The 124,412-nt window shown below is 44.2% G+C and overlaps 4 protein-coding genes, 1 long non-coding RNA gene and 1 pseudogene across 6 annotated transcripts; 2 read left to right on the top strand and 4 right to left on the bottom strand.

Moving 5' to 3' along the window:
• Positions 1-24,781: 24,781 nt before the first annotated feature.
• On the top strand, positions 24,782-26,363 carry LOC146205130 (dynein light chain roadblock-type 2-like). Its single transcript, XM_084589824.1, has 3 exons — positions 24,782-24,917; positions 25,318-25,393; positions 26,002-26,363. Exons 1-3 carry the CDS (start codon positions 24,912-24,914, stop codon positions 26,211-26,213), a joined length of 294 nt encoding a protein of 97 aa, XP_084445950.1. The 5' UTR covers positions 24,782-24,911; the 3' UTR covers positions 26,214-26,363.
• Positions 26,239-38,097, bottom strand: ppl (glycine cleavage system H protein, mitochondrial). 2 transcript variants are annotated; one of them, XM_084589823.1, is made up of 5 exons: positions 37,827-38,097; positions 37,043-37,122; positions 33,551-33,614; positions 27,707-27,778; positions 26,239-26,512 (listed from the first exon to the last, which is right to left on the bottom strand). In XM_084589823.1, exons 1-5 carry the CDS (start codon positions 37,957-37,959, stop codon positions 26,418-26,420), a joined length of 444 nt encoding a protein of 147 aa, XP_084445949.1. In that variant the 5' UTR covers positions 37,960-38,097; the 3' UTR covers positions 26,239-26,417. The 2 variants fall into 2 exon arrangements, with proteins under 2 accessions (XP_084445949.1, XP_084445948.1); XM_084589822.1 differs by having other exon boundaries at positions 27,707-27,838; positions 37,827-38,092.
• A 19,056-nt stretch (positions 38,098-57,153) lies between these two features.
• Positions 57,154-74,173, bottom strand: LOC146205128 (F-box only protein 22-like). Its single transcript, XM_084589820.1, has 4 exons — positions 73,893-74,173; positions 72,692-72,905; positions 71,169-71,391; positions 57,154-58,207 (listed from the first exon to the last, which is right to left on the bottom strand). The coding sequence occupies exons 1-4, from the start codon at positions 74,085-74,087 to the stop codon at positions 57,574-57,576; spliced, it is 1,266 nt and encodes a 421-aa protein (XP_084445946.1). The 5' UTR covers positions 74,088-74,173; the 3' UTR covers positions 57,154-57,573.
• A 387-nt stretch (positions 74,174-74,560) lies between these two features.
• On the top strand, positions 74,561-88,465 carry LOC146205127 (uncharacterized). The gene is made up of 3 exons (XR_014704130.1): positions 74,561-74,620; positions 82,568-82,689; positions 88,342-88,465. It is a non-coding gene; the product is annotated as an uncharacterized LOC146205127 (long non-coding RNA).
• A 4,038-nt stretch (positions 88,466-92,503) lies between these two features.
• Positions 92,504-118,533, bottom strand: VhaAC39-1 (V-type proton ATPase subunit VhaAC39-1). Its single transcript, XM_084589819.1, has 7 exons — positions 118,346-118,533; positions 117,403-117,574; positions 114,752-114,930; positions 105,994-106,151; positions 101,445-101,621; positions 94,802-94,879; positions 92,504-92,923 (listed from the first exon to the last, which is right to left on the bottom strand). The coding sequence occupies exons 1-7, from the start codon at positions 118,464-118,466 to the stop codon at positions 92,762-92,764; spliced, it is 1,047 nt and encodes a 348-aa protein (XP_084445945.1). The 5' UTR covers positions 118,467-118,533; the 3' UTR covers positions 92,504-92,761.
• Positions 114,961-117,287, bottom strand: LOC146205126 (uncharacterized; annotated as a pseudogene).
• Positions 118,534-124,412: the final 5,879 nt, after the last annotated feature.

The raw sequence follows: 124,412 nt of genomic DNA, 5'->3' as shown, positions 1-124,412 counted from the left end.
GAAAAACATTTCGTTTGTCACCTTCACTGAGGCGCTCTAGCAATTTTCTCCGTGAATGCCTTTCACATTTTCTCCGTCTTTTTTTCAGGCAGCGACACCTGAAGGCATCTAAACAAAATTCATAGTTTTTCGATATCAGTATCAAAGAGCTTCTCAAGGTCACATGCAATGGAACTTTTTGTTTTGGCCGATCTTGAATGTGGTGTTCCTAATGTCCTTCTAGCAGTCCATCTGCGTGAAAAATCAGTTTATCTGTGTCGACATTTATAAAGTGTTACAAATAAACATCGAAAAAAAAACATTTGCTTAAAGATAATTAAGCATTTGAGCAACCTAAATTATATTTCAGCAAAAGTTATAGTTCAATTATTTGAATATTGAAGACTGAATAAGAGAGTGCTTTACAAGCGTTTATTTTCCCAGGTAGCAACAAAGCGTTATAACAACGTTATTTTTTGGTTTTTGCTCATTATTAACATATTGTGCTATCTTTCACGTCATGTGTCGTGAGGGACAACAAAACCACGCCAGCAAGTGTAACACAACACAATACATGCAACTCATACACTCATCTTCCATCAGACGCCTAGGTCATGTACCAGATACGTAGACAAGATTTTTCCAGGAGTTGGGCGGACGGCCACACAAATAATGAGTAATCCATGATTTTGACCCTGTTCTTTAAATGATTTTCCGTCCACTCTTTACAGTGCTGTTTGAAACAACGTTACTATTACCAGCTTCAGTTGGAAATCTCTCCGCTTTACATTTTCCGCGGCGCCGAAACTCGTTTCGGTTAGGTGACGCGGCGGCAGCGAAAGCTGACGCGTGATGCAAAGGAAGCATTTCCGAAATATTATTTTGTCTGAAGCAATGCTGCAAGGGTTGAGTATTTTTCTACTAGTTGTGACCTTGTTAGACATGAAACGGTTAGGAATTAATGCAAAACAATACAAGCAACCATTCTGATGATGTAGAGGCAGTGCGCGCGGGATGTTTGATTTGTTTTCGCCAACGGGAAAGATGATATATTTTGCGCGATTTGTGCGAACCATCAAGCGCTAGACGGCTGCTTTTGAGAAACCAGCTTAGTGCATACGTTTTAATTAAAACAAGTTGATATATGTTCAAAAACTTTGAAAGAAAGCTTTGCAATTCAACGGCCTTTGCACTGCCACACTTGGCAATGCATGAATGCAGCGATTAGAATTGTAAAGCATCAAAATAACGGTATGAGGAGCCACCGGTCGTGCAATATGGCAGAACCAATAGGGGCTATTACCAATTGTTGGTTGAGTAATTTGAAATGAAATGAGTGTGCACGCATATTGATCAAAGAACAATTTTAATGAGCAGCATATTACTTGGTCTTACCCGCCACGTGCGTAATGTAGCATGTCAGCTGTGGTTCTTCAGCTTACGTCGAGTATGATTGGACTGGACTAATTCTAGGTCTCCCTTATTGCCCGTTAATTAGTCAGTTGAAGTTATATTGAATTTCATATGCTGCATCATCAGGTTATATATTATTGGATGCCTTATTGCGCTGAAATACTTCTAGTTCTTAATTAATTAATTATTGTTAATCAGTTAACTGTAATCAACAAGTGAATTTTGCGATGCAGTATCAAGTCATATATCAATGGATAGCCTTTGGGAGGTATATTTGCCCTGGACTATATTGCAGGTTTTAATTGTCATTAATCAAGTAATTGTGATTAAATATTGAACTTAGGCTACCACAGCAATTCATATATAATTGTATAGCTTATGACTAGAATAATTTCACTGGACTAATTCCACGACTTTAATAATTACTGCCAATTGATCAATTGCCATTAAATGCGATCTTTATGCTATATCAAGCCATATATCGTTGGATAGCTTGCATTGACTACGATTTCATTTCGGTAATTGCAGGTCTTAGTTATTGAACGTTAATTTGCTAACAGTGATTACCAATTCAAATGTAGGCTGCAACATTTACGTCATATATCACTGCAAAGGTCTCGACAAGTAGAATCCAAAATAAAACGCTATAATATACCCAAAAACGAATGCAAACCCGGGTTTTAACGGAGCTAATGCTCGTCTAACTAGGCTAAAAAACATGCAACAGAAGCATGTCAGTAGCACCAAATGCTTGCATATTCTTTATTTACGTATTCTTTATTTAAGTATTCATGTAAGTTAGGTGTTTATAAGTACGGGACAAACAGACATGTTTCGATATATTTAACACTTCCAGAAATGAATGCAAGGTAAGAGCACTACAGGAGATTACAAAAGCAAATGTTAATGCAATTAACTGATTATACAGTGTGGTGCAAAAACATGCATGAATGTAAACTGGGCAAGTGTGAAGTAGAGTACAGGCCAAGAAGCTTAGTCATGCACAACACGGAAACTTACAATAGCTACACAGCAATTTAATACAGGAGAATAATCGCAATAATCGGCTGATTTTCTTGCATTCTTAAAATCCTCACTTACTGCGACGTAGTATATTTGACAGATAATCTAGTTTAAAAGTGCATGCACATCTCTAAGCAGTATTTTATGATTTGCACGATATATTTCTCATATAGCGCATTTCACATTCTATTCGAACGAGTGACCAGTCTCAGAGTTTGTCTACAGTTAACCAGAAATTTTTTACGAAAACCTTCCGTGATTCAGTTCTTTTCTCCAAGGTGTTCTTCAATTCTAACCAGCAGCTGCGTTAAAGACCTGAAAAGATGCTTCAGGGTATCGCACATTGCCCCGCCGGGGTGGCGCAGTGGTTACGGCGCTCGACTACTGTGCCCAAGGAAGCGGGATCGAATCCCGGCCTCGGCGGCTGCGTTTCGATGGAGGCGAAACGGAGTGGCGTCCGTATGCTGTACGATGTCAGTGCACGTTAAAGAACCCCAGGTGGTCGAAATTTCCGCAGGCCTCCACTACGGCGTCTCTCATAGCCTGAGTCGCTTTGGGACGTTAAACCCCACAAAGCAACCAGGTTATCGCACGTCACCAGGGCACATGAACTGGCCGGTCCCGACAAGACCGGCATGCACGGCATGGCCGCCTCCATCCATGCAGCATGTGGCGCCAACTGGCACCCTCAAAGCGACTGCACTAAACATGAGCCAACGTCAGATCATGAACACTAAGCATGCGCAGTAGCGCCGCGCGCCTCCACATTATGGTAGCGGACAGCGAATTGCGCTACGCTATCTCCCTTTCTCAAAACAGAAGTAGCGGTGCCAAAGAGGGGGAAGAGAGGATGATGATATGGAAATGGACACGCGAGGAGGAATTGTAACTTTAAACTTTACAGTAACCCAGATACAAGGAAGAGATAAGTAAAATGAACCTGGAAACCCAGTATATTGAAAGTATTGCAGGAATCAGATATAATTTGGCATTTATGTCTCACCGCGAATGAACACAGGGGAGTACAAAATGCAGTATTTACAATTTAAACCCACTGGCGCCCTTGTAAATCTCTCCCGTGCATTTGCCCAACTCATGGAACACTGACCTGACAAAGCAAGTCATGTGGAGACAGCTACGACGGGGATAGTTACATATCAAAATTCATAAATAAGGATATGAATCCATTCTGTCGCTTTTATGGCGGGAAAAACAACTTCTATCATACGATTTTGGCGTGCAAAGTCCATAAGAATCGCTCAGAAGCCTTTCCTGATATCTCTAAAAAGCTTGGGATAAGCTAAGGTCCAGTGATGACCCGGACATTCAGTCCAAGGCCATTGAATGGACAGGCGTCGCTAAGGTTTCCGCGGCATGCGGCACGCTAGCTAACTTCCCTCAATCCTCCACCCTTATTCACAATATGAGCCTCAGCACACACAAGCAATACACGCTGTTTCTGTTTGCAGTCTCGGGCCCCCAAGCTTGTTTTTCTAGGGGCCGTTAACAGCCGTACGCTTAGAAATGCCAAAAACATGCATGTACACGTAAGAAACACGCAGACCTGCACATGTGTTCCAGCAGAGTGTATGCTGCCAGGGAATTTGGCGTTGCATTTTGCTGTAAACGTAAAGCGCGACAACTTTAGTATGTAAGCGTGGGCAAGGGACGAGCGCGCTGTGTACGTCTTGTTTTTTTCTTTTCTTTTCAAGTTCTTCAAACCGAGCACTGCCTGGTTTCAGAAATTTCGGAATGTAACGGGCCCACATGCAAAGTATACTTGCACTGGACTAACTGCAAGCCTTCAGTTCAGTTCAGTTCAGTCGTTCAGTCGTGTCCGACTCTTCGTGACCCTATGGACCATATCACGCCACGCTTTTCGGTCTCTCACTATCTTCCTAACATATCATAACTTCATCTGCAGCGCCTCGAGGATGCCATCTAACCATCGCGTTCGCTGCCTACCCCTTCTCCGCAGCGACCCTCAGCCTTTCCCAACATCAAATCTTTCTCCAGCGACTCCTCTCTTCTCATCAGATGACCAAAGTAGCTGAGCTTTAAATTTAGAATTTGACCCTCCAATGAGCAGTCAGGGTTTATGGTCGACAATATCGACTGATTTGATCTTCTGGCCGTCCAAGGAACTCGCGAGAGTCTCCGCCAGCACCACAATTCAAACGCGTCGATTCTTCGGCGGTCAGCCTTCTTCACAGTCCAACTCTCGCATTCATACATCACAACTGGAAGGACCACATCACGAGTTATACGGATCTTGGTTGGCAGACCAATGTCTCTGCTCTTTACTAGGCGGTCAAGGCTAGCCATGGCTCTCTTTCCCAGAAGCAGGCGTCTTCTAATTTCATGGCTACAGTCTCCTTCCGGGGTAATCTTGGAGCCCAAGAATAGAAAATCTGTCACAGCTTCCACTTCTTGTCCCTTGATGCTCCAGAACTTGATATGGCTAGACGCCATGATCTTTGTCTTTTTAATGTACAGTTTAAGCCCAAACTTCTCACTCCCTTCTTGTACGTGCATCAGAAGTGTCTTGAGTTCCACTTCACTTTCTGCCATTAAAGTGGTATCATCCGCATATCTAAAGTTGTTGATACGTTTTCCAGCAATCTTCACTCCAGCTGAAGAACTTCCAGACCGGCCTTCCTCATGATGCACTCAGCATATAGGTTAATTAGGCAGGGCGACAGTATGCAGCCTTGTCTCACTCCTTTCTCAATCAGAAACCAATCAGTAAGACCATGCCCAGTTCTGACTGTGGCCTCTTGCCCTTCATACAGGTTCCTGAGGAGACAGATGAGGTGAATTGGAACTCCCATCTTTTGGAGAGCTTGCCAAAATCTACTGTGATCTACGCAGTCAAACGCTTTCGCATAATCAATAAAGCAGAAGTAGATGGGTTTCTGGAACTCTCTTGCTTTTTCCATGATCCAGCGAAGGTTGGCTATCTGGTCTCTAGTTCCTCTGCCCTTGCGAAACCCAGCTTGCACGTCCGGAAGCTCCCGATCCACATATACTGCTGCAGCCTTCCTTGGAGAATTTTCAACATCACCTTGCTAGCATGCGAAATAAGCGCGATCGTGCGGTAGTTGGAACAATCTTTGGCACTGCCTTTCTTTGGAATGGGGATGTAAACTGACCTCCTCCAATCCTGTGGCCACTGCAGGGTTGTCCAAATCTTCTGACATAATGTATGCAGAATGTTAACAGCGTCATGATTGAGGTTTTGAAGCAACTCAGCTGGAATGCCATCAATTCCGCTAGCTTTGTTCTTAGCAAGGCTTGCTAAGGCCCATTCAACTTCACTCTTCAGGATTCCCGGTTGCAAGCCTTAGTTACCGTTAATTAGTCAATTGCGATTAAGTATTGAATTTAGGCTACAGCAGAAAGTCATATATCATTGGACAGCTTATATCTAGTATAACTACATTGAACTAATCGAATTTCTTTGTTAATTATCGCCAATTAGTTATTTGTCATCAGATGCGAACTTTAAAAGACCCGATCCTCATGGAGCGGGTGTTTCATTTGGCGCTTTACTCGCGCACTGTTCATGCGCAAAGTGGCCACTGCCCCTAATAACGGTAGCGAGAATAGGAATCACTTTGTAAGCTCGTTTTGAAAGCGTGCGTGAGTCCGTGTGTAACAGGAGCGCTTTTCGTGCTTGACGGTCCCCTTCCGCGCTACTATGAACAGTACGTCAGTCAATTAACGACTAAAGCGAGCACTAAAAGACCCGGTTAGCATGGACTTCTCATACTTGACGCCTGGGTGCGATTTGGATGCCCTCGTGACCAGAATTGTAGGGTTCTTCACCGCTGAAGCGAAAGGCCTTAAGTTTACCTGGGAAATCCCACAGGATCAGGAGATTCAGTTCCTCGATTTATTAATCACCTTCAGTAAATCTGGATGAGGTCCTTGCTTCAAATATAATACACGCAGCAATAAAAGTATATTGGCTTATGAGAGCGCCCACTCGAAGCTCATAAAATGTGGAATTATAGCTGGACTTCGTCAAGCCGCACTTATCAGAAGCTGTTCACACAACATGAAAAGCAGCGTCACAAACCAGATTAATCGTCTCGAAAAAGCAGGGTATCTCGCCAATGTAATCAACAGTGTAACAGGAAGTCTACTGTAAAAAGCAAAAAGGAACGGCAGTAAGAAAGCCTCGACTGTGCCTCGTCCAAGACAGCGGGTTTAAGTCGTCCAATATCTGCACAAAATCTCGCATAACCTGAAGAAGATGAGGAATGATGTAACGGTGCTTTTTTCCGCGCCGACTATGCTTTCAAGCGTCTGTACCGTTCTGATCAGGAATGTGAGCACTGTGAAAAGAAGCATGGTACTATAGTTCATCGAATGCTCCTCCAATGTTGTGTACAGCATGTCAGTCTCACTTGTGCGTATACACTTACATTGGACAGACGGGTAGATGCGTCAATGACCGAATCATTGAACGTAAGAGGAGTGTAGAAAGCTACAAAAGTGGCAACCTGTATGATCATATCATGGAGGAAGGAAACAACTTAGGAGAGGCCCTTGCCATTCCCAATGTACTGGAGAAAGTGTGGCGGAAGTGACGTCAAAATTTAGGGTTAGCCAAGTCGGGCCATTAGCAACGGCGACGCTGTTGCTATGAGAACTCGGGCCACTAGCAACAGCGTTGCTAAGGGCCCTAGGTACGTGAGCGTCGCGGAGAAAGAAATTGCGGAGGGTAAAGGAGGAGGAGAGACGTTGCAGCATCCCTCCATGGATCATATTGTCTCTCACGAATGCAAACCTGTATAAGAGGGCACTGCTGTTCTTGCACGTGCCAAAACCAAAATGCAGAGGGAGATTATTGAGGCCTTTTTAATAACAAAAATCGGTGAAATATGTGTTATTGCAACTTCTTTAACACTCCTAACTAAAGAGCTAGGTTGCTGTTACACTGAGGGCAACGCATATTGAAACTAATTGGAAGTCCGTTATTTGTTCGTGTAGCAAGGCTCTTTATTTTCTTGCTGACACATATTTCGAACGCAAAAGGCATTATATACCGAAGACAAAGCACCCTAATCGCGCTGCCCAGTGTGTTTCGACAGCAATGCCAGTAGAGAACACGCAAGATTCCATGAGCCTATCAGTTTATATAGCGCAAATCGGACAGCTGAGCTGCATAAACGGATTTTGATTTGGATCATTTTGAGTTCGTCGCTCTACCAGCAATTCGAAGAAAATTTGAGTATTTTCGCGACGAAGATGATAGACGAGCCATGAGGGCGAGGAATTTTGCTTGTTGAAAATACTTTTGTCATTGATCGGTTAATTGTCACGGCAATGATACGTTGCGCATAAAGTTCTCTTATCATGTGAATTGAGCGTTGATTACAGCTCTTCTGAAGCATGTCAGTGAAGCGAAATTGTGCACGGGGCTTCCAACTCCGAGCTAATGCGAAGAGAGGAGACATCATAAGAAGTGCAGAGAAATTCGACAAGAAAGATGATCACAAAAATGAAAACATCTTCAAAATAGCTGAGCATGCGGCGTAGAAAACGCAGCGAGCTGCGGCAGCTGACAAGAAAAAAGATAATGAATAAATAAACCCTTTATTTGATTGAAGGGATGATTCTCGAACGCTGTTTGGGTAATTAGTGTTGTTGACAATATTGCATTTTTTTCTTATTTTTTCTTTTTGTGCTAATAAATAACTTAGGTTCATGCAATTCACTTGTAATGCCCTTTCCGGCGCCTTAGATATCTTGAATATCGTACGTGCTTTAAAACTGCAGTCCAGTGCTAATTTGAAATTACATTAACTTCCCCTACAAGCAATAAAAATATGTTAATGTTTTTTCTATGTATGTGTGTGTGTAAAGGAGGAGGGGAATCTATCAAGGGTGAGACTTGATTATTCGGAATATAAGTTTTTTTTTAATTCACTCATGCGCTTCTTCAGTCATTTCTTTTCGCAGCGCACGCGCCCATTCTCACTGACTCCAATGCAAACACGGGGGCCAGTTGGTTGATCATTCTGTGGAATACTGCGCTACTTGATAGACAGAGACAGGTGGAAGACGACACACGAATGAAGCGCAAACTTACAACTATTTATTTTTATCGACAAAACACGTACATATATACATATAACATCCTTGTCAAATCACAAACACATCATTCATGCGTGTGATCACGCACGTTATCATTTCGACCACAACTCCGCATCTGCACAGCTATCATATCTAGCTCCTCTTTTGTATTCCACAGAACTCACTGACTCCTCTTTTAAAAAATTAATTGAATAACTCTTCACACATGACGCTATCTTAGACGACAAAGGAATATTTTTTTTTTTTGACATTGCTATATACGGGGGTGTGAGAGTGCCAATATCCGGAGCTATGTTCCACGTCATACCTCGAAAGTGAGACATTAAGAAAAGCGCTTCTAATTAGGCGACGACGGAGGCCGTTTATTCGTAATCTGTATTCACTATATCGTTTGACGCGAGTAGCCAGACTTCATGCACTGCATGAACAGGCTGCCCAGGCTTGCAGATTTCTGCGTTCTGCGCACTGCAGTAGTAAACGTGACACCCATTGCGTTACCTTCTAAAGTTAGAGTGCTCCTATACACTGAAAATTTGACTAATTTGTTTGCATGACAGGCTCTATGCCCTGAAAGAACATACTACAAAACACAGGCCAGGGAGTAACGCAATGATACAGTGTTTGGGAGCAAGCCGACGGCGCTGTCCCACTTGTTTCACAGCATTAATTCAAATGAATTTCGCACAACACAAATCGCTCTCCAAGGTAATGCGTCGCTTCGAAGCCAAAGCTGTCGTAATGTAGTTATAGTTACATTGCAGCCACATACAGTGCAACGGCAGCACGCAAAAGCTACGTGTGTGCTGGTCGCTCCATGCGTTCGCGCCGCGTGTAGCAGACGACGCGCCCGGCAAGGAGCAAGAGTGGACTGCAGCCACGGCCGGTCTCGAGGGAGAGCGCGCGCTCTCCCTCGAGACCGGCCGTGCTGCAGCGCTTCTAGTTCTCGCGACCGCCACTTGGGACATACTCCTCCGCTGAGCTGTGAAACTGATTGATTGATTGATTGATTGATTGATTGATTGATTGATTGATTGATTGATTGATTGATTGATTGATTGACTGATTGATTGATCGATTGATTGATTGATTGATTGGAAGGGAAAAGCGCGGTAACTGTCGCACTTGTTTTCTGTGGACACCTCAACCGCGCCGTAAAGCAAGGGAGGAAGGTGGGAGTGAAACTGAGTTTGTTCTAGTAAAGTTGGCGGAGGCGAAGAGTTTTCAAACTGTAGACGCTGATCCAACTTCCCATAAAAATACAGAATCAATTCCTGAAAACTAATTTCTGCATACTTTTATTGCTTTTTAGTTAACCGACAATCCCAATTCAAGAAAGTAATCTGACGTAATGAATGGAGTCCGTAAATAAGCTAAGCTGGCCCCAATCAACGTTGGCCCTAATCTTTTAGTGGGAGAATCCCAGTCTTTGGGGACAATCTTTTGGCCCCAATCTTTTAGTGGGAGAGTCGGAGTCGATACATTTCACAACATCCTGCCCCGGGGGTGGTTCCTCGTCCTTCCTTCCTCCATGATCGTTATCATGAAGGAAGGAAACAACTTGCGTTATCCTCGTTGCTGGCCTCTACGTTTCTTCCACCGTGCTCTACGTCACCGCTTGTACGAGCGCGCCCCGAGCAGCCGGTCGGCGGCTGAGTGCGAGTGTCGTCTGCTTCTACGCTGCGTGCGGCTGAGCTGTCTTTCTGCTTATTATTAGCTTTTTTTTGCGATAGTTTTGACAGAGTACCAGGGTGAAGAACTTCGTTACATTTAGACTGCATCAAGGCAAATGCAAAAATATTCATACGTAGTTATGGCTCAGGACCAGTTTTGTTTAATTTTAGCAAGCAATTACGTAGAGATACGCGGAGTGCGATTTGTTTATAAAGTACGCATAATAGCCGTTTTACTGACCGGAACATAAGCACAGAATATATCCCAATACAGCGTACTTCACATTTGCAGCGACCAGAGATCTTTCAAAATCTTTAGATCGTCGTAGGTTTTTATGTACCCTCTCCAATAGCCGCTTTCGATATGCGAGTTTTGAAGGTACTTTTGTAAAATTAGTTGCTGTTGATCAGGCGAGTCACTCATCGTTCGATAGGTCGCCGAGGCGACGTGCTCCACCACGAACAAGTGCGACGCGAAAAATTCGAAGAGAGTCCGTGAACGAATGCTTTCAAAAAGAACAGAGAGCACTAGTGCCGACTATCTTCCCAGCTAGGATGTTGGAACCAGGGTTGTCCTCCAACTTCCTCCGCCCCCTTTTTGTTTTTGTTTTTTTTAGGGAGAAAACGGAAGGGTGATGGGGGGACAAAGAGCTTTCTTCCGCACAACATGTTTGAGAACTGTTGAACGGGGTGTCCGCTCTTTCGTGAAATAGCACGGTGCAGCTTGTGGAGCAGTGCGAACATGAGTGTATGCGCTTCCCTTCCTGTCCCGGCGCCTCGAAGAATCTCCACACGCGACCCCCCATAAGCATGGTACCTGCCCGTTTCTGTCTCCGACTTTGTGTGCTGCGCCATACATGTCATGGAACTAAATCTGAGGTCATCGAACCAAACTAAGCGCTTCTCAACCCGCTCTCTTCAACGGTGCAGCAGAGGCGAGCGACTAAATGCCCGCGGCGCCTGCTGCTCAAAAGCTCCAGCGACCACATGAAACACAGGACTGGCGCGTGGTTTTCTTTTATTGTATCTCATTTTATTTAGCAACAAATACTTGTGTAGAATAGGTATGGAATATTTATATTATCCCTTGGCTAGTTTAGGCTCTTAATAAACAAGTATACATATGCATATATATATTGCCACCTGGTGTCCCTGATATTCTTAGGTGGCGCCTGGAAAAAAAGGACACCGAAGTTGGCTCGCGTGTTGTGCGCGGAACTTTGGCTGCTGGTACAGCTTCGTCCCGTCGTTTTAGTCACGTCTAGCCCTGTTGTCCGTGACATATTTTGGTATCGGCGCTAGGTTTCGATCCCAGTACATGTCCCGTACACCACCGCATGCCCAGGACTCAACTCCTGTGCCATTCGACACCCCTGTGCACCGTACTAGCCGGAGGAATCAGGGCTTGCCCCCAGAGCACGGGCCGTTTGAGTTCAACACCGCGGCCGCCCCTCGACCAGCTATATGCAAGCTACAACTTACTACACCCTGCAAAATCCACAACTGCCTCAGCCCTTCCACGGCAGACAGAGCGAAGACGTCGAAGACTGGCTTATCCAATTTGAACGGGTCGCCTCGTTTAATCAGTGGGACGACTCCGCCAAGCTTCGAAACGTCTTCTTCAGCCTGGAATATGGCGCTTGTACTTGGTACGAGAACCGAGAAGACGCCCTAACATCATGAGCATTCGTGAGACCTATACCAGCGCGGATCGGCGCGAACGCGCAGAAAGGGCTCTACAGTCTCGTATGCAGATGCCGAATGAGACTGTGACCATATATGTGGAGGACATGACCCGGCTCTTCCAACGTTTTGGCCCGGCCATCACCGTAGACAACAAGCACGCCACCTTATGCACGGTATTAAAGAGCAACTGTTCGCTGGCCTCGTACGTAATCCACCAAGAACGGTTGCCGAGTTTCTTTCGGAAGCTGTCACAATAGAGAGGATGCTCCGGCAGCGGTCTACCACCTACGACAGGCCGGTGGTCACCGCTTCGGTTGTGGAGCCGTTTTCGGCCTTCGGGGCTACCCCGAACCTATGCGACATCATCCGCTCAGTTGTACGCGAAGAGCTCCAGACGCTTTTCGGTGCTCCACAGCCGATGGTCGGCTCTGTAGCTAGCATTGTCGGCGAAGAGCTTCAAGCGTTGAAGCCTTCGGTAGCGTGCGCTGATCCGCAACCTTTCCCCACGGAGTACTCAAGTCCAACTTATGCAGATATGGCGCGACGCCCTGCGCCTGCTTCGGCGCCATTACCGCCACCCGATCAAGTATCACTGTATTCCGCCCACACTGAGCCGTTCGTCGACAGCCGACGACCACCCCGTGGAAGGTGGACCTTTGGCGCGCCCCAAATCACCAGCGCCTGTGCTTCCATTGCGGGGAACCAGGTCATCTCTATCGCCAGTGCCCCTATCGACACCTTGGACTTCACGGATTTCCCATCGACATACGTCGCCCTCCAATAGGCCAAAGACCCCGTGAGATTGAAGACTACTTAGCTCAGTAGCGCATGGCACCAACTTCCCAGCGGCAGTCACGATCCACGTCCCCACGCCGACCATCGCCGCAGTCCAAGTCATCCTGGATGCCGCAGCGACGGTCGCCAAGTCCCCGCCGGGAGAACTAAAGACAGCGACCTCCGGGGGCAAGGCCGCTTGCAATCGACGTGACGAAGACCCCCTGACAACGAGACCTGTGAGCAATCAGGATTTTACAGCACCGACGACAGTTCCTACGCATGAACAGCGATTCTCGCTGGACATACCCGTAGTTCTCGACGGCCATAAGGTTAGCACATTGGTGGACACTGGCCCTGATTTTTCGATTATAAGCGGGAAGCTAGCAGCGCTTCTTAAGAAAGTAATGACACCATGGTCTGGCACACAGATTCGCACCGCTGGCGGACATGTAACCTAGTGGCCTGTGCACGGCACGAGTTCAAATTCGCAGCTCCGTTCTTTGTAAGCTGCCTCGTTATACCTGACTGCTCCCGTGACTTTATCCTTGGGATTGATTTTCTCCGGGAGTATGGAGCTATTATCGATCTCCAGAAGCGCACAGTGTCATTTTCAACCGAGAAAGCTACTGATACTGACACCAAGAATCGCCACCGCCGCGCCGCCCTTCGAATTTCCACCGAGAGCGTTTCGATTCTGCCACGCGCCAGTGTTTTTGTGACTGTTACTTGCGACCAACTGCGTGACGGGCATGCGGTCGCGGAAGGCAACCAGTCTCTTTGCTCACCCACGGCATCTGTACAGCGCGAAGCCTCATCCACCTCCGCGACGGCCGGTCTGAGCTTGGTGACTAACTTCACCAACGAACCCCGGAATCTTTTTCGTGCTACTGCCATCGCGTTTGCTGACTCCTTAGCGGATGTTTCAGAATGTTTTACGTTTGGGACTGTTAGCACTGTGCAGCCCCCACTTGACCGTCTTTATATTAGTCCTGATCTCTCGGACACACAGAATCGTTAGCTACGTGCCCTTCTACTAGAGTACAGCACTTGTTTTGCGTCCTCATCGAAAGTACGGCAAACGCCTCTCGTGAAGCACCGCATCATTACTCCTGACGACGCCCGCACTATACGCCAGCAGCCGTACCGTATCTCAACGACGGAACGTGAAGCGATTCAGACACAAGTTCAGGAGATGCTTTGTGATGGTGTCATACAAGCATTCAACAGCCCGTGGTCATCCCCAGTCGTAGTGGTAAAGAAAAAGGATGGGACTCTTCGCTTCTGTGTTGATTATCGAAAGTTGAATGCCATCACTAAAAAAGACGTCTACCCACTGCCCCGTATCGACGATTCGCTCGACAAGCTTCGTCGCGCCCAGTACTTCTCCTCCATTGACTTGAAGAGCGGGTACTGGCAGATTGAGGTCGATGAGCGGGACCGCGAAAAAACAGCTTTTGTCACCCCAGGTGGACTGTACGAGTTCAAAGTGCTGCCTTTTGGCCTATGTTCAGCGCCGGTTACTTTTCAGCGCATGATAGACACCGTTCTCGCCGGCCTCAAATGGCAAATCTGCTTAGTCTATCTCGACGACGTTGTCGTGTTCTCTGAAAGCTTTAAAGAGCACCTCGAACGCGGCCTGCGCGCAGTGTTAGATGCCCTACGGTCCGCTGACTTGACGCTCAAGCCCGAGAAGTACCACTTTGGCTACAAAGAGTTGAAGTTTCTTGGTCATCTTATGAGTGCCGCAGGCGTTAGACCACCCCGACAAGACTTCTGCTGTCGCCAAATTTTCCGTTCCTGCAAACAAGAGAAGTCTGAAACGCTTCCTGGGTCTCTGCACGAACTACCGCCGCTTCATCGCCGATTTTTCCAAAGTTGCCGCCCCCCTGACTCGCCTCACGCGCGATGATACACAGTTCGTGTGGGGCGCCGAGCAACAAGAGGCTTTTGCGGAGCTGCGAAGACGACTGCAAACAAGCCCTGTTCTTGCGCACTTTCATGAAGACGCTGACACCGAAGTCCACACCGACGCCAGCAATATCAGCCTCGGCGCTGTACTCGTTCAACACCAAGCTGGCGTCGAAAAGGTAATACCGTATGCCAGCCGCACGCTCTCCCGCGCCGAGACAAACTACTCCACTACGAAAAAGGAATGCCTTGCGGTTGTGTGGGCAACCATGAAACTTAGAGAACAAGATCTTGTTCTGTGCAATTAAGGGACTTTTGGTTACTGGTGCAGGTAACAGTATTAAGCAATTCTCATGAACTTTCGCAATATATAGAAACAATATGAGGCAAAAACATTGAGACACAAAAAAAAAACACCGTAAAATAAGCGAATACATTTTTCATTTTCTGAAATGTTGAGAAAGTGCAGGAAACGAAATTAAAATGGAACGAAACGATCAAGCAAACACTGATAGTTTGTAAACTACTGAACGCCACGGTACCACCAGCCATGATTGAATGTATTGCGCTCACAGTCGCAGTCCACCAATACGGAACGAAAGACGAAAGTGACAAAAACCAACCAAACAAAACAAGCCGTCTTGGTGCACTGTGAGCGAAATGAACACTTAGCACGCCGAAATTTCTGCTTTACTGACTGCTACTTCGTGTAGCCTAAAAACCTATATACGAGTATATTCAATGTCTGTCGTGGTGATTACAGGTTGTGTTCGAGAAACTTAATTTTCTGGCATTGGCTCATTTATTCCATATCGCTCATTTTACGTGGTAAATCTGCTTAAGCAGAGTGGCTTGTTGGGCGATTTGGTTGAACATCATTTTAAAACAGCGCTAGAACAAGAACAGAGTGAAGCAGTTGTGTATAGGATTCCGCTCCCATGCGGAAAGACATACGTTGTTCTAACGGGACGCTGTTTAAATGGTAGGATCCGTGAGCATAAGAAAAATTTTGAGCAGAAAATGGACGGAAATCTCGTCGACCATTGTCAGGACTGCCAATGTGAACCGTGTTTCGAAAGGACGGAAGTAGTAGGCCGAAGCAAGATAAAATATTGAGGCAGTAAGCATAGCAGATTCTAAAGAAACATGCGTAAGTAGCACTTGCCTAACACTTCAAGCGAAGGAAAGGGCTTTTTTGAAAGAGAGATGATGACGTATTAAGACATGTTACGGAACTGTTTGTCGACTTTTTATCTGCCGCTTCCTATGAAGAGAAATGCTTCATGCATAAAACTTCACTTCTCAGTTCAGCGCAGTGTGTGTTTGCCTCTTTATATCTGTCCGTATTCTAGTGCTATTTTAAAATAACTCTGCTTGCCAGAAAACACCACAGCTGAATCGCTGGCATATGCAATGTCACACCGTACAAACATTTATGAGATGATTTACTCAAAAGAAGATAGTAGTGATCTTAGTATACGATGTTGAGGCAATCCGCGTGAACTGTTGAGAAATGTTTGGCACAACATTTAAAAATGCATTACGTGAGCTTTTTTGGAGCAGTCTAATTAAAGACATTTGATGCGGAATTGTTTTGTTTATTGAATTAGCAATGCATTGTTCTGATGTCGTTTTACATAATTTCTGTGACGGCTGGAGTTGACGATTTCTTCAACCTGAAACAATGATGACATATTATTTTAATGTAGGAGCCAGGAATTAACGAAAAAAAAAAAACAACGGGTGCACAACCACGCCGCAATGTACATGCAAGGTCGGCTTCATCTCAGTAGGTTGAACCAGTCGTATCAAATTGGTCGAGACGTCCTTGTGCCCCGTCACAAATGCACGCAAAGAGAAAAGAATAAGGACAAAGGACATTGTAACCGTTAATTGGAGTATCCGGCGGAGAAAGATCCGAGCTTGAGCTTTGCCCTACGATGCGTTGCTGCGCGCAGCGTACAAGCAAACGACACTCGCACTCGGCTGGGGCACGGCCGGTCTCGAGGGAGAGGAGAGCGCGCGCTCTTTCGTGTGTCCCTACGGCCTTCTCAATCGCCGCAGGAACAATGGGAACGTTTCTCCTTGAGTTGCTCTCCGCCGCCGCAAGGAGCGCGACATGCTCACTGTTCACTCCGCGTCTGCGTCAGCGGCGGCGGGTGGCTTTTGCCTGTTTTCGCGCTGTCGCTCGCTGATTCGGTGGTGAGTGCTACCCCGAAATGAAAGAACACAGAAGGTAGATGCTGCAGCGGCATGTCGTCAGCGTACTACACACGTGAACGGAGTCTTTATATAAAAAACACTGCCGTTCAGCAAACGTTCGACAAGCGTGTGACATATATTGCGGAATGGTAGCCGTTTTTGTCCTATTTACTACGAATTTTTAGCAAGCCTGTGCAAGAATAGGAATAAAGAAAAAAACTGAATGAGCAGTGATCACATCGAAGCTTCTTCAAAGCTAACATGATAGCAACTCGTCTGCAACAGTAAAACCGTCTTTAAGCGCTAGATGCGAAACCATCCATGTAGCACCGAAGATGAAAATAATTTCATAAAAATGTAAAGTAAATTGCAAAATGCTTGCATGATATAAAGTATTAGTACAACAGTCAAAGTAAATGTTGTAGGGTTGAGTTATAAATGTTATTAAAATTTATATATTAGCCAATGTGTTGCATTATAAACATTATTTTAATTTTGCAAATAAACGTTGTTTTGCTGAAATTTTTACATGATTTTAAGCTTATTATGAAAACAATAAAAAATGGTTTCATATTCATGACGCCACTTGTGCTGGAAGTGGTAAAAAGAGGCCAATAAATGATAAAGGTGATTGCAGTGACTTACAAATGAGTTCACCTGCTATATCGAAAGTATGCAAGAAACTTCTAAAGCGTAAAAGAAGGACACTCTCACTGAAGACACATTTCAAGCCCTATATAGCGACCCACTGAGGCTCTCTTCGAGAAAGTAAGGCTAATGTGAGGAAGGGACGACATGCTAGATGCGAGGGCCGTAACAGCTAGCGGCACATGACTACATTGTCAAGATGGACGTTTCCTCCCAGTGCAAAATCAAGGCACCTTGCGTCGATGCAAAAAAAAATCATTCCTGCTGTGCCGCAATCAGTAACGGAGGAACTGAAGGAAGTGATGGCATCTCCTGCTTCCCATTTCCCACTGTCACACATTCCGGTTTAGCTTACGTCGATGGATTGTTAAGGTAATAAATTTCTGGTGTGACGCTTGCACTGTTCTTCCTGAAACTAGTGAAAGATGCAGCCCTATGTACGTACACTCTTCTACGAGGACAATATTCTAGTGGACCAGAGGTGGGCAACCTCATGAGGTCAACCTAAACCTCAAACTGACCTCAACCTCACGGAGTGAGGTGAGGTTGAGGTGAGGTCGGCAACACCTGAAATATTTTTGAGTGAGGTCAGCAAATGAGACCTCAACCTCATGCGTGAGTTTGAGGTTGAGTGAGGTCGTAACTTAGTGAGGTCGGCTTGTGAGGTCGAAATTATTGTTTCCCACAGCGATAAAATAGCCGGAAAAACACCTTGCATAAAGCCTGTCGTGTACACTCTTTTGGCTACCAACGCGCACGTAACGAACAGTTTGCGTCTGTGCGTTTTCGTTCGACACGAAAAAAAGGAGGGGGGGGGCGTAAAGCGCAGCGCGGCAAACGAGTGGGGTTGGACGACGGCTGCAGACTCGAAAGAAAATGGAACAAAATCCCGCCACCATTCCGAGCGAGTTTGGGAAGTGAAGAAAGTTTGCGCAAACTCGAAGGATTTCCAGACCTACGTGGGTATGTCGACTTCTCTGGAAAAAAAAGCTAGAATAGTAGAAAAGAGGGAAGCGCAAGATCCAGCAACCAAGGAATTGCTTGGGGAGGATGGCACGAGAGAAGAGGTTTCAGAGAAGCATATGGAAAGAACAAGGATGCAGAAGAGATGAGAGATAAATGGCTTGACAAGAAGTCACCCCACGAAGACTGTATTTTAGTAAATAAAATCTGCTTTTGCTATTGTATATGGTACGAGTTAAAACGAAAGAAAGCAATAGGACGGTAGATTGTAGTTGTATCAATGCAATCCACTCTTTTATTATTATTATTATTATTATTATTATTATTATTATTATTATTATTATTATTATTATTATTATTATTATTATTATTATTATTATTATTATTATTATTATTATTATTATTATTATTAGTGCCTGGACATTAAATTAGCCCTTACATAAAAATATAAATTTAATGTGCCCTTCTCGAAGAATCATTGAAGAACAGACAGGTGACTGACGACTGCTTGCAGTCATTCTCATACCCTACGTGAGCTTTCGCCTTTTTCATTTACATGTTTGTTTATCGAGGGGCTACCCTCCGTTTTACAGCTTGCAGCCACAGTGGCGGGCGCGCCTTTTGTTCGTAAGCTGGCTTCTGCTCTTTCGGCTCCAAAGCCGGTGTCCGATCTCAACTAGCGGACAAAGCGTGGACCCGGGAACCCCTCGGCATTTCTTGGAAAGTAAGCCACCGCACATACGCGCGCCTCTGGGAGTTTGTGAGTTTTAGGTATTTTTATGTGCGTTTCTGTCAACGGGGCCGAGAGTTACAAGGACAGTGGCAGTGTGGGCGAGAGAGCGAGTTGTGTGCGCGGTGCTCGAGCGTGTGAATGCGCGAGTGAAGATCTGCGTCTCCTCTTTAGTTTTTCAGTAGACTTGCACCACCCCTATTTTTCCTCACTTCTTGTTTTCGTTTTGTGTGGTCACTTACCAGTGCCCCCTCTCGCGTTTGTGCACCCGCGTTTACTCACAACCGGCCGCTTTTCTGCGGTACGGCCAGTCGTCACCCTTCCCCCTCCCCCCCGCCACCCTCCTCCTAAGAAAAAAAAACAAAAAATCATAAAAGACAATTCTCAGATTCTTCCTCTCGCAACATTCTTTTCTTTTTCTTTTTTTTTTTTTTCTTTAGCTTTTGGTTGTGCGCTATACCTCCGACTGGCGTATTCCTGTTGGTCTAAAGGAATATAAAGACAGGCCCTTCTCGCTTCTCGGAACGCCGCGGCGGCTGCGCGGACTTCTGTCGCTTGTCGACCATGCAGGCATCTCATCGTTTCGCAGGAGGGAAACGCTAGTCAGTGTTCAAACTCTGCTCTTCCTCCCTGTAGACGCGTTGCCACCCTGCTCACCACCCGCTAGTCTTCCTCTCTTGACGAATATTGTGCAGTCGAAGAAAAACGAAACAACTCCCGTAGCATGGGTTAAGTGTTCGCGCTTCCTTTTCCCAGTGGGCGTGGTTCTCTCGTCGCGACTAGAAGCTGGTGTCTTAGCCCCACGTTCTCATCGACACCAATCGTTCCTGGAACGTCTGCTTGGAAGTCGCCCCCAAACGGCGTCGGTGAGCCGCACGAAATCGAAAAAAAAAGGCAGCATCTAAACGACATGCTGTGTTCTTCGCCATTTACCGTGGCCGTCTTTTTCAAGCGAAGACACGCAGCCATGCCGTGGTCGGCGACTTGCTGTAATTTATGACGGAAGTTTCCGCCCTTTCCAGCTGAGGTCTGCCCTTCTTCGAGGTCTATCGCGTTGTTGCGTTCGGCGTCGAGGGTGCATGACATGGTTGCGGTTATGGCAGGTGTGGTTATGGAAGATATAGCGAAAAAATCTAAATATACCGACGATGATGTGTGCGCGCGCAGTTGTCGAATTGACGAAGACATCGAAGGCCATTTCCGTTACAATAGCCACGCAAAAGAAACGAAAAGCACTGTAAACTTGGAATGCATTCACTGCGACAAGAAACTGTGTGGACAAGGAAACCAGCTTTTGAGCTTCTCTCGGCATCTCAAGGTAATGTGCGAATTATCCCTAATCCAACGTATTATTTCTTTAACTTACATCAATGATAAAAGGAATGTTTTGGGGCTGCAAATTCACCGTTAGTTATTATAAGTAGAAGGGAGGGTAATCTTTCCAATAATTTGTCACGGCGTTTGTTCTATACAGCCCAACCCACTCGTCAGGATTATCGAAAGTAGCGCAACGTCAAAAGTCAAGCACGCTTTACCTTTTCGTAACTAAGCGTCTCTGCATTATGGCAACATTTTGTTCTGCAGCCTCTTGTGATAAGTCCTACGTCAGAAGTCAGTTTGATAAAAGAATTTTATGGTACTACAACTTCCATATATACGCAAGTGGTCGATCTACTTTTTTTTTTTTTTTTGTAACAGAGACGTTACACTGAAGAAACATTAGATTGTTTGTGATTTTGTCATCCGATTCGATTTCAAATCGCAGGAAAATGTCTTCACCAAGAAATTATGACTTGCTTGTCATGAGGAAACACTATTTGACGGTCACAGATATGTGCGACGTTTCACTGCAGACCTTCGGGAGTTCGCATCCAGCAGCACCAAGGACACATAAGCATTACAGCGGGAATTAGGTCAAAAGTCACCATATCAAAACAAATAAAAATAAAATTTGAAGAGTTAAAACTGACCAATTATACTGCCGTTATTAGGTCAGCCTGCTATGAATCAGTAGCCCCGCTGGCAAATGTTCATTTAAATTTTTTTACTTTACAAGTAAGCCTCATCATATTCAATGTTGTTTAAAATTTATGTCGTCATTCTGGCGTGTCTTCGCACAGGACTTGTGCCATGACGTTTTATAGTTAGTGTTCTCAAGTAAAAAAACTTTTATTTTTATTTTTTTTTTTAGGTCGAGCGACCGACCTCAAACTCACAGTTCAGTTTGAGGTGAGGTTGAGTGAGGTCGGTGGTGGCATCAGAAAAATTGAGGTGAGGTCACCTGGTCAAACCTCAACCTCAAAACGTGAGGTTGAGGTTGAGTGAGGTCAGGAAATTTTTATTGGGGTTGAGTTGAGGTTGCACTTTTTGAGGTCAAATGCCCACCTCTGTAGTGGACTGCATTATTTGAAACCAGAGCTTGTTGCCCTATTGGACAAGCTTTTTTTTTTAACAAAAAAGCTGCCGTACACCTACTACACACAAATGTTCTCGAATCTGCTTAACTGTTTATGCCCATTTACTTAATTAAAAGTAGTCGTGAGACTACATATACATCTGTCTTTCAACATTTGTCGAACAAAGCTAGAATAGCCCACTCCACTAGAAAAGTGAAATTTTAACTATATGAGTAAATTTTTGTTCTTTACTCTGAATCTGAGACGCGTCATGAATTTTCGCCGGTGCCTCTTTTGATCTAAACGAAAACGGTAGCGGTTGACAGAATTTCCACCCAACAGTTCACCATGCACTACCGTTAAGTCGCGCTACACCTGCTTACAACATTCATAGGCACATTGCATAGCCTGGTAAATTTATTTTTGTACAAAACTTAGGAGGAAAAATGTTGAAGTGTACCCGAAGCTTCATTCGACCGTGCACGGCCGCACTGACGAAGGCGCGCGCGAGCGCGCGTGAGCGGATTGTTGACTGTATATTATTCCTCGTACGCGATAAATGTTCGATGCTGATTATGGCCTTTGTATAAATCATAAGAGGCGAAATGCCATGAGCTGCCAGTTGCAACTGACGCGGACGGAGCTAAAGCGAGCGCGCGTTTCCCTTGCGCGTGAACGGCTGTAGCGGAGGGGCAGCAGTGGGGCTGGTGGCGACCCCACCGAGGCGCGGCGGGCGGTGGAAACAGACCCCATTGGACACGGCCGGTCTCGAGGGAGAGAGCGCGCGCTCTTTCTTACGGCCTTCTCAATCGCCGTGTGAACAATGGGAATTTTTCTCCTTGAGTCACGCTCTCCGCCGCCGCAAGGGGCGCGACCTGCTCACTGTCCGCTCCGCATCTGCTTCAGTGGCGGCGGGTGGCTTTTGCCTGGTTTCGCGCTGTCGCCCGCGGGTTTCATGCTGAGTGCAGCCCCTAAATGAAAGATTACAGAATGTAGATGCTGCAGCGGCATCCTGTCAGCGTGCTACACACGTGAATGGAGTCTTTATATTAAAAAACACTGTCGCTCAGCAAACCCTCAACAAGCATATGACATGTATTGCGGCATTGTATCTACTTTTGTTCATTTTAATCTGAATTTTTGCCCAAGCCTGTACAAGAAGATGAATAAAAAAGTGAATGATCAGTGATCACATCGAAGCTTCTTCAAGGCAAACATAACAGCAACAATGGCAAAACCGTCTTTCAGCGCTAGATGAGAAACCATCGAGGTAACACCGAAGATGAAAATAATTTTATAAAAATGTAATGTAAGTTGCACAATGCTTACATGACATAAAGTGTTAGTAGTATAACGTCAGAGTAAACGATTATAATTTTTGTTTTCAATTTTGCTATAATTTACAGACCAGCAAATGTTTTATGTTGTATTATAAACATTATTTTAATTTTGCAAATAAACGTTGGTTTAATGAAATGTGTACATAACATCATGATTATTTCATGAAAAAAAAACGGGAAATCGATTTCAAGCACTAATTCCTAGCAATATTTTCTTTCTTTTTCTAGTATGTTTTTGAACTAATAGTTCCTTGTAACTATCTGTGCAGTAATGCCTGCCTTAGAGAGCAATAGCTGCCCCATTATTTTGGTAGAATGCATTGCTTATTACACATTCGCCACTGTTACTCAAGGGACACTCCTCAATAATGGATATAAAAGCTTTTTTCTGTGCTATTTATTCAGAGGTGACTATAGGAGTTGTATGTCGCGCTGTATTGCGCGCCTAGGCACCTAGTGTCGACACCGACGAAATCATTTCAGCTCTACCGCAATCAGTAACCGAGGAACTGAAAGAAGTGATGGTATCTCCTGTCATCCCATTACCCACTGTCACGTATTCTGGTTTAGCTTACGTCGCTGGATACATTGTGAAGTTATTCAGTGACTTCGGGTGTGACGCTTGTGCTATCCTTCTTGAAACCAACGAAAGAAGCAGCCCCATGTACACTATTCTGCGAGGACAAGATTCTAGCGGACTGCATTATCCAAAACCAGAGTTTGTAACCCTCATGGACAAGGTTGTGTCTTTTTTTGAAAAAGCTGTCGTGCACCTACCACACACAAATGTCCTTGAAGTCCTTCAAATCTTAATCCAGCCAGCACTTGAGAACTCACCTTTGCTGCATGAGTTGCCCGGAGGGCATTGACAATAGCCAAAATCCGCTTCTTTAATATGTGAGAAATTTCTCAGACTTCTTGTCAATTATGCTAAGAAGGTGACAGACAGGAATGAAAGGCCAGCTCCTTATGTGCACAAACCGTACAAAAAGATTTTAAGTCTAATTTTCTAGCCGCATGCACCGTTTTGATGAATGAGCTTGCAATGTATTAACTTTGAAGGATATTTTTTATTGCTTGCTGCTCTTTTCAGTTATGCATATCTGTTTATGCCCATATTTCCTTGATTAAATGTTTTTTTTTTATTACTGGTATTAAACTGACTACGACTGTCTACATGTGCGTCAGTCGCGAGACTACGTATACATCTGCTGTCTTTAAACCTACTGATTTATTTTAAGCGAAGCTAGAACAGCTCACTCCACTAGAGAACTGAAATTTTAACTGTATGCGTAATTTTTTGTTCCTTACTCTGAATCTGAGACGTGCTATGAATTTTCGTCAGTGCCTGTTTTGCTCTAAACGAAAACGGCAGCGGTTGACAGAATACTTTGAATATCCACCGAACAGTTTTCCATGCAGACTAGCGACAGGTCGCGCTATACCTGCTTACAGCTTTCAATGGCACACTGCATAAAATGGTACATATAGTTTTGTGAAAAATTTGGGGGCAAAAAGTGTTGATGTAAGTGCACCCGAAACTTCATTCGACCGTGCGCGACAGCACTGACGAAGGCGCGCGCACACGCGCATTATTGACTATTTTATTGCTCATACATGATAAATCAGACGCTGATTACGGCTTCTTCCTTGTAAGCCATAAGGGGTGAAATATCAGAACCTGCCGGTTGCAACCGATGCGGGCGGAGCGAAGAGCGAGCGCGCGTTTCCCTTGCGCGTGAACGGCTGTAGCGGAGGAGCAGCAGTGGGGCGGTGGCGACCCCACCGAGGCGCGGCGGGCGGTGGAAACAGACCCCATTGGAGAGGCCGTAAGAGAAGAGAGAAACGCGCTCTCCCTCGAGACCGGCCGTGCATTGGAGAGGCCGTAAGAGAAGAGAAGCGCGCTCTCCCTCGAGGCGACGACCGACACGCGCAATCTAACGGTGACGTCATGTGACGTAAAGGCACGTGACAGCAGTGAGAGACCGCCCCCGGTGCAGGATGTTGTGAAGTTTGTGTCGCCCGGACGGGGCCCATACGTAGAGTTGAAAACGTTGGATTTGAGAGCGTCATGACGGTTAGTGTTGGTTTGTTTCTCTCTTTTTCCAGTAACTGCATTGTTTTACCCATGTCTATTTTTATTCGATGAACGTCGTCGTGCCAATTACTGCTTAAACGGTTCAAACATTGACATTTCATATACGGCATTTATCGAGGATGGTTGTATGTTAGCAACGTCCCTGTCAGAAAATCTTAATATCGACTGACTCAGCCACTTGTGGGTGCTGTCCCACTTGTGTGAGTATGATATGAAATAGTAGGTATACTCTCAGTATGTATAGTCATGTATGCAATGTGCCCGTGTTTGCTCTACTGATGGGTGAATACTGTGACGTGTTTGGACGGACTGTGATGCGCTGTGCCAGCTTCTGACGCGGAATTAGCCCCACACTTCGCTCTTCTTCGCTTTGCTGCAGTCCGAAGTAGAAGAGATCTTCAAGAAATTGAAGGACCAAGAAGGAGTTGTGGGTGTGGTCGTCACGACGGCTGAAGGTTGGTGCTGCATGGTTGCGTGTGTGTCCCTTTCTACGATCCCTTTCTGCTGCACGAAAAGAGCAGTTTCGGATGCATTCTCGACGTTTTCATAATAAAAATAGCTTACTGAAGCCCCCAGAACAATATACAGGTGTTTAATTTTACGAGCCCTCATGGCGCAAGTTGTATTTAGCAGATTTTCTGGGCGTACTTCGTGAAAACTGATACATTTCTTATGCACATCGTTTATTACCATCGTTCAGAGAACTAGTGTTAAATAAAACCGCCTAGCGTCGTTTTTACCACAGTACATCACCCTTAACGAAAACATGCCACTTTCTGCCAGATGAAAGTGCTCATGTATTTAATGTTAGATCGCGTACTCCTGTGAGGCACCAAGCTGGCGAGCACCTTATTTGCCTAATTATATGTAAAGGAAATTGGCCGCGGTCAGGTTTGTCCAGCTATTTGCTCATTTCTGGAGAAAAAGGGCAGTTCATATGTTTTCTAGCCCACAGTAATAAGTCTAGAAAAAGCGTTCCCTGGCAACTTTTCCACTGAAACACATCATGCTTAACCCTGTTTCACCTGTGAGAAGCATTCATCTCCAAATTCTTTTATTGTAGGAGCACCAATCAAAACATCGTTTGACCACACGACTACTCTGCAATACTCTAGTCTTGTCACAAGACTATGTGAACAAGCACGAAGCACTCTACGAGACCTGGAACCTGGAAATGACTTGACGTTCCTCAGAATGCGTACTAAAAAGCATGAAGTTATGATAGCACCAGATAAGAATTACTGCTTGGTTGTAGTTCAGAATCCATCAGGATGACTAAAGGTGATGGATGGAACACTCATGAGCTGTTCAGCTACATTTTATTTAATATTACAGCCTCTTATACTTTGGGTACATCTTGAATGGCCTTGAGTTATACTAACTTGCAATGCCAATTATGTCCAATAAAAAATATTGAAGTAGTCAGCAGTCTTTCTTTTATATATTCAGTACCAACACTTTACAGAGGTAGTTTGCATCCTATGCACTCGATTTGAGGAATTCTTCATAAGCCTTTTCATCCATGAGAGACTTCAGTTCGTCCAGGTTCTTGACCTTGAGCTTAAATATCCACCCTGTAAAAATTTGAAATAGCTGAATTAGCTGCTTGAGTAAAGGTTATGCCATGCAGAACCACAATACAACAAAATGGCCAATGCCATGTCTGGCAGTGAACGTCTGATACACTCGTAACATAATTTTAGCTGCAATGTTAGATTCGTTGCCATGATAAGGCCTGCTTCTTGCTTTCAAAATAAACCATGGAAGCATTTCGCGCAACACCTTTCTTTGTCTTAAGAGTCCGACAAATCCCATGCTGCTTTGTTAGGCCTAGGATAATTAGAATTGATGTTCGCACATTCTTCCGCAGCCACCAGGATACTACAGATGGCCAAAAGGGGGCTTTCACATTAAACACTTCCGCACAATGTCATTGGCTACATGTGGCTTCCTTTTTGGTGTGTTAGCACTAGGGCTACTACTCCGCTAAAAAGTTGTGTTTTGACCTGCTCATGAGCACGACCCCAGCAGATGGTAGTTGGCAGGCCACTGATTGTACTGTGGGTTGCCACGAGACCATAAGTAGTGGCCAAATTAGCAGGAGCTGCCATTTTTGGCAGCACATTTGAGATGGGAATCAAACCCACTGGAAACCTTCAAATACTGAGTCAAACACCCCAACCCTGGACCATGCAGGAAATTCCATACAGCTTCGTTAAAGCAGAGCTTTCTGTGTCGCTCCTGCCAACTTGGGCAGCATACATTATATATGTCAACCAAGGTAAGCCAGTTCAAATCAAGCAACCATGGGAAGTCAAGATAAACCTGGTAAAATCATGGCCAACCATGCTAGTGCATAGCAGTGATTAGCCCCTAGCTAAACTGCCCACTCATTTTTTTTCTCTAAGCTTACATCCAGGTGGCCCTTATCAGCCTTGCATTTTGCTAGCCTTGACAAGTGCAGGCACAGCTTTAACAAGCAAAGTAGGAATGTGCACTAGCTTTGCATTGCAGAGCAATCCATGCTTTCTAGTCTGACAAAAATTGGACAAGCTTTTCTTTTTCCAGACGAAAGAAGCCAGTGTTCAACAATGGCGCAGGAAAACATGGTCAATTCTCTCTTTGCTTTACACATTTCTCACAGTATGCCCAGTTTCAGACAATATGTTAGATTTTAAAAGCAGTTATCCAGCAGCTTTTCTACAGGCAACACTTCCAAGTCTTGTGCAGTGTAATGAATGTGAATGAATGTGTAGCAGGCTGCCCACCTTCATCATAACAAGAACTGTTTACTAATGACGGTTTGTCTTCAAGTGCTTTGTTGACCTCTGTGATCTTTCCTGAAACAGGAGTATATATCTCACTGGCAGCCTTTACACTCTCAATGGCACCACATTCATCTGTAAAAAATGAGATGGGTACAGTTGGTACACTTTCCACATCAAATGTTGACAAGCATAGCACTAGAACACAAAACACAGTGACTACTAAACAAGCTCAAAGGCTAACTGCAAACCAAAGTACCATGCATTGACACTTCAGTGAAACATGCATTTAAACACTTCAATTATGCTTGAGGGCACTGTGTATAATGTGAAATTTTATATAGACTCTTTTACCATGTAATCTAGCACCAACTCCACAAGCATATTTTTTTTTTTTTCAAGAAATATCCTAATTTTACACTATAAATGGGCCACCAATGTTTTTAAACTTCCACAAAATGCAACATTCAAACATGCCATAACTCAGTAACAAATGGCAACACTGCTCAAATCAGGCAGGGAGCACATAAAAAAAATGTGTAAGAAATGGAATTCAAACAGCTTCACACACAATAGCTATTTATTCAATCTGACAGGGGCATCAGCAGCCTGTTTATGTGCCTTTCACTTAAGGAATAATGGTGAACAGTGCAGTACTGTGTAGGAATACTTTAAGTAAAAATGCAAAATAATCCAAAATACTTCTTGTAATTACTCTACACAGAAAAGGTCTTGTTTATCTCATACACACAAAGTTAGTCCTAATTGTATTGCATTTTTTTTTTCCACAGTTGTAAATGACCTAAAATGGCTACAATCAACCTTCTTGTCCTAGTCATCTAAATGGCCCATAGATGGCTGAATGAAACCATCAACTACTTAAATACTGCTAAAATGGCGAGAATTGGGCCTAGTTGGTTATTCATATTGGTTTCACCGCGCTAACACATTGAACGACAGAAAAGACAAACACCACGGAGCGCGAACTAACAACTGGTTTTAATGGATGAAACGGAAGTCATTCTGTACACAAAACGTGATCGTCATCACGTATGTTTGTTTGATGACGATCACGTTTTGTGTATAAAATGACTTCCGTTTCATCCATTAAAACCAGTTGTTAGTTCGCGCTCCGTGGTGTTTGTCTTTTCTGTCGTTCAATGTGTTAGCGCGGTGAAACCAATACTTAAATACTATTACTTTGTGTCAAATAATATCTTAAGCTAAGAAGGAAACGGAGAAGAGCTGCAAAAATAAATTTTTGAACTTGCTCTTAAATAGCCAGACAGGCAATCTCAATCTGGACTTCACTTTAACAAAAATGCAGTCATGCTGGCACGTGCAATTTTGGACTCTACAGCCAGACACCACAATCGCTGAGTCATCATGGCAGGTGCTTGTTTGGGTTTCATGAGGATGTGGCCCTCACTTGAAGTCCTCATCACATGGCAGCCATATATATTCCTAAATATAGGGAGTTCAAAATAAATATTTCCAGCAACAAATGCTTGGCTGCGGTAGACTTAATTTACTATAAGAGCTATTATATTTAATGGTTAATAACAAGCTTATTGACTGTTTAATTAGCACTGTTGGGCATAGGTCGGCAAAATCACGTGTGCTCACTCAGGTTCACTCAGAGAAATTTGGTCCATCTGCGGGCTCACTCTCACTCGCAAGGCTCGGACTCACTCACACTCATGAACTCAAACAAGCTGGCGACTCACTCGGGCTCACTCAGACTCATGAACTCAAATCACGCATGATGACGACTCACTCAGACTCCTAACTAATCTGGGCTCACTCACTTATTTCAACTCATGACTCATTTGAACTCACTCATCTCGACTCACTCATTTCTGACTCGCGACTCATCTGTGCTCACTCACTTCGACTCACAACTCATCTGAACTCAGACTCATCTGGACTCTCTCATTTCAACTCACGACCCATTTGAGCTCACTCATTTCGACCCATCGGGACTCACAAATCATGGACTCACTCTCCATTTCCATTTCCACTCTCGACAAGCAAAGAGTGACGGTCCTAAAGCTTGTATAGGTAGGCGGAAGGCAGTATAGAGAAAAACGCGAGAAATAAATATAAAAAAGTGTAACATTACATGACTAGTCTCTTTTTTTTCAGTAATGAACGAGTTGAAAGGTTACAGGAAAAGTAAAAATTATGGCAGGGATTATCTCTTTTAAGCTGATTATAGTATGAAAGCAAGGTCTTTTTAGCTGTAGCATGGGCCAAATTTTAGAAATGGCTATGACCGATTTGGTGGTTACCGTTCTGTCGGGCACAGTCAATAACGGTTGTATACCAATTGTAAAGGTGAAACTTCGAAGGTGACCTGGGCCAAATTCTAGAAAAAGTCATGCCCAACTTTATAGGTATCCATATGTCGAGGATTGTCAATGCAATTAGGAACTGATCGCTTTTGATGCAAATTGGCCAAAATCAAATTTCGAGGGTTGGTAAACCGTGTGTGACCCAAACCAAAATTTGGATGTCACAATCCTGTTCGCCGTAATCGAATTATGTTGAACGTTCATTTTCGTCCGAAATCGTCCGCAGTCAATCTACTGGGGTGAGTGGAACAAATTTGAGGGTGGGCACGGTCAAATTTGGAGGTCACCATCTTGTTCGCCATAGTCATATTAAATTGGACAGTTTTTTGTCCAAATAGTCAAGGTCAAATTTCGGTGGTGGGTGGGCAAAATTTAAGGCGGCCCTGGAGGTCATTATCGTAGCCACCGTAGGTGAAATATGTTGGACAGGTTTTGGACCAAATCGACCGAAGCAAAATTTTAGCTATACCGGAATATGTTTAAATTACCCACGTACATAGTCGCATATTTGTGACCTCCTCAAACAGCCTACTCAATTAGAGCAATGGCACACAAAAAGAAATATCGGACAAGATTCTTGGTCTGTGGTGGTGAGCAGATGACTTCTTTCGCAATAATAATGTTAGAAAATGTGGTTACACAATGGTCTCTTCGAACTTCATTAACCCGATATTATTAGCTATGCATGGCTAGCCTGGCTTGTTCGCATCGCTGTGCACCAATGAACAGCTAACCCGTGAAATCATATGCGAGATATTCGGAAATAAATAAACAGCAAAGGAAGAACTATATAGCCACCGCAATACAACACGCCAACGAGAACAAATGTTCGATTAACCTGCATTAATCGACATAGTCAGAATAATTGCGTAACAAAAAACATCAAAATTGCTCTACATGATCAGCTCACCAAGAAGCTTATTCATTATTCGAATTACACAGGCAATTCGAGTCCGCTAGAATCTAATTAGCGACTTGTACCCATTACTCACTTGATCACTTCAGATCATATGATTCTTCAACCTCTGAGCAAGAATTCATTTGATTTCATAAAAACTTCCTAGGTCGGACTCAGCACGACTCAGATCGTTCTGAATGCGAGTACTCACGACTCAGATCATGATCTAAATATGACTGAAGACCTCTGGCGCTGCATAGTTACACACTTCCCGAATGCACATCACATCCCTGGCTTGAGTTCACATTTGAGCTTCCAGATAATGTACAGATTCAGTACTTGGACATCAGACTTGTGCTTCACGAAGACCATGCGTGTTGGTTTTATAGGACACGAGGGGCAAAAGATCTTCTTCCTTAAGACTCCGGTCAAATGAAGTTGATCAAGAGGGGGCTAGCTATCTCGTGTTTATGGCAGGCATTAATCAAATCATGTACGCACTTGATGGGCAAGGGTGTCAACCTACAGACTGAGAGATTGAAAAGTAGATATTCGAGAAGCATGTTAATATCTACGGCTGAAAGCTTTCTGAAGAATATGCAACCTCGAACAAGAGACCGTAAAGAGAGTGAAAAGAGGAGACAGGTTGTTGTCCTGCCCTATGCACATGGCATCTCACATTGTCTTAAGAAGATCGTGAGCCAATTTGAAATTAGGGTCGTGCTGTCTGCACCGAACAAGTTAAAGAGTATGTTCAGAAAGGTGAACGGAACGAGTGAGACCAAGGAAGGATACGGCATGCTGCACAGGGAACGCTTTGTCAACTGCCGCAAAGGTGTTGTGTACAAGATTCCCAGACATGTGAAAGGCCTATGTGAGGCAGACAGGCCGATGCCTCAATGAAAGGCTAAGGGAACACAGAAATTCGTGTGCTGAATTGTCGGCTCCAGGAAACCTGGCGACCCATTGCTCTCGTCGCATGGAAGACGCTCAACAGGACTTGAGGGATAACCATTGTGTAGCAAGGTTCACCGAAACTAAGGTGCTGGCTGGAGCAAAAGACACCTTGAAAAGACAGATCATCAAAGCATTTAAGATGATTTCGGGTGAAGAAGGGGAATGCGTGAGTGTTCCATCTGTGGCGCTCAACAGGAAGGAAGTGATACTGCTTCGTTCGAACAATATAAGCAGATAGACGCAATTTACCATTATTTTCGTTTTATTTTTTCCTTCATAATTATTCCGCATTTTTTCTGAATCTTGTTTTCTTCTTATTGTAACCTTGCGTGTTTTTGTGATGCTTTCTTCTTCTTCGTATCACAAATAACAGCCAATTGGTAGCGAACGCATCATTGGTGTGAACGTCTTGCCTTATTCTCTTGTGTGTGTTTGTGTGTGTGTTTGTGTGTGTGTGTTGTATTTGTGTGTAACTATGCAGCGCCAGAGGCCTTCAAAGTCGTCTAATCAACTAGTCTGCACGCAAGTACTACTGATCTGAATGTGAGTCCGGACTCACTCAAACTCAGACCATAATTTGAGTGTGAGTCCGGATTCACGACTCAAATCATAATCTGAGCGTGAGTCCGAACTCACGGCTCAGATCACAGTCTGAGCGTGAGTCCGGACTCAAATCACGATCTGAGTGTGAGTCCGGACTCACAACTCAGATCATGATCTGACTGTGAGCCTGAGTGAGTCGACTCTTGAGCGAGTCCACCGACCTATGCTGTTGGGTGGCGAGCACCAATAGGGAGTTTGAAGCCATGCATAAGACAAAAACTGATATAATTTTTGAAACAAAGACTTAATTTTCCAAAGCTCTGCAACACAGGGAAGTCTGATGTTTTTTATGAACAAAAGCGAAACTGAATACATTAGACGTGCAAAAAGCTCAGTAGAAACAGCAAGTCCGCTGATGATGTGTAGTGAATATGGTGCCGAATTGAAACTACTTGCTCTACCACGTGATGTCATGCAATATTTCTCCATCAATGTGAAAAGTAATAAAAAAATAACAACCACATGACTACTTTTTCTTGCACCAGTGGCAAGCCTCCTGCACGTCCAATGCACTTAGTTTCACTTTTGTGTGGGCAAAGTGCTGGATTTTCTTGCACTGCAGGGCTTTAGAAAATGGGCATTTCATTATTTCAATATTGAATATGGCACTGTCCTTCCCGCAGTTTTGAACCCTCCACTGACACTAACCACACAGCTCTGTTAATTATAAAGCTGATTAGTGTGATTCGGGTAATTAGCTATGCAATTACACGGGTTTTTAAAGTAAATTACGTCCACCACAGCCAAGAGCTTATCTCTTAAATTTTGTTTACTTCAAACTCCCTATTCTTAGGAATTCTTTTAACTGTTTGCTAAAACACTCTGTATCTGTAAGTAATGGCCCAGCAGCATTCTTTACGAGCTTTCATGGTTCACAAAGCAAGGCCTCCAGGTTACTGAAACAAAAGGTGCTAAAGTAAAAGCATCACAAACTCGCTTCTGCATCACTTTTTAAAAGCGTTTCAAGTAAACACTTTTGTTAACTGCATACAAAACAGGACACAGGATAAATACAGCACATTAAGTGAAACAAACCATGCTGTGCAAGTTCAGTGCCGACATCTGGGGGCTGAACGTAGACAACATCCCTGAGTGCTTCCTGTAAAAGCAAGGACAAATTTGAGTAAAGCAGTTTTTCTTCCTCTCATGTTGTGTAAGGTTAACCAACCATCAGCGCTCATGCAATAATGAGACTGTACATTCAGACCATATCACATGGCCACACAATGATGTCTTATGCCGAAGCTTGCCAATGCATAGCCAGGTACACACAAGCTTCCTGCAACAAAGCAGAAGCAGCATATGGTTCTAATTTGAACCTTGGCAAGGAACTAAGGCAGGCTTCTACAAGTAGCTAGATGCCTTGTAATGAACACCACAGTCACACTTCAAGATGGAGGTAGTAGCACCAGGTAGTACTGCTGCAAGCAGAGTTATAAACCTTTACATTTTGCTTTAATATGCCAGGTGATAAGTTCAAGTTTACCATTATATTCTGACTGCCCTAAAGAGCAGCACTCGAGCAGAACAGAGTCAAGCAGCTGCACAAGTGTAAAGCAGCTGCTTCAGGTAAGCCAGACACCTTGTGCCTACAGCAGCACAGAAATAATTAAAAAGCAACCATATACAAGGACAAAAACCTACAGTGCTTTATATTTTAGAGTAAAACAAGGAGGAAAGAAAACAAAAGAGGAAGAAGTCATGCCACAGATACCCAGCTTATGCCCGGGTACACTTTTTTCAGCTTGTATACTTTTTTTTATGCGAGGTGCAGTAATTTCACTTCCAACGCATTCTTGTACAGATTAGCGATGAAAAGTGTTAAAACATCCTGCAGCATTACAGCCGCAATTCATTTTTTACTGACGGCAGAGGGTTCGTATTCCGAGTTTGCGTCATTATTGAAAGTGTCGCTATCTCCCCAACCTGCTTCATCTAATTGGTGGAAACGCAAAACCAGATTTCACTACCACTTCCGGTTTCGATTTTTTTGCCAATGAGACAACTCGAGGCTGGGGAGATTGCAATACTTTAAATAACAACGCAAACTCAGAATATGGACCCAGGTTGCAACAATTACCCTTGTTGAGAATGCTGAGAGGCACCACGATACCAAGTTTATAACCTTCAAATATATGAAAAAGCACTGAACAAGGGTAGAGTGGGGGGGCTCAGGGGGCTCAGGGGGCTCAGCCTTCAACTTTATGCTCCATAGGTGAGTGCTGGTAAGAAGTGGCACTTATATAGGGGGCACTCACTGACGCGCAGTGCATTATGGGTAATTGTGGCGCAGTCGGACATTTTTGTGTCCACCAAAAGAACAGGGTGAACGTAGTATGTGTCAAGTGCTATCATATGATTCCATAAGTAGTAGCATCCATAGCTAATGGGTTATTACGCTGTCGTAGACTGTAATAGTCGTACACAGAGCAAGCAACAGAAGCTGAAGAGCTGCGCGAAGGACCTCTGCCTTTTTAAGGTTCGAAAAGTGCACACAAACGACTACAGCCGAACAAAACAACTCTCCAACATGCGACATCACGTATAGGTGGTGCAGATCAACCATGCAGATATCATGGAAGATGGGAAATCTATGTAAACAATGGGCTGGGCTGAAACCTTTCGAATGTGCCCTGGCAGTCAGTTGTTGCCGCGATCCGTGCACGACTCTTCTTCACGCACTTGCACGCCGTATTCCAAGTAAAAGATCACCGAGGCAACGTGGCAACATATGCTTGACCGTTTCCAGCCATGCACATGCAGTGGGCCGCCAACACCTTCCCGTCGTGTTTTGCGGCAATTGAAGCGTTGAAGGAAGGGCTTGACAAACACTGAGGGTAATTAACTTGCGTCTACAATATAGTTAATTAGAAGTGGCTTTACCTGATCCATAAATAACGCGTGCTGTGATTCTCTTGGCTAAACCACTGAATCCCTTGCAGCGCGAACTTTGCGCAGAAACAGCATCTGGTGTTAAAACTTTATTATACCAAATATGTTTGGAGTACTTGCCTCATTGGATCAGAAGACGTCGGATGCTCTCATCGTCTGTGTTAGCTGCAAAGCACTATCTCAATGATGGCACCTATGGTGCCATCTCATGCTGTTTACAGGAACAAGAACATACAGATTCGGCGAAGAAACATAGACGGGCAGAGTTGTTTTGCAGAAGGTTTGAAGAGCTTTATAAACTCATTTATCAATAATAAGGAAAATTAGTTTGGCCAAAACTTCACTATATTTGAAGTTTTGTTTATGCATCGCAAAAAATAATTTTGAGTCCGCAACGCAACGAGGTGGTGACACCGATGTCATCGCTGTAACAGTAGCTTCTTTTGCTTCGTTGCCGCCACAGACGATGCAAATATGCGACTTCTTCTGATCAAATCAGGCAAGTACCGCAACAAGCTTGGTATAAAAAATCAAAATGCCATTTCTATGTGAAATTTCAGCTGCAAGGATTCAGCAGTATAGCTGGGTGAAACATTCTACGGCACAACGCACAGGATCGTCTGCTTCAGCCACGAATCTTTAAACCAGCTGCTTGTAATGAGCTATGTCCTTCGAGTAATCTACCAGCTTTAAGTTGTTTCCTTGTGACGAAGCCAGCCTGGATGGAGGAGCTCATGAGTGTCGCACATATTATGTGCGATCGGCCACAAGTCTACCTTACCGTGCAGATGCACGCATAAACTGCAAACGTGGGTCGGTGCCACACGGTTTCATTTTTTGGTGCACCGGTCTTTGTCCACATCGCACAGACTTTCCAGATAGTTTGAACTCTCATTCATGATTCCAATTTAGTTTTTATTACATCAGTGCTCACATAAAGTAGAGTGACAGAGAAAACAGACAGACAAGAGCAGCTGAGCCGCCAACCGCACCAGTCAGAACAGGACGCAAATATGTTGAATCATATTTGCGGCTCATATGGCATCGGCTGAGCACCGACGTCAGCTTTGACGTCATATGAATACCTCCTATACTTCTCTTGAATTGTAAACTGCCATTCACGATCTCAAAGTACCAGACAAATGGACTCCAATCAATCCTTATTATCCTGGATATTTCACTCTCGTGGTTAGACTGGCAGTTACTGCCTCCTCCAGGTAGATGTACTCCCTTACCCCTCACAATGCTTCGCTGTCTACCATAAAGTATTGCTCCTTTCCAGGACTTAATAGCTTTCCTTTAGTTCTTTGCATATTAATGTTTAGACCCATCATTCTGCTTTGCCTATCATGCTTTGCAATTCATCCCCTGTGTTACTTAGCAAGGCACTGTCATCAATGAACTGCAGATAAGGTACTCTCTGTTAAATTCCTGTTCTTTGAACACATCCTGTAAACACATGATGAATAGTACTCGGCAGACTGCGTCTTTTTGCTTGACACCATTTCTGACCAGCATTTTATCGCTCTCTCTCTGCAACCACTATTTATATTTTCTAGTTCATTTGAATCTGTCTTCTACATACAACTCAGAATCTGAATGTGCACAATAAACCATAGATTGAATAGCGAATACCTGTGCATGCTGCGAGATGCCAACCGTGCCAACATCTCCATCCACCATGACCCACTCATGCTTTTCTGAAAATCTTCGCTCTGTAAAGATAGTGGATATGAAAACGTACAATTTTCCTTTTAGCTTTAACAAATACTATAAAAAAAATATCCTCACAAGATACACACTGTCCTAGTTTCTGCAAAATTCACGCTAACTACGTTTTGGCAGCAAATACTCAATGAAACGATTAATTCTGCAGAATATAACTGAGCGCTTACTTCTCAGATTGCAAATAATTTGCACGCAAAATACAAGTTGGTTGGGAAAAAAAGTCTGTTTCGTTCTAAGTTTCTTTCTTTTTTTTTTTTTTTTTCCGAAGGAAAACTTGCAGAGTCATGGTCAAGGCACATGCAGCGTATCTTGACCCGCAAAGATAAACAGTTCCTCTGAGAGGCCCGCGCGCTGATAAAACCCGATTTGTCGTATCACACCACTGCGCCTCCAAGGGCACGTCGTACGATTTACGGAGCACTCGCTTGCATCGTACTAGCTTGTTTACGGCCAAAAGGAGCAGAAACATCTGGTATACGCGCGCGAAACATCCAACAATTAAACACGTTCGTATTTACCGCGGTGCTACCACAGCGTACGATAAACAGACAACCACGGAAAGCACCGCGACTTGCGTCCCAAGAAAACACGTGCGATGATTATTTACAAAAACGCGGCCTTGGAACAGTTTATCAGCAAGAAAGCGTTGGTGCATCAGCGAATAACGTAGGAATATTAGTAAGAAACGTACCGACTCTTGAGGATGCGCTCAAGGTGAAGCACCGCGACGAACCGGCACATCGTTGCAAGGATTTGAAGACATCACGTTTAAAGTAAAAGGAATGCTGAACTGCACGCCTCATGATACACCGAACAGCTGCCATAGCGAAATTCCGAAATGTGTCTTCTGCACTAACAACCGCACAGTCTGCGTGATGAGCAGAAACACGGTTCACTTTTCTTGCAAATGATAAGCGCCGTAGGCAGCGTCTCGCGTATTCTAATATCAGACGACGCTGGGTCGCCGGGTTTTCTGAAAATATCTTAGCCGCGTAGCGACGCTGTCGTCGAACAACTAGTTTCGGTTTCGAATGCACGATCCTACCGCCATTCACAGTGGGTACATTCGATTATCAGCCCCGGACTGTCCGGGACTACTTGCTGGCAGCTGTCCGGCGTTCGATTTTCCTCGGGCAGCCCAGAAGCCCCGCCCAACAGTAAAGCTCCTGGCCCTGCGCCATTTATCTATCTATCTATCTATCTAGCCACCATCTATCTAAACAGCTGTAAGACGTTTGAATGTTGCGTCCTCGCTTTTAGTTTGGAATTTCACTACACACGGAAGTGTCCAGAGCCCCGAACATGGATTGCTTTTTCGTGCTGCTCAGACGTTCTTCACCTGTTTCGCAATCTTGTCAGCGCGCAGTTTCTGAAAGCGTCGCAAGCGAACTATTTTTGTGCTGAAGCAGCTAACGATTGTTGCAAATGCTTTTGCAAACGATTTCTTCTGTTTTCGTGCGCAGTGAGAGGCCCTTGGAAGAACTTTGTGAGCAGCGACGGCAAGAAAACCCTGCCAAACTGTGGTCTGCAAAACGCTTCCATTCAAGCATGTCACACACCGTTCGCGAAAAGCACCGATTGATTCGCGCCTCTTTTACTTATGTTTAGCATTATATGTACGCCAAAAGTTGAACGTGCGCACGGCGTCTCTGCGAAAAAACTGTATATTGGTGAATGATGGTTGGCATCATTCATGAGCGGCAAGAGCAAACGTTGGAGGGAGCTCGCAAGGTGATGTGACTTGTATGCTCTGTGACCACATGGAGGAAGGAACCAACTAAGGAGAGGCTCTTGCCATTCCCAACGTTCCCAATGCATTGGAGATAGTGTGGCGGAAGTGACGTCAAAATTTAGGGTTAGCCAAGTCGGGCCATTAGCAACGGCATCGCTGTTACTATGAAAACTCGGGCCACTAGCAACATCGTTGCTAAGGGCCCGAAGTACGTGAGCGTCGTGGAGAAAGAAAGTGCGGAGGGTAAAGGGGGAGGAGAGACATTGCAGCGTACGGTAGTGGCGCGGTAGTAGTCCGAGGCTGGAAAATCGAATGTACCCAGTGTCCATCATCTACCACCAACGTTCCTTGATAGAGGCGTTGTCTACCAACACTCGCACTTAGCACAAGTTGCAGTTTATTTTCGTTTTCGTTACTGCTCCCAGCAGTACCACACATATACGTGGCGACGCAGTGACCGCCGCCTATCCCGACTTGAACTGCTTTTTCAGTATTTAATTCCTGCACAGAATTTTATTGCCGTTTTCGACATTGCGATAACAAATTAGAACACCCCTCTATACAGTGCTCTGCAACTTTATCGGAACCGTTTTGAAAAATTATTTAGCCTCAACCGGAGGACACACACACACACACACACACACACACACACACACACACACACACACACACACACACACACACACACACACACGTACATACATACACACACACACATATATATATATATATATATATATATATATATATATATATATATATATATATATATATATATATATATATATATATATATATATATATATTGTTACGGGAAATATTCACAGTACGGCAGTTGTCCACACCACTGAGGATGATCACAGCACAGCACTCGCACAGCACAGCACAGCACTCGTCTGCGTCTTCTTCTTCTGGGAGTCTGTCGCATTTCTTTTTCGTCAGCACGACCAGCGAATACCGCTCAGTAACACTACCCCCCCCCCCCCCCCCCCCTCGGGAAAAGCACCGTCCCGGTGCGTTCTACGTTTGTGAAACAGAACGTGCATAATAGGGCTTCAGGCGGATCGACACATGCACTATTTCAGAGGATGGCGCTCTGGACGAGGATTTCGGAGGCACAGATTCAATTTCGTATGTGACGTCGGTCACGGGGCGCAAAACTCGGTAAGGGCCTGTGTAACGGGGCAAAAGTGTTTCACACAAGCGACGGCACAGGAGCCACAGCAAGACGAGTGACCCAGGAGTGTAGTGGACATCATGGTGGAGACTGTCATACCGGAACTTTTGAGAGTCTTGGGATGCAGAGAGCAATTGCATGAGCTATCCGGCGGGCATCATGAGCGCGGGCTACGGCATCACTGGCGTAAGTACTGGTGGCGTCTGCCGCGGGCACGGTGTTATGGCCGCGGGTATACTGAGGTGTCGAATGGCAGTAACGGGTGTCGGCCAAATAACAAATAAAATGGAGAGTATCCAGCGGTAGAATGGACAGATGAATTGTATGCGAATGTCACAAAGGGTAGATGAACGTCCCAATCCCGGTGATCGTCAGACACATACATGGACAGCATATCTGTGAGGGTACAGTTTAGGCGTTCCGTGAGGCCGTTGGTCTGGGGTTGATAGGCTGTGGTGAATTTGCGGCGAACGGAGCACGAACGGAGAATTTCATCAACCACTCGCGACAGAAAGGAGCGGCCACGGTCGGTTAGTAGTTCACGAGGGGCACCATGATGTAGAATCACGTTTTCTATGAGGAAGTCAGCGACGTCTGTGGCGCAGCTGGTCGGATGGCTCTGGTAATAGCATACCGCGTAGCATAATCGGTGGCGACGGCGATCCATTTGTTCCCTGAGGCAGAAACTGGAAAGGGCCCAAGAAGGTCAACACCTACACGGGAAAACGGGTCAGTGGGTATGGGAATCGGCTGCAAATGGCCTGAAGGCAAAATTGTGGTCTTCTTTCGACGCTGACACAATTCACATGCGGCAATGTATTGCTGGACGGAGCGGTAGAGCCCCGGCCATATAGAAACGTCGGCGCAGGCTGTCGTATGTGCGAGAGACACCCAGGTGGCCAGCCGTAGGAGCATCATGGAACTGGTCAAGGATGGTGGAACGCAGATGTTGAGGATCGACGAGCAAAAGTTCTGCGCCGTCTGGTCGCATATTGCGTCGGTATAGGGTGTTCTCTTGAAGTACATATAAGGCAAGAGATGGATCAGGTCGGTCGCAGGTCAGACGGAGGATAATGGAATGGAGCAATTAGGATCTAAGTGTTGTTCGTCGGCATTGTTAGAAAAGGCCGACACAGACAAGACACATGCGTCATCGTCAGAGTCGGTAGGACTAGGGGAGTCGACGGGATGACGGGACAAGCAGTCTGCATCTTGGTGAAGCCGGCCGGACTTGTACACGACGGAAAATGTATACTCTTATAATCGAAGCGCCCAGCGTCCTAAACGGCCTGTAGGATATTTGAGGGAGGAAAGCCAACACAAGGCATGATGGTCTGTTATAACAGTGAAAGGCCGGCCAAACAAATCAGGGCGGCATTTTGTAATAGCCCAAACAAGTGCCAGGCACCCTCGCTCTGTGATAGAGTAATTTTGTTCAGACGTAGATAGGAGGCGGCTGGCATACGCAATCACCCTTGTGCGGCCGTGTTGTCGCTGGGCAAGTATAGCTCCAATGCCATGGCCACTTGCGTCGGTGCGGAGTTCAGTATTGGCAGATGGGTTGAAATGGGCAAAGACTGGTGGAGTTGTGAGAGCAGCGATAAGTTCCGAGAAAGCTGCAACTTGTTCAGGCTCACAGGAGAATGAAACGTCTTTCTTTAGGAGATTAGAGGACGAGCTAGCGCTGCGAAATTCGGGATGAATAGTCGGAAATAAGAACATAGGCCAATAAAGCTTCGAACATCGCTGGATGAACGTGGAGTGGGAAAATCTATGACGGCACGAATCTTGTCGGGTCAGGCTGAACGCCGGCAGCATTATCCAAGTGACCAAGGACTTTGATTTGTCGGTGACCAAAGCTGCACTTTTTGGAGTTTAGTTGCAGTCCGGCGCGGCGAAAAAGCGCTAGGATTGTAGAAAGGCGACGGAGATGGCTTTCAAATGTAGACGAGAAAACTATTACATCGTCAAGATAAAACAAGTGGTCCACTTGAAGCCTCGGGGCAGAGTCCATCATGCGCTCGAAGGTTGCTGGGGCACTGCAAAGGCCAAAAGGCATGACTTTGAATTGATAAAGACCGTCAGGTGTGATGAACGCAGTCTTTTCACGGTCTCTCTCGTCGACAGAAATCTGCCAGTAGCCGGAACGAAGGTCGATGGACGAAAAGTAGCTGGCTCCGTGCAAAGTATCAAGCGCGTTGTCAATACGCGGAAGAGGATACACATCTTTTTTGGTTATCTTATTTAAATGACGATAGTCAACGCAGAATCTCCAACTGTTATCTTTCTTTTTGACCAATACAACAGGGGATGCCCAGGGGCTACTGGAAGGCTCAATTATGTCGTTCGCCAACGTTTTGTCGACCTCTGTTTGGATGAAAACACGATGAGGGCCGCCTGTGAATAGGACTGGCGTCACCGGTGTCAATGCGGTGACTGACCTGTGGTGGGCGGGTACCGAAGTCAAAAAAGTCACTGTAGGTGAGCAGAAGCTGTTTTAACTCTGCGGCGAATTCACGCTGGAGATCAGCTGCAATCATGCTTTTAACAGGATCAGGGCGCGATGTAGAGAACGAGGGAGGGGTGCAGGGATGGCATTTGGATTATCGGTAGTCAGAGCTGAAACGGCACAATCGGCCATCGGCGACAGCTCTGCTAGTGAAATTCCTTCGGGCAGAACGTGAGTTGACAAGCTGAAGTTAAGGACCGGGAGAGTGGTACGGTTCTGGGAGATATGCACAATCAGATGAGGAAGGGTGACGTGCCACTGCAAGATGACATCATTAATGGGACACGCGAGTGAGAATGGAGACATAGGGATGTAGACGGCAGAACTGTGCTGATCGAAGGCGGGGTAAGCAGAAGGGGTCTTCAGAGCAGAGCGGAAGGTCCACGCGAAATAGGCCGGTAGAGCAGTCAATGAGGGCAGAGTGGGCTGTTAAAAAGTCAATGCCAAGGATAACGTCGTGGGGGCATTCTTGGAGGACGGTGAACAACACTGGAGCATGACGACCGCCAATGAATGGTAACTCGCGCTGTGCACATGCCAACCACGGCAGCAGGGCTTCCATTGGCGACGCGAACTGTGGGCGAGACGGCTGGAGTAAGGACGTTTTTGAGGCGACGGCGAAATGAGGAGCTGAGAACGGACAGTTGGGCGCCGGTGTCAATGAGAGCAGAAACGGGAACACCGTCCACAAGGACGTCGATGCGATTATTTTGTAGGGCAGGGGTCAGCAGGTTTTTCAGTCCGGGTCACAAATGCAGCGTCACCTCCGGGAGCTGCATATTGGCTAGTTTTCCGGTATGTGGCTGGAATAGGACGGGGACAAACTGCGGCGAGGAAGAGAACGCGAGCGTCGGGTCTGCGAGGATGGTGAACGGTTGGCAGCACGAACCACGGCCGGTCTCGAGGGAGAGCGCGTTTCTCTCTTCTCGAGGGAGAGCGCGTTTCTCTCTTCTCTTACGGCCTCTCCAATGGGGTCTGTTTCCACCGCCCGCCGCGCCTCGGTGGGGTCGCCACCGCCCCTGCTCCTCCGCTACAGCCGTTCACGCGCAAGGGAAACGCGCGCTCGCTCTTCGCTCCGCCCGCATCGGTTGCAACTGGCAAGTCCTGATATTTCACCCCTTATGGCTTATAGGAAGAAGCCGTAATCAGCGTCTGATTTATCGTGTATGAGCAATAAAATAGTCAATAATGCGCGTGCGCGCGAGAGCACGCGCGCCTTCGTCAGTGCTGTCGCGCGCGGTCGAATGAAGTTTCGGGTGCACTTACATCAACACTTTTTGCCGCTAAATTTTTCACAAAACTGTATGTACCATTTTATGCAGTGTGCCTTTGAAAGCTGTAAGCAGGTATTGTGCGACCTGACGCTAGTGCATGGCAAACTGTTCGGTGGATATTCCAAGTATTCTGTCAACCGCTGCCGTTTTCGTTTAGAGCAAAAGAGGCACTGACGAAAATTCATAGCACGTCTCAGATTCAGAGTAAGGAACAACAAATTTTCGCATACCGTTAAAATTTCAGTTTTAAGGAACAACAAATTTTCGCATACAGTTAAAATTTCAGTTTTCTAGTGAAGTGGGCTGTTCTAGCTTCGTTTAAAACAAATCAGTAGGTTGAAAGACAGCAGATGTATACCTATAGTCTCGCGACTGACGCACACGTAGACAGTCGTAGTCAGTTGAATACCAGTGATAAAAAAAAATTTAATCAAGGAAATGGGCATAAACAGACATGTATAATTGAAAAGAGCAGCAAGCAATAAAAAAAAAATGTCCTTCAAAGTTAACACATTGCACTCATTTATCAAAACGGTACATGCGGCTAGAAAATTAGTCTCAAAATCTTTCTGGACGGTTCGCGCACATAAGGAGCTGGCCTTTCGTTCCTGTCTGTCACCTTCTTAGCATAATTGACAAGAAGGAGTCTGAGAAATTTCTCAATTTCTCAAGCGGACCTTGGCTATTGCCAATGCCTTCCGGGCAACTCAGCAAAGGTGAGTTCTCTGGCTGGATTAAGATTTGAAGGACTTCAAGGACATTTGTGTGTGGTAGGTGCACGACAGCTTTTTCAAAAAAAGTCACAACCTTGTCCAAGAGAGCTTGTCCAAGCGCTCGTGTGTGTTTCCTTCTTTTTTTGTCCCTGTCTTCTTTGCGCTACGTTTTCCTAAAATGCGAATGCACCAACTCGCCCAATTTAGCATTCTTGTGCAGAGCTACAAACTCTGGTTTTGGATAATGCAGTCCGCTAGAATCTTGCCCTCGCAGAATAGTATACATGGGGCTGCTTCTTTCGCTGGTTTCAAGAAGGATAGCATAAGTGTCACACCCGAAATCACTGATTAACTTCACAATGTATCCTGCGACGTAAGCTAAACCAGAATACGTGACAGTAGGTAATGGGATGACAGGAGATACCATCACTTATTTCAGTTCCTCGGTTACTGATTGCGGCAGAGCTGAAATGATTTCGTCGGTGTCGACACTAGGTGCCTAGGCGCGCAATACAGCGCGACATACAACTCCTATAGTCACCTCTGAATAAATAGCACAGAGAAAAGCATTTATATCCATTATTGAGGAGTGTCCCTTGAGTAACAGTAGCGAATGTGTAATAAGCAAAGCATTCTACCAAAATAATGGGGCAGCGATTGCTCTCTAAGGCAGGCATTAATGCACAGATAGTTACAAGGAACTATTAGTTCAAAAACATACTAGAAAAAGAAAGAAAATATTGCTAGGAATCAGTGCTTGAAATAGATTTACTGTTTTTTCATGAAATAATTATATCATGTAAACATTTCATTAAAACAGCGTTTATTTGCAAAATTAAAATAATCTTTATAATACAACATAAAACATTTGCTGGGTTATAAATTATAGCAAAATTGAAAACAAAACTTAAAAGCGTTAACTCTGATGTTATACTACTAATACTTTGTCATGTAAGCATTGTGCAACTTACATTACATTTTTATAAATTATTTTCATCTTCGGTGTTACCTCGATAGTTTCTCATCTAGCGCTGAAAGACAGTTTTGTTATTGTTGCTGTTATGTTTGCCTTGAAGAAGCTTCGATGTGATCACTGCTCATTCACTTTTTTTATTCATCTTCTTGTACAGGCTTGGGCAAAAATTCAGATTAAAATGAACAAATGTAGATACCATGCCGCAATACATGTCATATGCTTGTGGAGCGTTTGCTGAGCGACAGTGTTTTTTAATATAAAGACTCCATTCACGTGTGTAGCACGCTGACAGGATACCGCTGCAGCATCTACCTTCTGTAATCTTTCATTTAGGGGTTGCACTCACCACGAAACCCGCGGGCGACAGCGCGAAACCAAGCAAAAGCCACCCGCTGCCACTGAAGCAGATGAGGAGCGAACAGTGAGCAGGTCGCGCCCCTTGCGGCGGCGGAGAGCGTGACTCAAGGAGAAAAGTTCCCATTGTTCACGCGGCGATTGAGAAGGCCGTGAGGAAGAGCGCGCGCTCTCTCCCTCGAGACCGGCCGTGCACGAACAGGGACACCGGGGTCAACACTGGTCTGGTTGGGGCGAGGTGAGGAATAGCGGCGGTCGACGTAAGTGAATTGACGAGATGGCGTGTACCAACGGCTATGGCAGTGATGGGAAATGTGGCCAACGCGGGAGCAAGTAAAGCAGATAGGGCGATTGTCATGGGTACGCCACTCATTCGGATTGCGGTACCGATATCGGGGCTGTTAGGTTTGGGGTCGCGTGCGCGTGGGTATTACGTGCTGCGCGCGCTTGCGCGCCCCTCGGTAGCGTTGGCCTGGCGGCTCCGTGGACGGCGGACGGCATGAACGGTCCCAGCAAAGACGAGGCGTCTTCTAACGAAACAACCTTTACTAAAACATCATGAAGGAACGGGCAGAGAAGCTGACCCGGAGAGAATACAGACACATTCACACAGCTGGTGTCTAGCGTCGTCTCAACGGCGCGTCAAAGTAGTCTCTGTCGCTGCGGAGTCTGCCGCTGCTTTACATAGGCATGCCAGTTCACAGGGAAAGGGAGAGAGCCCTTCAAGTTCAGACAAGGCGATGACTCAATCGCAGGTGGTCCGACCTCATCTCCTCTACCTCCTGCAGACGGGCGAGGGCGGCGCACTCTCTCATGAGCTCCAGGCTTGGCCGGCGTTTGCACACACACGCACGCACACACATTTGGCGCGTGGCAGGATCACGTTGAGACTTGTCGGCGGGAGGAAACGTTGCGCGGCCGATGAACGGCGCCGAAATGGCCGATCCGCTCGCGGTTCTGCCTGTTGCTATGCGGTGGCAGCGTCAGCTGTCCCACTTCTCGGTGTAGAAACGTAACAGGGCATGAAACCGGCGGTGGGTGAGGCAGCTGCAATCTCTGGAGGGGCAGGTCCTGAATCCACGGTGTCGGTGCGGCAGGTAAGACCCATATTCGCTACCTCTTGGCGAACAACAGCCTGATATTGTATCCAAGGTGTTGTCGGGGGTGTGCGAGAGTGAAGCCGCAGGAGTCATTGCCTCGAGCTCTTGGCGGACGATGCGGGTCAAAGTAATGTCATTAGTTGGCGGTCGAGGAGTCGGAAGATCGACACAGGAGGAGCTGGCAGCCGTGTTCGGTAGCCGGTCGAAACGATAAGATATGCGCCTCTGTTATCGCTTGTTCGAAACGTCGACACACTTGTAGCACAGAGTCCACGGTGGAACAATCCCTGCATAAAAGGGGGCTGAAAGCATCGTCGGCAATGCCTTTTACTATGTGGCCGACTTTATCCTCCTCAGGCATGGCGTGGTCGACTTTGCGGCACAGGGATAGGACGTCCTGTATATAAGTGATGTAAGACTCTGTAGACGTTTGCGCGCGAGAAGCGAGCGCCTTTTTGGCGGCAAGGTGACGGCCAATGGGCTTTCCGAAGAGGTCGTGGAGCTTCTGCTTACAGATATCCCAAGATGTGAGGTTCTCTTCATGGGTCTCAAACCACACCCGCGCTGTCCCAGTCAAGTAAAAGATGATATTAGCGAGCAGAAGTGTGGGATCCCACCTGTTGTGCTTGCTGACTCGTTCGTATAAAGCCAGCCAGTCGTCGACATCAACGTCGTCGGTCCCACAGAAGGTTCCGGGGTCACGGGGATGGGCCATGACGACAGCAGGTGCGGCGGCAGTAGGTGTAGTGGCATCAGTAGTCATAGTGATGGTACCGATGTGTCGGCCGCTGCGGCGATCCAACTTGTGACGGGGATCGAAAGATTCACCTCCACCAAGAGATGTTACGGGAAATATTCACAGTACGGCAGTTGTCCACACCACTGAGGATGATCACAGCACAGCACTCTCACAGCACTCGTCTGCGTCTTCTTCTGGGAGTCTGTCGCACTTCTTTTTCGTCAGCACGACCAGCGAATACCGCTCAGTAACAATATATATATATACATATTAGTATTCGCGATTAATGTAAACACAACTGCATTTAATGCTTTTTGAAATGAGGTATTGACAGAGTAGGCTTGTAATGGCCTACCATCTAAATATTTAAAGCTTTGGACGGTTGTTTCTTCTCGCACATAGCGACTGGGGTGCTAGATTAGCAAAAAGTTCATAAAGCGGTGCACTAGGACCTTAGCGGCAGATCAAAATGAATTATTAATGCATTATCACTAGCAGACGTAGATTGCGTTTAGTCATTCACTAGTGTAACAACACTCGAATTTCTTTATTACTGTCAAACTCATTAACAGAATGACCTGGTTAGAGAAGAAAAAAAGAGTAATGTTCATTGCGTATTTTGTTTTAAGAAATAAAAACTAGCGTATTCGCCCCACGTACATGAACCAAACATCGCAGTACCTTTACCGCGCATGCGTTCCTTGTGCACTGAAAACACAAAGCATATTCAAGTATTTATCGATGGCATGTTTAGCTCGTTCGGTCCGAATGCCGTCAGCATAGTACTGGTAGTCTGCATCGCGTGTCGAAAACAATCAGGGCTGTTTAAAAAATCATGTCCGAGTAATTTGTGGCCCTAGTGATTGATTGGTGTGTGATAGGCAATGTTGAGTTTATGAAATCACTGTGTTAGCTGATGAATTAAAGAAATGAAAAAAAAAAATTGGAGAAGAGAACTTTAAAGGTGCCGAAATGCTCAGAATGAAAAGGTAGTGCCTGACGATGCTAATGAAGTGAATTTTGAGTCGAATTTATCAATTAAATAATTGAAACAAAAAGAAACATAAGCTCAAAGGTGTCAAATTACTCAGAATGGAAAGGCAATTAAATGTTTGCTTATGATGAATGTCAGTATATAAAATATAAAAAAAAGAAAAATAAAGTTAAACAGTATCGTACGTGTGTTTGAAACGCTCTTGCGTCATACCCCCAACAGCGTAGATTATTGTCCCCCTAAACTTTTAATACGTACTTAGTTCGCCAAATCGCACCCAGTGCGACCGCTGAATATTTGTTAAACAAAGAGGAGTGTTAATAGCCGCAGTCAAAATACATCCGTTTATACTCGAAAGGAATCGAAATATTGCCAGAATTGATAGATCAAACTAACGAGATTCGAATAATTCAGCGCACAATGAAGACAGTGTTTCTAAGAGAGAGCAATGACCAACTGCTGCTCTCAGAGGCTAGTTGAAATCAAGTAAGGAGTAATAGTGCTTGTAAGCATGATGCTGCTTATTTCCGATTCAAAAATATTTCAGGGTATTTTGAAGGCATGTTTACAAAGGCCGTTCTTGTCTTCAATATGTGGTGCCAATGCAAAACAACCTATATAGTTTGAGCATGTGCATCACGTCATTATTGGGATAAATTCGGTTGTTACCTTCTGACACATTATCCTTCAGAGCAGTCAGAGAGGCATGTTCATCAGTAGCGCATTCAAGCAGCGTATTCTTTCATTGCTGGCCGCTGATAGACGGTAAACTTCTTTTCAAAATGAAACCTTTTATGTAGTGTAGATGTTGCACTCTGTTGTGGACAGTTCTTCAATTAATAGAATTTCTGAGTAATTTACCTCATCACCTTCTACTTCTGTCCTTTCTTTGCTTGGGAGAGGTCTAAGTATTCGCGGTCGACAAAATCGTAGCTCGTTGTTCGTGAGATAAACAAAAAATTGGCTGACGCCGACAAGCCTCAGATCGCATTTCATGTCATATGCACTGGGCACAGGTTTTCTCAGCCGAACCACTGAGAACAGGCTCTCGTAGCAATCCTGCAAATTTGCGGTGTCGCAGCGGAGTTATATATATAACTCCGCTGCGACATCGCAAAGTCAGCAATGTATACCAATTTATCGTCTTGTTTTGTTACGACCATCTATATACGCAGAAACATATTCGGAGACTCACAAAAATACCGCCGCAGCACCAAATATTGTAGCAGCATTTCACCCTAAGAGTACACTCGTCGGCAAATAGCGCTCTCGAATTTACACATTATAAGGATTGCTTAGTGCCTCATAATATTTTCACTTTTCCTGAATGCCATAATGAAGTGGAATGGTGTCCGCTCTTGTGAAGAGGTTTGATACTCATTGTTTCAAGCTCAAATGCAGTTAGTGAGTTAGAAAAGCAGGCTCGCCAAAAAAGGGCCGAAAAAGGGCACCGAAAATTCTCATACTCGAAAAATCGCTCCACCAACTCCGATTTTTTTTTTTTTTTTGCACTCCAAATTGTGAAGCGAATGCGAACGTTTTTAAGTTTCTTCTGCGAGTCCGGATCATTTCGCTTAGCAATTATAGTTTTGCCAGTATTCTAATTTGTCCACGATTGCTCGCCACACAATTTCCCCGCGCACAAGTTGCTTATTCTCAGCGATCCATAATATTAGTTACAACATGTATACATTTTCCTGTTAAAACATTCCACACGTTCCATTAACACAAATGAATCGCATACATCAACAGCACGCACATGCGAATCCCCCGGCATTAGAAGAACAATGTTTTACTCATGCTGCAAATGCGACGTGTTTGTCGGCTGCCATTTGTCGCGCTTGATCTTTACTGTCAAAAGCAGGTTCTCTTCGGGCCTCTCGGGAACTAGACCATTCTCCATCTACTTATGGAGTGGTTGGTGCACTATGGCACACAGCAACGTCGATGCGCCTCCCGTCAGGACCAAGAGAAAAGGCGACGAAGCGAGCGCACGTGTGACGGCTGCTGCGTCGCCGCGTGAAAGGGCATGAACATGGCCGCCGGCGGAATCCCAACGTCGAAGGCTACTGTGCTCTACCAAGGCCGGCGAGGCGGACGGCACTTGCCCTCCCAAAAGGGTGGTTTCTCTAGTAGAGGGCGCGCGCATCGAGGCATCTTAAGCCGCTTTAGGTCTAGTACACTGCACTTTAGGCACCTTAATATATATATATATATATATATATATATATATATATATATATATATATATATATATATAGAGAGAGAGAGAGAGTTTGCGGTGAAACCTCGCTGAAAGCTTACGCGTTAATTGCTCACCCTTTTGTTATAAAACTTTGGTCATGATTTTCTGCGGAACTGAAGAGCGCCAACAAAAGATCATCCACTGAGAAGAAGAAAACACAAGGACAGGCGCTGTCCTTGTGTTTTCTTCTATGTGGATGTCTGTGTGCGCTCTTCAGTTCCGTAGAACACCCTTTTGTTGCGTAGTAAGTTTTACAGTGGCGCTTACCTGATTTGGTCACGCATGATGTGAAACGCGAACCGTCCGATCGAGGGGTCAACGCAAATTCTCCGATCATAGAGAAAGGAAATGTCTCCGATTAATGCTAGTGGTGGCGCCATCTAACGTCATTATGAAAATATGCCAAGCCAAGCTCGGCTATGCCTCGGCGTATTAGAGGAGCGGCGCTTTCCTCCAACGACGCCAGCTGGCGCTACAGCTGTCGTTTACCGGAAACTCGGTGCTGCAGTTTTTTGCCTTTTCAATCTCGTCGCAGGCGGTTGGTTGGTTGGTTGTAGAACTTTTAATTCCATCGGAAACGGGGAGTCGTACGCCCGCGGATTAGAGGCTGGCAGGTAGCCCTTGGCTTGTTGCGGCCTCTTCCGCCAAATGGACGGTGCGGTGCTGGATCGCAGGATCCGCGCTTCGCAGCAGGGTATCCCAGGCTTCTCTACTTGTAATATTTTGCCCTATCCCTGGAGATTGTGGGCACTCCCAAATTATGTGGTCGAGGGTCCCTCTCGCCCCACAGTGTTTGCAGAGATCATTGTCCAGCGCGTGAAACGTACGCCCAGACCAGGTTCATGAACGTATTAGTTTGTAGCCGCCTCCGTACGCGACAGCTTCTCTGTTATTTAGTCTAACATCTGACGGGGGTACCAGTCTACGTCCCAATTTATAATGGTCGATGATTTATTACGCAACAAGGGGGTTAACAACGCACAAGCTATGTGCCCAGTTTCACTGCAAACGAGCTTTCGAGAACTTTTCAAAACGGTTCCGACATGCACGATAAGATATATATCTTGCCGCGATCGGACAGGCCGACGATCGGTTCTCCACGACTCCAAAAATACGCCTGCACGAGTGCGAGAATGCAATTAAAACTAGCGTCGCCGACGCGAATAACACGCACGGGCCAACAGACACGAGATCGACGCCAATCCGGGCAAGTTGCAAACTAGTCGCCATGCTAGAAATTATGAACGTCAGCGATGTCGACGGGCGGCCACCTTGAACAGGTCCACGCCGCACAGCTGCTTTGAATTTTTTTTCATAGCGCGCCCAACCTTCGAGCACCTGTCGCATACGTTCAAGAATCTCGACATCTTGCACGCTCGTAAGGGCAGCGCACGAGTACCCGCGTATTTGCTTGCTGGACCGTCGAAAACAACGAGGCGCTCGATGAATTTTCAGCCTGACTGCGCTGCACCTCGTCTACTGCCAAATAATACAGGGTCCATATTTCGAGTTTGCGTCGTTATCGAAAGTGTCGCTATCTTCCTGACCGCGAGTCATATCTGATTCGTGGAAACGCCGTTACCACCTCATCTGGCTCCGCAGTGGCAACACCCGGTTCCGGCGTTTCGACCAATCAGATGACTCGAGATCACGTGATAGCGACACTTCGATAACGACGCAAACTCGGAATACGGGCCCTGATCTACTCGATTTGTCTGCACTAGTTCTGGCAGGATCCAAGGGGGTGCCGAGAGCGTGCAAATGGCTTGCAGCGCTAGCTCAGGGCACGTATTCCGAGCTTGCTCGTTATCGAAGTGTCGCTATCTCAGGTGACCTCTAGTCAATCGATTTGTCAAAATGCCGGCCGTAACCGGGTGTTGCCACTACGAAACCGGAAGAGGCGGTTGCATCATGTCTCGGCGTTTCAACCAATCAGATGACTCGAGGTCACGTGAGATAGCGACATTTCAGTAACGACGCAAACTCGGAATACGGGTTCTAGAGAATGCAACACTAGCGCCGCTGGTGCTGCACGTTTGCTACACTCTGCGGCAACCGGCCAGTCGAGATTCGGTGCTCGCGCTAGGCCTTCACTATGGTGGCTAGAATACCTGAACTAGCTTTTGCAAAAGAAATAGCAAGGTGCAGGGGTCACGCGCTGCACTGAAACAAGATTACGAAGGTGCTGCGCTCTATGAACTAGTGCAACTAGTCCAGTCAATTTAGTGTACTTTAGCTAACGTGCATTAGAATATTCTAGTGCACTTTAGACAAATCGAGTAAACCTTACATGGCAGATTACCTAGCATGCATCTACTGCAGAAACCTAGAAGTCAGCTTCTCTGCAGAGCAAAAACCCCTTCACCATGGCGGCCAAACCTGTTCCGGGGGCAGAAATTAGGTGCAGTGCAGGAGAAGTCTATTGTGGCAATAAGGGTCATGTCCATTTCCTGCACCCCTCTTCTTGTCGCAATGATGGGATTAAGAACCCCTCCGTTTGTGAGTGCCATTCATAACGCCTCCCCCGCCCCTACCTCCTCCAGGCTCTCAAGAGGGAAGGAATTCTGCTCAACAGGTTTGTGCATGACATCAGGCTGAGGCTGGACATGCATAGACTGCGCTGCACCCAACTTCTGCCCCCAAAACAGGTTTGGCTGCCATGGTGAAGGGGTTTTTGCTCTGCAGAGAAGCTGACTTCTAGGTTTCTGCAACCCACCTATGACGACCGTGACGCAGCTTGAGCGAGGAACTGTCTAGACGAGCGGTTTCAGATTTCCAAAGCCAGACTTCCACAGATTGTTGCTCTTGTCTTGAAAATGAAAAGCCCGTGTTACAAATTGGACCCATTTGCAATAAGCTTACATATAAGCATATATATATATATATATATACACTATCATTATCTTACGTCTCTGTTGTAAGCTTGCAAGTTTATCACTTTTTCATAAACTTTATCATCACTCAACACTTCATAATGACTTTTTTTTCTTCGCCTTCTTTCATTTTTGACAGACTATGCACATTCATTCATACGTACAACTGTCTGGAACTGGGACAACTGGGGCTACTGCTGCCACTACACCTCTTTGTGTTCATTGTTAACTTATCAGTGCATTGTTATTTGTGAGACATTGTATAACTTAACTGTCTGCCGCTCTGTTCATGATTTTTTTTTAAGCTTCAATGTCTAATTTTGTGTTTTGTATTTTTGCAAATATTCATATATGCTTTTATCTGTTTTGTTTCTTGTAATTGTGGTCTATTTGTTTACTTTTGATTGCATGCCCCCCCCCCCCCCCCTCCCCCATGTAATACCCTTGAACAGAGGGCCCTTAGGGGTATATTGTATAAATAAGTCGGAGTTCTCAAATTCACAAGATTTGCACTCTCCATCTACAGCCACCTATAGTTAACATATCCCCGATATTCATTCAGACCATCAGAGGCAATCACATACAAAAATTTAGAGCACATTTAACCTGGAAAAAGCTGCAAGCCAACTACAACAGAACGAAGTGTATTGCCACGGCCGCTCGATGGAAGCGCACTGGGTGCGGCCTGCTGCGTCGCGCTGCCGTCAATGGGCAAGCGCGTCCTTGGGGAGTTTACAGTTCTGCTGAGGGCGTCACCGGTTCTGAGCGCGCGGTTTGCTTCCTTTCTGGACGCGTTCGCCTCGCGTCTGCGTGGTAAACGCAAACTTTTTTGTGTGCGCATGTGCAAGCAAGTTAACGATGAGACGGGATTCGTTTGTTTTTTAAGGCGGAAGCCATTCTAGGCTCATGGAGCGAAAATCTGTGCGCAGAAGCTGTGCCTGTAATCTGTGCGTCGCATCTGTGCACTAGTGTGTCAGACGCAAAAGCGGACGTACAAGGAGGGAGATTAAGAATGAAAATGGTTGATGGTGATAGGTAATCAATAAAAGTTATAGACATTGATAGAGGTAATGACTAATGCTAATGACATAATGGTTAATAATGACTAAAATGATTTATAATGACCAGTATATCAAACTACATGTAATGACCGCAATTGATCAGAAATGAGTAAAAGTGCTAAGCGATGTGTGTTAATGACTATAATAGCATGACTCACCATTACTGCTAATGACTACGAAATGACCAATATGTGAAACGATGACATGTATAATGACCACTGCTGATTCTAAATGAGTAACCTGCTTTGTTATGAGTTGTAAGGGCTACAATGACTACGCAGGAAGACTCGATCATGACTGGGAAACGACCAATATATCAAACTACGTCTTGAAATGAACTGTGGCAAACGATGACAGGCAAACGATAGGAGAAGGGTAGGCTTTCGCCGTCCTCCGCTTAAGAGACATCTAAGAGACCCTATAATTTTATCAGCTGAGCATGCTTCAGGCAAAGGCAGCAGCGAGGAGTGGAAATGCACTCGCTTTCTCTGAAAGAGTGGCTTTATATAGCTATGTGTAGGGTGCTATTTCATATAATGCGGTGGCTTAAGGCTGCATTATAATAACATGCACAGAGGCAGCAATTACGGGATACGGTGAATAAGCAGGTAGCAAAGTGCGGGTACTCTAACGAGGCTCTGCAAGGAGACTTAAGAACCCCAAGTTTTGTTTATCACTACCAGGTTGTTGCCTAATTTATACGATATTTGGTAATGATTTTGAGGCGACATGTCAGTCGTGCAAGAGCCTGTTGCAGGAAATATGAGTTAACTGGACCAATTACAGGTTAATGAAAACCAAGGACAAAGGAGGCTTGATTTACACAGCAAAGGAAGTAGTTAAGCTTTGTCAGCTTACGAGCACCTTCATTAACAAGATGATGAAGTCTGAAGAGGTCCGGCGAAGTAGCAAGCTATGTAAACTTTTGATTTCATCATTTTCTCACTGTACACAGTACCTGCAGCTAATCTATGAAAACAATGATCGTGCCCATGCTGAGGCGCTATGCAAGATATCGTTAAGTTGCTGCTGCACCCACTGATAGTGAGCTGTGCTGGAAATGTCAATTCAACAGTGGAGCGACGTTTATGGCAATGGCATAAACCTCTCTCAAGAAAGGTTTTCCGTCTGCGATTGGTATTTTTCTTCCTTTTTTGTGTGGCCATTTAATTAGCGCACTCGGCTGCTCGCTGAATCTCAGCTGCAGTTGCGCTCTGAAGCGTGAACATTCTTGTGATCGCAGCTAAGAGTTTCACAGCAGGAACACTTGATTCGCATTCTTCCATTGAAAATTGCAAACCAGCGAAATTGTATTGGTTTGCAAGCAGCCAATAAAAATAGTAAAAAAAGCTTGCGGCGCATAAACGTAGCACCTTGAGGCAGACTGGCTCTATGAAGCGCGCTTAGTTTGTCCGGTCATGCAAAATGCGGGAAGCCATGACGGATAGCGTTCCGGTGTACAAAGTTTAAGGTCTCCAACTGAGTCAAAGATCCAAGACTATCTAGACTTAACCTAATAAACATCATATTTCCACCATAACATTTGTCAGAATGAGATAGGTTGGTTACATGTCGCACTTTCACAGAGGTTGCTCATAGTAGGACATTTTTTTAAGCGCTGGCAGCTTAGAACAGGTTGACATCAATTTGTGTATAAAGCTGTATGCAGGAATGAGTAAATGGTATGAAAATGACACACGGAATTAGCGACATAGGTAATTAAGTGGTTATGCATTAGGCCACCATGACAGCTGAACAGCTTCGAATTGTTCATAGCCGGGTGACATTTTCATGTGACAAACAACTTGATCCGAATGCAACATCACGATAATGCGAGCTCTCCAATTGAGTGGCCTTGAACCACCGTCACATTAGGTTTTTCGGGGTACACTCCAGTATATATCCTTGCCGAGCAAGCACTAAGTGCTGACATGGTCACACTAGACATGACAGTATGTACTAATTCGTGTTGCCAGATTGTGTGAAGCGGAGCTCTTATATGCTTAAAATAAAAGGCTTCTACCACGCCGACGCCTCCCTCAAAGCGCAGCTCACCGCGCGCGGCTGTCCCCGAACGGTGACGCCGCGGCGGTGGCGACGGGAAGCCGGCGCCTCCCGCCGGTTTCGGCCGACGTAGCAGGCCACACCTAGTGCGCTTCCATCGAGCGGCCGTGGTATTGCTCACTCTAATATAAACCACACAGGAAGGTTTGTTCATTACATTTCATTACATGCATGCAAGCACGAGCCTTCAGAAACGCAACAGAGAAGAAAGAGTGCCACTGGCTTTATTCTGTGGCTGTACTGGTTACAATAGGGCTTGAGTGTACAAAGCTTCACAGAATAGAACTGAAGCTCAGAGCTCCATGTAAAAAAAAAGAAAAAAGAAAAAAAAGAAAAAAAAAAGTTTCGCTCTAGCCAATGATGGACATGGCAGCACAAAAAGAAAGTTTTCTCAAACATTGCCGGTATGCCTGACCACAGACTATCTCACTTGCGGCTAACTCTCTACCTGGCCAATGTCATCCCAAGTGGACATCAACTAGTACAACCTCACACTGAGACTCCGGAGTTTTTCTTGCTTGTAGCCTTATGCACACACACACAAAAATTGGTTCTCTAGCTCCATGGCAGGCACTGCAGCATCAAGCAAATATGTTTGATCACTGCCTGCTTAGCATGCAGGATAAACTATTTGCATTTGCCCAAACACAGCAGGACAAAGACGGTAGTGTAGCCATGCAGGCAGGTGAAGTCTCGGGTATCAACAGCCACTGGCTCTTCAGTTGGCACATAATTGACTCCAATTTCTCCCTTTCCAAAAACGCCCATGAGTGGTACGCCTGGGAACACTTGTGCAAATACATCTGCCTCAACGTTGGACTTGCTATGGAGCTTGCAACCACGTGCTACACAAGCAAACATGAAACCCATGGTCGAGCACTTGTCCCAGTTGTCAAAGCCAGAAGTCTTCTTAAACCGGGTCAACTCTCGCTCAACTGCCCGAGCACCTCGCACTGTAGGCTGCATTATCATCGATGCGGCCTGCACGCCATCCCCTGAGAAGCAGAAGCCTCCAAATACGCCACCCACGTCAATGCCTTGCTGGCCATCCTTCACAGTCATGTTGTCTAGGACTGCTCCTCCAAGGGCAAAGCGTCGAGCACCACAGCTGGCAACAAAGTCATCAATCACTTCATACATGAGGTGCTCATCATCATCAAAAACCAATTCGTTGACAGAAAACCACAGGAGACACTTCACATCCAAGGTCTCGTCGCCAACGGGAAGCCCCACAAGGCTTTTGAAGTTGTCACTGGCAAACCTGCATAGCACATGAAAGGAAAACTTCAGCAGAGATCAGCGTCTACATCACCACAATGTCTGCTCGTAATTATTTACAATGAACAGCCAGACATTAATGGGGATGAATAGGAAGATCACAAGGGTGGGTGCTAACCTTCAAGAAAAATTTTATTGTTTGAACTGCAGAAATAAATAGGCAAAGCTCGAAACAAAAATACAAAACGATTACAAAACAAACTTGCTCATGCACGTCTTACCATATTTACTCTATTCTAAGCACCCCAATTTTTCACATCTCAATGTCAGAAGTGAAGGGGGGGAGGTGCTTAGATTTGAAAACCCTAAAATAATCACGTCAATACCAAGACGAGACAGGCGCGAGAAATAATTTATTTGGAAAGCTAAAGCTGTGACAGCCCTCTTAAAACTCATTGCGACCTCTCTGTTACGGATGCCAAACAGCTGGTACCAACTAATCAACGCGGGGTACAAAATCAAGTTTTCAAGGACTTCAAGTAATGTGTTTAGAACCTTAGACAGAAAATGATGCCTTCGACGACCCATGGTCCCCGAGTTTTATCTAATCTTTTCCACACAGCTGTCAGATGCCATCAAGTCAGCAACTGCCTTGACCGCAGCTTCATGCATCTTCAGAATAACGGCCGGTGGGGCAAGTTCATGATTTGAAAACCACTACGGCACAAAGAAAACAACAAGACAGAGGACACCACATGCGCACCCCCATGTGGTGTCCTTCTCTTTCTTGTGTTGTTTTTTTTGCGCCATAGTGGTTTTCAAATCATGCGTCTTACCTTCCTTCAGGTATGTTTTGTAATTGTGCCATGCGGCTGAAACGATTCCACAGCTCCTTCATAATTTCAACTATAAGTATTCCGCCAGCCTTGTTCACAGCATCACACACAATTTTCCAAGATATGTGGAAACTTTCCATGCTTTCGATGGAGATCTGGCGATTAAAGCTAAACACCCTCTCAACAGTAGTCTGCCCATTCTTAAAATAAGGAGAACTTTGACTAGTCCCTAGAGGTTTGAGCAGGAAGCATGGAACTTCAAAATGCAAAAACAAACAAACAAACAAACAAACAAACAAAAATAGTGTCCAAACTGCTGAGATTCCTCTCAAATAAGCCATCAAATAATAAGAGAGAAACTGAGTGTGGTGTAGCGAGCAAGCGGCCACAAATACTGATACCAATTGAATTGAATTGCCTGTTGACTTTGCAATATTACCAGATGCTCAGCCAAAGCTGCTGAGAGAATGACTACCATGTCGCTAGAATTGCCATCCTGGACTTGCTGCTGTCACTGAAGACCAGTAAGACCTTCCTTTTAGGATGGACTTGAAGAGAGCAGAAATTTACTGACTTCAACATTTGAAGTTCATCTAAACAGAAGTGCCTCTAAAGACTTGTCAGCATGCTAGGTATGTCCAAATATATGTCAAATGAAAATAACTGATAAAAACAGCCTTCCAAAGAGAAAATAATTCCAAGCAGAGCATTTACTGCATTATGCAAGAAGTCGGAGCATGGAACTAGTTCATGTTATCCTTCTGAAAAATGGCATTGGTCTAGTTTTCGTTCTGCACTGCCATCTTTCTCACTGTACCCCACAGCGGCTACTTTTTCCTTTGATATTTGCTTTCTGTCTCGCCCTGAACATTTTGAAGGTGCCTAGCAGTGTAGCAGTGTGCCTCTCTCTCTCATTTCGCTCCATCCGTGGCACAAAATTGTTACTCACTCCATGAGCAGGAACACCCTGCGCCTTTCTGTATGTCGCAGGCAAGTGTGTAGTGCCAATATCTGGCTACCTAGATGTCATGATAATGCAGACTGAGCATGAGAGGAAATGCAGGGCACATGGCACGCACACGATGCCAAGATCTGACCATGTCAAATCTCCGTTAGCGCGAGTGCAATGGTGCATTATCTTTTCCACACCGGCAAGAAAGAAGCTTCGTCCTCTAAGGAAGCATGCTCCTGCAACGCAGTCTCCTTGCAGTTCTCTGCGATGGTGCACAGAAGCCATCTCATGAAGGTGCACTTCCTTGCACATAAGTGCTGCGTGGATGCCCTGTGGGGTGACTGTGGTTCACAGTCACTGTGAAAGTCATCACTGTGAGGTGAACAATATGGGAAATGGTCTTGGCAGATTCTTCTTAGGCCGAGTCCTATAGGAAACCAGCCAATGATCTCTTATTGTTCACTTTAATCGAGTTATCATAATAGGAGTGTACTGTATAACACTTCAATAATAACCAGTACTTTGCTGTTCTACTGTGTTTGTCTCATGATACCACACATTTCACCATTTCCTTTTGAAATTCTGATAATTCAAGAGGGCGATCATAAAACAAGCGAAATAAATAGACCTTTGCATTTTGGACTCTCTGGGCCCTACCATATTGCTCATCGGACAGTCGTGTGCACTCCACACAAGCACAGCGGAAGCTGCAGTGAAACCAGTTTCCGACTGTCCGGAGAGGAGGAATTTTGCCAACTCCTTCGTTCAATGCAAAGGTCTATATAACAAGAATCTTTTCTACTGTTCTTTAAGACAGATTAATAGCCAGACAACCAGGCTGCAAGAAGCCAAACTTTTTGATAATGTTGAGATCCACAGAGGAGGAGTGAGGTTGAAAAACTGCACAGGGCATGCCACTGCCTGGTGTGAAAACAATTTTGCAATGACGGTCAAGGTAAGGGGTCAGGAAAAGGAACCTTAAAGGTAAAAATGGGGCACGGCAAAAGAAAACGGGGAACAAGAGTTGCATTAGAGGCAGAGGTGACACGGTGTGTTCATTGGAGTCCAAGAACATGATTTGTTTGGTTTTTAGGGTTTAACGTCCCAAAGTGATACAGGCTATGAGGGACACCGTAGTGGAGATCTCTGAAAGTTTCGATGACCAAGGTTCTTTAACGTGCACTGACATCGCACAGCACATGGCACCTTGCTTTTTGCCTCCATAGAAAAGCGGCCACCGCGGCCGGGATTCGATCCCGCATCCTTCGGAGCTGTAACTATACTGAACCACCGCGGCGGGCAAAGAACATGACACACACAGGCTACAGAAATGGTGGTTATATATCGACCATTTCAGAAAACATAATAAAAAATTCCTTAATACATAGCAAGTTTGAAATACATAGCAAATTTGAACCCCTTTATGAGGTACATGCACTGGGGAGTAGTTTTTGTCTCTTATATGGGAGACCCTTATCAGGGTGCCACAGTTCCATTTTCTAACCTTATTGCGATGTAGGCATCCTACGGCTAAAATACGCAAAAAATGAAGGGTATATTCTATAGCAAAAGCATTCTCATAGCTTTCTTTTACATATTGCGTTTGCTTGGTGGACCACCATGCACTGAACACACCTTGCAACTTTTACATTTGCTGTTGAAATAGTTGTAAATATTTGTCCGAATCATGGCTGTACTGATGTTGTTCTTCAACACAACCTCTTCCAGCGTGAAAACCAGGCCAGGAGCCTCATGGCCATAAGGCCAAAGCTGTATATGTATGTTGGCAAACTGCATTTCCAGCGATTGCATAGTGCCATCGCGATTTGATGTGGCACCGCAACTAGCGATCTGCAACTCCAGAAGGAGAACATGTCTGGTAACACTACAAGAACTCAAGTCTAAAAAGTGCCATGGAATCATAAAAATAGCCAGCTTTTCCACCAAGAAGCAGCCAAAACTATAAAACATCACCAGCAGAACTATCGCTCAGAAATTTGTGTTTGTTTGACAAAGGATAACAGAGGCTATGAGTAACAAGTCTGAATGTTGCTACTCAGATAATAAAAAGCAAACGAGGCATTTCTAAGTGGAGTTAAGGGGAGACACTGGTCTTAAAACAACAATTTTTATTATTGCAGATATTGTAACAAAATTTGGTGCATGTATGTATTTCTTTCTGCTGTTTTCAAAAATATAATTTGTTTCACTATATCTCAATTAGTTATGCTATGGGGAAATACCTGAGGCCTAATTAGGCAATTTCTAACGAGTTGTTAAGGCACTTTCTCTCAATGTTATTTGGTTCTGGCTGAAATGTAGCCGTAGTCAAGGACCTGCCATGCGGAGCTAAGCTATATTAATTGTCATTGAGGTACATCATCATATAAGAATGTTTAATTATGCTGATGCTCCATAATTTTATATATAATTAGCTGACATTATTGTCCCCAAAATTTGATATGTTTAACCTAGCAGTATAAAAATAGCATAGCTCCACAGTTCAATTCTTTCAGATTTCAACAGTATAAGGTAATTGTGCCACAAAAGCATAATGAAAAGTTCCGCAAGGCTAGTCATATTGGCAGAAAATATGAAGTTATGGCATTTGCAGTTTTGACACTGACTGCAGAAAATTTTGGAAGGAATCTTCAACAACAGATTTTGAATGTTTCCTGTCTGTCCCCCTGCGAAACAAATCAAAAAGTGTCTTATTCCATCCATGAAAACGTTTAAAAAAAAAAGAGTTGAAGATGTGTGCATGATGAAATTGTAAAAAATATTTTCATAAAGTTTGTGGGCCACGTAACCTCGAGCGAGCGCTTGGCGGGACAGAACCGGCGGCGACCTTCTGCGCATGTCACGCCAGCCGGTCATGTGCACAGGTGTGTGTGCACATGACCCTTAATCGGGACTAGATAAGCGGGGAGCGATCGGCGCCGAGCCTCTTTTTTTGGACTGGGTCGCGAGCGTCGCGGCAGTGTCTGTCGGTCGGCATCAAGGGTGCGACCACTCCCCGCCGGAGGAACAACCTGCGTGAGTGAACTCGCCTGGGGGTGTTTAATTTCACTCGCGCGTGCTTTAACGTGCCGCATGTGTATCCGCCAGCGGTGTTTGTTTTTATTTTCGAGAACACTGATATTTGGTCGACTCGCCAGTGCAACGTTCACCGTACCCGTAGGCTCGTCTTCTGCATCTGTACCTTGATACACACTAACCCAGTTGATTTCTTCTGTTTATTCTTTTCTAACATAATTAAAGTGTTTTTGTTCCTGGAGCAGCCTTCATTTGTGGTCATTCGTCGCTCGGTGTGCGGCTCCCGAGCCCCCTGAGATAAGGCGGAGGCCTTCAAGTTATGGGTTAACTTCTTTTTTTTTTTAACGACGAGAGCGCAGGGCTAGGGTGTCCAGCTCTAAGGACAGTGTTTTGAGCCCTGAAAACAGTTTCTTGGGGGAACTAGCGCTCCGGAGCCAAGGAGGCACCCGAGCCCCACCATGGCAGTTTGGGGGCCCTGAAAAGATCCGCTGCTGGGTGTGACGTTCGAGCGGTTGCGCTCATGTCTATGAGATCTTGCCACAGGTTCCGTGCTTCACGTGCACGATTAAATTAACAGTTTCAAGTCCACAATCACGAACTCGGTACCGCCATCACATTCTGCGCTGACGCCACACAAGTGAAATTCGCGTTGGGTCGTTGACTTTCCCGACAAAGCGGACATTGTGGCGATCGCTAAACCAGTGCGCCGGCTCCTCCGTAGAGTATTACGCGGCGGTGGTTTCAACACGAAGTGTACCATGATCCGGCATGCCATTCGTGCTGTGATTAGAACCCGTGAACATGCGGTAACATTATCGGGCAGCGTGGTTGATGTTCCCTGCACATCCATCAAGCCAGGCACTGGCTGTAACGCAGGTCCCGACGGCACGCTTGTTGTGGCCGATGCCTCCTGGCTTTTGTTCCAAGCCAGTTTCTTAAAGCTTCCAAAAGTTCATTGCATGCACGGTTACAACCTACTGTTTCCAGACATCTCGATCGCAAGGAAAAACTTTGCAAAAAGCGGTGCATCAAGAAATACGAGCGTAAATGCAGACGCGCACGAAGCGGCAGCCACGGCGACAAACGCAAAATAGAAAAGAATTAACTGTGGTTTAGCTTGTGGTTAAACCTGGAATTACGCGAGAGCTATCTGCATGGCTACGCTTAGGTTCGACTTGAAAGTAAAGACGGCTTTTGCACATAGTAGTGTATACCCTATGGTTTCAACTTTATAAGGAGCACTTTTGACCACTACAGTGCGATGAGGTGAAAGCATCTGCTGCGCGGTGGTCTTAAGCCCTCCTCTACGGCACCTCTCTCTCTCTATTTCCACTCCCCCTTCCCCCTTTTCCTTACGTATCGGTTAAGGCATCCGCGGAGAATTGTGACAGATACTACGCCTTTTCTTTCCTGTAAACCAGTTAAAACACCGCTGATGCCTGCTGCACTGAGTCTGCTTCTATATGCTGTGTGGTGCGGCGTTCAAGGAAGCGCCAAATGAGAGGCACTGCACGTGGACGCCTTGATCAGTATGCCCGGCGGGGTCAGCTTCGTATATGCGTGAACCTCCCCAAAAGTTTGGCCCCATGAACTCCCGAAATTTTCCTCATCCAAATCTGGCCGAAATTGGTGCACAACCTAATTTGCGTATGGTGAATTCAGTGGTAACCTCCAAACCTAGGTGGGACATTCCCAGAATTTAGCCCTCTGGACCCCTGAAGTTTGACCTCGTCCGACCAAAATTGGTGTCCGACCTGTTTTAGTATGGAGAATTCAGTGGTAACCTCCAAATTTAGGAGGACCACCCTCAAAATTTGGCCCTCTGAATCTTCAAAATTTGACCTGGTCTGACCGAAATTGGTCTATAACCTAATTTGAGTATGGCCAATTCAGTGGTGACTTCAAATGTTAGTTGGACCTCCTTAAACATTTGGCTACAGGATGTGCGCCACAGATATATTATTCAGGTGGCCACAGAGAGCCTGATAGATACTGTGCCTTTCCTTTCCCTTAAACTAATTACTAATGAAAACATTAGTAGGGTATGTAAAAATGATATAGTGACGGTAATTAATACCAAATAATAATAATATATAATAATCCATGATAATTAGTGGGATAAAAAAATAAAAAGCTAGATATAATTTTTAAAAAATGTCCTGCTGCGTGCCATGGTTGCCTGCATAGGTGCACTGCGCAATTGCTATGGCACCTCAGACCACGCCAGGATGACGAGTGAGCAGGGTCCTTCTAGTGCCTCAGCTGAAAAAGCGCGCCGTGTCCGGCGGGCTGAGTTGGAACGGGAGAGAAGACTCCGTAAATGTGAACACATTGCCTAATGTGTGTATCCTAAAGCGTAACCAAATCGAAACTTAAAACAAAAAAAGTAAACAAACAAATACTGACCAACAACTAAACCGTGCTTTCCAACTGACCAACAACTAAACAGACGTTCTTTTGCACGTCTAACTCTGTTTAACCTTAGTTGAAACCCTGCTAATTTTTTTTTTTTAGTTATGTTCACCCCTCCGGTCCAAGGATCTGGTCCAATCTTTCTTATGCCGTTGCTCTCATTGGCTCAGCTGTTTCATGAGATCAGAACCACGTAACTTTGCCCGGGTAATTGAAAATCAGTTCGGCCTAGAACACCACAAATTCAGCCCACCCACCCTAAAATTTGATATCGGCAGATTTGGATTTGGACCAAAACAATGTCCAGCCTAATCAGACTACAGCGAACATGATGAAGACCTCCTAATTTGGCCCAGGCCACCCCCAAATTTGGCCAATCCATCCCAGAAATTTGATCTCAGCCAATATGGGACAAAATTGATATCCAATCCAACCTATTTTTTTTTTACTATGGCGAGCATGATGGTGACCTCCTAATTTGTTCCGAGCCACCACACCCACCCCGGAAATTCGATTCTGGCCAATTTGCATCAAAATCTCAGTCCGTACGTAACTGACCACTCCCAGCATAATGGCTACCTTCAAATCTAAATTTCCAGAATCTGGACTAGGCAACCTTAATTTGCACCGAAATTGATGCTCAACCATTATTGTCTGTGCCCGACACGATGGTGACCTCCAAATTAAGTCATGACCATTTCCAAAATTTGGCCTGGATCAATGAAAAAAAAAAAAGAGCCCCTGTTTTTGTGCTATAGTCAGTTTAACAGGAATAACACCTGCCAATTTTGTCATTTCCCTGTAGGCTTTGAATGTTTTCATTTCTTAACAAAACAACTTCACGTTACACATTTTATTTATTCGACGCGTTTCTCTCTGTACTGCTTTCCGCATATGTTCGTTTCACGGCAGCCACACGTTGCTTTGAGCGCTGCTGTGTCCGACAAGGTGCCTCTTGTTTAGCTATTGCACTTGTTTCTATTTTAGTCCAGACGGGTGCTGGGTGGTGCACACAATAAAGTGAAAATTTCAGCAAAACAGCAATGGAAGTGCTCATTAGCATGACAGGCTGACGAAGCAGTGACATGCAGTTAGGCCACTTAACGCTCATCCCCTAAAATGAAACTATGCCACCACAGTATATTTTTTAGCGGCTGGTTTGGCAGATAATAAACCACATGGTATAAGTGGCACGTGGAAGATAAGGTTTATGTTTAAAAAATATTAGTGTCACATTTAGAGCACGGGTGATGGCTGCAGCGAACGCTGATTGAAGAAATACGATAAAAAGCCAAGTTATGGCATATTATTTGTTCAAACATTCAAGTTCCCTTACTTACAGCTTATCTTTATTTTTTATGTTCTAAGATGAGAACAAGCTGCTTCACTGTTTTTGGCAGCAGAGTGCTGGGAGGTGCGATCCTCATGCTTGTGCGTCACATGCGCTCCTTTTTTTTTTTGTAGCGTAAAGCTGCACTATGCGGGTCAGAGAAGAGTTTTGCGTGAGTCTGTGTTGCCCGTTATGCGCATGCGCGAGAGCCGCCAAATTCGAAGCGACCAACCAGAAGTCTCATGCCTAATCACCATTGAATCGATACCTAAAAAATAAATCAATAAACCTTGTCTTCCACAAGGGGAATCGAACCTCCATCCCTTGGATTCCCAAGCCCAGCGCTTTACCACTGCGCCATGCCCCAAATCGTGAAACACTCTTCATAATTCCCCTTGTCTACAATGAGAAAGATAGCAGGATTCCACGAGTGACAGATACTGCGCCTTTTCTTTCCTGTAGACGAATTATAGAATGCCGGTGAACTTTAATGCGTTCAATGAAATGGTGGTTGTGTTCGACAAGGGGCGCGATGTACCAGAACACTGAATCTTCCCAGAGCACACTGCCGTGCATGCTTTACGCTCCGTATATCCAGGTATAGCAGAGCTAAGCCACTGCCAATTTTTTCTTTAGTGCAGTCGTTCACGCGGGCCTAAGACGTACTGCACGTATGCTGTCCTGTGTGCATGAAGAATGGCAGGTTTCTAATTTGACAAGCTTGCTGAGAGAACAGAAGATGGACACACGATTCACTACGGGAAGTTCGATTCCACGCAGATCGCAGCGGGCATTTTTTTTTTCTGCTTTTTAATATACATTGTCTCTTATTCGCCGTGGACAACTTTTATTTTTCGAACACTGCCATTATGATCCGGCAACCACAGCCGTAAAATAGCCTCAGCCCCTAATCACGACTGGTGAGGCGCTTGTTTTGGTATGGTCGAATATATGACGTAGAACTCAAAATAAAGCATCCCTTAACATAACAGTCATGAGAATAAACCAAGTAAAATAAAGGGAGTAGCTATAGAAAGGAGAATTTCGCATGGCAGAAAAAATAAAAGGATTAATAAAAGGAACGGTATAATGACACGAGAAGAGAGTGAGAATAAGAGGGCCTAGTCAGCGGGAGGTTTCGCACGTTGTCTCGCTAGTGTGACATAGGAGTTGGGCGACCGTCGGCAGACAGCCATCTTGTGAGCGACGCGGTGCCGGCACAGACTGTCGGCCAACTGTTTCCGTTGGCGCAGTGTGGCAGACGCATAAAATTAGGAAGACAAGCTGTTCGCAGGCTAAATCGGCGTCGTGTCGTACTAGTATGACAGGCCCTTTAATGAACGATAAATAAAAGAACTGCTAATATTGGTATTGTAATAGCATCCTCTTCTGAAATGTCCTCTTAGGCACGGAACTAGACTGTTGGATATAACCGCAGTTCAGCTGTCCGTAGAGTGTAATACCCTCTTTACGCGGCCGGCTTTGCCACGGTTATGCTTAACCACGATTACCCGCAAATCGCGGTTAGCTGTGCTTACACAGCTCACCGTCGTTCTCGGTTACTGCCGCCATTGCCCATAAAGTACAACCGAAGCGACGCAGTGATCTGCGGAACGAAGCAGCATTTACAAATAACGCAGTTTCCGAAGTGCCGTCCGACAAGGCGTCAACAGCGCGGTCAAGCCCCACACGATGGCAGCACCTCATCGACCACCATAAACACCGCCGCGTTGGCCCCTCCTCCCGCAGACCGTACGCGAACGACCTGGCGGCTCGCTAGAGCCAACGTCAGAAATAAAGCGTGCTAAATTTATTGGCATCTGGAATACTGAACAGAATATCAGGACTGAATCACTCTTGAGGATCACTGACCAGCGGCAAATTGCTGGCAAGACCGATAACCGCGATACTATCAAGTTTCTGCTCAAGCCAACTGCCGCCGGTGCCATTGCGGCTCATCGCTCTGTTTATACTAGCTATGTGATTAATGCATCGCCAAAGTTAATCATATCGTTATTTTACGGTGGCAGAATAGGGTTCACAATAAGGAAGTTTCATGAGTACACCATTTCGACAGTGTTGATCAGTTCCAAAGCGCCGACCGCCGTGGCTTCGAAGAGAAATAATTTAGGCCTATCGACGACTAGGGAGTTACGCACCCCGCCGTCGTTCGCCACGCTCGCACGCTTCACCGCCGCAGTAATTGTAACGTACCTCAGCCTGCTCGCAACATCCCCCGCTGCAAGCGTTGCGAACTTGTGCACTTTCATGATAAAGCTAATACCGCACATTTTTTGACGTTCCGCGCTCAGCACTTAAGTCGCGATACTGCAGACACAGGACGGGGCTTCAGTACGCAGACACTTGGCTGTAGGCCGTAACCGAAGACACCGGGTGGCACAGTAGACACCGCCTATTCAATACGGGCAAAGGAGTACACACTGTTGAAGCAGACACGCTCGTACGCTTCGCGCACTCAGCTACCGACTAGCAGCCTCCGTCAACAGACGCCGCCATAACCTCGTTTAACAACGCAAACCGAATGAATAAATCCGAATGAGTAAACATAAGAGAGCCTAACTAGAGCTCTCATAAGTTGTGATTCCAAATGAGTTAATCCAGATGTGTGATGAATCTAAATGAGTGAGCTCAGATAAGCCACGAGTTGAAATAAGCGAGTCCAGATGAGTCACGAGTTAAATTGAGTTCATGGGTCTGAGTGAGTCTGAGCCAGTCGCCAGCCTGCGTGAGTTTGAGTTCATGAGTGTGAGCGAGCCCAGGCCTTCAGAGTCTGAGTGAGTGAGTGAGAGTGAGTCCGTAGATTGAACAAATTTTTGTGAGCGAGCCTGAGTAAGCACTCGTAATTTTGCCGACCTATGGTTTGCGCACAGCTACTTGTGTGCCTCACGCATTCAGTTTCATGCGGAAGAAAACCACTGTATATCCACATGCTGCTAAGGTTTAGAGAACACTTTTCTCTTGTTTAATAAACTGATATCAACCAAATTAGAATTTCATAGAAATAGACATCCACTACAAGTGACCGTTTGTTCCTTCCTAGATTCTTTAATTAGAATTTCTTATTTCACACAATTTTTTAAAGCATTGCAGAAACACCCGGTGTATATAAATGGCGGCATGGGCAATCAAAGGGGTAGGCCGTTAAAAAGCAATGAGAAATGGGAAAGGAAAATGGACAATGTGTAGGGGTGGGCTGCATAGAACAAAAAGCAGTAACAAGATGTGGAGACCCAGCAGCTGCCACTGCAATGTTGTTTCGGTGGTAAATATTGATGGATCTTTTTATTGCATTTGTTATTTCACTGCTTTGTTGCATATGTTTGGTTCTATTCCTAATCGTGCAGAAGAGCTCCAACTTGCACTGTAATTATTGTTTATTTTTACCAGTTTTGTTAAACTGCTTAGTTTGTATTCCCACCCTGCTAAAATCCCAACACTGGGATTGCAGTATCAATAAATAAATAAATAAATAAATAAATAAATAAATAAATAAATAAATAAATAAATAAATAAATAAATAAATAAATGGACAGAAGACAACGATCTGTTCATGCATAGCTGTTAGCTATATTTGCCCTCAATATTTGGAGTGCTCAATATCATTGTAGCTTTTTTTTTTTCTTGAAGGCTCAAGCTTCCCCCCTCACTTTTATATTATATCTGTGATAGTGCTACACTTAAAATGCAGCAATGTAACATCAAATGCACTTAAAGTACAATATAAAACTAGATCATTCCAAAGGTCATTTTGTCTTATTTTTATCTTATCTATATCAGAATGACAGCAGCCTGCGTGTGCCAGGCAAACATGCGAGATGACTGCAAAGGGAACATTTGTGAGTGTGTTCACTACTTGAGCAACTTGAATGATCTCTGCAGTGACCAGGAAATTCTTTGTTAACACAATGATGACTATTTTTACCCCTGAAGACACCCACATACAGCTGATGCTGAAAAAGTCTAGCATTTTCCATCCCCCAATGTGAAGGCATCGAGTAGCACTGCATTACCCAATAAGAGTGTGCATTTCTGCCTGAACTACATGACCAAAGACGACACATTATTACCAGCCGCCAACCTCTGTCAATGTGGTTTAGATGGCCGCAATCTATTTGAGTTACCTCTTCCAACTACTGACTACACAGGAGCTTCAGGTTACAATATACTGCATTGGGCTTCTGCAGCATTCAGTGCTCAGATGTAGAAAGAGTGATGCAGCATTATTTCCCTCCATATAAGTATTGCTGCCGAGGACTGCAATAAAGCATTCCATATACAACCAGCAAGTGCACATCACTATATAATTGTGCAAGCACACATAGAAGGTGCCTGGTTGCATTTTGTTTCATTCAATAAGAAATGCTAAAAGAACAATGCATTTAAACATGTCTGTTGGTTCCACATGTAAGCATCTCACCAGTCACTGGGGTGGTCATCGAAGCGCAGGTGGTGCTTGCACACCATGAACGGCCACACACGAACACCTTCAGGCAGCTGGGCTGGAAGCAGCAGGCCAGAGATACCTTCTCCGCGCTCAAGCTCCGTAGGGTGCCCTGAGCTGCTCATGCCAATCAAACCTCCAGCAGCTCCAAGTAGCAGGTAACATGGAGGCGGCAGGCAGCTAGCTAGGCGCTCAGCCGCTGCACCAAAAAGCTGCCTTACCAAACATGTACACACCAACGCAACTAATTTCCCACAAACTATAAAGCCAAATAATAGAAAGGTAAGACACAAAAAACAAAAACAAGGTTCAAGTTTACCTTTGCCTGCTCCAATACCATAAAAGTGGGCATGAAAGTTCCATACTTAAAATTAAAAGATTGCAGCAAATGCACAAAACATATATACTAATATGCCCAGAGATTAAATGCTTTAACTGCCACCAGCTGCATGCTATATGCTTTTTGTAGCTTGTCTTGGACTTCCATAATTTTGCCTTTATTAATGAAGATCATATTAAGATTTCTCAGGAACACAGACTTGTGTATTCTGTGAAAAACCTGTGTGGTGTATATTTATGTGAGAGTTTCGTGCAAGTGTTGTTCTTTGACATTTCATGTCCTGATCTGAATTGCCCTGCCAGGCAGATTAGCAGGCTTCCATGTCCATTATGTTGTTACGCTGTTTTGTGAGGTTTAATGTCTAAAAGGCGCACTTGGACTATGAGAGAAACTGTATCAGAGGGCTCCATATAATTTTGACTACCTGGGTTTCTTTATTGTGCACTGACAATACACAGCACAAAGGTACTTTTGCATTAAGAGTGTCTTCAGCCTCTAATTTAGTACAAGAAAAGCTATTAATGTATAGCCGCCTGCACATTAAACACAAATGACCCACATTGTGACCAACGTGGCTTCATGGACAGCACCATGAAGCATTAGCCGGGGTGGAAGACCATGCTCTCCCAGTACATTTGCAGTAGCTGACATGACAGCTGGAGCACAGCTTGATCTGACAACTGTTCCGCCAGTTCGCGATTGCCACATATCTGCATTTCCCTTCTGGCTACAGCCTCGTGCGGCCAGGCAATGCGTTAAGTTTTCTTATCACCAAAAAGATCTTATTATGAGAGTCCAATACTGAGAAAGTAGTGGTTGCAGCTAATGCCAGAACCAATACCAGCCAAGAAACAAGGATATGAAACTAATTGAACCTCCTACAGGAATAGTTCCCTGCCTGCTTATGATAAAGATTATGTTCACCTGAGTACTGGTCAGACTCAAACTCATTAAAGATTATGTTCACCTGAGTACTGGTCAGACTCAAACTCATCCCGCGAAGGTGCCAACATACAGCAGCCTGGAAAGACAAAGCTTATGCCCATGACTAGCCAATTCTTATGTTGGCAAGCAATTCTGACTACCAATTCTGATGTTGGCAAGGCAGCACAATTATGGCTCTAAACTAGCTTTTTACTGTATAATATAAAAATCATACCATTGTTCCAGTTCTCAGCTCGAAATGAGCAGCATTTAGAAGTCTTTTCGGGGGCATCCAGGTAGCGATACATGTGGTGGGTTCCAATTATCAATGCATGCCGTGGCTCAGACCATGCATCCCTCAAACTCTGGAGGAAACTCTTCGATGTATCTCCACACACATCTCTGCTCGGCTCTCCATGAGTACATGCCTTGCGTTTGCGGTTCAGAGTCTGTAATTACAAGCAAAAGAAAGGTTAAGTCACCACCACTTCAGGCCACTGTTACCACCTGTGAACACCACACTGATGGTTTGACGCAAAATGGATCTCTAGTATTATTAGCTACATACCTCGTCAGAGTGAGGTCGCAGAATCAAGAACTGAGGGCCTTTTTTGTCAATTATTAACAGCAAACTCACAGCCTAATCAGCTGGTCTGTACAACTTAGCTGCATAAAAAGACCACGGTAATACCGGCAATGTACAAGCCGTTTTGCGATAGATATTTGTGCGGACCAACACTAAGCAGATTTCTACAACTTCCAAAGCCCAGTGCTATAGTATAGATGACTTCAGTTATCCGACCATTCAAGCTGGCTGACCGGAACTCGTCAAAGCTAAAACATTTTTAAAGCGGTAATCGAGGTCAAAATTACGAGGGACTTTAGCGACTAAAGTAGTGAAAGGCAAAAGCCTGAGATGTCTCATCTTGTCTAGCGTTCCTGCCATCTGCAATCCCACACTTGAACGCGCGCCAAGGAACGCCACGCGACAGGAGCGATATGGCGTACCATCCAAACGCACACTTGTCGGAGAAAGTGTGACAGATGCTGCGCCTTTCCTCCAGAAGTCTCGTCTTGTCTAGCGTTCCTGCCATCTGCAATCCCACACTGAACGCGCGCTAAGGAACGCTACGCGACAGCCGCCGCAAAAGCAGGACAAACTTTGTACACGACAGTGAGCCATTAAAGGCTTTCTCTTTAAAACATAAGCTGTAAGCTCAAACTGACAGGGAAAGAGAACCCCAAGACTGTGGTAGCGCGTCGTTCTGCATGTTCGCGTCGCGGAACCTGAGACGCGTAGCTGTGAGGCATGTAACTGTAAGCGCGAAGAATGTAAATGAGCGTCAAATGCCATGCATAGCGCTGGGCCATAACGCTGGAAGAAAACACACTGTAACAGCTTCGAAGTATAGACACACCAAACAAAAGGTAATTACCTCGAAACAGTGCAGAAACTTGCTGCGTTTGCTCTTCAGGCGTTTGGCAGTCGAGTCCCAAAGGGTGCAAACCTGGGCGCAAATACAGAGCTGGCGGCAACTCATGTAACTTAATATAAGCTCAGTAAGCTCAGGCGAGTGGGACAACACATGACCAAATACAGAATAATCTGGCTCTTTTTTGTCAGAATCCATGGCCGAGCTCTTTCGAACGCGAACTGCTGCCGCCACACTCGCCGCCTTGCGCGTTCGTGCATTGGCTCGCGCTGCTCGCGTTGCAGACGACCCGATGCAGAAAAGCAGCGATAGAAAACGAATGCTTTCCTTTTATTCCTAGAATATCATTAAAATTACATCAAAATACTTTTAAACAAACAGACAAATTCTTATAAAAATAGGAATAATTTCTCGCCGAAAGATTTCGTCGCAATTATTCATGCCGTTTTGCCATTTAAACCTTTGCTGGCTTCCATGCTGGCTTCACCATTCACGCATACATGTTAATATTGTTATATTCTTTGGAGGCGAAAAGCAAGGCGCCCGTGTGCTGTGCGTTGTCAGTGCACGTTAAAGAACCCCAGGTGGTCGAAACTTCCGGAGTCCTCCACTACGGCGTCTCTCATAGCCTGAGTTGCTTTGGGACGTTAAACCCCACAAACCAACCAACCTTATATCAGCACGATAGTTCCTAGTAGTACATATAGTCGTATAGTGGACTACAAAACTTTGTAAGTATTTAGTTTATAGCCGCGGTATAGTGCAGTGGTTAAGATGTTTGACCACTGTGCCGCAGTTCCCGGGTTCGATCCTGGCCGCCGGCGACTGCGTTTCGATAGGGGCGAAACGGAGAAGCGTCCATGTACTGTGCGATGTCAGCGCTTACTCCGCAGCCCTCCACCGGCTCCTCCTTCTCTCATTCCACCTTCACTCTCACCTTTCTCCCTTCCCTTACGGCTCGAGTCAGGTGTCCACAGTACAAATGTGACAGATACTGCACCTTCCCTGTGAACCGATTATTATTTAGTACCAAGCCATGGTTCCACCGTGGTTTGCAGTTACCATCGCTTGTCATTCAAACATTACTCAAATGATGCGGCGCTGCCGGAAGAATGATCGCTGCTCTATCTACAGGACGCTAGTGCGACAGATCTGTCGTACTCCATCATGTGCTGTGTACGCTATTACGTGAATGTCTGAGCAAGTTGGCCACATACTGTATATTGCTTTGGCAGCACTGATGCCGTTTTCTTCGCCCTGCAAAATAGGAGCGCTATGTTTAACAGCGTACATAATTTTATCCATGCCCTCGGAGCTGTTTAACTTTGTGAGCAGGTTAAAAAAAAAAAAAAAAAAAAGCTGTCGCATCTGATTGTGTGGTTCAGTAGATGAACACTTTTGGTGGGGTTGTCGACCTGCAAAGGATCCGCTTAGCAGTATTTTTTGCAGCTCAGCAAAACGACACGGTGCTGTCTCATTCCGCTGCAAAAGCTATGGTTCTTCACGTAAACAAATGAGCCCAACTTCTGTTCACGAACATAAATGTTATGCCATCAACTTCGCACTGTTTTGCTGTTTCGGTTGTTGTGCAGAAAGCTCGAGTCTAGTGCTTCTAAGCTGTTGTTGCATGTGTATAGTAGCACTGTTGCAATTGCTGTCACGTTCTCATCGCGGAAGTTGCCGTACATTTTTGGTCGCATCAAATTTTACCTAAGACGCTTTAGTATCTGCGCTGCTGTGTGGCGGCCGCATTTGGTCCACGATGTAAATGCCAAGCATTCTTCAGGCAAGTGCTACTGAGCAGGCCTTTCAGATGAACAAGACTTGGATGTCCTTAGTGCTACTTTCTTCCAACCACCCATATAACCGTAACAAACTGCCCCCAGACTCCTGCAGCTGGCGAGCATCTGACTTTGATGCTGTTCAGAGCTCTGGCGCTGCTATATAAGACTGCAGGTTAAGACAAGTGTCGCTAAACAATGAACCTAACAACATTTACAGCTAGCGCTGCAAATGTAAAAGGTATTCAGTCATTGCAGGCAGGGAACACCATATCGTGAGGGGCTTTGGCAAGATTTAAGACTGACTAGGCCGCTAGTAACCAGCATTCTGCTACAGAACGAGCATGACGTCAGCTGTGTGGTCATGATTTCAATCCTGGCACGGCCCCAACACTTCAGAAGGAATGTAATAACCTCTCTGTGCTGTGATTTCTGGGAACATTTATTTACAGGGTGGTCCACTTTAATTACAAACACAGTTCACTGTGACAGTGCTCTACGAGTACCAGAGCACCCGTTGCAGTCGCGCACTGAAATGAAGTAATGCAGGCGCAGAGAGGCTTGAAGGCGCGGTACTTCGTGTTGTCTACTACAGAGCAGAGGTGCACCTAACTCACTGCATCACAGCGCCCGGGCGCTCTGCGGCTGCGTTGCGGGAAAGCGCACTTCACTCAATGCCGCACGTTGTTTGTAGTGCGTGCAACTGAGCAGCCGCTCTTCATGGCACCACAGTGTTAAATGCATGTATTGTTTCAGGGTAGGATTGGCTGTGTTTACAGGGTTTAGCATTATAATGTACCACGTAAATGCTGTGCAAGATGCAGTATAGTAGAGGGTCCAGGGTAACTCATAAACCTCCTGGGGACCTTTAATATTCAGTGACATTGCATAGTACATGGGTACCTTGCATTTTCCTCCCAGTAACACAGGGTCACTGTGAGTGCAGTTAAACTCTGGTCTCCTAACTCATTAATCAGGTGCCTTAATTATTAGCAGAACTGCCATGGCAGGGCATTTTTAGGATTTGCCCACACCTCAAAAGTGTAAAGGGTAACAAAGCAACAATTCACTAAGGCAGAAGCCTTATACGTCATGTCTCATGAGAAGATAAAGCCGTCTGCGAAAGTGTCTGCAGAATGTATATCCAGAAGTCATGATCTCAAAATATATGATCGTGTCCTACGAAGGTATATATCACTGCAATCATATATCATCATTAGTGGTGCAATGCTAAGTCATACTGCATAATTGTCCTTAGTCATGTGCTGTTATAACAAGTCATGAGTAGTGATGTCATATATGAGACACCAAAAAGGGAAAATGGTTTAGATAGCATCATGTGATGAGCTATATGTAACTTCATAATAATCGTGCGACGTCACGACTGTCATGATAAAAAGTGCTCATGATTCAGGATGACAAAGTGTTATGTGACTCAGGATGACATGCAAAAGGTGACAATGTCACACTAGAGTCACGTGACAAAGAAGTGCCGTGTGATCTAAGATTACTAGCTAAAAAGTGACATTGCTCTGGAGTCGCGTGACAGAGAAGTGTCGCATGACTGACTAGTAAAATAGGGATGATGTCACACTGGATTTTCGTGACAAGTAGGTGTTGTGATTCAGGATGACTTGCAGAGGTGATCACATCACACTGATGTCACGCGGCGAAGAGGTGTTGCATCATTCAGGTTGACTACCAAAAATTTAGTGATGACATCATACTGGAGTATGCGACTCCAGTATAACGTCCTGAATCACATGAGAAATTGTCACATGATTAAAGATCACCAGTAGCAACAAACGTTTTTGCAATTCTCCACTGAACTGAAGCAAGCTTCAGTGCCCTTGAAATTTTTGCCGTATGCTGTCCAAGGCAGGTAGCATGTTTTTACAGAAGTAGCTGTTAATCCTGTATGCACAAACACTGCGTCGAGCATGCTCTTTTTGGTCTGAGGCTTCACATGATCAGCTTAGCGCCACTTCATGGGTCACTTCATGCTGCTTCGAATTTTATCAATGAACTTATGAAAATCACCGACATTCATTATGAGTTCGAAAACATACTGCGATGTGTTTGTTTCATTTGATTTTTTCTTTATGTGTGTTATTGCTTGTAACATTAATCAGGCGTTATAACAATGCATTTGGTTGCAACTCCAACCGACCAGTAACACGGTTACTGTAGTAGTGCTGCAACGCCTTATAATGTGTCTTGAATTTTTTCTGCTGTTCTTTGCCTCAGACATTTTGCTGGTCTCTGCGAACGCTTTACCACTGACAGCTTTTTCTTCACACATGGCAGAATATAGCGCAAAACAAAGGCAGTAGGTATAAGGAAGAATACGAGCACCACTAGGTGCTCCCACGATTTTTGCTGTCGCTCGTCACCTGGGTGTGACTCTAGCACTTAAGAAGCTGCGCTCGGCTGATGGTGCTGTCCTACTGCATCCTAACAGCTGCCTGTGCTAGCCACTGTATCCAGCATTCATCATAGCCTGAGTCACTTTGGGGTGTTAAAATGAAGCCAATCCAGCTTTGAAACAATGCATACATTTAACTCAGATTGTGGTGCCAAGAAGAGTGGCCGTAACTAAACAGCTACGCTTCTCAGCACCAAAATCTGCGCATGCAGCTGAACACGCGCTATCAATGACGCAGTGCACTTAATGAAGGGCGCATTCCAACAACACAGTAGCAGTGCACTCGGGCAGTGTAAACATGCAGGGAGTTAGGTGCACTTCACAGCAAAGCAAGTACAGTGCACTCCTGCCCTGTAGCAGACAACTCAAAGGACCATCTACAGGACCCTCTGCACCTGCACTGGTTCGCTTGATGTGTGACCACGATGGATGCACTGGCGCTCTGCGGAGTGCTGTCACTGTGAGCCATGCTTATACTTATAGAGGACTACCCTGTACAGGAGCCTCAATTGTGCTCTGATATATCTATATGTGGCATTTTTGCACATTGCTGCTAAAAAATGCAGCTTCTGTATCAAGAACCTGAAAGGTAATTGAGCTGTAGTCTTTTGCTATAGCAATCCTCAGAGCCGACATGTAGCTTTGGCATTAAAAAATTAGATTCATAAGGCACAAACACATTGAAAAGACTGCTACAAGGGCTTACCTTACAGGTGAAATTATGTAGTTGGAATCTTCATACAAAAAGAAAATAATTTTGGGGACACTTTAAATTTCTTCACTGCTGTGAGCCATTGTGATGAAACTAAACGAAGTGCATACATTGAAGGTACATGTACAGTGAGGTGCATAGTACATAGTGAAGGTATAGTACAGGTCCGTGGAGCAATATCTGATGGAGAAATGAAATCTTAAATAGTTCAGTGTTGGCATCAAGCCTTTGATAGAGAATGTAAAAAAAAATGTTAGGGTCTTAACATTTAACTGATTAGGAGTTGCGAAATAGTTGCGCCGATGTGGCAGTGATTCGTTCCGCCATCGGACAACAATAAGTTCGCCTTGCGCGGCAACAGCCCATTATGTGGCCCTTTTTTTTTTCTTCTTGAACCAACATTTTTGGTTCATGGCCCCTTTTCCCAAGCACTTCATCCCAGAAGAGCCGAGCACCAGGCCGGGGGAAATCTTGTACCCATTGGAAACCGGTGGGTACCCGGCGGCACTGGGGATCGAACCCCATACCTCCCGAATGCGAGGCGGATGCTCTACCACAAGGAGTTGCGAAAGATTTTCTGCACAGGGAAGCTGTTTGGAGACTTTTGTGCACAACACGAAAGTGCGGTCATGAAATTCCATACTCACTTCCCATGAGAAATTACTGGGTTTGAATCCGCTCTGCTCTGATGTTCTTTTCTTTTTTTTTTCCTCTGAGCTCGAGAGGCAGAGGCTTCACACTCAATTCGTGATTGGGTTTGACTGTGTTAAGAGTGTGCTTTCACATTAAAGTTCAGTGCACTTGATCAGTGGCTTCATTGTAATGGTAAGGAAAGCAGTAGGCAGGTCAACAATTAATTGGCAACTATGGTATAACCGTTAGGAGTAGCAACACGGACATATCGATAAATTTAGCAAAAAGAAAAATAAATGTTAAGAGTATCTCCTTGCACAAGCAAAAGAAAAAGAAGTGTATATAGAAAAACTTCAGTGCAGAGATTAAGAATGAAATAGTTTTCATACTGCCTATGCAGTCAATCTTGACAATGCACAGGATTTTGAGGTGTTTGGCTGAATGAAATGTAACAACCACAGGGTCATGAGGTCAAATACTAGACTAGTTTTGACGAGAGGGTGAAAAAAAGTTGTCGCGAGAAATAAGTATAGTTCATTTCTCAGCAGAAATCTGCCACACGTTTTTGATAACTGACATTATACTTTAGCAGGTGGAGATGATGTTGAGGCAGTGAATGACCACTGTGTAATTGAAGCAGGTAAGGCAAAGTAAGGTCTCTTGGGAAACAAAAGCTCCTGGAAGCTAAAAATACTGGACTGTAATGCTGTGCAGATGGACGAAACGCTGTTACATAGAGGAAACCGAAAGCAGAAGAAAACTAAGCATTGTTTCTATTTGCATCAAATATTTATAGCCTTTGTCAAAAATATACAGCCCAAGGGGATTGCTTCCAAGCCCTGCATGCCACCTGCCGACCAGCATCTGCTAGAGGCATGTTAGTGATTTTTCGAGGCTGTGAATCTTCAAATAGGGGTGGTGCAAAAGCCCGATTGTGTTTTGCTCCCATTTGAAAGGAACTGGCCGAGTTGGCAGCTCATTTCAACTTGACCATGTGTTATGTCACATAACTCATCGACCACTCACTGCCTGGCCATGTCCCCCCTGCCACCAACATGCTTGTGATCTTTCAGGCTGCGAGGTTCCAAACAATCAACGCCAATGGCAGTGAACTTTTTTTTTTCAACATAGGGGATACTAACACACTGACATTAAAACAAACCCTGTATGCTGAGTATTGTTTACAAAAACCAAGTGGCAAACATCGTAATGTCAGCAGTTTGAATTACATCTTGAAGGTAGCTAAAGTGAAATGATGGTTCCTGCTATAATCAAAGAAATAAAAAAAACCTTTAAAGTCATGAATAGAGGAAAGGAGCAGTGGGATGCTACAGTAATCAGCATGCATACGAGAAGAAAGTGGAAATTTTGTACTTGAGAATCTTAAAACTTGTATCACCTTCTGGCATCAAATGTTCTGGAAACAAAGAAGGATGCTAATAATGTTAACCAACAAGGGAGCCAATTTAAAGACCCTGAAAAATTATCAACCCAATAACTTATTGTCATACAAAAGAAATTTATGAATGTAACCTAGGAAAATCAGGATTAAGCATCGGTCAACTCGGGAAACAGGCTGGCATTCCAAGGCATTAATTTACAATCAATAAATTTCATATCATTGAAGGACTTGAACAAAAAACATTGAAATTGTAATCAGTTCCTATGTGTAGCCTCTAGAAACACGCAGGGAAACATCGGTGTCTCCCTCCCCGAGAAGCCCTCACTCTCGCTGTTCTTGCAAGTTCGTGCTGGTCAGAGCATCTTCTGCGGGGTTGGGCCACTCCAAAGTAGAATTGGTAGAATCGTACTGGGTTGGTTTGACCTCGTGGAAGGGACAGTAGGAAGTATATAGGCTTGGATTGAAAATGTGCTTGAGGAAGAGACATGGAAAAGTTTGTTTGCCACTGGATTGTTTCATTCTAGTTCAGGTGCAGGTAAGGTGGTGGATATTGCGGATGCTTGCGGAGGCATACTTTTGTGTATGTGCAAGAAAATATTGACAAGGCCTACTCAGTAACTCTACGCCTCCACATAAAAAAATGCAAAAAGTACTAATCAGAATGGCGTCAGGCAGCTAACAGAAATTGTTTATTGCTATTCAGTGCCTGTTTACATGACGAATTCCGAGTATTAAATTGGAGAGAAACAAGTAGAAGGGTGAACAAATACACCTCGGCAACTTCTGATCAGTGGTAGTTTTGCTATGTGAATCAGGGAACCAGTCATAGTAAGAGAGGGAGAGAAATAAAAGAATAGAAAGGCAGGGAGGTTAACTAGGTGATGCCCAGTAGGCTACCCTACACGTGGAATAATAGGACATGACCTGGTTATAAGTGAATAGGCAAAAAAATTAATATGAAGAAAACAGGCCTAATGATGTTCAATACACTAGATTCATATTAATTCAAACTTTAAGTGTACAGGCATGTTTGTTTGAATTGAATTCGTATGTGGAGTTTAATGCACCCATGAGGGACACCTTATTGCCATATCCACCTGGAGGTCATTAACATGCACTGAAATCGTACAGCACATGGGTGCCTTTAGAGTTTCACTTCCATGAATATTTTTTTTTTGTGTGTGTGTGTGTGTTATCAGAACTGTGCACCTTATTATAATTAAAGACTAAATGTACCTAGTTTGTTTTATGGAAAAGATTTTTGGAACTATTTCTCTATACAAACCAAGCTGAAAGTGTTAGCACTACATAAAATATGGGTGAAATACATGGATATGTTTACTCAACCAGCAATTCCTCAAACTGGTTTATGTGTTGTGTTGAGTTTGTGATTTATAAGCAGCATTTGCACGTTTCTTTAAGGGTAAGCTGGGTTGAAACGGTACAGCATGATTGTAATAAATACAGCAACATGATTTTTCTGCAGTTTTTCAAGTTTTGAGCATGAAATTGAAATGTGGTCGATAGTGAGCATCTCTCCACAATCATCATATGCTGGTTTGTTTTGTTTCATTAGTAATTAGTATTGTGTGTGAGGTGTTAGGTTTGGTTTACTTTATAAGGTTTAACCTCTTAAACTGACTCAGGCTATGAGAGATACCATAGTGGAGGGCTTCGGAAACTTTGACCACAGCTGGGGTTTTAACTTACATTGACATTGCACAGCACATGGGCACCTTGCTTTTCGCCTCCATTGAAAAGCAAGCGCCGCTGCCAGGATTTGATTCCACATGCTTGGACTCGGCAGTTGAGCACCCTTACCACCACCACGGCTGGGCATAAGTAAGGTATGTGTGTCCGATGTAAAGGCAGCATGCTCGTACTTCCATGAACTGTTTGTGATGTGTGCTCGATTTGCTTTAATGTGCGCTCAATGGGCTTTCTGTTATTGATATGGTTATTGCATGTGGATTGCTTCTTGTACTTCAGTTTACGCTTTACTAGCTCATTACAATTTCTATGGTGCATGTTTATGTTTTTATTTTCTTGCTGCGAGCTTGTGCAGCTGACCTGTCTGCCCTCTCATTGCCTTAAATGCCAAAATGACTTGGGACTACTGTGCCCAAGGATGCAGGATCGAATCCCGGCTGCGGTGGCTGCTTTTCGATGAAGGCAGAAAGCAAGGCACCCGTGTGATGTGCGATATGTCAGTGCACATTTAAAGAACTCCCTGATGAAAATTTCCGGAGCCCTTCACTATGGCATCTCTCATAGCCTGAGTCACTTTTGGACGTTAAACCTCGTAAACCAAACCAAACCAGAAAATAATTTGTGTTGTGGTCCTTGTTATATTATGTATTATACTTTAAATTAATGATGTGGTTGCATTTCCTGGTTGTGGTGTTAATACTATGCTAAGTGAGCCTGTGTAGATTAGTTGTTTTTGATGTTCTTATTTTATTATTCTTTCCACAGCTACAAATACTGCATAACATTCTGCCGTAAATATTGATGAACACTCAGAAAGTCTAACTGCTCTTTCCCCAATTCTGCTCTACTGCTGCACATCCAATGTATGAAGCAGTTTTTGAATCATCTGTATAAAATTCTCTGTTGTTATATTCGTCTTTCAATGCAAGGTATTTTTGCATATGTTTTGATGGGGTTTGTCTTTTGTTAAACTGAGTAGAAGTGGAATTGCAGATGGCTGTAAAACTTGGCTTTCTTATTGGCTTCTGCAGATGGCTTTCTTATTTTAGCATGTTTATGTGAGGAAGAAATGTGAGTTTTTGCAGAAAGTAATGCCAAGGAATTAGTGCTCATTTTTTATGTGTAATTTGGTTTCATTGAAGTGAAATTGACTTCATAATGTGTTCAACCCTCACCATTGTGCAATATGTAGAGGTAATCAAAAAAGTGCGATGCAGTGACCACAAGATGGTGAGGTCCCAAATTAGCCTAAATCTGAAGGAACGCAACAGATTTTTAAGAAAGAAACCTATCAACGAATTAGCGGTGAGGGGGAGGGTAGAAGAATTCAGGATCTCGCCACAGAATAGATATTCAGCTCTAACCGAGGATGACGACATTACCCTAGAAACAATGAACAATAATTTCAGAGATATCATTACTGAGTGTGCGATAGAAGTAGGCGGTAGGATAGTTAGAGAGGATACCGGTAAGCTGTCTAAGGAGACGAAAGATTTGATTAAGAAACGCCAGAGTATGAAAGCTTCCAATTGAACAGACCAGATCAAATTGGCCGAGATATCAAAGCTAATCAATAAGCGCAAGGTGGCTGATATAAGGAAGTATAACATGGAGAAAATTGAACATGCTTTAAAGAACGGGGGAAGCCTTAAAGCGGTAAAGAAGAAATTGGGCATAGGCACAAACCAGATGTATGCGATAAGGGACAAGGCGTACAACGTCATCACGAATATGGACAAGATAGTCAAAGTAGCCGAGAAGTTCTATACAGATCTCTGCAGCAGCCAAAGTAGTCAGGATCGTAACGAGATTGGCGGCAGGGAAAAACAGTCAGACGTTCCACCAGTGACGAAGGACGAGGTCAAGAAAGCATTAGAAACTATGAAAAGGGGGAAATCAGCTGGAGAGGATCAGATAACTACAGATTTGCTAAAGGACGGGGGGGGGGGATATTGTGCTAGAGAAACTGGCCACCCTGTATACGCAGTGCCTGGTGTCATCGACGGTACCGGAACCATGGAAGAATGCAAACATTATCCTCATTCATAAAAAAGGGGACTCTAAGGACCTTAAAAATTACAGACCAATCAGCTTACTGTCTGTTATGTATAAGGTATTTACTAAGGTAATCGCTAATAGAATCAGGACAACCTTAGACTGCAATCAAGCAAAGGATCAAGCAGGTTTTCGGAAATGGTACTCTACTATCGATCATATCCATACCATCAATCAGGTGATAGAAAAATGCTCGGAATATAATCAGCCTTTATACATAGCATTCACTGATTACGAAAAAGCATTTGACTCAGTTGAAACATCGGCGGTGATGCAGGCATTGCGAAATCAGGGGGTAGATGAGCCATACGTGAAAGTGCTGGAAGATATATATAGTGGCTGCACAGCAACCATAGTTCTGCATAAAGAAAGTAACAAAATTCCCATAAAGAAAGATGTTAGGCAAGGAGACACAATCTCCCCAGTACTATTCACAGCTTGCTTAGAGGAGGTATTCAGAAACTTGGAATGGGAGCAGTTACGGATAAGGGTAGATGGAGAATACCTCAGTAATCTGCGATTTGCTGATGACATTGCCTTGCTAAGCAACTCGGGGGATGAACTGCAAATAATGATTGATGACCTAGACAGGAAAAGTAGAAAGGTAGGCTTGAAAATCAATATGCAGAAGACTAAGGTAATGTTCAACAGCCTCGGGAAGGAACAGCAGTTTACATTAGGTAGCGAAGTATGGAAGTAGTAGGCGATTATGTCTACTTAGGACAGGTAGTAACCGCAGATCCGGACCATGAAAAGGAAATAACAAGAAGAATAAAATTGGGATGGAGTGCATTTGGCAAGCACTCGCAGATTATGCCTAGCGGGGCTATGGAACGAAAAATGGTAGGGGTAACATTAAGAGATAGGAAGCGTGCAGAGTGGGTCAGAGAAATAACTCAAGTTACCGATATTCTAGTGGAAATTAAGAAAAAGAAATGGGCATGGGCAGGGCATGTAGTGCGTAGAGAGGATAACCGATGGTCGCTTAGGGTAACAAACTGGATTCCAAGAGAAGGAAAGCGTAGCAGGGGGCGGCAGAAAGTTAGGTGGGTGGATGAGGTTAAGAAGTTCACGGGGGTGAAGTGGAAGCAGCTAGCACAGAACCGGGTTAAGTGGAGAAATATGGGAGAGGCCTTTGCCCTCTCTCATATCAGCATAGTCAGGCTGATGGTGATGATGATGATGAAGTGAAGGTGGGGGTTGCTCTGTTTGCCTCATTTGAGTGAAAACATAACCGCCTCTGTCTTCTGTGTGTAAACTAAATTCATTTTTGTTGTTTCATCTCGCAAGTTTATAGTTAACTGCACTTGTACCTCACATGTAGATATGTTAGATGAAGAGCTAGCCATCTGAAAGTCATCAATATAGAGTGAATACGTAATGGAGTTTGGGATTACTTTGCTAATTAAATTCATTTTTACAATTAAATGTGCCTAAAATGCACCAAGAGGAGCACCACTCTTCTGAACAAAGGTTCTTGACAAGGTGGCGCTGAAACATAATTGAAGGAACAATGTGATACTGTGGCCTGCCAGATCGCTGTTCTTCTAGCCCATGTTTTTTCTTTTTGCTTGCTATGGACGAATCGACAATGTGATACTTTTCTTTTTGAACATGTGATACTGTCATACTTTTCATTTGGAACAAAAAAAAAATCATTGTATATTATCAATGGGAACATTTCTTTCTTGTGAAAAAACTGGGACGTAGCTTCTAGAAGTGCTTCAGGCTCTCAGAAATTCTGAAATTGCCAGATGAGGGTAAAGGATAAGCAATGCAAAATGAAGTCTAGTGAAGCTTGTTTCGCCATTCATCAAAACCAACCGACAAAACTAGCAAGGCCCAGGCGTGCTAGTTATGCCCTCAAACGATCAAAGTACAGTCTTTGCGATTGGTTGTCTGTTGCTGTACATTTGTAACCCATCGGCATACTCCTTCCTTCCAGAAAATGATGTTCCACCATCTCCTTGTGTCACAACAGTGAGAAAGTATTTAAGCTTGGTGTGGGCGAACTGCCAGTTTGAAGTGACTTTTTGTGAGTTTAAGAAAAAAATGGCAACCAAAGACGACTCACAGCGCCATGGGATTTTAGTGTTTGACGAAATGCAGATAAGAACAGAGTTGAGAATACACTCAAAGTCAATGACTTATTCTGGGTTCAGCAATATTTCTGACAGCATTACGACCAGTGATGACCTCACTGACAATGAACTGGTCTTCACCTTTCGACCATTCAGGGCTCATTACCAAGCAGCCAATTGCTGTCTCTGAGAGCAAGGATCCTACAAAGAGGACAAAACTTGAACTGCTCATACTTAAAGTGATATCCTCCTGGAGGAAGCTAGCACATTGGTTGATGGAATTGTGTGTGACAGAGCAACTACTAATCACTTAATGTAGAAAGAGTTTAGAGTCAGTGGGGCTCTTTGACACACTAAGCACTTCACAAATCTTGCTGAAAACTGGCGCAAGGTTTTTTATTTTTATTCTTTCGATGCAACTCCAAGTCCTCAAATGCGTGCAAAATCACTTGCATGGACAAAAAGTTTTGCTCATCAATGGTGTATAGATGACCTGGGTGCACAATGACAGCTTACTTGTAGAAGGTGTGCACTGCCGGAGGGTAGTAAAAGGACTAGGGTTTATTCGAAGAGAAAGCACAAGGGTTAGAAAATGTGTAAGGGACAATGGAGTTTAACATAAAGTCAAAGCCCTCTTTGATGCCCGTAAACAAAGCTGCTCGCAAGTAGGCATTACTGTAGGGAGCAAAGATCTGCGAGATTTAGCTTCACTGTATTGGCTAAACATGTGAGAGCAAGATGTATTATCTCAAAAGATTTTCCGTGCAAACTGTCTCACCGAGCACATGACAAAAGGTCTGCATGTGTCAGTTTCATCTGCACTGAAACTGTCTCGGTAACAGCTTAAGGAGTGTGGGTTCAGGTATGGCTTTACGGGCAAGTTCACTCAGGACATGTTTTGAGAACAGCTTTCCAAAGTTCAAGCAAAACTTGTGACAGCTGGCCGCTTTTGTGATTGATTGCTGATATGTGCGTGAAAAAACTGGTGATGCAGCACTTTTTTTTTTCTTTTCTAAGCGAGTACACAATTCAGCACCAGCAACCTATGCAGGAATTTGAGCGGATAACAGCAGCAAGCAAAAGCATGAGAAACTCGTTCCTGGATGTTCATTTCCAGGAGTTCTCTGTCAGCAGTTTTATGGACAGTGTTTTGCATAATTAGGCACAACACCACTCACATTATGGCTTAATATAAGAATAAAATGTTAGGAACATTGTCACATGTATCACAAAGCTGGATCTAGAGTGAATAGCTCTTATTTAATGGCCTGCATTTTTCACAAAGCATTTAATGCGAAGCACCTAATGTGTTAGGGTTATTGCAACTAAGGCTGAACTGGCCCTCATAAAATAATGCAGTGTGCGTGTTCTGTGCTCTATCTGAATCCATGTAACACTATTTGCATGTTTACGAATGCTACACCATTGCACTTTTGGTGTCAAAGGTCCCAGGCATTAAGGATGGATATATGAATATAGTATAGGAGTGTCCCCTTTGAAATGAGGCAGTGGCAGTTGCCATCATGCTTTGCCTTTTTTTTTCCCCTATATATCTTGGATGTTGTTGTTATAAATTGGTCACCTTTTTGTCATTTCATTTATTCAATTTTTATTTCTATATTTCTAACCTTATGTCGCTTTTCTGTTTTTCAGCCACCAATCTTCCAGTCGCTTTTTGCAAACTGCCACTGCAGATTCAGTCACCTGACTACTGGCATCACTAAACCCTAGGGCCTCATGGACAGCGACTCTGCCCGCATCAACATCCAGATGAATAAGTACAAGATGTTCAATTGTTTTTATGGATCTACCACACACTGCACATGTGCAGCCTGATCTAGAATAAAAAATTAGGGCACTGCACCTTGAGAGTTATGAGTTCATGAGAAAGCTTCCTTCCTGATCTGCCTTTTCCAATTTTAATTTAGTTTTCCACTCTTGTTTTCCATTAATTTATTTGATTCTTACCTTCTATATATTTTACCTGTTGTTTAACACTCATTATTTCTCTGTCCATGTGTCTGGCATACTTATTGGTTTCCTGTTCTTTTCCCTATATTGAGTCAACACTTCTTAGGTATAGGTATTCAAATAGTTTAGCTGCCCACCTGTTACTGTCCGATTTACTCAGGTGTTCCTCATAATATTTTACTCTGAGCTTCTTGCGCTTCAAAAGATGCCCAACCCATATTTCCCATAGCACCTCGTTTATGGTTTTGCCAAGGGTACCTAGTGCTAATCGTCCAACTGCTCTCAGATTTATTTTTAATTCTGATTGTACCGCTGCCTTTAGGCACAAAACTACATTCCCGAAAGTAAGCCATGGCACCATTATTCCTTTCCAAATACCCATTAATGTACCTCATACCTGTTATATCCCACAATGCCCCATGAACAGGGGGACAGCTTTAAGATAGGTAGAGCTCATGCAAGCCATCTTGAACTACGGCCAGACAAGCCATCGGAGGATGACTGCCTACCATCCGCAGACCAACAAACTTAAGTAAATAAAATTATTGCAGATATGGACCGCCATGTAAGTCAACACTGAACTCTAGACCTGGGGCACCACACTGCCCTACATCATCTTCACCTTAAACACTGTCATCCGGGAGACTACTAGGTCAACCCCTTTCCAGCTTGTGCCAACGACTACACCCAACACAATGCTGCCACATGTGATAGACAAGGACAATGATGGCATCACCGCCTGCCTTCAACGTGCAGAGAAAGCCTGACAACTCGCCCGGCTATGCATTGAAGACCAGCAACACACTAACGCCTGATGCTACGACGTAATGCTGACTACAAGTCGGGAAATCAAGTCTTAGTTTGGACGTTGATTCGTCATTGAAGATTAGGTGAAAAGCTCTTACGCACATACTTCAGTCCATACAAAGTCCTTCCCTTTATTTGCAGCGCATGATGCGCCAAGATTTATATCGAGTGATTGCAGCCTAGCCCAAGGGCTTCCACATGATTCCAAGCTATTCTAGATTCCTTTGACCAGTTCATCTAAATGTACCTCCACCGTGTATAAATTAAGCGCTGCCGAATGCAGCGGACATTCGTAGTTCGACAAACCACAAGCCCTTTTGCTGCTTTCGCCGCTGCACGATTCCGCTGTCTCCAACGGTAGGGTACTGTGAGTAGCGCTACCTAGCGACAGAAATATTGGTAAAATGAAGAAAATCGCTATTAAAGCTCACCATTCCCGTTGCTTCCGTGGCACAATAGATTAACGCCACATATATTTGAATGCCAAAATACATAGGTTCGACTTGCTAATGTTGTTTTTCAGTACTCGTTTTTTTTTTATGTAACTTGTAGCCATCTAATAAATTGCCAACATATTCTCTGGTTTGTTCTCTTTTAGGTTGTTTTATGTGATCGTTTTTAATCTAAATAGCCGTAAAACCAGTCGTGAACACAGCCGGTTATTCACATAATGCAGTAACATTCACTATAATCTTGTCCTATCTTCCATGGATGTGTGTTGCCTTTAGGTTTCATTACCAGACAGTTCTGATCCAAAATTACCATCTAGCTCGCCGACGAAAACCAATGAAGTTGCGGGACCCTACCATCGAAAGATTGGAATTACACATCGCTGCAGCAGAGTTGCTCAGTTCTTTACGGTCACAAGTCCTTTCCTGTGCTGCACCTATTTGTTCGTTTGTTGCCTCACTGTCATGACCATGTGACAATATCTTATACAAATTACAGAGAAGAAAACATCCAATCAAAATTGCGTATCTATACTCCTTTGTTATATTTATTTATTTATTTCCAATACCTCAAAGACCCTAGGAGTACGGGGTTTTACATGAGGGGTAGGCTTGACAGTATTGTCGAGATTAACAAAAAAATTTTTCAACGGCGGTTCTAAAATAGCTTGGGTTAGAGTGAGCGATGATGTCAGCGGGAAGATCGTTCCAGTCGATGGCTGTCCTTACAAAAAATGAGTTGAGGTGTGTTGTCGTTCGGGCATGTGGCGGATAAACAGCCAAGGTGTGGCTGATGCGACTGGATGTTCGATGAATCGGCATGATGACTGCTGCGCTAGATGATAAGGCATGATAAAATTTATGAAATAAACAGAGTCTAGATATTTTACGCCGTGCTTGCAAGCTTGGGGGACCGGCATTAGCTTTTAGATTAGTGGCGCTAGTATTACGAGAATAGTCAGAGAAGATAAATCTAGCTGCACGGTTTTGTGTTAATTCAATGGTAGATATCAAGTTTTGAAGATGCGGGTCTCACAATGCGCATGCATACTCCAGCTTGGGCCTTACAAGGGTTACATAAGCTAGATGTTTAACAGAAGAAGGTGCCTGAGCTAGGTTACGCTGAAGAAAGCCAAGTGTGCGGTTAGCATCGTTAGTAACAGATGTAACGTGAGAATGCCATGTAAGGTCACTGGAAATTGTGACACCTAAATATTTCAAAAAAGATACAGAGGAGATAGTAGTTCCGTTTAGTAAGTAGTTGTACGAAGAATAGTGTTGGCATCTATGGAAGGTAATTAGGGCTGTTTTGTTAACATTTAGAGTCATTAACCAATTTCGACACCATTCCTCGACTTTTGTCAAATCGGCCTGAAGAGCCAAATTATCAGTAGGGTTATGTATGGGACGGTAAATGACACAGTCATCGGCAAAAAGGCAGATATTAGAAGAGATGGAGTTGGGTAGGTCATTAATATAAACAAGGAAAAGAAGAGGACCAAGTACGGTACCTTGGGGTACACCGGAGAGAACGGGTGAGGCTGGAAACTTAATCGTTAGCGAGAACAAACTGGGAGCGGTTAGTAAGGAAATCTTCGATCCAATTAAATACAGATGCATTTAAGTTAATTCTTGACAGTTTTAGTAATAGTCGCTTGTGGGGAACCTTATAAAATGCTTTTTCGAAATCTAAGAAGAGTGCATCAGTAGGAATATTAAGGTCTAAGTTGGAACTAATGTCGTTTAAAAACAATGCAAGTTGCGTGTCACAAGAAAGGCCTTTCTGAAAACCGTGCTGATTGGGATGGAAAAATTTGATGGATGTTAGGAAGTTGACGACATGTGAGTAAATAACTGAAAACCAGCGTTAGATGCATGCAATACAGAACATTAAAGCAAAAGGAGTAACTTGCACTTCCAATGGTTGCAGATGATATTTACCTGGCTTGCAGTAACTGTCTCAGAGTTGCATCAAAACTAGCAGCAAAGCAGAAAAAATGCAACATTAGCATAAATTTTTAGCTCATTCTGCAGTGTTTGACATACCAGCAATATCAATCCTTACTAAGCCTCTGACAATTCCATTACATCAGGCAGTGCACCCCATATTTCATTTTGAAGATTTCCAAACTTTAAGGGTTGTCCATTTACTGTAGTTTATACACCACGTTTTTAGAGTGAATTTTCCTCTCTAGCAAGAAAAATCTGCAAAGATGTGGGAAATGATAATTTCTGCCATAAACTGCACATAGAAACCTGGCAGAGCTGAGTCTAGTGGAATTTGTAATCATGTACAAGCCAGTTTAGTCCTGAAAAAAAAAAACATCCCACTTAAGTTTTGATTCCCACGAACACCACTTGTGGCGACGCGAAATCTTCAGCAACCTGCTTATAAGCCCGTCTATCATTCGAATAGAAGGCACACCAGTTATTTGTTACATTTATTGTCTCAACAAAACACAAAATGAACATTATATCTGTTATATATATATATATATATATATATATATATATATATATATATATATCAATATGTGCAGCAATATTTACACAAAGCAGATATTTCAAGTGTCCTGAATAAATACACATTCACAGGGGACTGCAGGTTTATTTTGGCCCTTTTAAATGTTTGTAGTCGGGCTGCCGTAACAGATTAACTGATGGAAAAAGAGCTTTACGATTTCAACACAGCTCTGATTACCACACAAAGACACGGCAAACACTGCTCAAGTCTTGCTGTCGCCTCTTATTAAACACTTTAACAATCAGCATTTCAATGGCACAGCTTAGTCATGCCTCGTATACATGCTACACCAAACTATTTATGCCAGCCGGCTACATGATAACTAAAAGATTGGAATGTAGTTGTCAATCTTTGAACGGTGGCGCTGCGCAACACATTCAGCAATCCAGACAATGTTGCGGCATTCCTGTTCTTTCAGCTTCACATATGCATAGAAGACTCCAGAGTGGAACTGCTGCATGAAGGCATTTACATTCAGCATCACCTGCAAAAGAGCAGAAATCAAAAGCACTAAAATTAGGGTAAAATGATTAAAAAAAAAAGGGTTTGAAATCTGAAAATAAGTGGTGCAACATTAGTCTGAATGATAATACGCTCTATCCATATCAATGTAAACTATGTGTTCCTATTTAAAAATGTAGTTTTACTATTAATTTACTGCCTCGCTGTACTCAGCATAACCTGCAGTAAAAGCTTCACTAACAGTGGAAGGTCAGTGGTAGTGGAAACATGTCCATCTAACTACCAATTCAAGCTGGGTGTATCACAGTACATTAAACTGCCGTACAGTGCAAATAACTACTGACACAGCAGATCATACTGGGTGTGACCATATCCTATTATTAACTGGCAAACAGGCCAAACTCATTACAAAATCTGACCATCATTGGCTTTTCTTTGTCCTGGACAGTTCTGAGGTACTGCAACAAGGCAGCTCATCATGCAAAACACCGGGGCGTAGACCTCAACAATAACACAATAGCACCACATTTTTTTAGGCTTCAAATCTCTGTCAGATAATTCATTATTTTTAAATGAATAACAATAAAAGGCTCCTATGTTTTGCAAGTAAATCTTAAAAGATTTGAGAACATAATATGTAGAGCTGTACGAATAGAAAAATTTCAAGTGCAAGGCTAGTTTGAATATTAAAAGCATGTTGACTTTAGCAGGCTGCAATTCTAGTCTTCGACCACACAGACGCTGTCGCGAACAGCGAAGGTGCCCTAAAGTGCATGCTTCAGTATATGCGAGGTGATTGCACAGACTAGCTTTGAGCCTGATGCTTCTGTCATGCTTTTCTTTATTGTTTACTATGACCAAAAATGTGCAGTTCTGCGTCAAAAATTGAGAACTATCGAAGTGGCTAGTATGAAACTCGGCAGTACATGGAGGCTGCAACTTTGCTCTATTACACTGTCCTCCACAAGCCAGACTGATTTTGTGCACACGCATGCGACGATCTAAAACGAGATGATCGGTACTGCCCATCAGGCTCACAGCCAGTTGATGAGAATAAGAGAAGGTGGTTATAAACACGGAAAGGCAGCATGGGCAACAGAGAAAGGGAAGATACTGAACAAGTTGAGGGAATGGTAAGAAGAGTAGGATAGGATAGGATAGGATAGGATAAACTTTATTGCTCTACTTTAGATATTATTGCCGACGGAGTTCTTCCATCTTTTTGTCGATGGCTTGGCTCCTTCTCACAGGGTTGGCGCCCCTATGCCAGGGCACCACTTAGTTTTGCTGCTCGCTAGGCATGAATGACCAATCCTCGTTGGAGGACTAAAGGAGTTGCAGAGCAGGAATGGGCAGTACAAAACCCTAAGCAATTGCTGCATAGCAGTGGCAGCAACTGCCACTGCATGGAAGACTGCATGTACTAACTCTCAAACTGCGAGTTTCTGACTCCGTATTTTAGCATGCTGTCTCAATTTTCTCAGACCTCTCAGCTGTAGTCGGCTTGAACTGGCTAAGATTGGATTATAATCATAATATATATACCTTTAATTTTGTCAAGTACTCAAGCTCTCCCATATACTTGTAAATTAAATAATTTTCAAACAAGTAACTTTAAACATTTTGCTGAGGTAAAATATATTTGAAGAAATGACCTATATGTCAAATTATTAATTAGGTGCATACGGTAACAATGAACATACTTTCTCAGAAAACGAAGGGGATGTAAATAATTTAGAAGGTTGTTAGCATGGATAACTGAGAGCCCTATAATAACCATAGTGTTTTGATACAGTCAAGCATATGTAATATAATTTCCAATGATGTGCTGTTTTATGTTTCACACCTTATAAATCTTTTCTCTCCTGCATTCAGAAAGTGGCAGTTCCAAGTGACATACCTCATGCTCAAAGAACTTGTCCTCTAGTGTCCTCTCATCAGGATTGTTTCCAGCTCCACCAAAAAGCACGTTGTATTGCTATAAGAGAGCACATTAAATATTACAAAACTGTAAAAAAAAGTTAATGTACAGATGAATTAAGTACTTGCCGTATACTAATCACACAGTGAGCCACTGAGAGGTGCAAAACATTACTGTCAAAACATCTATACCAAATCTTGTTAGAATATATCAGTAGTTTAATGTTCATCATGGGTCATGCAGCAAAGTAAAAGCACGATGTGAAGACTAAGCACTACAGGGCATTGAGAGTGTAGGCTGTAGAATCTGAATCAAGGAACAGTAAAGGAATGGAAAAAGAACATGACCTACTCACACTGAAGATGAAGCTGGTGCTCCTCATTCATTTTACAGGAAGCCTAGCTTTGCTTCTCCTACACTGCAGAGCACAGCCATGACTCTAATAGCAGCCTTGGAAGACAACCTGCCGTGCCCCGTTTTCCCTGGAACCTTTTATCGGCCTATTGTTTCATTCACATTAATAACCTTTTTCCTATTTTCCTCACTTCCTCTGTGTGAAACCCCAGAGCGCATGGTGCTCCCCTGCTCACCTCCCATCTTTTGATCACTGACTTTCTCCCTATAACTCTCAATGCCTTTTGCCTAGCACTCTCCACCCAGGACATTTCCCTTATCCTTCAAGAGACGCTGTACAGGTCAAAGCCTTAGTGACTGCTGCCATATGCAAGGCTTTTGACAACACATTACACAATCATATTACTGCCATACACTCTCCCCTTCACTCCATTCCAGCAGTGGCTCTCTGGTTTGCCTCTTTAGACCTAACCCTGCAATTCACCGTGGTCACCTTTGCCAAGAATGTTTAAATGCTTAATATGCAGGCTGAAAGAGAACTGAACAAGAGTTCAGGGGGAGCCTCAGTTCACATGCAAAGCCAACAATTCGACAAGAGGACTTGTCAAAACGTTGGCTTGGCTTATGAACTGAGGCTCTCCCTCAACCCTTGTTCAGTTCTCTTTCATAATACACAGCCTGTTTTAAATTAAAAATGCTACCACCACCACCACCACTACACTCACCCCACACAATCTTTCTCTCTGATGAGAGGGAGAGCCATTGACAGTATGTTGCTCTTTTTCTGAACAGAAACAGCACTGCTCTGCAGCAGAACTGGACCAAAATTGTTTGGGCTGCATCCATAAATGATTCAGCATTAAAAAATGACCTACCAGCGGGCAATGTGAGAAAATAATCTTCCCCTGAGGTGAAAAAGTGACAGCTGCATCATACGTGGCCCACCCACTGAGAGCACCCACCACAGGAACCTAGTTTGGGCCATGCCTGGCTCTGCAAACTCCACTAAGCTCCTTCAGGGGCAAACTGAGTTTTGAACACCTCAGCCTGCAAGGAATTCTCCTGGGCCAACAGGTTTGTGCAATGCAGCATTCTATGTTGGTGAACAAACCGCACAAAAGCTCCATGGAAAATACCTTGTACAACTTTGTCTAAGTTCACAAGCACCTAGCTCATTAGATGCAACCCCATGAAGAAATTTTTTTTTAATTCATTAACGCCTATGACTGCCACATTTCTGACCAAAGAAGTGAAACTGCTGTTGTCAACATGATAGACATTTAACCAATTAATGCATGCAGCCTTTGCGGTTTGCCACACATGCAATACAAACTAAATGAGAGAGAACAATCTACATGCTTGCAAATCTCTGATTTGCAGCCTTCAAAGAAAATGCTGCAAAAATGCATTATCTTGCAAAACAAGGATACCTATTTTATCGCAACTTTGTTCACCACAACAGATCTACAGTAGTTAATTTTAACACTATGCATCGTTCACAAAACCATGCACATGTCACAATTACATACTTAATACGCTTGATGTACTACAGCTGTATCAGTACCAAAATGAGTATGTATAGCATATACCCTCAAAAAAGTCACATATGACTTTTTCAATAGTCCATATAACTCTGCCATAAAAATGCAGGCAGTGCTTGGATGTGCGTATCTACCACCCAAATGTGATAGCATGTAAAAGGTGCTATGTGGCCATCTCTTGCTCCTTCCCCATCCCTATGTGCTTTGGGATAAACCTTGCATGCTCAGTTCCAGTGAACTTTTACCAGACTCCCTAGACATCCACCTGAAAGATTAAACCTGCATCTCCAGGACTGCTAACCCCAAATGAACCCCTCATCCGTAAAGGTTGAGTGCGGTTCAGTTGACTTAATAAACTTGTCAGAGCAAAGCAGATGTCTGCAGTCGCTGGACATAATCAATTTTACACAAAATTAGTATTCTAAAAAATATTGGGCAACATGCTTTCACAGAAGAATACAGTGAAATGTAGTGAAGTACAGTGCAGTAGTGAACAACGCAACTTATCCAGGCTCGGGGTTCACACAACGTATTTGGCATGTAATTCTAGGAGAATCCTAGGATTGAAAGCATACACTGGCAATAATTGAAGAGGGCAAGAAGTCTTTGTTTTAGATCACACAGATTAGGAATCTTTTGATATTTCCTTAGCTCTGATTTCCCTCTCCATGGACACCGTCTCTGTTTACTTCTCTGGCTTTTCAGCAGAAACTGTTCATCCTGACAAATATTTCTGCCATTCTCAATCTCAGCATTCTTGAAGAGCTGAGTGTTCCACAGAAATTCTCAGTTTTCAATTTCTTTTTTTCAGACACCTTCAAGCTCCATCCTGCGCTTTAATTTCAAGCGTGCCTGCTAACTTACTGCCGAGTCCTCCCGATCACGTGCAGGCATTCAGTGTCTTTTCCAGCACACATGCAGTGCTGGAAAAGACACTGAAGCAGCAGTGCCGCAGCGTGCCGCAGCAGCAAACTAACTTCCCCTGACCACTGTCGGCATGAATAAAAGGGGAAGGTGGTACATTTCATGCAACTATCGGGAAGATGTCCTAAACCACGCTGAACACCTGCACTGCAGCATCGGTAGCATCCTGCACTGTAGCTACAGGGCTGAAATGAGTGGTCAGTCTTGGGCTGCAACATTTAGTCCACTGACCTTGTTTGAGCTGTTGCCTGAAATGTTTGTCGTCGAAGAAAGTTAGTGGGCCCCTCTGTGAAGTTCGCTGAACTTTCTGATGCGCCATTCGATTTCCCGCGACACGAGATGGCTGCTCAATGTACACATGTCCCTGGTCACGGTGATTACCAATTTGGTGGAACTGCGGACGCACAACAAAGGCTCGGTGGCTGCTCTATTGTTGCCGGCGGAACCCACCACTGCAGAGCGCTCATTCCTTCCCCATCTTCACTTCCTAACAGACGTCTTTCTAGAGCGCAGCTTTGTGCAGTGTTCTCAGTGTTGAATGCCATTTCTGTGGCCAGTGGATGTTTTTTGTATGCCTGCTCATTTCGTTACATGCGCTTCATTCCCACTACTCATTTGCATATAGCCTATTGTGAGAAAGCAGGTGTACGGTGGCTGACCAGTGCGCGATAAGCCTCCAATGGATCGTTTGAGCTGCGGGTGCTCAGAAAAGGCGCCTGGGCAAGCTGGAGTTGGCACTGAGTGTTTGAACCCTCAATGACAGCTTACTTTTTTTTTATAAAGAACCTTTGCAATTGCTCCCGCAGCATTTGTCCCGTATGCACTTGTGCGAAAAGGAAACATAGGGGAAGGCAGAGGTTCGGATTGCAGTCACTTCAGTGCTGTTTTCATGTTTGCTTGGCACCTCTCCTTTTCCAAGTATTTGATTAGCCGATATCTTTTCCCCAATTTTCGGTTAGCTGACAGAAACTATTTTTCTTTACCTAACCACCGCCTGGTGGGAAGTGTCGCCTAATCTCTTATTGGTTGCCGTGTCCACCAAGAGCGGAGACAGAGGGTTTAAATCTAAGCGCTCTGGGTTAATCCAGGGCTGATTTCGTCTGATCAACGGTTCAGTCATGTAAATAGCTTTCTCTTTGCTTGTGTCTTCTCATTTATATAAATAAATAGTTAACCTTCTTTTCCTGCCATCGAGTAATAAGAATGTTTGCGAGTCCGAACCATCATTATATCAACATCAATTTCATCATCAAGTGTTCCCTCACATCGCCACATAAAGGGGAAACAACTCCCTCTAAGTGACCTGCATAAGGGTATGCTGCCGTCTCACAGTTTCTTTGCTTCCCAAGCGGCATCCACTGCACTCATTAAAATGTGTCGTGGGTTTCCATATAAAGACTGCTTCCTTCCTTTTCTTGAACAGCAGTGACAGACACATCAAGGCCTTCGCATTAATTACGACTCTCGTACACCTTGACAGCACAAGAGATGTCACCTCGAATTCCTAGAATAGACTGTCCCCAGCCTCTTGCCTTGGAGTAGCGATATCATGTCTACGTTTTTCTAAGGGCTTGCCCACATAAGCACTTCAAAAACTGTTTGACTCATTTTTCAGGACCTGAAGTGGCGTGCAGTGGTCACAGACTGTTAGTTAAGTCTTAATTTCTACCTTTCGCGAGTACAGAGAAGAAGCAAATTTTCAACTAAAATCTCCGTAATCCGAGGAACCGAAAAATACAAAAATGAGAAAACCCACTACTCTGCTGAAAAGCACCGGCTTTGCACACGTCTCTCTACAACTGTGTGAACTTGCTGTGCCTGTAACACGCCTCTCCTCACCCGTACATGTCAGCTACACCAGCTCTGCCGCGAAGCGTGTGCACATGTAAAGCCACTTCTCTTCATCAGAAAACCAATGCTAGTGACACAAAGCAAGCTCCAGCTTGAGCTTCCCATCTCTCACCCACATGCCATAACCCACATGTTTGAGCCAGGCAGGCTGAAACTTTCATTTTCCATCTACCCTGGCTTTCTAATTCGCACTACACACCTCAAAACACAATGGAAAAATGATGTAATGATGTTGCCTGCACTTGACGATTTAGGGCCAGTGTAACTGGTGTTAAAATTAGAGCGTCCCTCAGAAGGAACAGTTGAAGACAGGGAGAGGACTGGAAAAACAAGCCTCTGGAAAGATTGCCAAGGAAACAATGCTTTTCTCGTATTAAGAGCAGAGCAGTCTAGGGAAACAAGAAAACAGAAAAAAAAAAGAGAAAGTAAGGGGGATTGCCAAGTGCGTGTTGAAGGATTTATGGCCTAATAGAGACAGAGGGAAAGTGGGCCACTCGACAATGACCCTTGTTCTGCCAGGTGCTGCACTGTCGCTTTTGGGCTTTGTTTACCCCATCTTTCATTGCTCCCTCTGAATGGTGCTTCTAGTCGCCATGACATAGCAGCTTGCTTTCAAGAAATAAACCAGCTCGATCTTAATTTTTCAAGGAATTTAAAGAGTGCATCAATATTCAGGGGGGCTTCAAAGGCTCCTGAAACGCTTTAAAATATCATCAGTATTCAAGAATTCCAGCGGCCTATGCAAACCCTGTTTGGGCTGTACATGTAACTATGGCATTAAGTTGCTTCTGTGTTGCTTTTTTACTGTCTCCCTATACCATAGCCCTAATGTATCCAACACTCTTCTATGACACAAGGCCTTCCTCAAGCATGAAAAAGTTTACCCATTTTTGCAGTTAGAATGGACAGCAAGCCTACCTCATCCAATGTGTTTCAGGCCTAAACAAGCACAGTGCACAAGCTAACTGTACATTTCGACAATTGCCATCTTAATCTTACAGACAAAGCAAGGGATTTGCAACAGCACCTTGTAACTGCTCCTGCTGTCAGATGATAGCGGAGTAAACACAATGCAGAGATGTTGATTACAGGTGCAGGATGAGCTATGTAGTATTCTGCATCTTTATCGTAAAGACTCAAAATCCTGCCTCAACTGCCAATGAGGTTTGCACAATATTGCAATAAATTTGACAATGGTACTTACCTGCTTCAGCCAAACATGATGCAAGCTCTTCACCTGCCTACCCCATGACCAATGAACCGAAAGACACCAACATTGAGCAGCTGCTCAAGGGCAATAGAAGTGTTATCTGTTGTCTGCTGAGAAAAGTGTCAAGACAAGCGAGGAATATGCGCGAGTACTTTGAAACTGCTTTCATCTGCAGCTGGCGGCACCACAACCCTTTGGTGTCAACCTGATGTTGGTGGCTTTCAGTTCCTCGTTTTCGGCGCTGACGAATATGTGTTTGAATCCTGTGAGGCTGGACCAGGTTAGGTAGCATTGTAAAACGTATTGTGAGACACAAGTTACGGTAATATGGAAACTCCGTGCAGTTTCACCAATAACAATCCAGCAGTTAATGCGGGAAAATGTTTGCTATGATAAAGATACACAACGCTATATACTAGGCACAGTATTGTGTTTCACATTCTGTGTTGTACTAACTCCTTCCACCAAATAACAATGAAGGTCAACTTTTAATATCGCAGATTTATTTTTTAGTGCATAAAACGAAGTATTACCCTCTCCGATTTTAACCAGAATTGAATTTAGGAATTTTTGTTACCCGCATCAAAACAGTTTACTTTATGCTTTTCTCACAGAAAACAAGAAATTTTTGTACAGGCATAGGCCTCACTATTCACTTGCATACACCACAGACTTCAAGCCACAGCCCAGAAAGATGTGAATCAGAACAATATAAACAACTGCCCTGAAAGCAAAGCCTTACCGCATAGTACTCTGCAATGTTCCGCACTTGGTCATAGTCATCTGCTTTAGCAAGGGCATTCAGTCCATCAGGGTAAAGGTGGCCGCACTTGGGAAAAAGCTTTGCACGGTCTTCTTTTGTAAGTTCAGTGCCAAATGAATTGATGGTGATAATAAATGCCCTGCGATCAGCTTCAAACTGTGGGAGCAAAGTGGAAAGCAAGCATACATGAGGCTAGGCTAAAAATTTCCAACACATGCATCAAAACAAATATTGCCTGCAGCTACTACAGGCTGTGAAGAAACATTTGTCCCTATAACTGAACACTAAAAGGTCCGCTTTTTTTTTCTTCCATTTTGTGGTTCTTGACTGCTCCATGAGTTTGTATACATTCAAGCAATTTCAGCAGATCTGCTGAACAGCCAACATTTTTTTAGCCAACGTCATGCAAATGTCAGACAACTGCGTGTTAGAACATGAATGTGCGTGGCGAAAATAACCCTAACCTACTCCTAAATTAAAGAAATTTTAAACCTTTGTTACCACTATTTCTTAAAAAATAGCACATTGTTAGCATATTTCTGTTTCCAACATGCTTGAAGTCATGAGGGACTGTGTGTAGAGGATGGCAAGTTTTTCTACCACAATGACTCCACTGCCTCTCCTTTTGCACCCACAGGAATGTTTGTGTATACCCCGTGTCCTGGCTGCTTTATTTTTGAGCCCAGAGAAGCATTTAAAAATAGACTAATTTTGTATCTCATGTTAAGGGGGGAGGCTACCCTTGAACACCAACTTTTTTATTTCTTGAGGTATTCGAATGAAATTTTCAGGGTATGCTCATAGTACATACATTTGAAGAACTACCAAGTTTCATGGAGCTGGGCTCATCGGTTCTCAAGTTAGAGGAGTATATCAAGATAGTTTACATAGGTCCCTAGGGGCGGGCCTGGAGAATTTGCAAAATGTGCTAGCAGTGTGAAATTTGTTATGGTCATTCCTGGATAGTTTCCCCAGGGCAAGACAATTCCCTTTTTCCAAATTTCCTCTCCGAAAAATTTTAGTACAGCCCCAAATTTAGTGTTCAAATTTACACCTGACTTAACGATATTTTAATTGACTGCCCCTAATTACACATGAAATATTTTGAAAAAAAAACGAATTGTCTTGCCCTCAGAATTTTACTTAGGTATATAACAAAAAAAACCTCATGAAAATCCAATAAGCGGTTCTTGAGCTATGACTTTCCCTAGCAGCCACACCGTGAAAAAAGTTGATTCTGAGAAAACGGCTCTCAAAGGTTGAGAGAACAATAACTTTTTTGTTTCTCAAGTTATCATGATGAAATTTTCAAGACAGGCTCATGGCATTAACAAATGAAAAACCACCAAGTTTCATAGTATTGTGCACGCTAATTCTCAAGTTACAGAAGCATATCAAACTGGTTCGAATAGGTCCTTTATATCAAGCCTGGAGAAATTGTGAAAGGCACTGGCATTGTGCAATTTGTCATGCTGATTCCTAGATAGGTTCCTCAGGGCAAGACAAAGCCCTTTTTCAAAATTTTCTTGCTGAAAAATAGCATAGAATTGGATTTTTTGTTATCAATTAGACCTATGTTGATTAACCAAATTAATTATGACAAATTCCAGACATAATATTTTGAATACATGGGCTTGCCTTGCCCTCAAAAATTTATTCAGGTACAGTCGAGCCCACTTATAAAGGCCCCACTTAAGACGAACACTCGCAATTATCACGAACAAGTCCGGTGCGGCCGTCAAAATATACATTAGGGCTATGGCGCTCCGTCGATCTTGGCTACAGCGAACATCTGTGCGACTAGCCGATCAGCTACAGCGAACGCCTTGGTGCCGCGGACCACTTTCCACATGCTGAGATCCGTCGATCCTGAGCCCTGCAAGCCGCGACAATCGGCATTCCCGATTCCCCCGCGGCATTTCGCCCTAGCTTGGTAGGCGGCGCAGACGCAGCAAGCGGTTTCCCGGTTTATCTATCGCGGCATCTCGCCGGAGGAACAAGAAGCGGCCCAAACGCGACAAGCGACTTCCCGGGTTATCTTCCGCGGCATAAACGCCGAAACGAAAAAAAAAAAAAAAAGTTAGCAAAGTCTGCACTGAATGCGTGTCGCACCTCGAGGCAGCCAACAACGACAGCAAAGAGCCGTAGCAGACGACGCGGGGAGGCGGAGACCGACGCGTCAGCGGCCGCAGCAGCCAATAGTAGTCGCCCGATCCCCCGCGTTCTCGCGGAGCGCGCGCTTTGCCCAATCGCAGCCTTGAATTCGAGCGCGGGAAACTTGAAAGCCGCCACGAGGCTCTCAATCGGTAGCAAGCCACGCCTCGACCGCGCCGCCGTCGCCGCCGCCGAGGGTGGCAGAAGAAAGCGCAAGAATTCACAAACAAAACAAGACCAAGATGGCGGCGCTCAGTTGGGCGGGAGAGGAATGGTGCGCGCGCGAAGTTTGGGAATTTTCGGCGCTTGCTCGCTGCTCCGCGGCTGCCGCCGCTTGTTAAATAATTAATTTCGAGCATTTCTACGGCGAGTTGGGCATTGATAATTACAGAAATGGTAGTTTATAAGACATACTACCGGAATATATAATCTTCCAAAAATCGACTTTTTCGCGATTTTTCGGTTTTCAAAGGTCGCGTCCCCCCTTCGTTTCACATCAGAGCTAAATATATTCACATAGCTACAGTAAATGAACAATAACAAAAACCAGGGCTCATACGGAGAGCTAGGACTTGACCGGCATGGTTTCAGAAAATGCTAAATTGAGTGCGTACATACTAAACTGACTAGCTTTTTGTCGCAGCATGCCTGCGCTGAGTAGTAATACTGAATGTGTACATAGTTAAGTTCCTTTTATTTACTTCTCCGTCTTGCAAATTTTGAATGAAACTAAGCTTAAACTGCTTAAACATTCTATGTATATCCCATATATTTATAATACTCTTATAAAGCACAGTGACAGATAACACTATTTATGTCTATCAATATGGAAACAGTAGCAAAGTAAACGGCCTTGCAAACATCACATCGCCAGCACCTCTTTTTGAGCATGGATAAAGTATTACTTGTTGCTGCTTGGAAAACATCTATTTTTCTGGTGCACATCGAACTGTTGTGCAGTTAGTTGAATTTTAGCCTTGCATTAATAATTAATGTTAATTATGTGTCATTCTAATTAAGGTATATTCTAAATCTCTCCTTTTCTTTATGTGAATGTATGACACAGGAGAGAAGCAAGCCAAGAAAGATAAAATGCCAAATTAAAAATCTGTAAATGAACATAGCAAGCAAAACAATTTTATTTTGAGTGTATCTGAATTGGTAGCTTTCATCGCAAAACTGCATAAATCTTGACGTAGACAGTAAGCATGTCAAATTGGCATATATTGCATGCATCAAATTTTTATTACCATGTTTATTCACATCTGAGCCAATAGTTTTTAAGAACACGAGATAAAAATCTCGTAAGTGGCTTAGATTCAAGGATGTATAACTATATTTTGTAAAATATGACAATCATCCATTGACACTGGAACATTCACACACAGGTGGTGCCCCCACAAAATACTCCATCAAGACAGCACTGTAATCATTGCTACTCCTAGCTATAGCCAACGAAAATACTTGAGAGAATGGCTGCAAATTCACACAGCAGGAATTTCATGAGTCATGGAGCATTGTCCAGAACTCGTTCACCTTTTGTATTTTGTAAATAATGTACAAAGCTCCCCCTCTCCTTTCTTGCTATCCCTCCCCTCTGCACTCTTTTCCTCGCTATCCTCTCCATATCCCTTTTGTTTCCAACCGGCTGCAGCTCGGGTGCCTCAGATATTAGACAGCCTTTGCCACGATAGTAACACAGATAGCAGCACTCTTTTCCCTTTTTTTCGATTACTATTTGAGTAGACCACTACCACCACTACCAGTATTGTCCCGTCATGTGGCCTGGCAGCCTGTGCGCTCTATATGACCTTGCTTGGAATTTCCCGACATGCATGATCAGTGCCTCTGGTAAATGAATGTTGACTGTGCTCTGCGACTGTTGTTGCTCTCACTTCTCATATTTTGGTCAGCTTAATTCAAGAATAGTGTTATTTTTTTCTTCCCTGGCCTTCAGCTTTTGGGTTTCTGTTTAGAATTAAAGTCAACTTAGATTTGTGTAAATACTGCATTTTAGTTTCCATGCCAACATTAACAAGAAAAAGGGAGAGCACCAACAAAGTTGATTAGGTAACCCATTTATGCTCAATACTCTTCTTGGTGCAGAACCCATTTCTATCCATATGAACAGGTTTGAAGCTCTTTAAACCAGAACAGAATGTTGCTCTGTTGCCAAACCCAAAACTGAACCTGAAAAGTGTGAACTCTAATCTGAAAAAATTCCAGTTCAACACCCTGATAGCACACACAGGCTTTCAGCAGTGGCCATCAATTTACAAAGCAAGTAACTAATAAGCCAACATGCACTGGAGTAAAATAAAAAAAGAAAGATCTTTTAGCTAAAGGATAAAAAATAAGGTAGAAGCATGCTCACCGCTAGAATTTCGAGCATGACATCTGCAGTAGTGCCTCCAATACTTTCACAAAACTTGTAGAAGTTTTCCAGGTAAGCCTTGTAGAGGGTGTTTCGGATAATCTCGATGTTCATCTCATCGAGGTCTTGTTCAGAGATGCAGTCCACGAAGAATGGTGCTGCATGACACAAAAAAAATTTGGAGGACGCTTAAGCTTCGCCTTTAAGAATGGAATGCGATAGCGCTATCGCGCCCCATTCGCACCGTCTACTCATTTGCTTGCCAGGCTTTTGAGTGACAAAAAGACGTAGTTCACATGATACAACACTCGTTAACTTGTCCAAAGCATGACTGTTTGATAATTACTTGTTCTAACATCGTTGCCGATACGAGCCGGCGCGATGAAGATCTCGGAGGCCATGCCCTGTCTATCTTATTCCGTGCGCCACACGCACGATGGCGCTACGTGTATGCCAAGCGAAGAGGAAGTACAGCGGAAAAGTAATTTGCCACTCGCTTAACTGCGTGTTCTGTAATTCTGTAATTTACATGCTCATAATTATTGTTATACGCCACAATACACTTCTCCAAGGAACATTTCTGAGACAACATCGCAATCAATAGGCGCGCCATTGTCCATTTCAAACCATCTAGTTGGCATGGCGGAGTGGTTAGCCTGCTCGTCTCGCACCCCGGAGGCCCAAGTTCGATTCCTCAGGTCGGCGATTTTTCCTACTCGTTTTTATTTATTAATGCTTCTGGGATTTTTCGCTCACGGCCAACGCCAGACGACGCGGGACGGCGGCCGCCGCCGCCGACACCGACTTTTTTGCGACACGAGGCCCTTAACGCTATTGCGTTAAAATTTGACGAGTCCACTATCAAAGAGACGCTTTGCAAGCAAATGCACATTATTCAAGACAAGCCAAACAACAGGAGGAAAATGTTACCTGCTCATTTGTTTTGCATTCTTGCACTGTTTCCACAAGCTAAACATGCTACTTGAGATGAAGTAATTAGCAGGCACCAGCAAAACGAAGTCAAGTGGCTATGATTACAACAAGGTAGCTCTATGAAGTCAAGTGTATGACAGAATCCTGTCTGGTGGGGAAAGACACGCAAGAAAAACACTGAAGCCATCAGCCAAGTTTAGAAAATGAACAATGATAATGTTTTGGCCCCTAGCACGGGGGCCTTATTCACAAGGGAGTTTTGTCATTAAAAGTTTACATAGGGATTGTAAAGTCACTAATAACACACAGTGAATATGAGAACAGCAAGTTCAACTATGTACATTTTCCTTCACCATGCTATTTTTCTCGTCATCAAAATGCATCACAAAAGAGAATTTTGAAACAGAAGCACTGAGAAAGAGCCAGATAAAAATTACATATGCACACCACTGCTCTAGTGCCCACTGTGTGTAATCAATATATGGTGCTCATACTTGTTATTGTCACATGCAAATGAGGCTTCATGGCTTCCAATATCTGTTATGAACAGTGTTTGCTTGCCTTTATTAGCATGCCTTGAAGCAAATAAAATGCATGTGCAAATGTAGTATCAGACAACGCATGCCCATGCATCCTTCAATCACGAGTTTTAAAAGCTTGATTAAGTATAAATAACCTGGAAATATCCACTGTTTGGTCATTAAAACTCTTTAATATACACAGCCAAATATACACTGATTACAAAAAAGCCCCCCAAAAGGTTGTGTGTTGTGTTGTGTTTCATGGCACATAGGCAACTAGGCCATCATGCACCAAACTCAAATTTTGTTATGTCTGTAGAATGACAGAGCGTTAAAAGGTTATTTTTGTAGTAGTGTAACTAATTTAGGATGTTCAGATTTTTTAAGGACGAAACATCGCAAGAAATTTCAACAAGTAAATTTTTGCCTCGCAGTAAGCTAAAGATGAAATGAGAAATGGGTTCATCATAAAGTTGTGCTAAGTTTTTCCTCGACATCTTTGGCTCTTTGAACTAACATAAAACGTGGTTTACAGGCACCACTTCTCCACACAACTAGCTCACACATAGCACAGATAGAAGATAGCTCACACGTCTACACGTGTCGTGGCGTGAGGATATGTTCATTCAGAAAGTAGGGATTCACATTGGTTATAAGGTGGCACCGGAACTTAGTAAACAGTAGATAGGGCTATTAATAGCAAACTTCCTAGCATTAATAACATGTCTACCTGGTGTTTGTAGGAGGGGCCACCACTGAAAACGTTGCCAATGAAGTTCTTAATGTCTTTAAGGAATGCGGGTTTGGTCTCCAATTCACGTGTGAGCTACCTAAGAACAATACATGCAGTTTTTGGATATAAGTTGATGTTTGAAAGTTTGCATACTTTTTGGCACTACCAGCCGAGGTCACAAAAAGCTCTATTGCTGTTTACATTGGGGCACTCTAAAATTGTAAAAAAACTGTACAAGTAATAGTGTTCCTTTGAGCGGCATTACTGAAGTCTTGCTACCATTTAGCTGATCTTAGTACCGCACAACAGGTTAACAAACTGGTTACAGCTGGGTATCCCATGCCGGTGATAGCTGCAGTTTCTCAAAAGATAATGAAATATGTGAAATCTAACTTTAAAGCCACTCAACATAACGATTCATGTGATGTGAAAAAGGTTTCGGTCATCCCTTACCAGCACCAACTGTCTCATAACAAAGAATGTGGCCCATCATTATGGGATTAGTTGTTTTTTCTGTCCCCTTTAGACTGGCAAGATTGTGTCCCTATGTCCATCAAAAATTTGGTTTGGCACAGAATATTAGCCCCTTCATGTGTAATATTAATCACAGATCACAATATGTCCCCTGCATGCGTGCAGTTGTGTATGAGTTTCCTTTATCTTGTGGTAAGGTGTATGTTGGTCAGACGGGCTATTGTATAAATGTGAGTCTGAAGGAACACTTAGGGGCCTTGTCATCTGACCTTTACTCGCACGTGGCTATACACTGCAGGAAATGCAAAGAAGGAAGAAAATAAGAAAGGTAACAAGAAAGATGAACAAGGCTGCTACCCACTGTTTTCACGAACAAACATTATTTTCCATCATAGAGATCGGTTAACACGAGAAGTTAAGGAGGCCTACTGTATCGGGAAAAAACGTGATAGGTGCCAGACTGAATTTTTATACATCGATAAAACATGAAACTTTCTTGCAGTTTTCACGCAGGTGCATCTGTTTGTGGTTTACTGGCTGTTCTGTATATTAAGTGTTTAGTCTCAGTCTTTTGTAGTGCAGGGCATTATTTCAATCATGGCTCTGTACCAACTCGCCCAACTTTCTACCTTACTGCCCATGTTATGCACTGAATCCAGTTTTTTTTAGGTATGAGTTTTTTAGGTTCTTTTAGGGTGATCTCACAAACCAATACACAATGCATCCATAACCTAGGCAAGAGCACACAACAGTGCGACAGATGTGCAAAAGGCACATTCTATCAGACCCCTAATGTTTCCTTAAATGGATTAAGTATGTTCAGAGATTTGGAGGTTTTCTTTTTGATGCTTATGTGAGGCAAAAATGCCAGATTTTTCTTTTTGTCGAAAGGCTCGCTTTAAAGGTAACACAGTTTAGAAAGTTTAGATGCAGGATGGAGTCGATGTGCAAGCCTCTTTTCAGTGAGAATAAAACAGGTACTGTTTTTTTTTTATCCATTCCTGTTAATCCAAATCGCTAGTTTATTTGATGTCATTTCTATCTGTCTCCCACAGGTTTATACACTGAAGAATGCGCATGGTATTTGAAGGAGTGCTATTTGGACTTTGATAGTGTACATAATGGACTCGCTGCAGAATTCATTTTACAATGAAGAAAGTAGCGCTTAAAATTCAACCCTGAGGTACTACATTGTTCTCCTGAATTAAGTTTCTCAATAGGGTTGAGCTAAGGCTGATGGTAAATGAACAATCGAACAAAAAGCTTTCAGGCAGTTAAGCCTTCTCCAGCACACACCCAGTTCTGCTAAGTCATGGAGAATGCCAAACCTCCAGGAGGTATCATAAGCTTTCTTCATATCAAAGAAAACTACTAGACACTGTTGTTGATGTATGAATGCTCCATGAATAGTATTCTCTAGCTAGACGAAATAGACAACTGTAGAGCATGCTTTATTAAAATCGCATTGGTGGATGTCAAGAGGTTCACGAGGTCCGATAGTAAACTGGTGAGTGCTACTGGCCCATTACTACAAGAGGAAAGTTGACTTTCCAAGTTTGAGGGAACGTACAATTACTGAATTACTGCTTTCCTCTAAGCCGTAGGTATTTTTTTTTGAGACCCATATTTCATTAAATAATTTTAAAAGTGCAGCTACAGAGGGTTCTGAGAGATGTGCATGCATCTAGTAATGGATTTAATGAGGGCCAGGCAGTCTGTCTACTGGCAAACAGTACTCTATGGAGTTCCTGGAGTGTAAATTATAACGGTCATTGGCACTGTCATTTGTGGGATGTATGATTTTTTCAGAGTTTTGTGCTTCAAAAAATAGTCTGTGTAGCAGTAAACTGAACACTTCAGCAAAATGTTCCCCTAAAATGTCAGCATGATTTTCAATATTTGTTTCAGTACCAGGGGCTGTCGGAACAGGAAATGTGAATCGAGAGAAGCTGCTGTTAAGCTTGCAGACTTGCTACCACAGTTCTTTTATGTGGCTGCCTACAGATGATATATACAGCTTTGCCAGGAAGCCTTTTCAGTGCCACAACATATGCGACTGGCTTGGACTCTGACCGTTTAAGATTCTTCTGCACAGGACATCTCTGAAACGTTTCCCAAGCTTCGTTTTGTTGCCTTCTGCTTAACTACATTCTTGTGTATACCAAATTTGTTATTCTATCTTACTACTCCTAATGACTGACGAATACTAGGTGTGCAACAGGATTAATACACATCCTAATTATTTCTTTTAGTTCATCAATGCCCATGCCACCTGGAAAAACTTCCAGACTGGCTTTTTCATGGAAAAGAGGCCAGTTCACCAGATGCACCTTCTAACGGTATGGTTTTGTATGGATGGATGACTTCCGGTAGAGATGGTGAGTGATAAGTATGGGTAAGTGATTGCTTCAGTAGAGAGCTATCTAAAACATCCCATTTAAAATCGGTAAATGTAGAGGGTAAACTAATGGGCAAATTGAAACTCATTTACCCTGAGTTCAGAGAGCAGTAGGCAGGCTTACCAGTGTTCAGTAAACAAAGAGTATTACTTAATAAGATTCCAGGGGTACACTTAAGTCTGCTTAGGTGCAGTAATGTGAAAGCATTTACTTGCAGTCATTTTTTAGAATGTCTTTTAGATGCATTTTAAATTATTTGTAAATTTAATTTATTCAGTCATTTTTATTTTTTCTTCTTTAAATGTTTTTATTTGTCTTGTTCCCTTCATACTCTGCAGCATCCTTACATTAGACAAGGAGAATAATGGACGTTTGTAAGACGTTTGCATAGAGTAGTGGTTAACACGCTCGACTGGAACACGGAAGGATTGTGGCTTGATTCCTAGCATGTAGACTATTGTGTTTCTTCAACGTCAGTGCAGACACGCTCTGATGACAGGCTCTGTTCACACACACACTGCTGAGACACACTGGTGACGCCACTCATGACAGAAGAAATGCTTTCGCTTTGAAATTCTCGACAACCTGTCATCTAGTGTCAGTTTTTTTCACTTCCCCAGAAGTAGGAGTGGGCATTAAAATCTCCCACTATCAAGTGCGGCTCTGGTAACTGGTTGAAATGTTCTTGTAAATCGCGGATGGCAAGCATAATGCATGGCTCTAGCTATACAAAGCACGCCGCAATTGATTTAGTGGCTGCTATCGCTGCTAGTGTAAGTTTGAGTGTGTTCCTAAGCTGAGATACCATTTTGAACTATGATGGCTATGCCGCCTGAGAGCCTACTTGCCTGCTTTCGGCCACTGTGGCAGATCTCAAGTTTTCTGAATGTTCATGGGGTGGGGAACTATGTTCGCCAGCTGTAAACACAGAGCAACAGGTGAGTATGTTGACAATATGTTCTTTATGTCACTTAAGTTAGTGAGGAGTCCCCGATAATTCCAGTGTATCATGCATGTCATTTTTTGCCATGTGTGTAGAGCGTGGAGCTAGGTGTTTGTGTCTGGCCCTGTGATTTGGGCCTTGCCTTTTTTTGTCACTCCAAGGAGACCCGTTGCCTCTGAGACGTCGAAGGCACAGGACAATCTTGTGTTGTTGAGTCCATTGCATGGACATTCATGCAGAGAGCATGGGTACACTTGAGTTAGGTCTTCCTGAGTGAGGAGAGGCTTTGGGGCCAGCTGACCTTGGCAGGTGGTGAAACGCTTGCTACTTCCACCTGGGCCCGTATTCAGAGTTTGCGTCGTTACCGTAAGTGTCACTATCTCCCAAACCTCGAATCACCTAATTAGTGGAAACGCCGGAACATAATGTCGCCACCTCTTCCGGTTCCGCAGTGGCAACACTCAGTTCTGGCATTTCGACCAATTGGGTGACTTGAGGTCACGTGAGATAGCGACACTTTAATAACGACGCAAACTCTGAATACAGGCCTTGAGGCATGTATGCCCCTGCACCAGGTGTACTGCGTGCGGCCTTGGCAGGTGCTGAAGTCTGCTGCGATGCTGCGCCCTGTTACACCACAATGAAGTATGTTGGATTTTGTAACTACGAAAGGTGCTTTATGGCTTCTCTCCGTGTTATGTTTTCTATGACTTTCAAGGCAACCACTTCTTTTTAAAGCGCAACCTTTACTAGAACCATTATGGAAAAATCCATCTGTTGTGAACACTCTATGGTACCCGAGAAAGATGGCATCTTCACAAAGACAGAGGAAAGCAGGCACAGCGGAAAAGCGATTGACGATGACAATTGTTTCGGCACACTGAAGTGGGACGGCCAAGGGGGAGAGGAGGAGTGGTTCTGTGCTGGTGACGTCCCACGTGGCATTGAGTATAAGAGACAGCGAGGTTGTCAGCGGGGACGCATAATATCTCTACCATGCCAGTTGCCTGCAAACAGTTGTGTGCATGATGGGCAGTGCTCTCTTTGCACGTCTGGCTGCATTTGTTCTACACCATCACTGTGCCTTTTCAGAACCAAAGCATTTGCAAGGCCTGTACCGTGGAGCCTTGTTTGAAGACGCCTGCAGCACTCTCTACTAATCAAGTGGTCTCTCTGATCGAACTCAGTTTTCGACATGCTCAACAAGTAGCCAAGGCAACACTGGCAGCAGGAGGCGGAGGCAATTCAGAAAAAAACGAGCAGAGGACAAAGAATAGCAGCAAAAAAACTGATGGTACATTTAAAATACTTGTGGCCATAAAAAAAAATGGTTTTGCACTGTCGCATGCAGACGGTCTTAAGTACCTCTACCAAATTTTGTCTTTTTTTCCAAGCTGGACGAGGTCATAAAAAAGCAAAGTAGTTGCCTTCACAGTTCGCAGAAAAGTGTAGTTCAACTTCGAAGGTGTTAACAGGATGCCCGTGAGAAACACATTTGGTACACGTGAGTTGGCCATTCCAACTTTCAAAGTTGTAGCCACATTTCTAGCACTTAAAACAATGCCGCGGATTTGGAATGTATGAGTGATGTCTTTGTAGTACATCCTACCTCCACAGCGTAGACTGCATGCTTGGTGCAAAGATGAGGCCAATGTGTTTGGTAGTAATTTCTTGTTCTTTGACTTATTTTGATTTATAAACACTTGTCATGATCTGTTCTTTCAGACCAACTAGGAAATTTTTTTCTGTAGCATAATTAAGGTCATCTTCTGAAATAACTCCCCACACAGTGTTCAATGATCTGCGCAGGGTCACAGGGATTTCTCCAAAGTTGGCAATTGCTGGCAACCTACAAAAGGAGGTTGCCATTTGCTAGCTTTTTGAGTTTGTAGTCTTGGCCAATTACTTCCCTCAGGGTCTTTGCAACAAGCCATGGGAAGATAAACTGCACAGTCTTTTCACACAGTTTTCTCACTGTGGACTACATAAAAAAGTTGGTGGACTTTTTTTTTTTTTTGTTTTTTAAGTTTGCTGCTTCATCGGTGCACCCTCTCTCTTCAGGGGTTGATGTTTTGGAAAAGCAGGCGTAGCCATAATATGAAGTTGTCGTTAGGCCACAGTGCCAGCCACCCACCATGGAGCCCAATAAGAGGACGGGACAGAAATTTTCCCGCAAGTCCTGCCCACGCCAGCTGTACACCATTACTATAACTTAATATGGGCAACTCAAGGTAGTTACACCACCCCAGGTTAACCCTCTACTGCCTGGAAAAACAAAAAAACAAAAAAAGGGAGTAGACAGAGAAGTTGTAGGTCAACAGACCAGAAAATGAAAGATGGAGAGTACAGGAAAGGTAACTGCCAATTTACCCTAGTCGAGTCAACACGGAGGTCCCTTCTAAGGGAAGTGGGGTCCAAACACTCTGAATCGCCTAAACCACCAGGATCCCATTTTCCTCAGACACGGCAGTATCACAGCTTGAGGTCTGTGGTGTCACACAGTACACCAAACATCTGCTAAACAGGTGCCCCCTGCAGGGCCCAAAAGATCGCATCAATGATGAAAAAGTTATGTCTGCTTATTCACATAGCTTTTAGCTGACCGGCATCAAATAATGGATAACTGGTAATTGGTAACTAACCATGTAATGCACAAGTCAGCAGCCTTATATAAGCAGCATTGTAACGGGATTTTATAAAAAATTTCATAGCCAAGTATTTCTGACAGTTTGCACAAATAAAAGGAAAGACATACCAAGTGGCGTGTCAACGATCACTGCATTGTAAAGTTCAGCAGGTGTGGAGGCAATGTGAATGGCTTCCATTTGATCAAAACTGCCCAAAGGATGACACTTTGGGATCAATTCCCCAATAGGTCGCTGATGGAGAGTCCCTGTGATCAGCAGGATGATGTTGTCGATCATGTAGCTGTACCTGTGAAAGGGAAATGCTGCTGTTACTGTCAGCACGGCCATGTGAAACTACTATGTTCCCAGAGGTGCAGTCGACGTGCTGTTGCATCACTCGAGTAACAATTGCAAAACCCCACACAATATCTCACTGTACTTATGAAAGCAATTTTCTCAGAGTGCTTTAGAGTGGTCTCAAGAGCCGAGTACAATACTGAACATTATATTTATTTCTAACTACCATGCCATGTGCTGAGCAACATTTGAACACAGAGGAGTGATCCCAATCATACACTCCTATATTTCCACTCCCGGTCATTCTCTCCATGGATAGAAAAACTTTGTTTCGTCAGTCAGCAGGTGCGGACTGTTCCATGCTTGCTCATAGCTGACGGCAACCTGAGTGAACCACTCCACGGCCCTGGTCTGGACTGGGTCTGAGCTGGCCAACACGGCCTCCTACTGCTCGAAAGACTGATCCCGCATAATACTATCCGCCGCCGGCAGCGCTATGCTGCACTCCCATAGGACATGGCCATATGCTGTCAGCTCCTGACACCATCTACACTCTGGCTTAATCTCTTCCAGGTATGTTTTGCTCAATATATAAGGATTGAGGAAAGAGCGGGTCTGCAATCTTCGCCAGACGCATTCTTGTGCCTTGACCAATTGCTTGCCCGGGGGTGGATAAATCCTTTGCTCGAGGTTATAGTGATTTGTGATATCGTGAAAGGATACCAGCCCATTTCTCGTGGACCTCCTCGAAACTGCCAGCTCACCTGCTTGGCTGACGAAGCCTCGAGCATTTATGTGAGCAGTCTTGTTCCCAGGGTTCCCAGAGTATGCCAGCACCCATACAATTTCTACCTCCCTCTGCCCCTTGCCAAATTTCAGATGGCTGTTTTTGAGTCGCTGAATATCAGGTCAGCTTTAGTGTGATTATATAACTAATACTTAGCTGCCTCCTCTGCAGTTTCTGAGGAGCGAGTTCCGACTGATCCAGAGGTCATCGAGCATCCTCGTTAGTCTACCACCACAACTGCAAAAGCGTCCTTGTTCTTGTAACCTGCAACATCTACAGAGACGGCCCCTTTGTAGTTCCCATACTTAGCATGTAAAGCTCTGGCTCTTGCCTCCCTGCGACCTTCATGATATACTCTTGGGCAAAGGCTTTATGTAGAACCCTTTGTGCATCTTCCGCCTCACCTGAACTTTCATGCCACCGGATGGAGCCTCAACCCCAATTCCAACCTTCTCCAATATGTTCCTTCCCAGATTTGTTTTCAAAAGCCTACTGAGTTGCTTCACCAGGTGTGCCTCCCATAGTTCTTCCAGGGTTTGTACACCCCTTATCCCAGCAGCCTTTCGGCGGACACATTGTTAGGCAACTCAAGGGCCGCCTTATATGCCTGTCTAATCATAGCACCCACCTTGTTTTCCTCCGTTGCGTCCAATTTCATATAAGGTGTCGCATATAGTATTCTACTGATCACGAACGCCTGTACCAGCTGACATAACTCCACTTCCCACACCCCTGCCTTACGATTGAACATTCTCCTAATGAGTCTCACAGTAGCATTTACCGTATTCTTAGGCTTTCCTAAATCCTCCCTATTCTTCCGGTTAGTCTGCAAATACATGCCCGGAGTCCTAATCGTTTGAATCTCAGCGACCAGCACACCCCCACCTTTACATCTAGCGGCAGTAGCGGCACATAGTGCAACGCATGTATCCTTCTTGGTTTATCTACTACAAAAAGCTTGGACTTAGACTGAGAGCACGAGAGTCCTGCCTCTCCACCTAGCTCCTCCACAATATCTACTGCCAGTTGTAGCATACCCTCGAGTTGTCCGTCTCTACCCCTGGTGGCTCGAAGAGTGACATCACCCGCGGAAAATGTGTGCTTCAAACCAGATACTCCTTCCAGCCTCGGCAGTATCTTGATCAAGGCTATATTAAAGAGGAATGACGATAAAACCGACCCCTGCAGTGTACCCTCGCCTCTCAGCAGGAAGGAATCCGATCTTGCTTTTCCGATCACAATCTCTGCAGTCCTGACATCATGATCTGATGTACCGAAAGGTCCTACCCCCTGGCCTTATACCTGATAGGCTCCTCAATATTGCCTCATGGGCAACATTGTCGAAAGCCTCAGTTAAGTCGAGCCCCAATATAGCCTTGGTGCCCGTGCCGTAACCATTCAAGATTATCTAAAAGTCCTGGTTGCGAGCGCATGCGCGTGCCGCTGTCCTGTGCAATTGCAAGCAGAAACGGGGAAAGCATAGCCTCGTAAACAATTTGCTACCACTAGTGGCACACACCAGCAGCCGCTCTCGCCACGGTGCAGGTGCACTGATCGAGCCCTATTCTTTCTTCCTCCATGGCCTTAAATGCGACAGCATCTTTTGACATCAACACCTATGACCAGGCAAGGATAATGCAGGAGGTTATACTCCAATAAAGGTGGAGGTGTTTACAGAACAAAGATGATGCTTACGTAATATAGTCCAAGAAAGTGGCCAATGGCTCAACAGCATGATTTCTCATGTGCCGAAATTCCACCACGAGCTTTTCACGCAGCTTGTCATCAATAACAGAAACAGTGAGAGGGCTTGCTTCATTTGCCAGGAAGTTACCATAATCTGTGCTCTGAAGGTGAAGCTTCAAATCTGAAAGAAAACAGCAGGACAAAATTTTATATCTTTGTGAAGACGAAAATGACACTCTTGTGGCAACAAGCTCATTACGCAAAATTACGTGCCTAAATGAACACTGCCATCCAGATGACTGTTGATTATTGCAAGCAGACTTCTAAAAAAAATGTGTAGAAATGGTGCACCGCAATTGTAACCTAGCCGCAGCGACAAGACAGCAGAAAAATCGGCAATCTTGTTTTTACTGCAGCGTTATGCAGGTTTTCATGCTTTGAGAGAATTTGAAACAAGTCACAAGCGCTCCTCGCATGTATCCACGAAGAATGACCTGCTTATTAAACTAAATAACCTCCATAGCACATACCCTACCCTAGCACCGCAAAAACTTATCTCCGTTTCATGCGGAACCTGTATGCAAGTACGCTTGCATTATGCACAGAGATAGGTCACAATACACGTCTTTAAAAACGATACAGAAGTATCGTCTTTCGATACTTCTGTATCGAGAAGCAAAAAGTTTCGAGTGAAACTTGTGATCAGCAAACAGCAAAAGAGGATCTGCAACCACCTGCTCTAAAACATAGCACGCCGCCTGTAAAGTCGGTAGCGTGCACAAATTCAAGCTGATCAATTAATGATATCACAGAATACAACAAGAAGTCACATAAATGCTGCACTACAGTACGATGCGCGAAGGTTTAAAACATATGCAAGGAATACCAAGGTAAAGGGCGCCGGGGATGGGTGTAGCGCCAAGCGCGGGTTTAAAAGTCCACGGCGTCTCACCTTCGAGGGTCTCGCACTGTACGAGGTTCAAGTAATCGCTCTGCTTAAGGATTCCACCCTTAAAACCTCGAACCAACCCTTCAAGATAGCCATTGCTCATATTAAATAGGAGCTGAGACATTTTCACACCTTATTGATCATATGACTGCTCACCGCAGTTCAAGCAGGCTCAAGGCAGATTGCAGAAAACGGAAGTAACCTGCTGCCCCCTCGCGTACGAGCAGCGGTAAGCACACGGTTTCGCGAGTTTCGGTTTCGCTCTCTTCTTTTTGTCTTTTTCGGTGCATGTAGGTTTGTTTACTCCCGGCCGCGTATTGCCAAACCATATCCCGTAGGCGCACTGTAGCTGGCGACGCTCTCAGCGAGTTAAACAGCGATTGTTGCTTAAAGGTCTCTCGGAACGCTACCTAAAGGTAACATAAATCACTGTAAACGGCGATTGTTGCTGAAAGATATCTCTGAACGCAACCTAAAGGTAGCATACACTCACTGACGCAGGAAATGATAATGGGGAAATGTAATTGCTTAGTGTAACTGCTGTCATGCCGATTGTTGCTGAACGTCTCTCTGAACGCAACCTAAAGGTAACAAAACTCACTGAAGACAGAATATAATTGTGGTAAAGGCAATTGCAAAAAAAAAAAAAAAAAAAAAATCAGAAAACAAATTACAACACAGGAGTCGAACAGATATGCTTCAGTGGCATCAGTGCATAGATGGGTGATGTTGATCCATTGCGCCCACCAAAATTTTTTATTTTTTTTTCTTTATTTCCTGACCGAGGACGTACAGAAAAAAAGACACATGTGACATCAATAACACGACAAAATAAAAGATCAAGCATTGACTTAAAGCTTCAGCTCCTTCCTTAGCTGAAGTTGTCGGATTAAAAATCCCTCATATGTGACAACCCTTCAAAACTAACTAACCATTCTGGCTCTAGTTTTAAAGCTTTCTGTTCGTCCACATATGCCCGTATGCTCTCTAAAGAGCTGTCTCGCTGAACGTGCATCGACGTCACCGTGCTCTACAGCCATTCTGCTTTTCCATATGCTGTGGAGAGCCAGTAGCATCAAAAGATATCCAACGGTGTATCATTGTTCGCTTCTACTGGCAAGAATCGGATACCATGTGGGCTTATGGGTAGTTCTTTTTTAAGCGTCCTCTGCAGCACGTCCCATAAAAATACGGCATCCCAGCATTCGAGAAACATGTGTTCAATCGTCTCCTCTTTCCTGCATATTATATGCAGTGGACACCCCAGGGTACAAAAAGCCCTTTCTGTTCCTTCCATTTCTTTATACTCCAATGTTCTAGTGTGCAGCTTAAAAAATAACGTTTTCACCCCTGCCGGCACCATCATCCTCTTCACTCTTTTAAGAACATTTTTGCCCCCTGTGGACGAGTACACAGCTCTGTACAACGGTTCTGGAAGCACCACATCACACAAGTCTTTATACAGTTTTTTCCGGTTTACACTCCACAAATAGTCTAAAGTAAACCGCACCATCAAAAACCTGTACGCCAAGACCACTTCCCTTAGATACCCGTGGACACCTCCTGACATGCGGTCAGAAGAAACAACAATTCCCGGGAGAGCTTGACCCAGGCGTAACTGACAGACCGTACGAAGAAATGGATTTTTCACATTCCTCAAAAACATGAAACGATTGACTAACTGGCACAGAAACAGATGTGCCATACGATTCAAGAGGGGCACCAAGGTAGCTGACAGGGTTGGTAACAAATTTCATGTTAGCAAAAATGCCTGGGGTCGCTGGCCAGTCACCGTGCCAGAAGCCCAGGCACTTGCCCCAGTTAACAGCACTGCCGCTTACAGCGCAAAAATCTTTTACAGTTTTCACAACTTCTATGATGCTTTCGTAGTCTACACAAAACATCGCGACATTGTCGGCATAAGCCAAAGGCTTCACTTCTGCTTGATGCAGCTTGAAGCCCCGCATTTTCTCATGCTTGATAATGCTTAAACATAAAGGTTCAAGATAGATACAAAAGAGAAGAGGTGAAAGGGGGCAACCTTGACGAACTGAGCGTTGGACAGCAATACTGTCACCGACAGATTTGTTCACAATTAGCCTAGTTGTACAAGCACTGTAAGCCATAGCCACTCCTTCTCTGATGACGCATCCAACCTTGACATAGTCTAATATACACAAAAGCAAGTCGTGGGGCACTCTATCAAAAGCCTTTTCAAGATCTATTTGGAGCATTGCTACTCCAAGTCCACCAGCATCGCAACATTCAAGAATGGCCCTCGCGATGTGAATGTTCGTAAAAATGGGCCTGTCTTTAATACCGCATGTTTGGTGGTCTCCAACAATATCTTTAATAACTGTTTGCAGTCTTTTAGCTAGTATTTTCATAAAAATTTTATAGTCGACATTGGTTAAACTAATCGGCCGATAAGAGGTAACACTGCGTAACTGACCTCGATCCTCCGTTTTGGGAATTAGCACAGTATGAGAAGATGCAAAGGACGGCGGCAGAACATTAAGCTCATATGCTTCATTATACACTTTTTCGAGTACCGGCGAGAGAAAATCCTGGAAAGCTTTATAAAATGCGGCGCTAAGTCCATCAGGCTCAGGCGATTTGCCGGGGTTAAAATTCCCTATAGCGCATTTCACTTCGTCCTCCGTGATGGGGGTCTCTAGCACACATGTCGTCTTTTCGTCGAGTTGTGGCATTAAAGGTAAATAAACTCTCTTGAAACTCTCGATATCAACTGCACGTCGTGCGAACTGCTGACGATAATGCTCGAAGAAAGCTTGCTGGATTTCTTTCTTTTCGTTGGTAATGGTCCCTTGGTATTCAATTTCATATATCTGATTCCTTCGAGCGTGCCACTTTTCTGTGCCTAACACCCTTTTTGTCGGACCTTCCCCCCTTATCAGCCGTTCGGCTCTAGCTCTGACAAGGGCACCGCGTTATCGGTTAGCGTCGAGTAGTTCAAGCTTGCCCTTAAGGGCTCGTATGTCGTCTATGAACAAACCGGGGTTATTGCTTTCCACATCGATTAGACGCTGTAGATTCACGTGAAGGGACCTTTCTTCGGCCCTTTCTTGTCTGGCTATAGCGCTCGATCTTTCCAATGCTGTCATTTTGACATTCTGTTTAAAAACCTCCCATTTAGCCCCTAACTTTGTTACGCCTTTGTCATTCATATTTGCTATATGCCTTTCAACGTCGGCTTGTAAACTGTCATCAGATAATAATTTTGAGTTTAACTTCCACGTTTGCCAGTCAAATCCTTGACTTTTAGTTTTGTTCCCAGCGATAGTGACGGTGACCAAGCAGTGATCGCTGAACGATACTGGCTTAAGGTGGTATTCGTGGCATACAGGCACCAGATCAAGAGATATGTACATCCTATCGAGTCGAGCGTGGCTAGAAGCCTGGAAATGAGTGAACTGAGCAGCTCGTCCACCCTCCAGACATCCAGCCACATCAACAAGGTTAAACTCATTTACCAATTCTGCGAGAACACAGGTGCTGGCATCACTATGCGGCCTTCTACTCGTTTTATCTGATGCGGACAGTACACAATTGAAGTCTCCCATTATCACAGTTAGCCTTTCAGAGTTGCAATACTGACGAATACCTTCAAAGAAATCGCGCCTTTCGCCAACGCTGTTCGGTGCATAAACACAAATGATGCGCCATTTGTATGAATACAGCACGAGATCGCAAACAATGAAGCGGCCATACGCACAAGTCGTGACAGCTTTAATTAACGGGAACGGTGGCCTTGAAATGTGCTCTTATTTGGTTTAGGCAATATATACACTATTTGTCGCCAGGCGGCGCTTCTCAGAGGAATCACGCGTCATTAGGAGCCTAAGCCGACGACTTGGGTACACCACAATGGAGGTTAACAGGGATGTGTACGAGGTCGGCCTCCACCCGTTTGCACGAGAAGGCATCCACTACAGCCGGGCCACCGGTAGGAGGGTAGGTGGCAGGATAGGCCGCCAGGCAACAGCTTTTTTAGGAGGGCCCAGGGCCCTGAAGCCACCAATGTAAACAAAGGCGACCAAGAGGACGAACAAACATAGAAGCCATAGGAGAAGCAACAGGCACAAGAGCCAGATTAATTCAGACATAGGGTATATTAACATGCAAGGAGGCAGGAATAGGCTAAAATGGGAGGAAATAGAAGAGCAGCTTAGGCAGAAGTTAATGGTTTATGGATTTGTGGAGACTCATCTTCGGGACATGGAGCAACCACCCTGTAACCCTGATTATGCATGGGAATACTGCAACAGAACAGAGGGCAGCAGAAAGGGAGGGGGAATTGGGGCATTCATCCATAAAAGTACAAATTGGCAAAGAGTCAAACAGGAATGTAAGGAACATTTATGGCTAAAAGGAAAAGTGGCAGGGGAGCAAACACTCCTTGGCTTTGTATACCTGTGGACAGGAGCAACTGCCAAAGAGGAAAACAAAAAAAATGGTAGAATGTATAGCAGGTGACATTAATGAGCTAGGAAAAGGATGCGGAATAATTATAGCAGGGGACATGAATGCTCATATAGAAGATATATAGATGGATACACAGACTCGACAGGTGCCATGCTGCTGGATATGTGTGAAAGACACGACTTAGTTGTCTGTAACAGTACTGAGAAGTGTGACGGGGTCATAACGTGGGAGGTAGGGAGTCTGCATTCAACAATAGATTATATGATAATGTCACACAGGATGTACGATAGGCTAAGGGTCATGAACATAGATGAACATGGTGCCAGGAGTCTAGGCAGTGATCATAAACGTATCAAGATGAGTTTTGGAATAAAAACTAATTCGGGAATGAAACATGATGACCAGCCAGATGGGATCTTTTACTCGGAGCAGCAAATAGAAACCGCAAGCACCCAAATTGAAGCAGTAATCTCTAAGGATAATAAAGCAGAGTGGACATACACAAAGTTAATGGGACTGTTTAGGCTAGAGTTGGCTAAGGTGCGAGTCAGGAAAAAAAAGAACAAGACGAAAACCAAAGAGCTGGTGGGATGGAGAGGTGAAGAAAGCTATAGAGAAACGTCAGGAAGCCTCCAGGGAACACACATATTCTAAGCATAGGGGAGACCCAGAAGCAGACTTTGAGAGAAAATGGGATAAATACATAAAATGTAGAAGGGAGGCATCCTACTTAATCAATGAGAAAATTAGAAGACAAGGGTCCCAGTGGCTGTCAGAAGTAAACAAAAGGGATAAAAATGCAGCTAAGAAATTCTGGCAACACCTGAATTCCCTTAGTAATAAGACTAGCCTAGAGCAGAGGTCTATTGTTACAGATCAAGGTATTCGGCTAGAAGGGGAAAAGGCAATAGAGCATATACGACTAACGATGTCAGAAAAGTTTAAAGAACAAAGAAGTGTTGTAGGGGCCTTAGTAGAGGACGATAGACCGGTTAGTGCAATTGTTCCAATTGGATAAAGAGAGTGGGAAAGGGCTGAGAAGAGAGTACCAAGTAGCACATCAGCAGGCCCAGATGGTATCCCTATTAGGTTAATAAAGATGTTGGGTCCAAAGTCTAAGGAAACGTTAAGAGAGGTGGTGAGCAAAATGTTAATGGATGGCAAAGTTCCTGATGAATGGAGACTAAGTAGAATGAGCATGATATATAAGGGAAAGGGGGACAAAGCTGACATAGGCAACTACCGTCACATAACAGAAACATCAGTGGTCTACAGGGTGGTGATGCAGATTATAAAGGACAGACTGCAGACATGGGTAGAGAGCAAGGGGGTGCTGGGAGAGCTGCAGATGGCTTCCGGAAGCAAAGGAGGTTAGAGGACAATCTGTTCTCATTGACACAGTGTATCGAGGTAGCAGAAAAGGAACACAGACCCCTATGGCTAGCTTTTCTAGATATCAAAGGAGCCTATGACAGTACTTCAAGCAGACTTATGGAGTATTCTGGATGTGTTAGGTGTGGAAAGCGGAGTAACCAATCTTTTAAAAGATATAAGGATAACCAGGTGCTAATAAAATGGGGAAAAAAGGTGTCGAAGCCTAGGTAAAGAAGGGGCTTAGACAAGG

This window comes from Amblyomma maculatum, chromosome 1 (genome assembly GCF_055883805.1).
Source record: "Amblyomma maculatum isolate TAMU_Amacu chromosome 1, ASM5588380v1, whole genome shotgun sequence".
NCBI lineage: Eukaryota > Metazoa > Arthropoda > Arachnida > Ixodida > Ixodidae > Amblyomma > Amblyomma maculatum.
The sequence above is the reverse complement of the archived record's forward strand: the minus strand, read 5'-3'. Positions and strand labels throughout refer to the sequence as shown.

Bases quoted from the DNA above. Each gene is read 5' to 3' on its own strand.
- LOC146205130 (XM_084589824.1), top strand. The intron at 25,394-26,001 runs GTTGGTGCTGCA...CTTTTATTGTAG, and splicing joins GGTCGTCACGACGGCTGAAG to GAGCACCAATCAAAACATCG.
- ppl (XM_084589822.1), bottom strand. From the start codon at position 37,959: ATGGCAGCTGTTCGGTGTATCATGAGGCGTGCAGTTCAGCATTCCTTT. The intron at 27,839-33,550 runs GTTTGTTTCACT...CATTTTTTACAG, and splicing joins CACTGAACTTGCACAGCATG to ATGAATGTGGTGCCATTGAG. The intron at 26,513-27,706 runs GTGGGCAGCCTG...AAATTTTTACAG, and splicing joins CAGTTCTTGTTATGATGAAG to GGTGGATATTTAAGCTCAAG.
- LOC146205128 (XM_084589820.1), bottom strand. From the start codon at position 74,087: ATGGATTCTGACAAAAAAGAGCCAGATTATTCTGTATTTGGTCATGTG. The intron at 72,906-73,892 runs GTAATTACCTTT...TTGTAATTACAG, and splicing joins AGTTTCTGCACTGTTTCGAG to ACTCTGAACCGCAAACGCAA. The intron at 71,392-72,691 runs GTATGATTTTTA...TTTTTGGTGCAG, and splicing joins AGCTGAGAACTGGAACAATG to CGGCTGAGCGCCTAGCTAGC.
- VhaAC39-1 (XM_084589819.1), bottom strand. From the start codon at position 118,466: ATGTCTCAGCTCCTATTTAATATGAGCAATGGCTATCTTGAAGGGTTG. The intron at 114,931-117,402 runs GTAAGCATCATC...TCCCTTTCACAG, and splicing joins ACTTTCTTGGACTATATTAC to GTACAGCTACATGATCGACA. The intron at 106,152-114,751 runs GTATGTCTTTCC...TGTGTCATGCAG, and splicing joins GATCGTTGACACGCCACTTG to CACCATTCTTCGTGGACTGC.